The following is a 142,978-nucleotide window of genomic DNA, read 5'->3' as shown; positions in this document are numbered from 1 at the left end:
CACTGTACAATGTCCACCCAGGTTCCACCAAGATGTACCATGATGTGAAAGATAGCTATTGGTGGAATGGCATGAAGAGAGACATAGCAGACTTTGTGTCCAAGTGCTTGACTTGTCAGAAGGTGAAGTTTGAACATCAGAGACCGTCAGGGAAGCTGCAAGAGCTCTCTATCCCAGAATGGAAATGGGAAATGATCACTATGGATTTTGTGACTGGATTACCTCGTACCACGCGAGGATATGATTCGATATGGGTAATTGTAGACCGCTTGACCAAATCAGCTCACTTCTTACCTGTGAAGACTACATATTCTGTGGCACAGTATGCCCAGCTCTACATTCGAGAAATAGTCAGATTGCATGGAGTTCCGGCTTCCATAATATTTGACAGAGGGCCCCAGTTCACTTCTCGATTTTGGAGAAAGTTGCAGGAGGCACTTGGCACACAGTTGAACTTCAGTACGGCTTTCCACCCTCGCATGCACGGACAATTGAAAGGACAATCCAAACATCGAAGACATGCTTCGCATGAGTGTCTTGGATTTTGGAGGTCAATGGGATGAGCACTAGCTTTGGTGGAGTTTGCCTACAACAACGATTATCACTCCAAAGATAGGGATGGCACCCTATGAGGCATTATATGGAAGAAAGTGTAGGTCTCCTCTGTGTTGGACAGAAATGGGGGAAGCGAAGGTGCATGATGTAGACCTAGTGCAGTACACTTCAGAGGTAGTTACTTTAATCAGGGAACGACTGAGGACAGCTTTCAGTAGACAGAAGAGTTATGCAGACCCCAGACGGAGGGATGTGGAGTTTGCAGTGGGCGACTATGTATTCCTGAAGGTTTCTCCAATGAAGAGAGTCATGAGATTTGGAAAGAAGGGCAAGTTGGCACCTCGGTATATTGGACCTTTTGAGGTTACTGATAGAGTTGGAGCAGTTGCCTATCGGTTGGAGCTACCACCCAACCTTTCTCACGTTCATCCCGTGTTTCACATCTCCATGCTCAGGAAATACATTCCAGATCCTTCTCATGTACTGCAGCCGGATGTAATAGAACTAAAAGAGAACTTGACGTTTGAGAAGCAGCCTGTAGCCATAGTGGACTACCAAGTGAGACAGCTGAGATCAAAACAGATCCCTATGGTTAAGGTTTTGTGGAGGAGTCAGTCAGTGAAAGAGTGCACCTGGGAGTCAGAACGGGACATGCGTAGCAAGTACCCTTATTTGTTCAATATATAATCATGTGCTTTATTCTGCCTTGTGATAAATTTGAGGACGAATTTTCTGTAAGGGGGGGAGAATGTAACACCCCAAAATTTTAAATTTTATGAGCATTATTGGTATTTTTGGTATTTTAATTTTATTTAAATTTTAGGAAATTTTTTGAGATTTTTCGGATTTTAAAAATCGGGTTCGATTTTCCGAAAATATAAGCTTTGATGATTTTTAAAAATTAATTTAAAGACCACGTGGCAAAACTAAAAATATATTTGGAGTCTACATATTTTTCTGAGTTTTTTGAAATTTTTTCGGAATTTTTGGACCTCGTTTTCGGTCCCGAGGCAGAGTAAAAATTCAAAATTTTGTATCTTGAATCAGACCGGCCGAATCTAATCGGACCGGTCGAATCGGACCGGCTCCCTTCCCTTTTTCTTCCTCCCGCGCGCGTCCCTTCCCTCTTCTCTCTTCCTCCCGTTTTCTCTCTCCGCACGCCGCCGGCCACCTCCCACTGCCACCCTAGCCCGGCGCGCCACCCGACCTCCCCACCGGCCGCCTAAACTACTGGAAATCGCGCGCGAATTCCCTCCCTCGTGCGCGCGGCGTTTCGGCTTCTCCGGCCACCAATTGGACCGGGTCTTGTGTCTAAAATCATCTACTCGGCGAGAGCTTTCCATAGACACCAAGAACGCCGAAATCCATCTAGCGGTTTGTCCAATTTTTGCTCGGGAAGTTTTTAGCCCATTTAGACTTTTGGGCTAGATTTCTCGAAAACCGTGAATCCCACGAGAAAACCGAGGGTACCAGCACGCTCCACTCGTCGAGAGCTTCGTGGCGACATAAATTTTAAATTTTTCCGACACCGTTTTTCGGTGGGTCCCACGGAACTTCGCAGTGTTTTTCTGAGCCTTTAATGAGCTTAGAAAATTTTGAAAAATTTATGTACTAACTCCCGTGTTATGGGCTTCGTATAGGTATCCTCAATTCGCGGAAATTCGACGATTGGCCAGATGCAGAATTTCCTACGCATGCACTGCACGGAAAAGTCTCCGAATTAGATCGAGGTTTTGGCTAGCCCCCCATTGTCAGACGTCCCGAGCGCGTTCCCTAAGTCGGAATCGGCAAAGGTAAACCCGAACCTTGCTTTTTCGTAATTTTCTAGTGCTTAAATAGGATTAAAAATCCATAAAATATTCGTGGTAGCTTAGAAAATTTTGATTCTTTTTGCAATAGCTTAGTAATATTGCTAAAGACCGCGGGGCAAAGTTTTAGAATTTTTAGAGCTTATTTGGACAGTTTTTGCAAAAATGGTCAATTATAAAGACTAAATTGAAATTTTACATATTGTGATGGATGATTTATTTGATGGGCTCAGGAGGGGCTGTGTGATGTGATTGAGTTGTGGACATATGGATTGTGAATATAGAAGTGTGTTTTGAGCCCTTTTGCAGGTTGGGTAGGTCCTAGGTATAGGGGAGACTCTGCCGGATTTTCGGCACGACTTAGGACGTATTGGTCTTTTTCTTGATTTGTATCGAGTCATTTGTATTAAATAATTGTAATATAATTGTCAGGTGAGTCGGGACAGCCTTCTTCCTCCGCCCAACCGCCACAGTGATTGTCGTAAAGTCTGTGAGTAAAATATTAATTTTAATTGTAATTTCGATATTATTATATGTTCAGCATGCCCATGCATCACTTATATGCATATATTTATGTAGTTAAACTCTAGGCACGAATTATGTTGCATTGATAATCAAAAAGTGCCATGATGTTGTTGTGTGTAATTTGGAGCATGCGCGCGTGGTTGGTGTGTGTGTGTGATGGTGGTGACTATGACGGGACGGGGGGTCACGGCTTTCTTTTTGGGGACGATCCTGACTGATCCTTACAGGGGTAGTTCGACTTTCAGTCTTGACCGGGACCCTTTTTTTTTATTATTAACTTGAGTTCTTTTGAGTTCTTTTGGATTTGGAGGAGGTAAGAGAGAGGATATAGGGATATATATGATATATGATTGATGGATGCGTGAGTGCTGTGAGTGCTGTTTTTACCCTTTTGATGTTATGATGTGAAAATGTTGTTGTGTGTTGTTGCATTAGCATTAGATTAGATATTAGATAGAGATTATTATTAAAATTTTTATTTTTTCTAAAATTAGTCGAAAAAACTTTCAAAAAAAAATTTTTTTTTTTTTTTATTTTTTTTTTTTTTTTCGCTTTTTTCTTTTTTTTAATGTTTGTATAAATGTTATTTATTTAAATTTTAAAATTATTTTTTTATTTATTTTTTTTATTTTATTTTTTTTTTTTTTTTTTTTTTTATTATTTTATTTATTTAATATTCTATATGTTATGATGATGGATTTGATGGATTGAGCTCCATTTATTATTATTTTATTTATGAGAGGGTGGAGGAGAGGGAGGGGAGGTATTATATATTTGTTGTGTATTGATAGTGTGTGTTGAAAAAAAAAAAAGAAAAAAAGATTTTTTATGGTCATTTTATGGAATTTGATTTTTATTTTTGGGCTTTGATAATGCCCGAGTTGGGCCTTAGAGTTAGAGGCTTTTACTTAGGGCTCGGGGCTTTTAGCGCTGGGCTCTGTGTGTCCAGAGGGGGACAAGGTCTAGCCAATCAAGTTCCAAGAAAGAATTTATAGATTGATCATTTTACCAAGTCAAAAAAAAAAAAGAAACAAATTAAAAAAATTAATTAATTATTTTTTTATTTATTTATTTATTATTTTTATTATTATTATTATTTTCATTATCATTATTGAAAGCAAGGCATTAAATTCTTTTTTTTATTTTTTTTTTATATTTATATATATATATAAATATTTTTTTTTTATAAATTTAAAAATTTAAAAATTTAAAAAAAAAAAAAAAAAAAAAAAAAAAAAAAAAAAAAAAAAATAAAAAAATGAAAAAAAAAAAAAAAATTTTTAAATTTTTTTGAATTTTTATTTAAATTTTTTAAAAAATTATTGAATAAAAATTTATTTAATAAAATATTAAAATTAATAAATAAATAAAATTATATAATATTAATTAATATTTTAAATATTATATTATATTTATAATATATATATATAAATAAATATAATATAAAATAAAAAAATATAATTAAATAATAAAATATTAAAATTAAATATTAAATTATTAATTTTTTTATTATATTTTTTATTTTTTTTTTTTTATTATTTTTTATATTTTTTTTATTATATTATTTTTTATTTTTATATAAAAAATATTTCTATTTTTAAAATATTTAATTGCAAATTCACACATTATTTTTTTTTTAAATTTTTAATAAAATTAAAATTATATATTATATATAAAAATATAAATTAAATATATTAAATTTAAAATAAATTAAAAATAAAAAAAATATATATATATATTAAACAAAATAAAAATTTTTAAACCCACTCAGGTGCTCATTCTTTACACTGAAGTTTTGAGATACATTGATAAACTTGCAGTGTGATATGGTTATATCAAACAATTTTTAATAGAAATTTTTCACAATAATCTAACAAAAGAATCAAATTATAAAATAATCATTTAAAATAATAATTTTTATAAAAAAAAAATTAATTTAAGTTATAAACAAATAATTTTAATTTAAGTTCAATCACTATAAGATTTTTCTGGATTACAAACTGATTTGGAATGTAGAAAAATCCGTTTGTAAAATTATTCACAAATGGAAATTCCATTTGTATTATTATTGGATTGTCAATCCGTCTGTTTGTAATTTATAAGGAAAATAAAAATAATAATAAATTTTAAATCTGTCTGCGCTTTACAAATAGATTTTCAGTCCATTTGTATTTTACAAAAAAATAAAAAAATTTGTAAATAATAATAATAATCTATCATAAAAATAATTTACTATAAATATAATATTAAAAAATACTATACTAATGTTATTAAAAATAATTTACCTATAGAAATTGTAAATAATATTAATTTTTCATAGATATATTATAATAAAATTACTGTAAAATAATGTTATAAAAACTTATAGACAAAATAATATAATTTTATAAAATCACAATAATATTTTTCAAGAAACAAATTAAATTAGTTGAAAATTATTAAAAATATACTATTTATAACTAACATAATATTATTAATGATAAGAAAAAAAAATTAATAAATAAGAGAATAAGAAAATAAGAAAAAGATTAGTAAAAAATAAATATTATTTAAATTAAAAATATATAACTACCAAGTTAATTCAATTAATTTTGATTTTAAAAACTTTTTATGAAATTTTGAATTTAAATCTCCACACCAACACTTAAAAATTTTTTTTTTTTTAAATAATTAAACCGATTGAGTCAATCGGATCATATCGGATTGCTTCCTTATTTGATTCAATTACATAATCCGATCGATTTAGGGCCTAGTTTATCGATTCACTAGTCCAATCGATCAGTTCGATCCAAATTTAATAACTATAGTTTTAAAGACTTGGACCTTGGTGCTATTGCCAACTGCCAACTATCAAGTCTTTTGAATTTCCTTTTTAAGGATATCATGAATATAGAAAAAAAAAAATTATGCAAGACTTAATTTATCCTAAATCTAAAATATAAATATGTAAATTCCATTATATATGTTGCATTTTAAATTAATTAATGATGAAGTAAATTTGGAAAAACATTTTCTTATTAATATACTAAAATCTCAGTAAGAAAGTATATTGCAGGAAGTAATATTATATGAAATTTAGGAAATACAACTTTAATTCCTTGAAAATGAAATTCATTAATATTCAGTACTTAATTATAGGTTCTATAACTAGAAAAATATCGAAAATCATATACAGTCTTCCATATATATAACTTAAGAAGTTAATCCATAATGGAAATAAATCATGTATAAATGATAAATATAACCTGTTTTATCCAAATTTTTTCCCCCTCTTTTGGTTTTCAAATTTGCCTGCGGATTAATAATATCTAGTTTTGAAAAATTATGGATGTTATGAGATAAGTTGAAAATGATTAACGTTAATTTGATCTGGAAATAATGATTTTTGGATATCTTGTGGACAGTAAATATTCCTAATATGTGAGTAAAATCCTTGTTTTTGGATATCTGGGTAATAATGATTTTTTATGAATTTTTCATGATAAATAATGAATATATACATTTCATTTCAAAATAAATTTTAATATATTTATTAAAAAATATATTTATTTATTTTATAATGACACAATATTTTTTTAAAAAATATTTAATAATGCATGGAGATAAAAATTTTCTTCTCATTAATTACAAAATTCTAGATATGTCGTTACTTATTCATACTATAAAAAAACAATCAATTTTATAATTAGTTATTGTAATTGACTGAAATTAATTGCTATTAGTAATTAATTTTATAATCAATTCGTGATTTCATTTTTATTTTTTAATAAAATAATTAATTTTTAAAAATTTAGTAATTGATTTAAAAATCGATTGCTAAACTGATTGTTATTAATAAATGATTCATAATTAATTGCTAAAATATATTATTATTACCGACTGATTTATAATTGATTATTAAATCAGTTACTAATTAATATTAAAAAAATTTTAAATATATAATTAACAACTGATACGATCGATTGTTATTATTATTTTTTTAATAATACATATAAGTGAATCTCTCAGAGGAAATAATAAGGGTGGACCTCATTTTTATGTGAATGTAAAAACATACTTAACAAATGCATTGAATAATCCCTTGTGTGAAAGATTCCTTCTGCATAAATCTTCCTAATGATTTTTTTTTGGGAATAAAATTTGGTCATAGAAAAGTTCGGAAACAAGAAAAATTGAAAAACTAATGAAGATAGCTAGAGAAGCCACGGCCACCGACAGCAACTTTGTCAGGCAGTCAACTTCCAATGATTTTCAACTGGAAATATCATTTTCAAGCAGATGATATATATACATATAAATGGCAAACCTTTTTTTTTTATAATTTAATTTATTAAAATGGAGACTTAATTTTTGTATATAATATAATCATAATTAATTTATTTTAAATATATATATAATATATATAATATATATATATATATATATATATATATATATTTTTTTTTTAAAAAATTTTTTTTTTAAAAAAATTTAAAAAAAAATATTATATATTATATATATATATATATATATTATATATATATATTATATAATATATATATTACAAAATAATTATTTTTTTAAATATTAACTAGAAAAGTATTAAAAAAAAATAAAAAAATTAATAAAAATTTTTTTAATTATAAGAATAAAAAAAAAAAAAAATTTTTTTTTTTTTTTTCAACAAGTGATGATTTTTTTTTTAAAAAAAAATTTTCAATCAAAATCAAATAAAACAAAAATAGCTTTTTAGCTTTAATGATCAATAGTTTGTCTTTTTCTGATAAGCCAGATATTTATATTAAGAATTATAGTTTCTCTTATACATTGATCATGCTTGTGATAGTCAATATCGTCACTTATTTTCTTTTTCTCCAAACAATTAAAATTATGCTATACAAATCAATTTTACTATAAATATAAAGTTATACTTGTATCCAAAATTCTATTAAAAATTAAATATAATGAACTCAAAATTCTATTCCTCATCAACAAGATTCATGCCCTGATGGTTTTGGACGGATATATAGAAACCTAATTAATTATCTATCTTGCAATTTGCATAATTGCAAGGTCTGCATGCAAATTAATTAGTTTCTATAGCAAGGACTTTAAATAAAATGAATTTTATTTTAATATTATTAAAATCATTTCAATTTGTGTATTTTTTTATTCTAAATTTTTGTAAAAATTAGTAAAATATATATAATGTGGCTTATGCAATTCCACGTTTTTTCTCTGTTTTATTGGTTGATAAGTCATCACGAAAAAAATCTTACCTAAAAATTGTTATTGAGAAAATTATTTTTTAAAATATATTAAAAAATAATTTAAAATTAAATTTAATAAATTTTAATTATAAAAATATTAAAATAATATTTTTTAATAATATTTAAAATAACACTTTTATTTTAAAAAAAAAATTTCAACTCTCAAAATTCAATGCCGAATAGACGCTAATTATCAGTTCTCAGTTAGCTGATATCACCAAGCAGTGGAAGCCATTATTCGTCTGATAAATTTAGATTAAGTTTTTATTTATTTAATTTTTTTATTAAAAAAAATATTATTTAATTCGTCTGCTGGCTTCTTCTCAAATCACCAACTTGCCCACATCCTTCCAAGTAAAAAATTACCAAATGATTTGTCCATTGATGACGTGGCAATATGTAGACCGTTACCTCTCTCTTAACCTAAGTTTTGTGTATGATTTAATCTGAATGGTTGATGGATTAATGCTCACAGGTCAGCCGTCGATTTCCAATTCAGAAATACCCCATAAAGGAAAGTCAAAGTGCTGGTTGGTCATGACTAGATGCTGCGTCAGTGGGCCCTGAAACCCAGTTGTATTTAGATATGATATATCCACGTAAAGCTGAGTCAGGCCCCTTTCAGTTTCAGGGTTTAGCCCCTCCGTTGTGTTTTGAGTGCAATTAAGTTTAACCTCATGTACTCACTTGCAAAAAATAAAACTTTGGTTATACAAGAAAATTTAGAAATGGTGAGTTGGATTCTCACGTAATTATGGATGATTTTTTTTTTCAATTTTCAAAAATTATTTTTTAAAAAAATTTTAAATATGTGAATTAATAAAAAAATAATTTAATATTAATTTTTTATAAAATTCTAAAAAATAGGTTTTTAATAATACAAAATATTAGCGAAATGTATGGCTTATCTGCTGTCGGATAAACCTTTTACGGTACAATTCATGATTATCGGTTGATTAATCCAATACGTGGCAATAAGTTATTGGCTACAGGTTAGAAAACGTCACGTGTTTTGATTTTAAGGATGGAGCGGTTCTTTCGGATTTAAAATGGATTAGGAATGGAAAAAAAAAAAAACGTTAGATTTTCTGCTAAGGACTCCAAACCTTCCAATTCTCAAGGAAGGACTTGTTTTAGGGTAATATAAATATGCTATCCTACCAGAATCTCCTGCCACAGCCATTCTTTCGAGTTTCTATTTGTTCTTCATCTTCGTCGTTGCTCTTTATTTTTGTAATATTACGATTCCTCTATCTTTCACATTCTATTAAATATTTAGGATGACGATCCTCATCAATCAGCCTGAGCTTGGTAATTTACTCACTGTCTCATAATTTCTCATTTTTTTATCGCTTTCATTGTTTTTAATGTTTGATTTCTGTTCTGGCAATTAGGAATACAAGTGGAGGACCAGAGACACCAGCATGATGTGAAGGAGTTGGTTTTGGATGGTGGATTTCCTGTACCTGATAAAAAAGCTGTATCAGGCGATGGATTTGATGCACCAGAAATCAATTCATTTGGATATTCTTTCAGGTCCCAATTTTCCTAAAATTTCTTTAATAATATTTGATGGGTTCGTTCTCATTGAGGGAAATCTGACATGGAATGGTGCAAAAACGCTGCAGGGATTATCAAGCTGAAAGTGAAAGGCAAAAGACCGTCGAGGAATTTTATAGGCAGCAACACATCAACCAAACCTATGATTTTGTGAGCAAAATTTCAACACACATGTTTGTTTGGGTAGACTTATAGATTCATTCCAATTTTTTCTAATTACTGGGTTATGAAACATTATTAATATTTGTAATGCAGGTCAAGAAGATGCGAGAGGAATATAGCAAGCTGGATAAAGCTGTTATGAGCATTTGGGAATGCTGTGAGCTTCTTAACGAAGTGGTAGATGATAGTGACCCTGATCTTGATGAGCCCCAGATTCAGCACTTGTTGCAATCCGCTGAAGCTATTAGAAAAGACTACCCTAACGAAGATTGGCTGCATTTGACTGCTCTTATTCACGGTATACATGTACCTCATTGATTATTTCATGTGACTATTCTTAGATCTTTAGCAACAATTGACTTGTCCCACCAAACATTGCCCTAATGGATAAAATCAGCCTCCTTTACGTTAATGCAAATATGCAAAGTAACAACTAATGGTTGGTCGTTGATTTTGACAATGATTTTGATTTTCTTGGGGTATCAGATCTTGGAAAGGTTCTTCTTCTTCCCCAGTTTGGAGAACTTCCTCAATGGGCTGTTGTAGGTGAGTACTGCATATTGGCTGTATAAATTTGTGATTACTCTTTCTTTCCTTATGAATAGTACTTTAATGTTTTATTAATTTCTATATTGCAGGAGATACATTCCCTCTTGGCTGTGCTTTTGACAAGTCCAATGTTCATCACAAGGTATTTCTTCCGATAAAAAATTTAGTTAATCAGATGTAATTATTCTGTACACAATCCAATTAATTAGACTAAACAAATCTTGAACCTTTTGCAGTACTTCAAGGAGAATCTGGATACCAAGAATCCTGTGTACGGCACCAAGAATGGAATTTACAAGGAAGGATGTGGGCTGGACAATGTAATGATCTCATGGGGGCATGATGACTATATGTACTTGGTAATATTTTCTTCACTTTCATTCATGGATTTGTGAAACTTAAATATGAATCTTTTTTTTTTTTTTGGGGTTACAGAAAATGAAATCATTGACTATAAGGTAATTAATACTTTCTTTTTAAATCTACAGGTGGCCAAGGAAAATGGAACCACTCTACCACCTGCTGGATTGTTCATTATCCGATACCATTCTTTCTATCGTAAGTGCCGTTGCTTTGTTTTCTTTTAGATATTGTGAGGGATATTGAATCCAACTATAATATTGAATTTTAAATAATTTCATTTCCTGTGATAATCCAGCTTTGCACAAGGCAGGGGCATACACACACCTAATGAACAAGGAGGATCAAGAGAATTTGAAGTGGCTCCATATCTTCAAGTATAACTTAATTTTCTTCCCCTCTTCTCTTGATTCCTTTTCCTTTTAACCATATTAATTTGTCATTTCATTAACCTACATTCTTATAAATAAATGAAATGATTTGCAGCAAGTATGACCTCTACAGCAAGAGCAAGGTTCTTGTTGATGTTGATGCGGTGAAGCCATATTATCAATCTCTTATTGAGAAGGTGAGTATTGGTTTCTACATTTCCTTTGTTCTTACGTCGATCTTCTTCAGTTTCATTCATTAAATTGAAAGAATTAAATTTCTGTTTTCAGTATTTCCCCGCAAAGCTTAGATGGTAAACTACCAAGGAAGGGACGAAGGAACTGGAGCAGTCTGATGCTTGTGGGCAAAACATGCAATCATGTTTCGATTAATGTAAAAAAAATAAAAAAAAAAATAAAAAAATTACTGATTAAATAATTATCATATATGTAAATGCTTATCTATTCCCTCCACCTTGTCTCTTTCATACTTAATTCTGTATTTGCTGTAAGTTCTCCAAATTTTCCTTTCTCTCTGTCTCTAATATGCATGAGGCAAGTTGTTCCAGCCAACTTCTTAATTTATTTAATGGAAACAAATTAATGGGATAAGGGGTGACGTAAGACCAAATCAAAATTTTCCAAGTTTACATCTTTAATGGTTTCAAATCAGAATCAGCCTAATAACAGAATTATTTTTCTGACATTTTAAATTGGAACAAAATCAAATAACTGAATAAGTGATTTCATTGGAATTAATTATTAAATTCACTCAAATCAAAATGAAATCGAAATTGATTGAATCCTATGTCTGATTTAGAGTCTTTATTTCTATAGATTGAAACAATCAATTTTGATTTAAAATGGGATCAAAATCGGCCTGTGGAGAAAGACCAGTTGTGGCCTTTTCTATTTTTGAGAATTAAAGGAATAGTACAACTTGGCTATTCCTTCTGGAGTTTTGCACCCATTTGTATTTCTTTAATTGAATTTAATAAACTTCTCTATTTAAATTCAATGTGTCACCTTTCTTAGCGATGGAAGTTTCCTATTTTGGACGGATGCAAAAAATTTTTATATATTAAATTAAAAATTAAAACTTTAAATTATCATTTATAAGTGAAACTACATTATCAAAAAAATTGATAAAAAATTTTTAATTTTTTTATTAATAAATTTATTATTAGTTCAAATGTTTAGTATTAATTATTTTTTTAATTATCTCAATTTTCATATTAAAAATATAAAATATAAATAAATTTCATTAAAATTATATAGTAAAAACGTTTAAAATTTTCATTAAACTAAATTAACTAAGATTTTAGAAATTTAATGAAATTTCATAATGATTAAATGAAATATAGATAAAGAGAATAAAGGTCAAACTATATATTTTATTTATGAAAAAAATTATAAAAATCAAATTGAAGATTTTAATTCTTGTGATTTTGAATGTGGTGGATAAAAGAAAAATTCTCAAAATCAAAGATATATTAAAATAAAAAATTCAAATTTATTTCTAATTTTAAAAAAATATTTTAATTATTTAAAAATTTTAAGGATACTTTAAACTTTTTCTTTAAAAAAATTAAAAATATTAATTAAAGATTATTAAACATTATTTTATGTTAAATTTAAAATTTTTTAATTGTAAAAACTCTAACGTGCATTAAATAATTTCTTTAGTTTACTTTTTATAATAGTATAAAAGTTTTTTTTTTAAATAAATTTCAATTTTATTGCTAAGTAGACCGTAAAAATTGAACATATAATAATAATAATAATAATAATAATAATAATAATAATAATAATAATAATAATAATAAAAGAACGTTATAATAAGCACGCAAATCTAAGGCACACGCACAAATTGCACAATCATACAATATTGAAAAGAGAAGAAGAATCAATCAGAACTCTTAAACCCTAAGGTCTACGTCCACGGGTAAGATAAGAGAAAAAAAGTTTCACTATGATGAAAAGAGCAAGATACAATCAATCAGAACTCTTAAACCCTAACCCTAGTGTAATTGTGCAGAAAGTCATCATATCTGCTGGATTATCATGTGTAGAGACTTTCTGCACAACTATAGTCCCCTGAGATACAATGTCCCGAATGAAGTGATATCTGACATTAATGTGCTTAGTTCACTTATGATACATCTGATTCTTTGTGAGATATATTGCACTCTGGCTGTCACAAAACACCGTTGCCTTATTCTGTATCAACCCAAGATCACTCATCAAACCTTGTAACCATAAAACTTCCTTTAATGCCTCTGCTAAGGCTATATATTCAGCCTCTGTGGTAGACAAAGCAACTGTAGCTTGCAATGTCGTCTTCCAACTGATAGCACTTTCAGAAAGAGTAAATAAATAATCTGTTAAAGATCTCCTCTTGTCTAAGTCCCCTGCAAAATCTGAATCCACATAGCCAACAACTGAATCACTCATCTTGGCCTTGTCAAATGTCAGACCAACATCTGTAGTACCCTTCAAATACCTCAAAATCCATTTCACTGCCTGCCAATGCTCTTTCTCAGGACATGCCATGTATCTATTCGTAATACTAACTGCATGTGAAATGTCAGGTCGGGTGCATACCATAGCATACATGATGCTACCAACAGCACTCAAATAGAGAACACTGGACATGTGCTCCATCTCCTCATCTATTTTGGGTGACATGTCTGCAGATAACTTGAAATGGGCAGCAAATGGAATAGTCACTGGCTTAGAATTATTCATATTGAAATGCTTAAGCACTTTCTCAACATAGGCATGTTGAGACAAGAAAAGCTTCCCAACACTTCTATCCCTGGTAATTTCCATTCCCAATATCTTCTTTACAGCACCTAAATCTTTCATCTCAAACTCATCACTCAACTATTTTTTCAGAATGTTAATTTGTGATATGCTTTTAGCAGCAATAAGCACGTCATCCACATACAACAGCAAATAAACAAAGGAATCATCTGAAAGCTTCTTATGATACACACAACTGTCATATGAACTATGATTAAAGCCATTACGAATCATGAATATATCAAATCTTTTGTACCACTGCCTAGGAGACTGTTTCAGACCATATAAAGATTTTTTAAGTAAGCAAACATAATTTTTCATACCTAGAATGAGAAATCCCTCAGGCTGACTCATATAAATTTGCTCCTCCAACTCACCATGCAAAAATGCTATCTTCACATCTAGTTGCTCAAGCTCTAGATCATAAAGAGCAACCATAGCAAGTAAAACTCTGATAGAGCTGTGCTTCACAATTGGAGAAAAAACTTCATTAAAGTCAATTCCCTCCCTCTGAGTAAAGCCTTTTGCTACCAACTGTGCCTTATATCGAGGTGCTTCAACCCCTGGAGTGCCTTCCTTTTTCTTGAACATCCATTTACAACCTACCACTTTTTGTCCCTTAGGCAATGTTACAAGCTCCCAAGTCTGATTCTTGTGAAGAGATTCAATTTCTTCACTTATAGCACCGACCCACTGATCTGCATCTGAACACGAAATAGCTTCTCTATAATTGCTGGGTTCATGCACATCAACTGTCTTAGTAACTGACAAGGCAAATGCAACTAGATCTGCATATGCATATCTCTGCGGTGGTCTAATCTGTCTTCTCTCTCTACCAGTTGTAATGCTATATGGTTCCTATTGCTATTGCTCAGGTGCATCCTCTTGTTGATCAGGATCTTGCACCTCGTCCTCTGAATCACTGGACTGAACTGCTGAAGTATCAATATCAAGCTCCACCTATTCTTTGACACCGTGATCTGATTTTGCTATTGACTTCTCCCTCTGACTATCCAATGAAGCAGACTCATTAAATGTCACATCCCTGCTGATAATTAATCCTAGAGACTTTGGATCATTGCATCATAACCTGTAGCCTTTCACTCCAGATGCATACCCTAGAAATATACATTTTCTTGCCCTCGGCTCAAGTTTATCATCTCTCACATGAGCATAAGCAGGGCAACCAAATACTCTCAGCTGAGAGTAATCAGCAGGTGAATCGGACTAGATCTCAAAAGGAGTTTGCACTCAATAGCTATAGATGGAGATCTATTAACTAAGAAACAAGCTGTATTAATTGCTTCAGCCCAGAAATCCTTTCCCAATCCTAAATGTGAGAGCATATTTCATGCTTTGTCACAAAGTGTACTGTTCATGCGTTCTGCAATGCCATTTTGTTGTGGTGTTGTAACACTCATCACCCGTCTACAGTGTAGTTGAGTAAGGCGTGCTATATTCGGTGCTGGAGCACCCTATCCTGTCTTGTCGTATACAATATTAATTTAATTATATTATCTTATGTGTGAAATTTTTTTTTATCACATCTTATTTTTATGGAGACCTGAATGAAGTCTCCTCTATTTTATTAGTGCATGGCGGATTTCCTTATTTACCTGTTAAAAACATTTGATATCTATTTTATATTCTCATACATCATCTCGTTGCTCATATCCATTTCCATGCATTATATCATATCATAGCTCATAAAATTTTCAAGAAAATAAATTTCATTTCATTCATATAAACTTCATACATTCATATAAAATTTGTATACAATAATTTACAATTTATTTACATTCACAAAATGATGTACATAGTTTACTTACATACAATAACCAAAATGCAAAAACCTAAATATACATGAGCCCTACCAAATGGACTGCTGAGGTGACAATGATACTGTAGCAGATCTGGTCAAGATCCTAGCTAGAGTCTACTGCTGCTGCTGCGACTGCTGGTGGTAGTCTCCTGTACCTACGCGAGGAAATAATCCATCGCGCTAAGCATTTCTGCTTAGTGGTGCAATAATTGAAATAAAAATAACTAATAATTGAAATAATTATTCCATATAAAATTTACTAAAATTTTGAATTAATTACATATTTATGAAACTTTGGGAGCAAACAATTTATCGGGATCTTTTTATTCATATATTACATATTCAATCTTATTGTACTCATATTAGTACTTTCTTCATGTATTTATTTAAACTTTAAGTGTATTACACATATCTGTGCCCAAGTAACCTATGACAGACTATAAAGACTAGATACACAGGAGTATACAAGTTAAACATCCGTATGTCTAATATGTATACATCTATCATGTCAGGCACAAGGCCAGCAGACAGGCGTAAAGCCAGAAATAAAATCAGGCAAAATGGCCAACGGGCAGGCATAAAGCCAGTGAAACAATCATCTTAGACATATATTGTCTATCAATGATTATTCCTATGGGCAGTACTGCAATCTGTAGTCTCTAATTGATATACCAATTGATCCATACTATATAAATAAGTCTAGGTATACTTTGGGCAAATTAATGTTATTAAGTATTTATAGTTTCATATTATGTGCTAATTGTATTTAATAACATTTTTATGTTACTTATGATGGGAACATAAGTCCCACATGCATATTCATGTCACTTTTATGTTTAACAATTCAATTTGATTCACTTCATATCATATAACAAGTCATTTTATTAACTTTTCTCAAGGTCCAGATTTGATGTCTTAAGATCACCTAACAAATTGGTTAAGGTGTGGCCACTATTTGGCCACACTTCCTTCATGGAAATTGTTCCTCTATGTCTTGTCTTTGTTTTCCTTTTTGATTCATGTCATTTGAAGTTTTAGAACTCAATTTATATTTAAATAACCATAACTGGTTCATGGTCTCTTCCTGGGTCCAGATTCAGGCAGATTCTAGAGTAAATATTTGTATAATTAATTGGACATGTTACAGCCACTTTTAAGTCTATTGTTCTTCATAAACGTTGTTACCCTATGTCTTATGATTACTTAGAATTTTGAATTACAATTTTTCAGGTCTTGTAAAATTAATTATAGCAAGTTAACTGGCCTGAACTCAAGTACCCTGTGTTAACAGGATTCTAGGTTCAGGTCAGTGGCTTTAACTCCCATTTTAGGGTTCTTACACTCAAATTTTGAGAAAAGTTTTTAAATCAAAATTGAAGCCCTATCTCTTAGGTTTTCAGAACAGTTTGGCTCATCCTATTTGGGATTTTCTAGTGGGAGATATGCTATAAATACTATTCTGGGGTTAAGTAGTGGTTTAGTCAATTCCAGGTTTTGATGTGCTGAATTATTCAAGCAATTTGGCCCAGTTTCCTTGGGTTCTGGGTTTTGGTCAAAACATCAATATTGTGGATCTATATCTTATAAAAATTTTAGCATTGGTTTCATTATATTTGCAATTTTGTAGATCAAATTATGACATTTTTTTCAAAACTAGTCGGGTAGGCTTATGTCTAGTAATTTCTGGACAATATGGTTCTGGACAGTTTTTGTGTCCCAACTTAGGTCAGCAATTTGGTTTGGTTAGAGACATTTTTGGGCTCTGTGTTCTTCATGAAAGTTGTAGTCCTATGTCTAAGCTTTCCAATGGTATAAAATTCAGGTCATTTAGACCTGCCTAGATGGAGTTATGGCCAAATGAATGTGTACTGTTCATTTGGTCATTTTTCTGAGTTTAGGGTATGGTCAGCCATATTGGAATAGTAATTTGGTCAAGTTTTGGACAGAATTTGGGCATGGTATCTTCAAAAAAATGAGGCATTTTGACCTTAGTTTCATCTCTAATTGGCCTCATACCAATTGGAGCAACACAATTCAAGTTATGGTTGTCTAAACATTCTGGACTCATTAGTCCAGAAATCCTGCATGAAAACACACTCCCAATTTTCAATTTCTACCAAACTCCCAAGCTTTAACTACATTCATGGCACTTCAAATAGTCAACAAATAGCCTCAATAACATCAATTTCAAGCCATACACAAAGTTTCCAAAGTTAGGTAAAAAATCCTAACTTCTATACTCAATTTATATGCAATATATACCAAACTCATATCCAATCAATTTGTCTATCACATGTGCTCATAAATAACTCTAATAGACAATTAATTCAATCTAAAATCAACAAATCCTAACTCTTTTAATGGCCGCCGAAAATTAGGGTTACCCTTTTTTTTCATGATTTTCTTTTAATTTTATAAAATTTCAACTCATTTTTAACTAGAATTCAAAGTTTAATGAAGGAGGGAAGCATAATAGTGTACTAACCTTTAATAGTCACTTCTTAGACTTGTGGAAACCTTGGAATTTCCTCACTTCTTGGCAGCCGAACTCTTCCTCTTGGTGTAGGGATAAATTTTAGTGAAGGGTGTTTAGGGTTTTATGGGGAGAAAGCTTAGGGAATTCAAGCTTTAGCAAACAAAAATGGTGGGAGGCTTCTTGGAGCAAGGTTCGGCCATGAAGAGTGAGGAAGAAGAAGATGGGTGTTTTTAATTCATTTTGACTCCTTTTTATGTCTTCTTTATCCCTTAGTATGTGTTTGTTAATTTCCCATTAGTTAGGCTTTTTAATGATGTCATTGTGACATCATGCTTACCTCAAAATTTTTATTTCCTTTCCTTTTCTTTTCTTTTCTTTTCCCATTTCAATCGTATTTTTCATAATTTAATTTATTTTATGTTTTTTAATCTCTCTTATTTTAATTGACATTTAGGTCAAAATTCAACTTTGAAATTGAAATGACCAAAATGCCATTCGTTATACTGATCGGGTTATTTTTGGTCTGTACCGATAAATAAATTCTCCTAAATTTTCTTTGACATTACTAATGTCATTTATACCTCAGTAAGCCTTTAATTAAGTCCTAAAAATTATTTTCTAGGGTTTCTTGCCTGTCTAGGGTCAGCAACTGCCTTCGCCATTACTTCCCAGTACGGTTACCCATCGCCATGGCTCCGACTCATTTAACCCAGTTATACTTCGCTTCTTTTACTTTTCTTTAATTTTATCTAGTCTGTATTCAGTTAATTTATGTTTCCTTACTCTAGTTTGAGTGTAGTTCCAGACATCCTGGCTGTCCAAACAGACATTAGTCATCGAAACAGTAGAATGTACGGACTACCTAAAGTGAGGGCGTTATAGGTGTCCTTGTATAAGTGCGATGTCTCACTATACCTTCATTGCTGCAGAATGCATCGAACTCACGATTGCAAAATTCCAACCTGTTATCAGTTCTAAGACACTTGACCTTTTTTTCTGTCTACTTCTCAATCATCGTCTTCCACTTTGCAAAGGTTGAAAATGCCTCATTTTTTGTTTTCAGAAAATACACCCACACCATCCGAGAGTAATCATCAATCAAAGTCATGAAGTACTTGACACCGTTCTTGGAAGAGATTCTGTTAGGACCCCATAGATCTGAGTGGATATAATCCACCGTTCCTCTGGTCTTGCACACTGCCTTTTTGTCGAACTTCACCCTGGTCTATTTGCCAAACACACAGTGTTCACAAAAGTCCATAGATTCTGTTTTCTGCCCGTCCAACAAATCCCGCTTGCTTAACACAGATAATCCTCTTTCACTCATATGACCAAGACGCATATGCCACAATTGAGTCTGATTCTGATTATTGCTTTCGGATGCTACTGCAGCTTCTCCTGAAACTGTACTACCTTGAAGAAAATACAATCCTGAAACCAAACTGCTCTTCATGAGTACCATAGAGCCCTTGCACACTTTGAGAACTCCATTTTCTGCATGGTATCTGAATCCATGAGAGTCAAGTGTCCCAAGAGAAATTAGGTTCCTCTTTAGTCCTGGAACATGCCAACACTCTATAGTTCTGACAATGCCATCAAACATCCTCAATCTGATGTTACCAATTCCTTCAACAGATAATGCACGATCATTGCCCAGAAACACCTTGCCACTCATCTGTTTGTAAGTGACAAACCAATTTCTGTGTGGACACATGTTATAAGTAGCACCAGTATTAAGAATCCAAGAATTTTGTCCATGATCTGAACTCACAGATAAAATTTCTCCAGCACTGTCATCACCATCAGAATCAATAAAATTATCAACCACATTCGTAGAACTTTCTGGTTGCTTTTCCTTTTTATTTTTCAACTTGGGACAGTCTCTACTGTAGTGACTTTGCTCTCCGCACTCAAAACAGTTGGCCTTTTTCATTCTTAACTTAGATCTGGCCTTAGATTTCTTCCTGCTGGAAGAACCCTCCCTTGAATGTGTTCTTCCCCTGCTCACCAAACCTTCCCCCTTAAATCTTTCTCTATTATCTGGAAATTTCTTTTTCAACTCCTTCGATTTTAGAGAATTACTAACATCGTCTAGTGAAATACTATCTTTCCCATACAACAGAGTATCAACAAAAGTTTCATAGAAGGGTGGCAAAAAACATAACACAATAGGGGCCTAATATTCACTATCAATCTCAATATCAATATTCTTCAAATCTATAATGATTCAATTGAATTCATCTAGATGTTCTTTAATGGGCGTACCTTCGCTCATTCTCAAATTGTAAAGTCTTTTCTTCTGATACAGGTGGTTGGTCAGCGATTTGACAGAGTATAACTCCTCTAATTTCTTCCATGTCGCAGATGCTGAGCTTTCACCAGCAATCTTGCGTAGGACATTATCAGTTACGCTCATGAAAATCACACTCAAGGCTCTCTCCTTTAGATCAGCCTTCTCCACCTCTTTCATACCTTCTGGAAAGTTATCCTTGATTGCCTTCCATAGACCTTGTAGGATCAAGGAAGATTTAATTTTAATCTTCCATAGACTGAAACTCGATCCACCATCAAACTTCTCAATCTCATATTTCGTTGAAGATGACGCCATCTATAAACCCTAGGTTTTGCGCACAAAGCGTTGATACCAGTTTGTTATAACAAGCATGCAAATCTAAGGCATACACACAAATCGCACAATCACACAGTATTGAAAAGAGAAGAAGAATAACACAGAATTTAACGTGGTTCAACCGTAAGGTCTACGTCCACAGGTAAGACAAGAGAAAAAAAGTTTCACTATGATGAAAAGAGCAAGATATAATCAATCAGAACTCTCAAACCCTAACCCCAGTGTGTTTCCCAAATATCTCACAACTCTACCACAAATGGTAGAATATTACAATATTTATATTGATCCATACTGCGGGGGCGTTGCCCCCGCACCCCCAAGAAGATCAATGGTAGGCTTCGAGCCCGTGCCCTCCTCTACCACTATAAATCTCACTTTTTATCCCAATCAGGTCGCAACGCGAAAAATTTCAGGTCGGGTTACAATTAGAGTCTATGAAAAAATATATCCAAAATTCAAGCCACAAAAATAACAAAGAATTTGATCACAAATGCACAAAAGCTAAAATCTGTAACATTGCAAGATTTTCATATAAGATAATTAGTTGTATTCTCATACTATGCACGGATTATTATAAAAATGTATATTTTTTGATAAATTTATTAATAAAAATAATTAAAAATGAATGGTTTATAAAACTAAAATTTTAATTTTATTTACCTTATATTTTAATAAGTATATATTATTAAAATTGAATATAATTAACATAGTATATTTCTAATTTATGATTAATAATTATATAAAAATATTGATTTTTAATTTAAAAAATATACTAGTCGATTTAATCAAAATATAGAAATTAATAAAAAATTAAAAAATTTTAATTGGCCTAATTAAAATATAGAAAAAAAAAGAATAAAAATTCTTAGAAAAAGATAAATAAGAGACTAAACAATAATTAAAAATTAAATATTAAAAACCATAAAATTAAAAAAAATAGTAATATACAGTAAATGTAATTAATATAGTTATATTTCTAAATCATAATTTGTAATTATATACAAATAATTTTTTAATTTAGAAAATATAATAATTGGTCCAATCAAAATATAAAAAAATAAAGCAAAAACTCAAAAATTCTTTAAAAAAGTTAAATAAGGATGGTAAACAAAGAAAGGGTCGCCTTTCTTTGCTTTAACTTTAATATAGATACATAGAGGTTTTTTTTTTAGATTTTAAAATTATAAATTTATATTTAGAATAATTCATAATTTTATAAAATATAGTTTTTATAATTTTAAAAAACTTCTATTAATATTTTTCAATCAGGTAGTTGATTGTTCTTTTACCTTTAAAGGGTAGGGAGTGAAAATATCTTAAGTTAGAATTTCCACGCCTATTTATTTTAAATAATATTCACTTTTATAATGAGGGGAGAAGGTGATGACTATTTTATTTTCCTTGTTTAGTTCATTAATTATTGATTAATTATTATTTGGTTCATCTTATTTCCATTGAATAAAAAAATTTTTTCTAAAAAATCTTATTTATAACTCATTAAATCTATAATTATAATTTATCTTTAAAACATTCAAAAAATTTTAAAACCATTCACTTCCTTTAAACAATAAAAAAAATAAAATTTTTAATTAAAATCATAAATGGTTTTACTTCCAAGGACAATTTGACAAAAAAAATAGAACTTTTTCACTTGGCAATTATATTCAAACATTTTAATTTTAAATTATATATTTTAATTTTTTTATATAAAAAATTTGACAGTACATTAATATTACTAAGAATAACAAAATAAATATAATATAATATTTTCATAAGAGAAAAAAATATTCTATATAAAAATGATCTAAATAGAGTAGAATAAGCTTTTAAATAGTAACCGATTCTTTTTTATTTTAGCCTATATATCCCAACCTTAATAATAACAATTATATCCAAATCTCATAATTTTAAAATTAAATTTATTAATGATATACATTAATTATAAATTTTTATTTTTATTATCAATCATTACTGCAGGTGAATAAAATTCAAAATACTTAAAAGTTGATTTTGAGATTTTTGCAACGATTGCTCTCAATATGAAATTAGAATGAAACATTTGGTGTTTTCTATTCAATAAAGTTACTTTAAAAAAATTATTTTATCCTACTTTTTCTTAAACAATGCGTAAATATTGATATTTTTAGAACAAAGGATCTATTTAATATTATTATTCAAATTATAATTAAGAAAAATATTTAGATATAGTAATTGGAAATAATAAAAATTAATTTATAATTAACATTCATATATTTCTTACAGAGCCAAAGGATTAAAAACTGTGTTTTTTTAATTTTATTAATTTAATATGCAAAATTTTACATTAATTTAAATTTTAGTAAAATGGGCTTAAGTGAGCAGTTCAATTAACCAAATAATTCAAATATTTCCCTATTTCATTAATATTAGTCAATAGGAAAAATTGATAAAATTATTATTTTATTAATATATATATATATATATATATATATATATATATATATATATATATATATATATATATATATACTTTTGAAAGTTATATTTAAAATAATTTTTATAATTAATGAAATTGGATGATAATATATTTGATGAAATTCTATTGCACATAATTAATTAAAAATTCTATTATTAATAAAATTTTATAATATGATTTTAAATATTATAAAAAATCAATATTAAATTATAATATTAAAAATAAAAAAGCTACAAAGAAAAACTTGAGACCCGGAAAGGAGCTAGAAATGAGAAGGAATTAAAATCATAATTATTAAATTCGGCTCGAATATTGCCTCAATTGAGGGAATGAATTGACGAATTACTGATTTAATCGGTGAATCAATAGTCCAATAAGTGATTTATTAAAAAATTAATTAAATATTATATTTATTAATATAATTAAATAATTTTAATAAACTAAATTTTATTTTAAAATTAATATTTCAAAATTTATTAGATTACATTTACATATTCTTAATGATATTCTTAAAATTTATATAAAAATATTAAAAATGTTTAAATTTTAAATATTTTATTCTCAACATTTATAGTTAATATATAAAATAAAAATTTTATTATAATTAATAATTATCTTGTTAATGTTTATAAAATAGTAATTATATATTAAAAATAAAAATAAATGTATATTTTAATAAATTTTTTGTATTATTATAAATAAAAGAATAACAACTAAAAAATATATTATTCATTGACTAAATATAATAAATTTAATTTTAAAATTAAAATATTAATATAATTAATATTTTAAAAATTTAAATTAAAAAATTTTAAATCATCAAGTCATTAGACCAATGGAGCATGAATAATTTATTCTTTTCCAAGTTACCTTTTTATTTGATTTAGACTTCATTTGTATCATGAAATATATTTTATATATAAAAAATATTTTTTATAAAAAATATTATTTAAAAATTTTTTTATAAAAATATTTTTTATTATTTAATTATAATATTAAATTAATAATATTTATTTATTTTATATATACATTAACAACTTTACATTACATTTTGAAAAGATTTTCAAAGTTTAAAAAATAGAAAGTAATTTTTTTTTAAAAAAATAAAATTATTTTTTAAAAAAATAAATTAATTTTTTTATTAAAATAATATTTTTTTATTAAATATTAAAAAAATACGAAAAATATTTTTTTTATAAAAGAAACGGAGCCTTAACGAGAAAATTAGTTCAATTTTATGTCGGGTTACGGTTTATTGGGTTGACCCGATTTAACAACAATGCTTAAAGTAAAAACTATACACGTGGCGCTACGGACGGGTCTTAAACTGTCTCTCCAGTGCCATCCAAACAAACATTCCTTAAACTGCCTCCAACGGTCTTCACTCTCCTGAAATTCCAATTTTCAATTCTCAGAATTTCTAGGGTTTTATATCCATGTAATGACCATCATTCCCTTGCTTAAATGGTTCCTAATCCTTTATCATCTCTTGTTTTTGTCTTTTTTCTCAATGCTTTCATACCCATATACCCTTGTCTAGCTTTTACTGATCCTAACGATGAATTTTCCATCTTCGCCTCTGATATCGTTTCCTTTCACGGAGATTATTCTCCTCCGTCGCCGCTACCGCCGGCCCCGCCTCCTCACCCTCCGTCCCTGTCTTGCCAGGGGGGTCTTGGAGGAATTGGCTCTCTTGATACTGTTTGCAAGCTGGATTCTAGCTTGAATTTTACTGATGATGTTTATATAGAAGGAAACGGCACCTTAGATATACTTCCTGGTGTCGTTTTGAACTGTCCTATTGGAGGTTGTTCCATTCTAATTAATATGACTAAGGATTTTAGCTTAGGCCAAAACGCTACGATAATAGCGGGAACTGTTGCGGTTACTGCTTATAATGTGAGCTTAAGTGTGGGTTCGGTGATAAATGTGACTGGTTTGGCCGGGGATCCTCCGCCTCAGACCAGCGGGACGCCGTCAGGGGTGCAGGGGGCTGGCGAGGACCATGGGGGAAGAGGAGCGAGTTGTGTTTTGGATAATACGAAACTGCCGGACGATGTTTGGGGAGGGGACGCGTATTCGTGGTCGCACTTGCAGGAACCCTGGAGTAATGGGAGCAAAGGAGGGACCACGAGTAAGGAAGAGAATTACGGAGGGGAAGGGGGTGGGAGGATTGGCTTTGACGTGACCAGCTAGATTGATGTTGGGGGGAGTTTGTTGGCGGTGATGGTGGCATCAAAGCTGGAGGCGGGTCTGGTGGCAGCATTAATATCAAGGCCCACAGAATTTAAGTCCCTTTATTTATCTAAATTCAATTTGATGGGTTTGTCATTCTTCTTGTTGGATTATATTGCGCATATGTTTGTTTTGCACTTAGAGTAATGTTGCGTTTTACAAATTAGATTCTTGTGAAACATTTTGCCAGTAAATTGATATTTTCTTCTTTGTGATATCGGTTAATGGAGTTGGTGAAGCTTGTCCCGCTTTGTATCGTTTTATTCAAGTGTGTACTGGTAGTATTTTTCTTTTCCTTCATTTCCTTGCATGTAATTTGTACTTCTTGGCAGAATTACTGGCAGTGTCAGGTAACTTGATTCCCTATAGAGTTATGTTTCCAAGATGGTTGTGGTCAGTGTAGAGTTTCTTAAATCTTCAATGGCATACCTTATTGATAAGGATGTGGTGTCAACTGTCAAGTAATGGAAGCATTTGCAAGAGTAGAATAAAAGGACTGTAATTTGGTACAAAAACTGATTTTAAAATTTGAGATGTGCTGTGATAAGAGGTAAACTACGGGTTGATGAACTATGAAACAGGGGAGGTGTTCCTTCTTAATCCTGGACTCTCTGTATTAGATAGGTCACTGTCAGTGTGATATAGGAGATATTGATAAACCATCAACTATCGCTGTTTGTCGCATTATTTGGGACCTTAATTTTTACTGCTTTTTTCACTTTAGCAGGGATCTGGTTTTTGAATTCATTGTGAATTGTGTTATCCATAAGTGGCTAAAAAATCTTCCCAAGGAATAATTTTCTTCAATGAGGAACAGCACTGGAACTGGTAAGATAAGTGCTTCGGGGGGTAATGGATTTGCTGGTGGTGGTGGTGGGAGAGTTGCTATCAATGTTTTCAGCAGACATGATGATACAGACTTCTTTGTTCATGGTATGACTCAGACCATGTCTTCGTCTTTTTTGCATTATTATCATCATCATCATCATTATTCTTGTAGAACCTAAGACATTGGGCTTTCTTCGTGCTTTTGTGGAAATTGTGATAGTATAACAGCAAAGAAAGAAGGGATTTTTTTTATGCATATATTTTAGTGCTAACATTTATTTTGATTTGTTTTATGCTCATTGTGGATGAAAATAAAGCGTCTGGCTGTTGGTTGAAAGGGGTTCTTTCTGTAATTTGAACTTTTGGCACATGGGAAACTATACCATCTGACCTTGGCTTGTATATTTCCAGCATACTATATTTGTCAAATTTCTTGTTAATATTATCCCTTTAGAGTAAGAACAGGGAAGGGGATGATGGATGGCTTCTAGTCTTCCTTCTGAAATTATAATTTGAGGTTTGAAAACAAAAGTTATGTTACCTGATTTTAGACATCCAGAAGAGAACTTCCATGTGTTGTGAAGATTTCTATTCTTTAACGTGATTTCCTGGAATCTCCTTAGTTCTCATAGTGAATGGTTATTTGGACTCTCCCATTGATGCTCTGTCCCATGATGAGGTGACCAATACGTTTTGGTCTAAAGCATATATTTACAATCTTATGTTTTTTGAACTAAAATACCTCTTCATCTTCAAATTTTCGTGATATATTGTTGTTCTATTGATTTTGTGCTGTTTTTATCTACCAGCAAGTTTAACGATATGGCCCTTGTTCCCTCAACCCACCTGGTTTCTTCCCTTCTCTTGTTGTCACTGCAAAGGAGTCTTGACACTGTTTTTTACAATTATTTGATCATACATTGCATTGTCATTCCCATCATGAGCTTTGTTTACAGGTGGAAGGAGTTTTGGTTGTACTGCAAACTCAGGTGCTGCAGGGACATATTATGATGCTGTTCCTCGAAGTCTTATGGTTAGCAATAACAACATGCCCACCAGTACTGACACACTTCTGTTGGAGTTCCCCAAACAGCCACTTTGGACGAATGTTTATATTCAGAATCATGCCAAGGCTTCTGTTCCATTATTTTGGAGTAGTGTTCAAGTTATTGACAACTAATTTCTTGTTTCATTTCCATGAACATATTATAATTACATAAACCTTGAGCGAAGTAGTTGTTAAAGAGCTCTTCACAGGATAAAGCAATGTGTGAAAAGAGTGGTGAGTTTAACATACATAAAAACACAAAACAAAAAGATAAGGAAAGGTGAGGTTAGAAATTTTTATGGAATTTAGTGTTGTAGGTGATATTTTGATGCTTTTGCATGTTTATACATAATATTGACTGGATGGCTGTGCCTTGTTTTGCTTTTCTAAGTCACCCAATTTTCAACAGCCTTACTCAATAGCTGCTTTTGTATTTGGAGGTCTCAAAATGTCCTGGACAGCTATTTTCTACTCCTTCTATGTGATTATTACTACCTAATATTCTGGGTCATAGTTAACTTATTTATAGTCTATCCTTTTTATGGTCGAATTGCATGATAATCCTTCAAAATATTCTCTCTATCCTTCTATTAAACTTTCACTTATATTCCTTTTCAATTTTCATACTTTTCAAGCTCATTTGCTATGCTGATGTTTTATCTACAGGTTCAAGGACAAATTAGTTTATCATGTGGTGCAGTTTTGAGCTTTGGCCTTGCGCGTTATGCCTCATCAGAGTTTGAGTTGATGGCAGAAGAACTTCTAATGGGCGACTCTGTTGTTAAGGCAAGTGTCAAACACTTTCTGCCGCCATCTTTCCTTATTGTTGACATACTTCTATTTATTTAATTGCTATAAATTTCCTGTATCGCAATGAAATGATCAGCATAAAAGGTTGTTATTTTTCTGTTTGTAGTACTGATAGTTTGTACTTTTGAATTAGATATATGGAGCTCTTCGCATGTCTGTTAAAATACACTTGATGTGGAATTCCAAAATGCTTATAGATGGGGATGGTGATGCAATTGTAGCAACATCTTTGCTGGAGGCCATCAATTTAGTTGTTCTCAAGGTACTTCACCTTCAAAATCTTCCTTCGTAACCAGAAATCCTGATTATGTTGTTCACTATCTAGAATAATGATAACGTGTCTTTCCTTAGGAATCCTCTGTGATACATTCTAATGCAAATTTGGGAGTTCATAGGCAATGCTTTTTGAATTTGTCTGGACCAGGAGACATGATTGAATCACAACGCCTGATTTTATCATTATTTTTCAGTATAAATGTAAGCCGAAGGATACTATTGTGCTTTGGTATGCACATGTTTTCTTTTAAGACTAAATGTAAAATTTTTTATAGTTGTAAATTTCAGTTTATCTTATTAATTAGCTTATGTTGTTGATGATTGCCTGGAACTTTGAATTAGCTTGCCTCTCATTTGTTGTTCATGCTCTTCATATTTTGAAATTCATCAACTTGATTACAGCTCCATTTGGTTAAAACTTAAAAGTTATCAACTAATGTTATTAACTAGCTAGAGATAGAGATGATATGATTCTTTATCTCCATTCTCCTTAATACTTTTAAGTTGGATAGAGATACAGAATTGATCAATTTTTAAGTTCATTTTTTTTTAATACTCATGCCATTAATCTTCTCTTCACAACATTAAGGTTGGACCCGGCTCTGTTCTTCGAGGTCCGTTGGAGAATGCCAGTGAGAATGATATGTAAGTCTGTCATAAAGAGCTGATAGTGAAACACTGCCGCTGTTTATTTGGTATGATATTTATTTTTTACTCATAATAGGGCACCGCGGCTCTACTGTGATCTTCAAGACTGCCCTATGGAACTAATTCATCCTCCTGAAGATTGTAATGTGAACTCTTCACTGTCCTTCACTCTTCAGGTGTTCCTTTTGCCAGATTGAGCACTAAGGACTTTTCTTGGTCAGATTAGTGGATGATTAACTGTAGTGTGATAGACTCTTTTTGTGTTTCTTAGAAACAGTTGGCTCATCTTGCTACTGCAGATTTGTTGAGTTGAAGATGTTATCATTGAAGGCATGATAACAGGATCTGTAGTTCATTTTCACTGGGTTAGAAATGTAGTTGTTCAGTCTTCCGGAGCAATCAGTGCATCTGGTCTGGGTACAGCATCTACTTCTTTCCTACTAAAAAGGAATGGCACTAGAAGTGATACTACTGACATGGGACTGAAGCAATGAGAAATGGAGAATTTTTTCAAAGATTTTTTTCCCTCATTCTACAATCTTATATTTGAGCTAGGATTATGGTGCACTCGAGGAGTACATTTTATTTTTTATTGAAGCTTGATCTGAACTTTATGTAGGCTGCACAGGTGGCTTGGGCAAAGGAAAAGTTTCTGACAATGATCTTGGTGGGGGTGCTGGGCATGGTGGCAAAGGCGGGGATGGATATTATAATGGCACTTCTGTTGAGGGAGGTGTTACATATGGAGATGCTGGATTGCCTTGTGAACTTGGTAGCGGTAGTGGAAATAGAAATCTATCAGGGGTAACAGCAGGTGGTGGTATAATAGGTAAGTTTGCAGATTATGATAAGCAGGTAACTTTTTAACTTGTTATAATTCTCTATACATGATTCTGAAGCTATTGAAAATTGCATGAACTGGAGAACTCTACTTTTGTGGAAATTATAGCTAGTATTTAGCTCACCTTTGAGGACAGTGGTTATAAGTGGTCTGCCATTTGCATGCTCTTTATTCTTCCTCCAATTATTGCAGTGGTTATGAGTGGTTGATGGTTTATTGTATAATTTCTTAGCTGCATATGTTCTTTAATTTGCATATGATACAAATTAATGGTTAGTTTCATTAGTTAGATTTTGGATATCATTTAAATTTAATGTTCCTTCTTCTGCCCCTACTTTTGGGAGCATTTGGTTTTATTACTTTGCCTCATTGAGGATTTGTGGATCATTGTTTTATCTCCTCTTGAACAGTGATGGGTTCTGTGGAGCATGCGCTGTCTAGGTTGTCTGTTTACGGTTCACTTAGAGCTGATGGAGAAAGCTTTGGGGAGGACATCAAGAAAAAGAATTCTAGGATGACATCGTACGTAGGTCCTGAAGGTGGTTTTGGTGGAACCATTCTTTTATTTATTCATACATTGGCACTTGGTAATTCATCTACTATCTCAACCATTGGAGGGCATGGCAGTCCTGATGGGGGTGGTGGTGGAGGTGGCGGAAGGGTCCACTTTCATTGGTCAGATATTCCAGTTGGAGATGAATATCTGCCAATTGCAACTGCAAATGGAAGCATGCAGACTAGGTTTGTATTAAGCAGTGTATTTACCATACAGTAGTTCTGATTATTTAATCTCCTCACAATTATAAATTATACTTAAAACTGAATGTTTTGGTGGTTCTAATTTATATACGCTCATGCATTCCTACTTGGTTGTTATAAAAATGCTCATGGATGGATTATTTTGAAATCTGTTGATTTTAAGCTTTTTGTTTTCCTAATGGCAGGGGAGGATTGGGTAGAGGTCAGGGTCATGCTGGTGGAAATGGGACTGTTACTGGAAAGGCCTGTCCAAAAGGGCTTTATGGTTTATTTTGTGAGGTATTTTTTCAAATTCATCTTATCAATTTCATTTTCATGTGTGTCATTTGAATATTTTGTACATTTAATGGCCTTATGCTTGTAGAATTTCTAGAACCACTAGCCATGATATATTTTAAAATCTCATTCTGCTTGCCTATATTGAGAACCCCATTTAGCAAGGTGTATTTGTACATCTCTTAATTGAAAATTCATAGTTAAATCTATAAAATAATCAGTCAGGGTTCTTACTGTTTATTGATTCCATTTATAATGCTTCCTTGTTAATGGATTAGTCAAAGATGCCTAGCTTTTGGTTAATTGCTTCAAATTGCTCTACAGGAATGCCCTGTTGGGACTTTCAAGAATGTTAGTGGATCTGATAAAGCGCTTTGTCATAATTGCCCATTGTATGAGCTTCCAAGTCGCGTTATATATCTTGCTGTTCAAAGTACTTAAAAAATTTACTCTTTGGGGCTTTTCTGTAATCTTAAGGTGACTATTATTTTTGTGAATGCTGTTTCATCCCTCACATCCCCCTTCTCTAAAACCACACACATACAGGCAGAGATATGCAATTTCCTGAAAAAGGTTACTTCCTAGTGTCTTGAATATGTATTTGGCAGTGATTGAATTTTACTTGCCCCAAATGTTGAAAGTTTTATAGCATATTATGGTTTGCAGTTTTCACCTGTGTGTGTGTGTAACTGTGTGTGTCACAATCAAATATTTAACAGATGGTGTCACTGAAAGACCTTGTCCATACAAGTGCATTTCTGACAGATATCACATGCCAAACTGTTATACGGCTCTCGAAGAGTTGGTATATACTTTTGGCTGTCCATGGTTATTCAGTTTTATTCTCTTAGGTCTTCTTATCCTGTTAGCTTTAGTGCTTAGTGTTGCACGGATGAAATATGCTGCTGATGATGAATTACCTTCTCTTGTGCCTCCTCAACGTGAATCTCGAATAGATCACTCCTTTCCATTCCTGGAGTCATTGAATGAGGTTAGATGTTTTCCAAACATTGGTTTATTTTTTATCAGTATGCCAGATGAAAAGCTCACTGCTGTTCTTTACTTATGATCTGAGATGATGATCCTGTTGTCTTTCAGGTATTAGAAACAAATAGAACCGAAGAATCCCAGAGTCACGTGCATAGGATGTATTTTATGGGTCCAAATACTTTCAGTGAGCCTTGTCATCTACCTCACTGTCCTCCTGAACAAGTGATTGAAATTGTGTAAGCTTTCTCTCTGTCTAGTGAATTTGATAGTTAGAACTGGTGACTATCTATTATAGTTGTATTTACCTCTCTGTATCTGTTGTATATGGGAAGTTGAAGTCTATTAATTTTGCTCATAGGCTTATATCAATAGTTATCTTTGTATGGATTTTTTTAAAATATGACAACTGCATGACAGATATGAGGATGTATTCAATAGATTCGTGGATGACGTTAATGGTTTGGCTGCTTATCAGTGGTGGGAAGGATCAATCTACAGCATTCTCTCTGTTCTTGCATATCCACTAGCATGGTCCTGGCTACAGCAGCGTCGCAAAAGGAAATTACAACAACTCCGCGATTTTGTTCGATCAGAATATGATCATGCTTGCTTATGCTCTTGCCGCTCATGTGCTCTCTATGAAGGGCTTAAGGTTTGTTTAGATGCATTCTGAATGTGATTTTAAATGTTCCTTTCTTTTCTTCACTAGGAAGGACTTCTGTTCTTCAATATCAATGGGTTTTTGACAATTTGAGTGTCTCTTATATATGGTTTTGAGTCATGAACTGCATGTTTCAAGGAGCCTTCTTTACACAAATGGGGAAAGGGGAAAGATGAACTAATGATTAATTGGCTTTGATTTACTCTTTCACGCAGCAGTTCTCTGGAGCATATGTTGATCTACGTCTAATATTGATCTCATTGTCAGCAACAGCTTTTGCATTGATGTATATGATGCCATGCTGCAGGTGGCTGCAACTTCTGATCTAATGGTTGCATATGTGTATTTTTTCCTTGGTGGAGATGAAAAGAGAGCTGATATCCCTCCCTGTCTACATCAAAGGTTTCCCATGTCTTTAGTTTTTGGAGGAGATGGAAGTTATATGTCTCCTTTCTCCCTTCACAGTGACAATATTCTCACCAGCCTCCTGAGCCAGGTTTGCTATTTTTCATATATCAAGAGCAATTGTTTTATTGAATTCATAAGTTATCCCTTCTCCCAGCACATGCGCGCTCATGCACATTAATATTCTTTTTCTTGTGTTTTTCTGTTGGAATGATTGCATATAATTTTTTTGTTTTTCTTTTTTCCAGTCTGTTCCTCCAACCATTTGGTATCGTTTAGTGGCTGGACTGAATGCTCAATTACGCTTGGTTCGATGTGGAAACTTAAAGATTACTTTTGGTCATGCTATTAGCTGGCTTGAAACACATGCAAATCCAGCTTTAAGTACATATGGTGTACATGTTGATCTTGCATGGTTTCAGCCTACATCTTCTGGGCATTGCCAGTTTGGGCTTGTCATAGGTGCTTCTGAGAATGAGGGTGTTTCTCTATCAACTGAAGGTCAAGATGGATCTTTGTTACCTGGGAGACAGTCATGGTAAAACTTTCTTTTTAATTCTTTTGGTGCCACATCTGTATTCATTTTAGCTTATATTTTCTCCCTCTGTAATTTACAGTTTGCCTAGAGTGCATGGAGATAGGCGACTGGAGTGCCAGAAAGTAAGTGAACAGATAATGAAACGCAGAGGGACTTTTGGAGGCATTTTGGATTCAAAGAATTTACAAACAATAAAATTAAGGAGGACCATATGTTATCCTTTTGCTTTCATCTTTCATAATTCTAAACCTGTTGGTCATCAGGTAATTCAAATGCTTGTAATGTAATCTTGGCATGTGCTGATCATTTTTTTTTCCAATAGTCAGATTCCAGATGAACATCTATGATGCTTTTCTGATTCTCTCTGTTGTTGTCACAGGATCTTGTTTGTCTGTTCATCTCTATACTTTTACTAGCGGATATTAGCTTAGTCCTGCTAACTTTGCTCCAGATGTATTCTATTTCACTGCTTAATTTCCTGTTAGTTTTATTTATCCTTCCTCTGGGTATACTGTTTCCATTTCCAGCTGGAATCAATGCCTTGTTTAGTCAATGGACCTTGGCGATCAGCTGCTCTGGCACGTGTATATGCTTTGTGGAACATAACATCCTTAATCAATGTTGTAAGTTGTTCTCAAGACATTTCTTGAATACCCAATGTACCTTGCTTAACTTGAAATTGATGAAAATGCAGACACAAAAGCTGGACTAAATGCAAATCAGTTTTATTTGTAATAATTTCAATGTGAAAATATGCATTCTTTTTGGCAATTTATCACAAAACTGATAAGCAGTTCTGGAAGCTGCCGCCTTCCCTTGTTCATCTTCTTGAAATTCAACGACATATCTCGTATCAAAATATCTAGATTCTTTAGAAAGGTTCCTTTTATGAAATTCTGAGTGATTAGTGGCATTTGCCCAATTTTTAGTATCTAGCAGCACAAGCCCTTTCTACTTTTATGTTTATTTATGCTGCTTTATTTACTTTTAACCAGTATGTCCTTTTGGTTTTTGCCCTTTTCATGTCTTTTTTTATAGAAAGGTGTACAGCCACCTGTAGGTTCATTTTCTGAAATTCTTGATTATATTTCTCATTTGTAACAGGTAAGTGACTTTGTATGTGGATTTGTCCATTATAAGATCCAATCAAGTAAAAAACATTTGAGCTTTCAGTCCTGGAATTTCAGTGTGTGAGTTCCAAGTTGGTTTTGTTACTGTCGATACAGTTTCGATATTTATATTTTATAGCTAGTTTAGTGCTGAGTATGGGCAGTTAGTGAGGATTTGAGTTGTGCATGTGTTTTTGGCATGGTGCAGGGATGAAAGTGAATGGTGGATGCTTCCTTCTGGATTGTTGCTGTGTAAAATAATCGAAGCACGACTTATCAATTGCCATGTAGCTAACCAAGAAATTCAAGATCAATGTTTATATAGTAATGACCCAGAAGTATTCTGGCAATGATGATGGCATCCATCCATTAAATAGGTATAGACTTCTTTTTATACACCTTTCCTAGAATGTGTTTATCCAGCTTTGGAAACCTAAAAAAACAGAGGAAAAAAAGATAGATATGTAGTCTATTAAGTGAAGCATAGAAGAAATTGGAATAGAACTATTTAGTCCTTGTTTATATGTGGGAAATCATTATTTCTGCAATTTATCGAAAGTGGGTTTCCCTACTTAAATATGTGCTCGTTGCCAATGTCTCTGTTGGTTAGTCCACTGAATAGCTCACAATTTTACTGTATAGGTTAGTTTTAGTGAAAATTACATTGAATGTCAATGCTTGTATTACAGATTATGCATTAATGATATATTGATAGTGTACCTTTGGGATGTTAATGCAACTTCATATCTTTCCTTTTTTTTTATTTTATTAAAATTAATAATTATTGCATAGATTACAATTTAATTCATGAGGTTAAATAATAATTACAACTTTGTCTTTGAAACAAAGCAATTTTGTTATTAAAATTCAGCAAAACTTATAATTTAGTCGTTTTATTTTATTTTTTTTTCCAATTAACAGTTGATTATAAAAAAAAATATCAAAATGACTTTAACTTTATATTTTCTAAATGAAACTATATGATTTCTAAGATTTTATATCATAAATAAAATAATTTCTTGATAAATTATTTTATTTATAAATTTGAATTTTAAAAATTAAACTATTTAATTTACAAAATATTTAGAATCAATGGCATTTCGGTAATTTTGTTATTATAATTAGATGGATAATAAATGACAAAATTGAAGTGTTTTTTTTATTAAATTTCAGATACATGTCGAATCTAAAGTTTAAATCATAGTTTTTCATCATTATAATATCTTTCATAAAAAAAATATATATATATTCTTTTTGTTTCTCTACTTCGCGATGGGACAAAGAGTCGGCTAAGACCGCCTGTTTTCTGGTTCCATTGCAATAACATGCGACACCTTACGAGAAGGTCCCACGTAGAATATTCTTTAAGCACTGTTTAACACTATTTTAATTTATATATTTTAATTAAATTAATTATTTAATCTTTTATTTTAAAAAATATATCATTTAATTATTTATTTTTAATTTAATAAAATTTTATTTATTATACAAATTGAATTACAATTTAATCTCTCTATATAAAGATTAATTAATTAATTTTATTAAAATAAAAAAATTAACTAATTATTTAATTAATATTAAAATTTATTAATTAGTAAAAAATTTAACAGAATAATAAAAAGAAAATAGATAATTTTTTTCAAATATAGGATCTAGTTTCATTAAAATTTGCAAAATAAATAATAATTTTTTTTAATTCAATAAATTATAATGATCATTATTATTTTTCTTCATCAAATGGCCCATCCAGTAGATAAAAAAAAAATGGAAATTATTATTATATTCATGAACTGAAAACGCGTCACCCTTAATTTTCCATTTTCGACAGCAACTTAAGTCTAATTGGTGATGATGGTTTATGTCTGCTTTTATTCAAGAGTTCAAACGTTGTAACTCAAATGCTTTATTGTTTTTCTTATTTTGCGTGTGATTTTCAGCTACTAAATAACGTGGTTGAGTGTATTCAAACAAAATCAAACCCCTTATAAGATAATCTATTTCTCTGTCACAAACGTTTCTATTCCTCCGATCCACTTTTATTTGTCCTTTTTTTTTAAATTTATTTTATTTTTATTTATCATTTTTTTAAAAGTTATTCTATTCAAACTTATCTATCACTTTAAAAATAAATTAAGATGCATTAATTTTTTTAATCTTATTTTTATTAAGTATAATAATTATTTTTATAATTTTTTATAATTCATTTTATCACTTTTCTCTCTCTAGGGTAATTTAATCAAATTATATAAAATTTTATTATAATTAGATAATTTAATTATTTTTTAATCATTGTATAAAAATCTTAAATAACAAATAAAATGAATGAGAATAGTATTTTTTTTTTTCAATTTTACATACTAACACATTCTTTTTTTAATTAAGTACTTAAATTAAAAAATATTTTATTATAATTTAAGTGATTTAAAAATCTCAAATAATAAATAAAAATAATCTTAGGGGGTAATTTATTGCATTTGAGTTGGCTTGGATGATTAGGAGGAAAACGTATCTAGTCGATATTACGTGTTAAATTCTATAATGCAAACAAACTGTATGCATCTCTCAAGTGGGCTGCGTACATTAAATATATTTCCACCAAAGATTACCCCAATTAATAAATTGGTGTTAGCAGGCGTGCCCATTCGGAATATTCAATGAGTTTGAACCTTCAGATTTTTTAATTGATTGTGGATGTACGTGTGAATTTATAAATATTGTCAAAATTTTTTTCGGTCAGTAATTATTTGAGAGTAAATATTAATATAATAAGTCTTATACTTTAGTTTGGATGTACAACAAAAGGAAAAAAATAAATTAATATTTTTATTTTTTTAATTAAATTTCATTTTTTTAATAACACGAGAGTTTTTTTTTGTCTTCTTTTTCATAAGATAAAAAAAATATTTAGTGAGTAATATTAAAAGAAATTAAATATTTAAATTAAATATAATTAAAATACTAATTATTGTATTTACCATGCGTATGCGTGCGCGTGGCCAAGTGGTAAAGGTGGGGAGTAACGTCAGACTCAGAAGTGATCTGGGGTTTTTGGGGTTTCATAGTTGACATTTTTGGCTGCGAAGGTGGAATTATTAATAATTTTAATTATTAATTATAATAAAATTTATATAAAATATTTATAATTAATAATTATAATAAAATTCTTGCATACGTAACAATTGTATTTTAAAAAGGTTAGCTCAAAACGAACGTAACCAAAATAAAAGATTCCACCTTGGCATGGAACCCACATGTATGACCTATGAGACCAATGAGAATAGTTTCTGTCATCCTCCGCTACCATCCTTCATAATAATTAACTATGGCAATTTCTCTCTTTCCTACTACTCCAACAAAGAACCTAGCGCTCCAACTGCTCTGCATCTGTTTCCTCTCTGGCCTCTTCTGTGAAAGCCACAAACAAGAGGAATCATGGAGCGACAAAGCCTACAATTTCATCTTTTGGGCAGTAATCAAACATCAAATTATAAGGACAAGTCTTGGAGGAGCAAGGCTCTTTGCTTCTTTCTTTGTTTCTTTACCATCTCAAGTCAGTTTCTCTTCTAATCTCTTCATCTTTGCTTTTTGGGTCTTTCTGTCTCATAAGTTCAGAAGCTGGGTATGTTTTAAATAGTTAGATTTTCCATGAAAAATACTCTGTGTTCTGCCCTGGAAATAATCATGAGAGGACCAAAGTAATTTTTTTTTTTCAGAGCCACTGGTAGCCAGCGTATGGGTTGCATATACAAAGTACTATAATCAATGCATTACCAGGCTGGGAAAGGTTAAAACTTTTTTAACCTCTCGATTTTTTATGAAATCCAATCCCAGCTTAAATTAGTCTGGCGTTCCCATTTAAAACAAATATATATCACTGATGCTTAACGTTATAACGTGGCTTGAATTTTGGATTTATTCTAGGGTTTGAATTGTTACTCAATTCAGAAAGATTTCATATTTAAGTAGGTAAATTTATTGGGATTAGAGTTTAAATAATTTTTAATGATTGTAACTTTTTTTTTTTTGGTTATAATGGAATTTTCTGTCATGTCTTATTGGAAAATGGAGATTTTATAATCAAATTACGTGAAATTTTGTGTTATTATTATTATTATTATTTTTTAATTATATTTATACAAATATGTGCGAGTATTTTAACTTTTAATAATTATATCATAAAGTGGAATGTTAAAATTGGGGAGATTGTTGTGTGTTCTCAGTGCATGTGGTATAAAGATACCATTCCTATAATTATTCTCTTCCATTTGCTATGAAGATGTCTCCTATGATGATGGTTGGTGATCAAATTCTGTAATAGAAATGTATAAACCTCAATACCATTTTATGGCTTTACAGCCTTCGCCTTTTCTTCCAAAGCAAGTTCCACTTGTTATAAAGTTAGGATTTTTCTTTTAATTAATAAAGTTAGGAGGGCGTTGTATCATAATGCTTTACAGTCAATTACCAGATTATTTATTAAACTAGTGAAATGTTAATGCTCATGCAAGAAGATTCATTTTAATTCTAAGATTTATGTTCGAACTGTAGTTGTAGGCCTTATAATTGGAGGCAATTTAACTACCTGGGTATTACGAGGAGAAAACAACTTCAATGAGAGGATTAGAGTTAATGATGCTGAAATTGTGGAGTCAGAGCAAGGAGTTGTCGCTGCTGATGATGGCCGATGTTCTGAAATCGGTGCATCAATGCTTAGACAAGGTGGGCATGCTGTTGATTCTTCAGTGGCAACAGCATTGTGTGTTGGAGTTGTTAATCCAATGGCGAGTGGAATAGGAGGTGGAGCTTTCATGATTGTCAGGTCATCATCGACTTCGAAAACTCAAGCTTTTGACATGAGGGAAACTGCTCCCTTAGCTGCTTCAAAGGTTCATAGTTCTCTCTTTCAGCTGACATATACAAGTTCTGATATTTCTTGGGTTGGGGTGCCATGCTAAGGGGACTGATTATATCAAATGTAGAAAGTTCGACAATTTTGCTTTATCTCATGGCTATTTTAATGTAATTGTCCACAACCAGAATATGTATGCAAACAACATTCAAAACAAGTATTCAGGTCCACTGTCAATTGGAGTTCCTGGTGAGATTGCTGGCCTTCATGAAGCTTGGTTACAGCATGGACGTTTGGCTTGGAGGAATTTATTCCAACCTGCCATAAAGCTTTCCAGAGATGGTTTTATCATTGCTCCTTATCTCGGATTGGCAATAGCTTATGGTGCAGAAAAAATTATGAATGATCCTGGATTGCGGAAAGTGTTTGCACCAAATGGGAAGTTGTTACAAGCTGGTGATAGATGTTATAATGTGGAGCTAGCCCGGAGCCTGGAGGCAATAGCAGAACAAGGACCACAAGCCTTCTATAATGGCACTGTTGGTGAGCAGTTGGTGAAGGATGTAATAAAGGCTGGTGGGATATTAACAATGGAGGATTTAAGGAGTTACAAGGTAGAAATAATGGATGCAATGGCTGCAAAAGTGATGGGCTACACCGTGTATGGAATGCCACCTCCTTCAAGTGGAACAGTTGGATTGTCTATGGTGGGTCATATTCTTTCTTTCCCTTTTCATTTTTTTTCCGTAATGTTCTTGTTAGGGTTCAACTCTAATTCAACCTCTGAATGCAAGATTGAAAACAGATCTAGAGAATAGAAGTAGATGAAAAGAGATTTTAAACTTAGATAAGAAAAGAAAAGAGTAGTATCAGAGAGAGAAAAGTTTGTTATTGATTCATTAATGGAATGAATGAATACAGATGAGGATCTTTCCTTTTATACAGCAGTTACACAACTACAGCAGTTACACAACTAACTGTGACCAATTAACAAATTCAATTCTTCCTTCTAACTTCCTCAACAACATTTCCCTCCAAAACATTCTCTAGTAGATTATGCTGCCTAACATTATTATTTCTCTTCATCCTTCTATAATATGTAACAATACACCCCCCCCCCCCCCAAAGACAATCTTCTTGTCCCCAAGAAGATTTGAAGTCAGGAAATTGGCTCTGGATAAAAGACTGATCTTCCCATGTAGCTTCCTCCTCAGGCAAATGAAGCCATTTAATGAGGCCTTGAAGGACCTACTGCTGTTGCCTAGTTACAGTTCTTGTCTTCAACACCCTCTCAAGAGCTACCACAATCTTGAAATGTGGGAAGATCTTGGACTACAACAGTACCTTCACCTACTTTTCTCTTTAAGAGTGACACGTGAAAAACAGGATGAATGGATGTTGTGGGAGGTAACTTCAATTTATAAGCAACAGAACCCACTTTAGCCTCCACCTGGAATGGACCATAGAACCTTGCTGCTAGCTTGAAATTCTTTCTTAGAGCCACTGATGTTTGTCTGTAGGGCTGCAACTTAAGGTAAACCCAGTCCCCCACTTCAAAAGTCCTCTCATACCTCTTTTTATCTGCATACTGTTTCATCCTATTCTGAGCCATTAGTAGATTCTCCCTAATTAGCTGAGACATGTGTTGCCTATCCTTCACAAAGTCAACAACAGCACCTACAACAGTATTATTCAAAGGCAGAAATGTCAAGGGAGCTGGCTTGTAACCATAGAGAGCCTCAAATGGAGTCATTTTCAAGGAAGAATGATGGCTAGTATTATATCACCACTCGGCCAATGGTAACCACTTGGCCCAAGAACGTGGTTGTTGATAACAAATACACCTCAAGTACCCTTCCAAAATTTGGTTTAGCCTTTCAGACTGACCATCTAATTGGGGACGGTATGCTGAAGTATAAGCCAATTTGGTCCCCAACAACCTGAATAGTTCCTTCCAAAAAGAACTAGTAAAAATCTTATCTCTATCAGAGATAATAGTAATAGGACAGCCATGTAATTTGAAGACAAAATCTAAGAATAATTTGGCGATCAGAAGCAGAAAAGGAATGCCAAAGTGGCAAAAAGTGAGCATACTTAGTAAATTTGCAAATGACCACAAGAATGGTATCTTTGCCTTTAGACTTTGGCAACTGCTCCACAAAGTCCATAGTGATGTGCTACCAAGCTTGATGAGGAACAGGCAAGGGCTGTAACAGCCCAGGGGTGGCACAAGTCTCAACCTTACAACTGGCATAAACATCACAACTTCTGACCCACTCCACTACTGCCTTAAGCATCCCAGGCCAAAAGAAATGCCTGCTAAGTCTCATTGCAGTAGCATTAATTCCTAAGTGTCCTCCTAAGTGTGAGTTGTGATAGAGAGCTAATAAATGCTCCCTCAAATGTCCTGTTCTGCCCACATAAAGTCTGTCTTTGTAAAACAACAGTCCATCTTTCAAAGAGTACCCAGGATGTGCATTTGCATCAATAGAAAGGTGAGAAATTAAGTCAGTAGCTTGCTTATTAGTAGCATAGCTATGAATTAATTGTCACATTCAAGTAAGCTGCAGAGAAGAAGAATGCAAGGCCCGTAAAGTAGCTTCCAAAGGTGCAGGTCTCCTAGACAGGGCATCTGCCACCTTATTATCCACCCCTCTTTTGTATAGGATTCTGTATTGCAGACAAAGCAATTTAGAAACCCCTCGAAGTTGCAAGTTAGTATGCAACCTCTGCTCTAACAAGTGTTTGATACTTTCATGATCAGTCTTTATGAAAAAGGGTCCCTGCTGCAAGTAATATCTCCATTTTGACATAGCAAATGTTATAGCCAATAATTCCCTTTCATAAACTAATAAAGATCTTGTCCTAGGACCAAATGCCTTAGAAATAAAGGCAAGTGGATGCCCATCCTGCTGCAGCACAGCTCCCATACCCATACCACTAGCATCAGTCTCCACTATGAAAGGTTTTGTAAAAATTGGCAAGGCTAACACAGGAGCTTGGGACATAGCAGCCCTAAGTTGCTCAAAGGCCTGTTGTGCTTTCTCATCCCACTGAAATGCATCTTTTTTTAGTAAATCAGTAAGGGGCTTGCTAATTATTCCATTATGAGGAACAAATTTCCTATAGTAGCCAGTTAATCCCAAGAAACTCCTGAGTTCTTTTACTGATTTGGGAGTAGGCCAAGATACCATGGCTTGTATCTTAGTAGGATCAGTTGCTACACCAAAAGAACACTTGCTAAGCTTAGCATATAACTACTGTTGTTGCAGTATTTTAAACACTTCTTCTAGGTGCTACAAATGCTCTTTCCATGAAGAACTATATATCAAAATGTCATCAAAGATTACCAAAACAAGCTTACTCAGCAAAGGCTAAAAAATGTGGTTCATAAGAGCTTGAAATGTGGCTGGAGCATTTGTCAACCCAAAAGGCATGACAATAAACTCATAGTGCCCATGATGTGTTCTAAAGGCTGTCTTATGAACATCTGAGGGATTCATTCTAATTTGATGGTATCCAGCTTTCAAATCAATCTTAGAAAAGATTGAAGCACCATGAAGCTCATCTAGAAGATCATCTATAATAGGAATTGGAAATTTATCTTTAATGGTGAGATCATTCAATCTTCTGTAATCAACACAAAACCTGCATGAGCTATCTTTTTTCTTAACAAGCAACACTGGAGAAGCATAAGGGCTATTACTCGGCTGTATGACTCCACTCCCTAACATTTCTTTCACCAATTTTTCTATTTTAGTCTTTTAAAAGTGTGGATACCTATATGGCCTGATATTAACAGGCTGAGCAGATGGTAGTAACGGAATTGAGTGATTGTGGCTTCAAAAAGGTGGCAACACTTTAGGATCCTCAAATATACAATGGAATTTGTCCAATAATAGTTGCAAATCCATAGGATAAGTAGTAGAGGATGAATTAGTTGCCATGGCAGTACTTTCAGTAATAGGCCCCTGCAGTGGAGAAATTTGTAGACAAAATAATGGGGTTTGAAAGCCTCCTCCCTTCTTATGAACTAGCTTACCACAGCTCATACAATTCAAAAGTGTTTGCTGTGGAGTACCATCTGTGATTCCTTATAATGTAATCATTGTACCAGCCCTGTGGAAACTGATTGAGGAACTCTCAAAGTCAAATAAAATTGGATTAAAAGTTTTCAGCCAATCAACTCCAAGTATCATATCAAAGCTCCCCATATCCAGCAACCTGAAGTCAAAACAGAAAGAATAATGATGAATTTTCCAGTTAAAATTAGGACTGATACAAGTGCTGGAAATTCTTCTACCATCAGCTACTGTTACTGCAAAAGCAGTCACATCTACCACAGGCACCTTCAAATCCCTTGCTACTTTAACATCTAAGAAGCTATGAGTGCTGCCAAAGTCAATTAAAATCAATAACTCCCTATTCTTATGCTTCCCTAACACCCTTATAGTTTTTATCCCCTATCTACCCTCAATAGCATGTACAGAAAGGGTTATCTCATCTACAACTCCACTTCCATCCCCTTCCATAACATCATGCCACACTTCTTCCCCATCTTCCATATCCTACCCTTGCATTTGAAATGCAGATTCCTCATATTCACAAGATTTAATAGCCATCACAGATTTTTATTGCTTACATTGATGATCAGGAAAGTACTTATCTCCACATTTAAAGCAGGGCCTTAGTTGTCTAATATTGTTGGAATTAGGTGCAGTATTAGTATTTGGTCTAGTAGCAGTTTGGTTGACAGAAGCTTGACTGGTTGCAAGTACTAGTTTTTGGGTGGAGATGGGCTGTTTCAGGTTATTATTTTGATTAGAATTGGGTGGTTTGGGTGCATAAGGAAAATTTTGATAAGTTGGGGCAGATTTGTAAGGAAAAGATGATGATGATGGAACAAAGGAAGTTCTAGTACTGTTCTGGGAGGTTCTAGTGAAAGAATTAGGTTTCTTACTACAATTAAGTAGCTGTTCTTGAAATTTGGCAATTTTAAAAGCATGGGCAAGGCTAGTAGGTCTCATCATTCTCACCATGGGTCTAATGTCATCTCTCAATCCTCCAATGAAACCAGAAAGGAAATAGGCTTCTCCCAAACTAGGCATCACCCTTTCCAACCTTATTCTAATATCCTCAAACTTATCCAAGTATTCTTCAATAGATCTCTTTTGTCTCATCTTCATAAATTCTTCCACAATATCCTCTAACCCGTCCTCTCTAAATCTTTCACACAATTCCCTTTCAAAATCATCCCAAGCATGAGATCCATCCCCCTTCATCCAATTGTGATACCAGGCATCAGCCCTATCTATTAAAAACAAGCTAGCAATTCCTACCATTTGATCTTTAGGTACTCTATACACTTCAAAGTATTTGATACATTTTCTAATCCAAGCCCTAGGTTCCTTCGCATCAAATGTCACTAATTTGACTTTAGGCAAGATCTTTGACATACCTTCATTGTCTGTTGTAGATCTAGCACTATTATCTTCTTTCTGTAGCTGATTCCCATTCTCTTTTGGTTTGGGCAGACTTCCCTTCCCTCCGAGAGCAGTAGTTACAGATCCAGCTACTTCATTTTCTCCTGAATTATTTCCCTTACTTTTATCCATCATAACAACTGCAAACAAGGATCGCATCTCCTCCAAGATCTTGTCTGCATTTTGCTTAATTTCTCCTCTCAATTCTTCCTTATCCTTCTTCGATACCTCCTGCATAACCCTAATATGTTCCTCCAATTCAGCTATTTTAGCTTAATTAGTTGAATCCTGAGTAACTACTCCAGATCTGGTCATCATGCGACTACCAAAATCACAATTGCAGATCTAATCCCTTCGTAACCTTGCTCTGATACCAAATTGTTAGGGTTCAACCCTAATTCAACCTCTGAATGCAAGATTGAGAATAGATCTAGAGAATAGAAGTAGATGAGAAGAGAATTTAGACTTAGATGAGAAGAGAAAAGAGTAGAATCAGAGAGAGAAAAGTCTATTATTGATTCATTAATGGAATGAATGAATACAGATGAGGATCTTTCCCTTTATACAGCAGTTACACAACTAACTGTGACCAATTAACAAATTCAGTTCTTCCTTCTAACTTCCTCAACAACATTTCCCTCTAAAACATTCTCTACTAGATTATTCTACCTAACATTATTATTTCTCTTCTTCCTTCTGTAATATGTAACAGTTCATTGTGGAAGAATAGGACTCATCAGTAAGCTGACTTTTGAATCAAGGATCATGCATTGTGTTATGGCTGTAATCCTTTTTGTAATGGAACTTCTGAAGAGTGTAGGTCAAGTTCATCTAAACTCTGACATGAAACAGGTCTTGAACATCTTTGATAGCTATGGAACTTCAGTTGCTGCAAAGGGGAACCTTGGTGTACATCGCTTGATTGAAGCATTGAAACACATGTTTGCTGTGCGAATGAATTTGGGAGACCCTAAGTTTGTAGACATTAAGAAATATGTATCCGAAATGCTTTCTCCATCTTATGCCAAGCAAATTCGGACAATGATAGTAGATGATACTACTTTTCCTCCAGAATATTATATGAACAGGTAGGTATTTTAGTGTTCCCTTTCTTCTAATATTATTACTGGGATCATGTGTCGACGAGTAATAGTTCTGAAGCGTTTAGTCCTAAATTTGCAGGTGGAGTCAGCTTAGAGATCATGGAACTAGCCATTTCTGCATTGTTGATGCAGAGAGAAATGCTGTATCTATGACAACTACCATAAATTATGGTTTTGGAGCTGGAATGCTCTCTCCTTCTACTGGTATTGTGCTAAATGATGAGATGGGCGACTTCTCTGCTCCCACAGAGATAACCCCTGACACTCTTCCTCCTGCTCCGGCAAATTTTATTGAAGCCAACAAGAGACCCTTATCTTCCATGACACCCATCGTTGTTACCAAGGTAGCTTTTTTATACAATTGACACTTTCTTATCAGTTTGTTCTCTATTATCCAGTTAGAGTTTCTTGCAACACAAAAGCAATAGTTGTATCCTCTTTCAATTTAACATTTTACTCTGTAAACTTGGCAGAATGATCAGCTGGTAGGGGTCTTAGGAGGTAGTGGAGGAATGGACATCATTCCAGCAGTAGTACAAGTTTTTATTAACCATTTTATCTTGGGAATGGAACCTTTAACTGCAGTTCAGAGTCCAAGGGTCTACCATAAGGTTTCTAACTTAAAATTTGTTACTCTTTTTATTCCATTTTTTAGATATTTCTTTTTTTAACTTTTGGTAGCATTATAGTGTCATCTAATATTTGAATGGACAGTTGATTTATCCTTGATTTTGTGCAGTTAATGCCTAATATTGTTAAGTATGAGAACTGGACCGTGATCGATGGCGATCACATAGAGATTGCTGAGGAAACGAAGCTCTTTTTGACAGAGAAGGGTCACAAACTGGAGGGTAAGGCAGCCGGAGCTATGGTCCAGCTTGTTGTTCAAAGCCTCCAAAAACCTGTTGAAATGGGTCGTAAGAATGGAAGAGATTCTAATAATGGCCAAATTTTCCATGGGACACTCACAGCAGTAAGCGATCCAAGAAAGGATGGGAGACCAGCAGCAGTTTGATGGAAATATCCTAAGGTGAGGGCCAATGACAGAATGTACAAGCTAGTGTGTGCAACGATATTGTTTATAGAGATTGGTCCATTTATATAAAATAAAAATTGTGAAATCATTAGCTGATGATGGTAAGTAACCTCACTAATTTGTTAGCACAGAAATTCAGTGTGAAGAAGTGCTAGTTTAACACAAGAAATTCCTATTGCCAGTAAAAGAATTTCTGCATCGCTATCACATTGTCAGCACTAGCATAATAGCAATGAAACATATAGGTCGACTGCAGAAAGAAAAAGAAATCCAGATTGCATGTACGTACATGCCTGCGCATCACAGATCATCATTTTTTGAACATAAGCTGTAGGCAAAGCGCAAAGCAAAGGTTCCTTTCTCCAATAGCAAGGTAAAGGAACCAGGGGCATTTGATGTATGACTGCCAATTAGACTATGCCTTTACTAAACTAAGCAAGGTTCTTCTTTAAGCATGTCATGAAATCATTAAACAGAATGGTTAACCCACCAAGTTAAAAGAGAATTAGAATATGTAGAGAAATGTATATATCAACACCGAGCAATTTCGAGTTTTTCATTTAAAAGGGGAAAAAATTTTAGGCATTTATGAGCTTACTGTACAAATGTCAATAACATAAATAACAATGCAAACCCATCTCAAATCCCAGAACAAATAATAGTGCCTAATCAATCTTTTCATGATGTTTTGTCCATCAGTTGTATTGGTGCCAGAATATTAGACTTGCTTGTCTCAACAACACAACCATTCATGACCATCTCCTCAAGCATGAAATGTGCCTTTTCTAAATGGAACATGATGTCTAGCTCACACTGGATCAAAGAAATAAATTATGAGCTAATGGTAACAACATGGAGGAAGATTGAGAGGGAAATTTGGTAATACATAAGAATAAATGAGGAGTTACCACATTGCCAAAATGGCGGTCCATGGTTTCAACTAAGAGATGTATGAATTCCAAAATTGCAAGCTCATTCTGTGAAAAGCAACAAGAGTGAATATTGAGGAATTAATTAAGATGAACTAGAGGTTAAGTTTGGATAAGCAAACTTAAAGAACCCAACAGTACTCGTTATCAATAACTCTACAAAACAGAAGGAATTCCTGAGTGCTCTTTTATAACCCATGTCATCCATTTGCTTCCAGAATGATACATTCCTAAATATTCCCTAAAGCAATTCATATTATACTATGTCATGAAGAAATCTCGAGTCATTTCATTTGTCATACAGAATAGAATGAATGGTTTATTCTGTTAAAAAAAGAATGACTGCCAGTATTATTGCCTACGAGATTGAAGTGTTACAATCTAAACAGAGTAATCACTACAATGTTCAACGCAAATAAAGATTTATAAATTAAAGAAAGCAAAATTAGCCTTCTCAATGCAATAATAAATGCCACTTTCAAGGTTCTCCTAGCAAAATAATATTAAATTCAAAAAAAAAAAAAGAGAGAGAGAGAGAGGGGAACTTACTTCATCATTGTCGACGCCAACCAGGAAAAATAATGATGCGTAGCGCCTGTAAACAATTTTGTAATTGCGATGCTCGACAAAAGAACACTGTTGTTAGATATCCAAAACGATAACATCAGTCAGTGACATGAAAGTTTTTCAAGACAAGTTCTAAAATATATAAACCCTAACCAAGAAAAATCAAAATCCTAAGCTAATTACAGAGAATTTATTTATTTATTTTTAACCTGGGAATGCAGAGACATCTTCAACTATTCCTTTTGAATAGAGTTTGAAATTGGATTAACGAGGATTGGCAGCGCAATTTACCATCTATTGTATGATACTGTTAATCAAGTTAATTAACTCTTTAAAAAATATAAAGGAAGAAAAGGGTTGCAAATCAGAAGAGGAAGAAGTATTATGATCTGAGGAAATGGAGATCTGGGGTTTATTGATTGAATTGGATAGAGCATATGCAGCTAATTTAAATGTAAATAGAAAGAAAGAAAACCTGTTGCTCGGTGCGTGCAAGACATTTGCGGACGATTTCGCCCTCAAGGGCACGGCGTTCTTCAAGGGTCAACCACTCGTAGTATTGGGCTAGACGCGTCTGCCCTTGCTTGTTCACCATCAATATGAATCTGATCCCCATTCTTCTTCTTCTTCTTCTTCTCCTTCTTCTTCTGTCTTAACGACCTAATGAGGATCCACCCTTGGTAATGCTTTATGAATATTTCTGAAGGATAATGTCATTGTAGGCATGGCACGATGGACGACAGGTCGCTTGATGAAATACAATTTTTAGGTTTTACCATCCTGCAACAATTTCTTTCTTTATATATAAATATATATATATATATATATATATATATATATATATATATATATATATATATATAATATTCTAAATTTCAGTAAGTAAAATTCGCCTGAAAATAGAGGTATCTGCTGTAATTTCTAAACGACCGACAATAATTCATGTCGTTGATATAAACGACACATTATTATGGTGGACAAATCTTCAAAGATGGTAATAAGAGCACGTTGGATTGAGCGACTGGAATATAATTTCAAGTGTAGACTCTCAATCAATAAACCTTTTGAAATATATTTTCTAAAGTTAGAAATAATTAATCCTAATTTTAATGGATCCTTCCTTTACTATCTCTTTGTTTGGTTTCAATATTCACTTCTAATTTTTATTTAAAAAATATATATATTTTTTAATTTTACTTAAAAATTAATAATTAATTATTTAATAAAATTATTTAAAATTAAATTTTAAATAATATAAAATTTTAATTAAAAAATATTTAAAAATAACTTAATTTATCATTGAATATTATGATTATTAAAATGAAGATTATTTTGATATTTTAAAAAATTATTAAAATAATATAATTTTTTATTATATTAAAATATAATTTTAAAATAAGTAAATAAATTATAAATAAAAATACTTCACTTATAATTTTTAATTTATAAATTAAATTAAATACTAATTTACTTATTATTTTTTTTTAAATAAATTTAATCACTTATACAAAACAAGCTCTAAAATTTATTGTAATCAATTTTTACACATCTTACCAGCGCCCATTTCAGATTGAGTTACTTGTTCCCGGAAATATTCCTACCCTTTTTTCTCTAGGCCGGTTCAAAATTGTACTTGAACCAATTTAAATAGTAATTGATGAAAATTAATTTTAAATCAGATCGAAATCCGATTAGCTCAGTTCCAAACTAAATTGATTTTTTTTCTTTAAAAGTTTTTTTTTTTTAAATTACCCATTAAATTTGAGGAAAATTAAAATAGAATCAAAACATGGAGCGACCATGGACCGTCCCTTGCCACCCCTAGTCTAACGTCATTGTTGAGAGTTGCTTCACAAGAACGAGCTCCAGTCTATATAAATATTAGAAATAACTCACTTTCAGATCTTTGCTCTTTCCTGAAAGCAATTTCAGAAATCAAAAATGCAAAAAGCATAATATCCTGTGAAAAGAAGGCTTTGGACAGGCTCTGAAGGCTGAGCGACAACTGATAACCAATACCTGTAGAAACCAGCCGAAAAAAAAAAAAGAAAAAAATTCCGATATGAACTCAGTGTACACCAGGTGGAAAGACATGATATTCCAACTAAAAGGATGACTAAAGAATACTCGGATCAATGACTAGAAACATGTAGATACAATTTCACACCAGTTTTCTGTGATTCCGAAGCTTACGTTACTCTCTTGAAATTAAGACCCATCCGTTTGCCTCCATCTTGACCTGTAAAAGACACGACATCACTCAAAAGAATTAGCAAGTTGCAACACAAGAAGCCTCCATAGTCCATAATCAAAAAAATCAATTCTGTTTTTGTATTTTTTTTGGTTGGTGATTCAAAATAAAACAAACCCAACCCCATTTTTGTTGCTTATTCTAGCAACATTTCAAGTGTTTGCCATCTCGGGGGATTTGCTAATGCTATCAGCGGCCATGACCCGATAAAGTGGTTTGTTTTTGCAGCCAAATCTTTACAATGGGATCCTCACCACCATCTTCTCTACTTTGCTTGGCTGCAGAGTTCTGGATTTTGATTAGTCGAATGTTACGGGCTCCTATTTTATTAGATGACATGTCGTTTTATCTTGGAATGCTGTCCGCCTGGATTTTGGACAGTTGTCCATGATAAGATGGGAATTGTAGTCAAATTTTGCATCATCATTGGATGGGAGCCAAAGTGGGTTTAAACCAATTGTTATGGAGGAATGCAGGAGTGCCAGTCAGCAACAGTTTGGTTGCTAAAGAAAACTCTAGTCAGATTACCTTTAAAACAATTAATAACTTATATTTTTTTTAATCTTTTGATGAACATACAAGGAACCAGAAAAAGGGTAAAGAAAAGAAATAATGATTATCCTCAAACACTCGAAGGCCAATTAATGCATTGGAGAAAGTTTAAACTTCAACCTGACTAGCGTTACTCGCTTGGCTTGATCCTCCTTATATTTTTTTTTCCTGAGAGCTGTGGCAGCAGAGACTCAAAGTTGAACCATCTTTTTCTCAGAAGTCTACTTTCTGGGTTTGTGTTTCTCTATCATACGAGGATCTGAAATACTTTTCTTTTTTGTCTGAGCATCGGATCCACGTTTCTCTAATCCAGGCTCATCGGATCCACATTTCTCTTGTGCATTGGTATCCATCTGTAAAAATTACAAATGTTTACCCTGACTTGCTATCCAGAGAAACCCGATTCCTGGAAGCACATGTTTCTACTTTTACAATATGACGTTAACTTGCCAGAATATAATGCAGATTGTTAAATGATCCAAAGTTGATGAGGCATGAAACATGTTCAGCCTTGAGTTTCAGGCCCCATTATCAACTCACTCGATTTAAAGTCAACTGTTCTGCAGCAACTGTCATAGAAGAAAATGACCACAGCATTTTTTGAACTATCCACATCTTTTTCATACCCACCACACACACTGCCACCACAACATTTGATGAGGTCTTCAGGTGCTGTTTTGCTTCTCATTTTCATGCCATATTAGGAATTAAATGACAAAATAAAAGTTGTAATAATTTAAATCAAGTCATCATACAATACAGTGCATTGAGTTAATTTTTCTCATTCAACTTTGCCATTATTCATGACCAAAACTATTTTATCTCAGCAAAGAATACTACCATTTCCAGGTACCCTGAAATAAACCGAAGGGCAGAACTCACTCATAATATCATTAATCTAACATAACCAAGATACATGGTAGGCAATGCAATGATAGTAACAATCTTATAGACTATTATGGTTTCAATCTCAATCACATGTAGCTGACCTCTTTCTTTGCCACAATATCGCTGGCACAATTCCCATTATCCATTAACCGGTTTTCCGGTTCTTCCTCCTCCTTGACTTTGGCAATATCCTCTTTCTTGTCTTCAATGCAATCTTTAGCACTCCAAAAACTAGGCTGATTTGTTGAAGACAGAAGCCTAGCCCACATCCTATCTGTTATAACTACCTTGTTCTGCTTCTCAATGATTCGCTGTGGAACATCCAAGCAACATATTTAGCAAAAAAATATCTTAATGTTCTACCCATTGTTGAGGGCTATGTCCCTCAAATTAGTCTATTTTTCAGCAGAGACAGAAACAGTTAATGATGGCAAGTGAAAACAAGAATGGAACAAGTGAGCACATTAGTGACAGCTACAGGGAGGAAAGAAGTTGGGCAAAGAGTATTGAAGAATTTGGGTTAAAGCAAACACAGCAAAAGATGAGGGGGAGAGGAAGTTATAAGAGTGGTTAAAAGATCAGAAATAACAACTGAACAGCAAAAAGGATATCACCACTACAATACTATAGAACTCCTAAAGATTTCATAATTCTAATCTACACAGATTCTCCTAGGCCTAGACTAAGACACAAAAATAACACGTTGGAGGGATTAACTCACATAAAAGGGTATGTAAGTTTGTCTGCCATTAACAAGACCACTTGTAAAGCCAGTGTATCCAGCCATTGCTCCATGCACAACACTTTGAGCAAGAAGTGTGCAGTACACATTGTCAGATGCATTGCCTGGAATAGCACGGATCATGTATGTAGGATCTGCCAGAAAGGGTTAGAAAAGCAATGATTAGTTTTCCAAGTCACAAAAAGCTTTGCTTTTGCAAAATAAGTTCTTCAGTTGAACGATGATATTTCAACCTATATATTTGAGGTTTATAGTCATCTTCTTCTGCTTTGAAAAATAATCCTGCAAAAGGTAGAGAGAAACAAATTAACTTAACAAATGGAAGTGTTGTACTTGACATCAAGGCAGAAGTTGAACAAATACCTTGATCCTCTGTGATATCCACAAACCAACATCTTGGAGAAGTTTGTTTCCTGAAGCATCCTGCTGAGTTGATTGGATGGTCTGAGAAAGCAACTCTTGCCCAGCACCTTCAGCTATCACAATAACCATGTGGCCATTTTCTTTGAGTCGTTTCTCTATGTAATCAAAAAGACCACCTTCCCCTTCAAGATAAAAGGGTGACTCTGGTATCAAGCAACAATCGACATCTCGGCTTGCAAGAGTAGCATACATTGCAATAAATCCTGCACCACATGACCAATCAGATTCCCACATTAAACAAAAAAATACTAAAAACCTAGTTTCAATTAAAGAAAGAGCTGGGAAAAGCTGAACAGAGTCATTAACAAGGATAACAAAATGCAAGGTCCATCTGCAATACCAGGCTCTTAAAATCAGACAAAAAAATCATAGTTACTTGAGATAGTGACAAGGAAGAGCCATTTAAGAGCAAAGCTAACTTAACCTAAGTCAAATAAGTAAGGTAAGCCAATACTACAATCCGAATGACATTCAGATTTTACAAATACAAGATGAAGATTAATACTCTAATTAAACTTTTAGATCAATCCACAGAACTTGATCAGGTACAAATACATTCCCATTTAATAAGATTCATCTTCGTACTGTCCGATGAAATCTTTTAACACATTTACAAAGTACAACTAAACCAAGAAAGGGCTTCTTTGATCAAGTCCAAATGCCAATATCAGTATGTTTACAAAATTTAAAGAAAAAATCACCCAGATACTGCATGCCAAATGATTCAAAGTGTTGCATATTAGTAGTTTTTCACACAACTTGCGAAAAAAATACATGGGTGCAGGCAGAGTGACAATCAAAATTTATAGATTGCTAGGAGTTGAGAAGACCTCGAATTACATGTTTTGACCAGTTGATTTGCAAGCATAAAGCAATGTTCAACATCTCTATGTAAATCCACTACATGTTCACTAATTAACCTACTTTAAGAGCTTAAAGTTGCGGATAAAAATATATAGGAGCTTACCACTATTACGACCCATTAACTTCACAAGACCAATACCATTCTCGATACTCTCAGCTTCAACATGTGCTGCATTAATAGCACGTTGAGCTTCCTCAACAGCAGTGTCAAAACCAAAGGATTTGTCAATAACCTGTGATGTATAAAAAGTATAAACAATTTTGAGAATGTCTTATGATACAGAATAAATATGTGATGCATAATAGCTTGTTATAAAAGGTGCACTGTTTAACTAAGTAGTAATCCAGAAGTTTGGCTAGTCCAATAGACATACTGGAATGTCATTATCAATGGTTTTGGGAATTCCAGCAACTGCAACTTTGAGACCTCTTCTTCTAATTTCCTGCAATATCAGAGTATTAAACACTTCATAACAAAAAAGAAAAAGGAAGACAAGAAACAAAAAAGGAAAGAAAATAAGAAACAAAGATACAATCCATTCTAGTTTCAACTAAGGGATTAATAATTTGGTTGCAAGTATTCCCTTGCCTCATTGTCCTCTTTTATGTTTAGTCATGTGCACGTTTAGTTTTTGTATCCTCCTTCAGTAATTGTTTTCCATACCCAAGGTTTTTATTCTTCTAATGCATCTAAAAATCATGAGCAGCAAGACCCCACTAAGGAACATAAAAATAAGTCACCTCAAATATCACTGATGCCCCTTTTTGAGTTCCATCCCCTCCGATTATGTAAACCTGAGTTGCAAAAAAACTATTAGCAAACATCCACTGATTGGCAGGTAGATAACCCCTGAAATATGAAAAACCAAATAAACAAATAATATAATTCACACACCTGATTAATTCCTCGATCCTGAATGCTATCAACTATCTTTGCAGTGTCATGGCCGCCTCGTGATGTCCCAAGGATGGTCCCACCACGTTTATGAATATCATTTACAACTTTAGGTGTCAGGTTAATGGTATTTCGAGCATAAAATCCCCTGTAACCACCCTGCAGATTCCATTAACTTGTCAAAATGATGCCAATGGGTATGCTAGCATTAAGATGTTATTTTCACAGAAAAAAATGAAGGAATTAACAAACAAACAAGAAAAATTAAATTAAAAACCCAAAACTTATTAACTTACACTTGACAAATACAAATTTATATTTTGGCACGTCTTCTGAACAAAATAAAAGTATTGATTTCATAATGTAGATAACAAGTTGGATAGCACTTCAATCTTTTATTCGGCCACTTGGCCACTCCAATTAGGAAATGTTTGAACATGTATCATTATGGGATACAATTAAAGATTAAGAATTGCAATTTAAATCATTCCAACCATGTTTCCAGCACCATTTGCAGATAAAATTTAGAAAGAAAAGGAAGAAAAAATAAATAAATAAATAAAGCCATGATAACAGAGTAAGAGAGAAGGCACATGCAAATAAAAACTGTAGCTGAACAAACATTGGATCAGAGGCCATGTAATTACTTACATCAATTCCCAGCACTCTCTTCACGCCATACATATGGTGCAAACCACATACTAGTTCCCTAATCACAGTGTTGAGTCCAGGGCAGAGACCCCCACATGTTACAATGCAAGCATGAACTTCATCTGATTCAAAATAAACCTGAGAAATATCCAACAAATTTCGTATGTAGATGTATACAGTGTTTCAATACTCTGCATTATGCATAAGACACAAAAAGAAAATACCTTTTGGCGTGGTCCAGCGCGTCGGAAATGTATCCCTCTTGGACCATCCTTGTGCACAACAATCTAAAAAGAAGGGAAGACAAAATTACAACAAAAGGATTACATTCTACTTTTCTAGAATTTTAGCTCATCTCCTATAGCCCCATATGTTAAATTATGTCCAACTCTTAACAAACTTATGGTATTTAAGGTTCAACCAACAGCTAACTCCATAAAGCCAATCATAAATATTGATATAGAACAAACCACAACTGCACCCGAACATGTTATCGCTAAAAGAACCCAGTCATTGAGACAACTACTTCAGCAAAAACAGATTCATTCTCCTTAATGAAGTACCACATCTATAATGCAATTTCTCTAAATAACTTCATTCTATAGAGAATAATGCGTGCAGAACATGCACACTGCATATCTTTATCCATGAAAATTAAGGGAAAGCTGACCTTTTGAGGAACAGTGTCATCCACATGGACAAAGTATTGCCTGAAGAAACAGCAAATCATTATGTTGATCAAGAATTCAATGCTTAACAACATTACTTGAAATAATGTGCAGATAGAGGTTGCATAAACAGCAAAAGACAAAGTGAGGGAAGGTGAATCAACTTACTTAACAACCGAGTATGCCGGATTGTCTTGTAGAGGATTGGAATAAGTCTACAGCAAAACCAGAAATAATAACAAATTCAAGTCACGGTTTACATGTAGAATCAAAAGACAATTAGTCAGGTAAATGAAACAAACAGAGGAAAAACATCAAGTCAATCCATATTCCACTAATCACTGATGATCAGAATTAGATGTGGTCTTGACTTCAAAAATTGTGGATTAAATTTAACTGCATCCCCCAAACTAACACAGCAACTTAACAAGCCAGACATATATTAAAGAGCAACAAATTAAAAACCCAGGTACGAATTTCATAGCAGTACAAAAAATAAATACAAATAAATAAAAGAGCACGAAAAAAGCAAAGACAGAGAAAGCAACAGGTGTAAATGGATCCCAAAACAGAATCTCTCCTTTATCTAGTTTGGTGGCTGATAAAACGCAGCAATCATTGAATGACAAAAATCCGACTACATTTAGATCATAACTAGCTGACTTAAACTCATAATTTTCAGGAAGCCCAGAAAATCCAAGCTTTCACTTTCCCTTCCTTTACCGCCCATTTGTCAGAAATCAAACAGCAAAAAGATCAAGCAATCAACCAAGACGTACGTAAAAAATACGTACACAAAACCCCACATATAAATACGGTTATTATATACTTGTATAGAAAAACGTACAGGAAGATCAGGAATGTAATCCGTCAAGTGAGGAACATCTTCAAGAACGTAACCGAAATCACCGTTCACGATCTTCGGCTTGATGTTGCCGTTGCCGTTGCCGTTAACGTTAGACATAGAGGCTCTGGAGAATCCGATCATAGAGAAAGCGGAATCTGAACCTGAATCCGAAGTCGGAGCACTAAAACAGATCGAAGAAGAGAGATTCCGGGAAGTAGTAATCGCCGATTTAGAAGATTCCAAGAAACGAGGTTTCAAACAGGAGATTGATGAGGAATTAGAAGAGAAAATAGAATCCATACACCGAAAGGGAAACGCAAGAATTTGAATTTACGGACACGGAGACACCCATACTTATAGGAGCCACTGTTGACCAAATGAAAACAAACGACCACAAAAGCGAAAAGAATAAAATAAAAAAATACAGACAAAAGAAGAAGCAGCGGAGGCGCTACAAGTTTGCGTTCTGGTTTCCGATCGCTGGTTTTGAAAGGTATATATAAGCAGTCAAAAAACAGGTGGCCATCACTCGTTTACTTTTAGCAAGTGGTTTTGAAGAGAGAGAGAGAGTGAGAAGAAGGAATGGTCGCGTTTGGAAATTTACAAGTTCTAGATTCTCAATCGCGAAATAAATTAAAATATAAGAGAAATTTCGGTTCCGCACAGCGAAGTGTCGTGGGAGGGCAAGATCAATTATTGGAGTCATTGGCCGTTTGATGCTCCAATCGACTCGGGCCGACAAGAGCTTGATGGGTATTAACCGAAAAAGTAACGGTTTTTCGTTTTATAGGTTAAAATTCAGGGGATGGATCGACCCAGATTTTCGGGGTTGGATTTGGACTGGTGAAAATGGGTCGGGCGTTGTCTTTATCGTAAAGAACGGAACAAATGCATGTCGGTTATTTTTTTTATTAATTTGCGGGCTGGAATAAATAAAGGGCTAACGTCCAAAGTAATGACGGTCTCGTTTGATTGGCTAAGGGTATTTAAATAAATAAATAAATATATATATATATTTTATCAACTTATATAATTATAATATTATAATATTTTAATTTTTAAATATAATATAAAATTTTTTAACTTTTAAATTTTATATAATTTTCTATTATTAATTTTTTAATCTGATATTGACGTAAATAGAATTAATATAATATTTAATTAATATTTTTTTTTATATAAATTATAAAATTATTTTTTGTCTATAAATTTTTTTTTATAAATAATAAAAAAATTTAATTTATATATATCTTGAAATAAATAAAAAAATGACTAAGCATTATATTATAATTATTCACATCAATATTTAACTGGAAAATCTATTATTTAAAGTTATAGAAATTTTATTATGTAAATTTTAAAAATTGAAGATGTTTATATTATATTTTTAAATTAAAAAATTATAATATTATAATTATATAAATTTAAAAATAATTATTAAAATTTATCAAAAAAAAATGATAAAACTTCGAAAGTGCAAAAAAAAAAAAAAGTCTTTGTTTAGTTTGCTTTATTAAATTAACTTCTAAAAGGGTATGGTATTACTTCCCTTATATAACCAAAGTTACTAATACATATTTAATAAATTACACTTTCTTCATTAAGTATAATATAATTTAAAAATTTATCTTTTAATTTATTACACTTTAAATTATTTTACTCATTTTATTGTCTTTTGAAATTTAGAATTATACTAATTTATAATAAGTTAATTTATATAATAAACACAATCATATCTTACTTTCCAAAAAGTTTATTTCTTGAAAGTATACTTCATATGCTTCATAGTAAGTAAAGTATTTTGAATTAAACAATACTTAAGACTTCATGTTTTGTTTGAGAATTTTTTTTTTTTTTTTTTTGTCTTTTTAGAAACTACTTATGTAGAATCTTTACATCGCTACATGAATGCATGATCATCATACTTAAGAATTAATTACAAGATAGTAATGGAACTGATGAATCCAAAATTTAGAACTTTTAACATTGGGGTTTTATGAGCATATGCCTTGATTATTGCTGTGGCATACTCTATGGTATATTCTATGGCTATGAGCATATATATATATATATAATGTACTTTTATGATACAGATAGCGAAAGAGAAAAAAATCAAAGATTTCACATAATACGTTTAATCAAAAAATTAATATAATTCTCTTAATAGGAAAATAACAAGAAAATGAGTTAGATTTTAAAAGATTAAATCTATGAGACTTAAGGAATGATGAAAGGAATAAAAAAAAAAAGAGAAAAATAATATTATTTTATATTGTATTAACCTTTTTTTTCAATTTTTTTTAACTGTTTAAACTTTTTAAAAATTAATAAAATAATAAAGAAGCAACCCATAATAAATATATTTTTATTATTTTATTTTCATTATCATACAAGGATAAAATATAAAGTAATTTTATTTAGTACCTATTTAATACCCGCAAGATTACTTCCTTTTATATTTTAAGAAAAAAATAATTTTACATTTAACTTGTATATATAATATATAATGATAATTCCTAAAAATATCCTCTTATTTTGCATATTTTTTTTAATTTACTTAATTCTAATTATTATTTAAATTCAAATTTTACAACCCTAAAAATAATTTAAATTTATTTAGTAATTTATCTTTAATATTACAAAGCGAATATAATTTGTGAAACAATTAAATATTATTTTAAGTTTTTTTTATATATCCACCTAATTAAAAATTGACCAATCATTTTGATAATGAGGTCTACTATAAAATGTAGAATATCCCATTATTAAACGCAATTTCTTAATTTTTAATTAAGAAATTTATTTTTTTTTTAATATCACTATAAATATAATTTTCAACAGTCAAACACAGCATTAAAAGCAAAAATTACTGTGTAGTCAAATGCTTTCTTTTAATCAAAAATTTTCTATTAAAAATGGAAAATTTTGAAATAAATTTCAATTGTCATATTTGATTAAATTGAAATTAAATTAAAATTAGATTAAAAAGTTTCTAATTTTCTTTGATTATCAATTTTGATTTAATTGATTCAGTTTTATTCACATGTGTGAGCACGAAGAGTATTATTTTTTTCAATTAAAAAAAAAGATAAAGAGTAATATATTATCTAAAATAATTCTTAAATGAATGTTTGGTGATATATAATAATTAATAGATACTCAAATATATACATTAAAATATTTAATAAATTTTTAAAAATAAAATTAATTATTGATAAATAATTAATATAATATTAAATCAGCTCAATTTTTAAAATTCGTTAGCACGTAATATTTTTTTATTTTATCATATTACCTTTTTTAAATTTTATTAATTATAAAAGTTGTGTTTTTAAAATAGTATTCTATATTGATAAATTATTTAAAATTATAATAAATGATAAATAAATATAAAATATTATAAATATAGTAACTATAATGTTCATTTTTACATTTACTTAAAAAATTATAATGTTTTTAATATATTATATAATAAATTAATAATTATATGTATTTTAATAATAAAAATAAATAATATGATATATATTTTTATTAGTCATTTTACACATAACGATAATAGTTAAATATAATTGTACGAAATATTTAGAATATATTAATTATAATTAGCTATCAATTATGTTAGCTGTTTAAACTAAATAAAAAGTTTTAATTGAAGTTTAATATAATAAGAATTATAATTTTTAATCAAAATTTCTTAATTTTTTGATTTAGACAAAAATAAGAAATTTAATTTTTATTTTTTGGACTAAATAATTTAATCTAAAAATTAAGAAATTTAATCTTTTATTTTTTTAATTTTTAAGTAAAATTGGGATTAAATTAAAACATTTGAGTTCATTTAAATAAAAAATTGAAAAAAAAAATCCCATAAAGACTAGGTTGAAATTCGACTTTAAGCTGCCTAAGAATTGTCCCCAAGCCCCGCATTATTGACTTGGATACAATGTAAGAAACACTTAAGACGATCAGTTTCCCCCCACCTTCGTAATCTTTTAATTAAGCAAGCACAACAACCTGGTGCATTAAAAAACTGCTTAATGGCCCTCATGCCCTACAATGGAAGTTTCGGCATGCCCTCCTTGACATGTATAGTTCTTTTTATAAAATGGCTGCCCAGTGCCCATATACATTCATCCAGCGACAAGGCATCCACTGAATCAAACGTAATGTAAACCATTACAATCAGCCAATTGATAGAGAAACCAAACAGCATTATTAGATTAAGTGGATTAATTAATTAATTAATTACGTTGGCAGCTTGGATTGATTTCTTTCTCATCAAGTGCGATTTCATACAACAATGGCTTCAGCACGCACATTAAGGGTAGGCCAATCTGACATCAAATGCCGCAAGACGAGCATGTTTGCATGTGACGAGTTGGGACCAAGTTAAATTTTCATATTTCAGAATTAATTAAACATGGTTTCAGGAAAATCTACATAAACAATTGTACCTGAAAGCGACCATCCTCTGAACTTCAAGAAAACTGCGTCAACCAGGGCTTGTAATAAAGTTAAGATAACGTATGATACTAACATGATAGTATCTGTTGAGAAAAAAAAAATTAATGTTTAATAAATTATAATATTATAAAGAAATGGAATTGCGGATTTGAAGGAAAATAACAAATTTAAAAGCTATGATCAATACCTATGCCATTTCTTGTGAACCAAATAGGGAAGCAAAACGATGGGTCCTAATACCAAGTAAATCTTGGCCGACCATGCATGAGACTTTGGAACAGATCCCAACTACCTATTATGAAAGCATATGACTGAGTACTGAACAGTGCAACATTCCTGTGGGCAGACAGAATCCATGTGCTGTAAATGGGGCGTCTTTCTTACCTTCAACCTCCAAATGGTCAAAAAAGCTCGGAAGGCAGACGTGAATGCATTAGCACTAGCATATCAATTGTGGGTAAACTGTTAGGATCATTGGCAAATTCAATCTTTAACGTGTTTTTTAGAGCAGATTTTACTGTTTAGGATTTCTGTCTGACTTTGTATATCCTAGAGGAATTTTCCATTAACCCACTGGCAACATAATGACAGCAGGAATGGCCAGACAATTGCCAGCCATCGATTGCTGCAGCCTTCATCACTGTCCTTGCAATGTAAGCTATAATGGATCTGGTACTCTTGGGCTTAAGTTTGTATAGCTCACTGCTCGGCTTGCAATCCTAATGGGCTACACCCAATAACACACCAGAACTAAAACCACCGGCCCAATTAAATCAAGCGACTACTAGGTCCATCTAGAAACCATAATCATGAGTGCGTATCAATCAATTCAATGACGGAGAACCAATAATCGGACGGTCCTGGTTATTCTTTCATGTCCACTGTACCACAGGTCAAAAAATCACAGCTCTCTAGCTCCAGTACTGAGTGCAGAGAAAGAAACACCGTAAGACTTCTCATCTCGGTCTAAAACCAGGGCGTCCTTCCCGCACAATCTAGGGTTTCACAAACAATTATCAGCCATGTACAGAGCTGCAGCTTCACATGTTAGGGCTTTCAAGGTTAGTATCTTCTTGGCTCACTTAAACCCTTGATTTTAATCTTTCTCGTATCCTGATCAGCACTGTTGTTAATTTATTCGCTGCTTGGTATAATTACTTCTTGTTTAATCTGTGGTTACTTAGCTGCTAGATCGGCTCATAATTCAGTCAATGGTCTTTTGTTTGATTGGGAGCGTTCTGTTTGGTTGCTCAAAATGTGAGAAAAGGATAAAGAAAGAAATGAGTTTAGGGTTTCTAATGGGAGCTTTAACTGCATGGGATATATGAAAGACGATAATTTAACTGAGCTTGAGGATACAATTGTTAATTTGGCTTGGTTTGGGCTTAGCTTCTGTCTTCCTGGAATTGGGAAAGGATATTCTAACACTATGTTTGGATAATGCTTTGTTATGGTTTCATATTATATGGTATGATTACTCTACTTGTTTAATTGTTCCTAAAAAAATGATGGTTTTGGGTTGTCACAGCTCTTCAAACCGCCAAATTGGGGGTTTGGGATGGATTAGAGTGTTTGTATTCCCATTTTATCCTGTTATATATTTATAAGGTATGTTTTAATGATTAATTAAAAATAAATAAATTGTGTCTTTAATTATTATTATGATAACATTATTTATAAATTAATATTTTATTTAAATAAATATCTTTAAACTATTTATATATTTAAAAAGTAATAAAGCGTATTTTTATAATTTTTATATTTATATTACCGTATCACATCATATAAGAAAAGGTTATTAAATCATCTTGTACCATACCATCTTTTGAAGCATGTTAACAATGAAAACCATGCCATATAATACAATACAATACGATATATTAATTAACTACGCCACACTCAATCCAAACAGGCAGTAATGTTTCGTACATGTTTGGCAGCATGGTGGATGGATTGACTTGAATTTTGGTTTTGTGGAATGATAATAACTGTTGTTACTACTTACTAGAGAATTCTTTGTTTGATTCTGGATTAGGATTTACTTGCTGTCTGTTTTCTTGGTGAAATGAAGAAGTTTGCCACAACTTTAATTATCTGTTAGCATTATTTTTTTTTCCTTTTTTTCTTATATGAACTCTGTGTGCACAGGGCCATAGAATCAGTAAGTTGCCTGCAAGATTTGCAAGTTCAAGTGCTGCTGCTTTGCAATCATCTTCTTCAGGTGGTCTCTTCAGCTGGCTAACTGGTGAAAAGTCCAAGTCTTTGCCTTCTCTGGAATTCCCCCTTCCAGGAGTTGAACTCCCACCCACATTGCCTGATTATGTTGAACCTGGAAAAACCAAGATTACAACACTCTCAAATGGCGTGAAAATTGCCTCTGAAATATCACTGGTTTGTATGCATATACGATTTCTCACACCCCCCCCCCCCCTCTCATATTCTGTAGTCTTAGAGATATTTCTTGAATGTAACGATTGTTGTTCTTGTTGCTTCTTTGCTTTATTAAGGGTGATACTCTTTGATTGTTTTGAGTGCCAGAATCCTGCAGCATCAGTAGGGTTGTATGTTAACTGTGGTTCAATATACGAGTCTCCAGCCTCATTGGGGATCACACATTTACTGGAGCGGATGGCATTCAAAAGCACAAGAAACCGCAGCCATTTGCGTATTGTGCGTGAAGTTGAGGCAATTGGGGGCAATGTGCAAGCCTCAGCATCTAGGGAGCAGATGGGATACACCTATGATGCTTTAAAGACCTATATTCCAGAGATGGTAGAATTGCTTATTGATTGTGTGAGGAATCCTGTCTTCCTTGATTGGGAGGTCAATGAGCAGGTAAATCTTCATCATTTTGCTATCCCTGTGCTGCAAATTTAATTGCAATTGTGTATATGCAAAGCTTATAGAAATGATATATATATATATATATATATATATTTATCTCTTGCAGCTTCAGAAGGTCAAAGCAGAGATTAGTGAAGCTTCTGCCAATCCTCAAGGATTGCTTATGGAAGCAATTCATTCTGCTGGGTTTTCTGGTCCATTAGCTAATCCTCTTTTGGCACCTGAATCTGCAATAAGTAGATTGAATGGTACAATCTTGGAGGAATTTGTAGCAGTAAGTTTAAGGAACTCTATGCTTAATGTGAACTTTGTTTCTTATGCTGATCATGTCTTCTAAGAATATAATGATTCTCTCTTTCTGTAAGTCTTCTGTGATCTCAGTTGATGTTTTCTTTGAGAAATGCAGGAAAATTTTACTGCTTCTCGGATGGTGCTTGCGGCTTCTGGTGTTGAACATCAGGAACTGGTGTCCATTGCGGAGCCCCTTTTAGCTGACCTACCTGAAGCTAGTAATACTGGAGTGCCCAAATCTGTTTACACAGGAGGTGATTTTCGCTGTCAAGCAGATTCAGGGGTACGTATCAAGATGTTTCATAGAAATTTTCTTACGTGCCTTATCCATCCATTGAGGAATAATTAACTCTGACTTCCCATTGAAGGACCAAAGAATCCATTTTGCTCTCGCATTTGAATTTCCTCATGGTTGGTCTGATGACTCCAATGCCATGTCCTTGACTGTTCTTCAGGTTCAAAATTTGATTACTCTATTAGTTCTGGTTGCCATTGTTGATGGATTGCTTCTATTCTATTTGTACTGTGATTTTGCATCCAATTTTTCATATTCATAGGCAACAATAAATTATAAGACAAATTGTACTATAGATGCTGATGGGCGGAGGTGGATCCTTTTCAACTGGTGGCCCTGGAAAAGGAATGTACTCAAGGCTATGTAAGTTTCTCTTGGCATGCTTGATCTCTTGTGAGTTGTGACCTTAGCTAAGATTGTACCCAAATGCAGGAACATATCTACATTGTGCTACAACCTCTTTCTCCTTTTGTCCTTCTTGTTTCCTTCTTTTTCCCTCCTTCCTGGGATGGAATACGAGCACATGAATTTTTTGGCTATTACATTTGTAGAGTGAAGTAAACAGGATTTTTATTTATATCAATGGGATATACTATTTCCTCATTGGTTGTACCATTTTATTCTATTTCTTTTGTATCCCAATTTTTAAAATTTTCATATTTATATTTGTTTGGTATCTGCAGATCTTCGAGTCCTGAATGAATATCCACAAATTCAATCCTTCACAGCATTCAGCAACATTTATGATCGTACTGGCATATTTGGTATCCAAGCCACCACTGTAAGCTGCTTCATAGAATCTTCAAAACACGCTTATGTTTTGGAAATTTCTCTAATTCTTTTTTTTTTCCAAAAGCTCTCAGCACTTTGTGGCTATTATATTGTATGAAAATTACAAGTCATCAGCTTCTTTTTTTTTTTTTAAATAAATAAGTATTAGCTAAATCAAATGTAGCAATCAGTCATTATAAAAGTTTGATGGTCTTGTAGAATTTTGTACTCTTGAGGTGCCAGGTGAGTTTGAAAAGGTCACACCACAGCGGCAAGGAAAATGTTTCTCATTCTAGTGTAGATATAGAGGGTCTACTATTGGTAGAGAAATACAAATGTATACAGACATAATTGAGAAACGAATTTGAAGTTTGGACTAAAAGAAGGCAATTGCTGTATAGTGAATAGTGATAGTAGATGCTCAAGGCATGGGCATCAATAGAGATGATATAGTTCAGTAAAGGAAGACTTGGGAGATGCATCAATCATAAAGGCTTATTTAAAAGTTATAATTCTGAGGTAGGTTGCTTTAGTGTGGTCGTTTTGGAGACCTTTCTGATATCCCTCAATTGTCTGTTAATTTGCTTTTTCTTTTAAAGTTAATGTGGCTGGAGTGATAGTGTGATTGGAATTGAAGTATAGGCCTTGAACTTTCATTTTATAATGAAACATGTGTGCATCAGAAGGTATATTGATTAGAAATACCTATTTAAGTTGATAAGGTTTTGCTAGGGTGCAGGAAGAATGCCTGACATAATCTTGGTTTTGTTGTGTCTTTTGAATTGGGGGAAAATGGGGGAAGGTGCTGAATTTTATCATTGTTTTTCATTTATTGTATTGGCCTAAAATACAAGCAGCATATTGTTAAATGTTAAACTTTATGCTTTAAGCAAAGGCAATTTCATTGACTAAGAGAACAAATTGTGTGGCTAATTGTTTCCCCTTTTGTGGACCTTAAAGGTCTAATATATGTCACTGCCCATTTTAAATATGCTTATGCTTGTGGATGCAGAGTTCTGATTTTGCATCAAAAGCCATAGATGTAGCAGTTAATGAGCTAATTGCAGTTGCTTCACCTGGTGCAGGTGTGATTCTGCATCTTTATCTTTGCAACTCCTCTTGTGCAAAATTTGATTTGGTATATAGTGCCACTTGAGTGTTTTTCACTTCTTGCTTCCTGTAGTTGACCCAGTACAGCTAGATCGTGCAAAACAGTCAACAAAGTCTGCAATTTTGATGAATTTGGAATCTAGAGTACGTAATTGTTTTCTTTCATTTATTGGTATCAAGTATGCATTTGAGCAGTAGTAAGGGGTTATTATCGTGCCAAGGTTTTCTTGAGTCTTAGTTGCTTATGTTTAAGGTGTATTTTGCAGATGATTGCTTCAGAAGATATAGGTAGACAGATTTTGACATATGGTGAGAGGTATGACCTGAGTCATGACAATCTCTGTTGATGGTGACTTGAGCTCATCTTTTGATAGATTATTGGCTAAACATCACTTCCTCTGTATATTTATTGGCATTTATCTGGCATCTTGTTGCATGTAGTCAGTGGCATCTCATTTATAGTAGAGTCTATAACTGGGCCTTGGCCTGATTAACAATTTAGATTATCTTATCACTACTTATTCTGTCTTTCATGTTTGCCTTTTATGGTGTCTCATCTTGTTGTATGATCTTTTCTTTAATAAAAATGTTCGTCATATAGGAAACCTTTGGAGCATTTCTTGAAGATTGTAGATTCAATTACATTGCAAGATATTACTAAAATTGCGCAAAAGCTGATTTCTTCCCCTCTCACAATGGCATCATACGGAGATGGTATTTCTCAGTTAGAATTCTTTAATATTTCTTTCTTAGCTGTCCTTCTTATGATTTATATTTGTTTCAATAACATTCTGCAGTTATCAATGTCCCAACCTATGATTCAGTCAGCTGCAAGTTCAAGTTGAAATGAAAAAGATTTTTTTTGTTTTTGCCTACAAACTGGGCTGTCTATATTGATGTGCATCAGCAAAACTTAAAAAGTTTTTTTTACAGCAAGCTTCAGTTGAAATAAGGAAATCTCAGACATCCCACCTTAATAAATTGGTGATCCTTGGCAGGCAACATTATGTGATGGTGGCAATTTGGCACAATAGGTTTTGCTTCCTTATTCGATGGTGTATTTTATGTTTAACAGTCGCTGAAAATGATAATTATATTCTTTTGTAGTTTACCAATTGGCTAAAGCAAATTGGAACCTCATTAATTGGTTATTCACGACCCCAAAGCCATTCTTCATTAAACTTAATGGCCATTCGGCTATGCTATTTTAATAAAACCTCTAATAGCTTATGATGGCTGTTGATTGCAATTTGTGTTCAACTTGCCATTTGATGGTGCTGCTGCCACTCGCTTTCTGGCAGCTTGTGTATGATTCTGATTAGTGTAAGAGGGAATCCCCCGGCCCCGCTTTCTGCTTAATGATCATGACTTATTGGGTTTGCCTGGACGAAATTAATGCCCTTGATGGAAACCGGAAATTTTCTGTCACTTAACAAATGTATTCATTCTTTATATTGAAGCATGCAGCCGTTCTTACCTTGTTCTAGTTTTGCCCTGAAAATATCAATGCCTTTGCGAGGATAAATTTCCTGAATTTCCTATTGCAATTGTCTTCCTTCATCAATAATTTATTTTACAGGGCAGCCCTGTAGCATCTTTCTATTGCATGAATTGTTGGATTTTGATTTATATGGTAAGAAAATGGGCGGTAAATTTTCTTACCAAAAGGGACAAGAAATGGTATTAGCTACTCCGTTAGATTTTCTTTCATTGCTAAGAGATCAGTAGTGATGAATTGAGCAAAGGGAGTAGAGGGCGGATATGATTCATTATAGTTATTTTTCGTTTTGCTCTGAATGTAGGTCAAAACAGCTATTAGAGTAGAACATAAGCAGTGGTTAGTATTAGATAGACCTAACACCATACTTCCTGCTGTAGAATTAGTCCTAGCATGGAGTCATACCCAACTCACATGACTTATCTTCCATGACCAATTGCTCTCTCTCCCAAACAATTGAAGTTGGTTACCTGCATTCATTCCATTGTCATTTCTTTTCATTTTTTTTCCTTTTCCCCCCATTTTTCTTGTTCACCCTTTTCTGGTATATTATTCTTTCACAAGTTTTTTTACGTGCCTCAGGTCTTTTCTTTCTCCTCATTACTAACTACTTTCAGTTATTGAGTATGGATTAAATATTTTGGGTTAAGTGGTTGCAAGATTTGATCTTATGATTTTTTTTTTATCGAGAGATAAGACACACACAGCTCAATGATGGAAATGGACACTTGTTAAAATCATGGCAATTTTAATAAGGTTCTTATTTCTATATAAGTGACATACGCACGCTGTCTACAATCGATGTGAAATCCCAAAGGACCTTAATTGATGGGTCGGAATGCTTGATTTCTCATTGATAACTTAACATGCTAGCTTTAATATGGGCTAAGCAATACACAAACCTCTTTAATTATTTAAAATTGCATGTCAATTTATCATTTAATTGACACCTACTCCAATTAGAAAACTACCTTCCTCGTGTAAACGAAAACCAATTGAATTTTCAGTATCCACACCATGCACAAGCTACTTCTATGGTTGCTTTCCAGTTCTATTATCTAGAGATAATAATGAATTTTATCAAACAGGATTAACTCGACTGATAAACAGGATCCAAATCGAGATGGATACCATGTCTACCCCATCCCCACCTAGCTAAGGCACCGACAAAGTGTTGGCCTTATTTGCTGTTTCCACACGAGGTTTTCAAGCACAACTATTCAAGAGTGGATTTATACCCATAAAACTATCATGTGGTAGCCTGTCTTCACACATGAAAATGAAGCAGCATAATCGATTAAAAATTTCACCTTCACAATAGGATGGTGTCATTGTGGCTATCAAAGAAAAAAAAATTAGTGGCTAAAGTCCTGAAGTATGCAGAGTTAATCAGCCTAATTATTAAAAACAAATAAATCAAACGATGGAACCATACTTAATTTATAATAAGATTGATATGGTAATGAATGGGAATCAAACTCGAGACTTCACATCTTTAAAAATAACTTTAATATCATTGAGGTAAAACCGATTAGTGTATCAATTGGTTAAGTTAAATCATAGTTATCTTAAAAATAACAAAATCTAGTTTTGGCAGTGACAGCAGAGGAAAAAAGAAATGAGCGAAAAGAACCTAGACTAAGAAATGAAACCTTCAGATGGGAAATGCTACCCTAAGCAATTATATCTTAGAATTTGCTAATCAATTTCTGTTCTCATCTGATTTTATCATAAAGTTTAGCATATAACTCTATAGATCAGCAGCAAGACCTTTTCCAATCCCCCAATAATTTATCTAAATACTAAAATGAAATTCAAACAAGAGCAAATTGTTTCCTATGCAAGAGATAATCTGATACACAGATTATATTATTAATTTTTTTCCCAGAAAAAGATGCTTCCAATTGCATATCCTGAAAGGGTTAAGAAATTAATAGATCATATTCATGCATATATATATATATATATATATTGAGAAGAGACAGCCAAATTATGTATGAGAATATATAAAAGCTAGAAAATGAAATAATTGCAAAATATACACTTAAAAGCATATGGAATCAAGAGCATAAATAAAAAAAGCAGCAGCAGCAGCAGATGGGTTCTATTTTGCCAAATTAGTCAAAGGTCAACCAATAGGATAATCTCACCCTTTCTTCTATATCTTCTCATTCCTTTGGATAAAAAGAGAAGCCTAATTATCAAAGCCTGTTCACTACTTGCACAATTTTTTTGGCCTTCCATATAATATGGGATATATTATTTTTTAATAATTTTCCCAAAAAAAAAAAAATCAGATAAAGGAGCAATCATTGCCATCAAACCATTTCTGGTCCCTTCATCATTTACTCTTGACTGCCCAAAAGAATGTTATAAACATGAATGCTAACACCATCATCTGATCCAAGATACTTTAGGGATACACAAAGATTTCTATCATGGGCCCATATAAAAAAAATTATAATTTGTAGGTAATTTTTAAGCTCTTCTTGTGTTGATCCTGTGTAAGCTTAATGCACTATAGATTTCCCTTGAATAGAAATTACAAAAGAAAGAAAGGAGACCATAAAGAAATGGTTCGGTTTATATTGTCGTTGTTGCTTTCATTGAAAAGGATATTAAAAAAAATAATAAATTTATTATATTTTAATTATGTAAAAAGTTCAAAATAATTAAATAAAAATTTTCAATAATATTTGAAAAATATTTTTAAAAAAATTAATTTCTTTGGCTTTTCAACTTCAACATTAAAACAGGAGAGAGAGCTAAGGGAATAGTGTGTATATACATTTGAAGACAGGCAAGTGTCTACAATACATACATGGGCGTGTCTTCTTCTGCGTGAAGTTTCGTGGATTTTTTTTTCCTTAACAATATATATATATATATATATATATATATATATATATATAGTTGCCTTTTATTATATGATTTTATAATAGTTCTAATAAGAAGGGGTGGTGGTGGTCCATCAATTACACTGCTCATTTGCCTTGCATATCAAGCAACCTGCAATTCCTCTCTCTCCCTCTCTCTCTCTGTCTGCAACATTCATGGCCAAAAGAATCATGATCAGCACTCCAGCTCAAAACCCATGTGAGTTCCTAGCATCTTTTCTTTGTTTTTCCCCTTCGAAATCCCTCTACCTGTCTTCCTATGTTATTTTTTTTTTCTCTCCACAATCCCTTCCCTTTCTCTAAAAATAAAAAAAAAATTAAAACTTTACTGTTTTAACTATAATCTATCTGTTATGCCCAAGAAAATTAACAAGAATTTAACTGTGAGTCCGTGACTTGCCCAATACCTTCTCTCATACTCAAAGTTTACTGCCACGTATATATATATGTACGCACACTGGAGAAGGTTTTTCATCCAGAAATCAAGTTCTCAGCTTTTTTACTTATTTATACCCTTTTATCCATCTAAATACATACTATTTATTTTTTTCCCTTTGTGATTAAATTAATAAATAACTATTTCAAGGACATGGGGTTTCTTCTTGATATATGCTTTTGAATGTGCGCCTTAAGTAACAGCTGTGAAGGCCGTTTCTTGCCTTTTGCTTTAGTAGTCAAGGCCCTCAAAACAAAGGGAGGTGTGGCTGTCGGTGTGTGGGAGAGAGAAGCCTTATGCTTTAGGATAAACAATCTAATTTTTTGTTTTCTAACTTTCTATCCTGTTTTCTCTTTCTTTCTCTCTCTATATCTGTCCTTTCTCTCTCATAAACCGCTTACATGCACTACTTAAACTTGCAAGGGCTTAAAGGCGAGTGTTTAGGCTTGAGAGTACCTTTTTCTTTCTTAGCTTCAGTTAAAGTTAGAGATTAGAGAGAGGGATTTCTGGTGTTTTCCATGGTTAAAGCAGGTTTTATAGCTCAATCCTACTGTGACAGTTTCCTCTTTTCCTCCTCCTTGTTCTAGCTTCTCTCTTCTATCCCTTGCACGAGTTTTTTTCCTTCTTTCTTTTTTTCTTTACGGTACATGTTTGTTTTCTTCTTTATTTTGCAGTTTTGGTCCTATTTCTCATCTGGGTTTTGCTTAATTTTTTGGTTTGAGCTTAGCTTTGTTCATGCGTAAACTACATACTTATTGATATCCATGGTAATTTGTATTTGGTTTCTTGTTTTCTTGGTTGAATCATCTCTAAGTGTTTGAAGCTTTGTTCTTTGATATCCATCTCAAAAAAAAAAAAAAAATTGCTTTCAAGTTATCAAAAGGCCTAATCCAATATTCCCACATCAATATACTGTGTTTTCTCTTAGTTCACATATCATCTGATCTCCAATTCATGATTTCTGGTATATATAGATAGCTAACCGGGATATGAATGGGGGGCTACAGTATAAAGTTGCTAATTTCGTAGAAGATTCCAAGACTTTGAAAGAAAGAAGCAAATAGCATCAGCTGCAGCAATGAATAAGAGTAATTTGACCTCCATCAGCAGTTCTGATCTCATCGATGCAAAGCTTGAAGAGCATCAGCTGTGTGGATCCAAGCAGTGCCCCGGTTGTGGACACAAGCTTGAAGGAAAGCCGGTACGGAAAATAATCCCTCATAATATTCTTAGCTTCAAATAGATTTTTAAACAAAAGGAGAATAAAGCGAGTTATGCTTGATGTTTTATTCATCAGTCTTTCTTCTTAATTTCTTTCTTTCTTCTTCTTTTTTTTTTTTTTTTTTTTTTCTCTTAGTAATATCTTTTGAGCAAAAACCAAATTCGGTTAAACTAAGGCTTTAGCTTTCTTCGCTCCCTGGCTCTCTCCGCTCCATCTTTTTTTAAGAGGGATGGATTTATTTATTTTTATTAACTTTTGCTTTCATTTTAACTTGGAGTTGAATGGAGTTTGCAGGATTGGTTAGGTCTACCAGCAGGAGTGAAATTTGATCCAACAGACCAAGAACTGATAGAACACCTTGAAGCAAAGGTAGAAGCCAAAGACATGAAGTCTCACCCTTTGATAGATGAGTTCATCCCCACTATTGAAGGAGAAGATGGGATTTGTTATACCCATCCTGAGAAACTTCCAGGTCAAATATTTCAATATATGCCATATCGTTCATCTCCTCCTCTCTCTCTCTCTCTCTCTCTCTCTCGTGGATAATTGCTTCCATGATTGTTCAATCTTGTTAGGTTTTACTGTTTCACATTAGAGTTTAAAAAAAAAAAAAAAGCTGAAACTCATCAATGAGATATTTTCAGGGTTTTGTTATGACTTTTGAAGAACACTATTTGTGTCACAGTTTGTTACACCTAGTGAAGCCTAACTTTGATTTTGGTAAATATTGTTTCACATTTTTCTTGCAGGAGTTACAAGAGATGGCTTGAGCAGGCATTTCTTCCATAGACCTTCCAAGGCTTACACAACTGGAACAAGAAAGAGAAGAAAAATTCAAACCGAATGCGACTTGCAAGGTGGAGAGACAAGATGGCATAAAACAGGCAAGACAAGGCCAGTCATGGTGAATGGCAAACAAAAAGGGTGCAAGAAAATCCTAGTCCTCTATACAAATTTTGGAAAAAATCGAAAGCCTGAAAAAACTAATTGGGTCATGCACCAATACCACCTTGGTCAGAATGAAGAAGAGAAAGAAGGAGAACTTGTGGTTTCAAAGATCTTTTATCAAACGCAGCCAAGGCAATGCAATTGGACTGATAGAAGTGCAACTACTGGTGAAGGAAGCAGTGATCCCAACAGCAGAAGAGACAGTGGTAGTGGGAGTTGCTCTTCAAAAGAATTAATTCCACATAGAGATGAAATAACTGGAGCTGGGGTTGCTGCTGCATTATCAACTTACACTGCCATGGATATCCAACAATTAAAATCAGATTTTGGGTTCCCCCCATTCAGGAAAAGCTTCGATGAGGTAACATTTTCATTCATCTATTCAATTCCCATGCATCATCATCATCTTCTTCTTCTTCTTCTTCTTCTCAATCATCCAACAACCACTGAACAAAAGAATAAATCAATACCAAACTTATATATATGAATGTCTAGCACATTTGTCAGCTTCATGACAAATTGGGATTAGCGTAATTTTCTTCCACTTAGAAATATTATTCAAGTTTTTCGGTTTCAGCATCATGAAATCAGTCATATATGACAAGATAAAAGTGTAGGGAGGAATAAGAAAGGTTCTAGAGTAAATCACTTTTCTCATATTCATTGCTTGCAAATTGAGCATGAAAAACTCTATGGACCTCACTTGATTATCTTTGTCAGCTAACTAATGGAACTTTCTTTTACCTCCCCAAAAGTGGTAAATAGCATTAAAATGGAACCAATATTCAAAACTGATAGAAAAACACAAAGACTTGAAAAAGAGCTAAAAGCGAAATTAAATCAAGGGGGTCTGAAAATGGACTGGCTAGCAAACTACTATTTCATGGAGGGTGTGTCCATTTCAGGTGGGGATAGGAGAGGCTTCAACGGCAAGGGAAACCCCAGTACCAGGCACATGTGATGAGATTCGCGAGCACCATCAGAGGCCACATCATATGGTCCATGATCATCATCAACAACAGCCGCAACACCACCATGTCCACCATCAGATTGCTAACACAGCCTTCCACATCAGCAGGCCTTCACATCCCATCTCCGCCATCATCTCTCCTCCACCCCTCCATCACACATCCATCATTCTTGAAGAAGACCCCTATCATGTCTCCAGATTAATGCTTCAAAACGAAATCCAGGTAATTACTCAGGCTAACCCCATATCCTCCTGTACTTCCAATATTCTTGTAGGTATATGATATAGCTTTTGTTGGATGCTCTTCATAAAAAGAGAAAAAGAGGAGGGGGGGGGGGGGGTGGTGTGTGTGTGACAGTGACCTGCAGGTCCAGGTGATTTGTTCATCAGGAACGTAGAAAATAAATCTCTACAAAGTCAAAAGAGTTTGACCTAGTGCAGGAAGGATAGGGAGGTTGGTAGCCTGATGATGGCGAGAATCCAGCTACCGACACCCTCTCTCTCTCTCTCTCTATCTCTCTCTCTACATGCCCATCATAAAGTGTCATTTGAGTTATTTATTCATTTATTTAATAATTTTGACACTTTGGGTGAAACGCTGAGTTTCACAGCGTTTCACCCAAGCTCAACCGATTCTGCCTCGTTCCTTGTGACTCAGTGCTGCTTTGTTTGTCAGCTAAATTAGACACAATAAACTTTCCTTTCACTTTTAAAGACGTGATGATTGAGATTTAGCATTTTTTTTTAGTTGGTATCTTTTGAACGAATGAATACATGCAGCAGCAGCAGCAGCACCATCACCACCAACAGCAGCAGCAGCAGCAGCAGCATAAACTGGGAGGAAGGTCTGCATCTGGTCTAGAAGAACTCATTATGAGTTGCACCTCGACTGATATTAAAGAAGTGAGTATGACCTTTTTGACCCTGAAATCCATGAGCCCTTGTTTGTTCTAATTCCAACTAGGAAGCTAAGAAAGGAAAGATTAGAAAAGATGAGGAAGGATTAAAAAGAAGAAAGAAAAACCAGTTTCTTTATTATACGAGTATTTTAAATTAAAGATACAAACAAGAAACCTTTTCTTTTTCTCTTTATCCCTTTTATTTTTCTTTTTTATTTCCATGTTTAATTTGGAGGTTTTATTATGATGTATACAGTATCAGTAAAGAAATAAAGACATATCATATATAGACTAGTGAGTATCTTTTTGTTACCTCACTGGAAAGAGGGCATTATGCTGAAGAATTAGAAAAGTATAGTGCATATTGAAAATGAAAACACAATAGGATATAGCCTGGCTGCTTTCTTGAATGTATACTTTTAATTTTTTTTTCAATTTTTTTATTTTTGTTCAAACGAGGCAGATTGTAAGCATTTCTCCTATTTTGGTCTTAATTAATTAATTAATTTGATATATAGATGACAGAAAAGGCACCCCAAGAGTTTAGCAAAGCATAATCTGAAATCACAGGCTATCAATCTTTGAACCTAAACAGTTAGAATCTTTCTTTTTTTTTCCTTTATTTTTGTAATAATAAAAATAGTAAAACTAAAGCTGAAACTTAATTAAATTCCTCATGTTTTTGTCTGAATTAGATGCTATAATACCATAAACACCTTTTTTTTTTCCTCATAATAAATGTAATTATGTGACAATTAACAGGATTAAAAATCATTGCAAAAAAGAAGTTTCCAAATACTTTTTTTTTTTTTTTAATTTCTGAAAGGTAGATGATAGCAACATGAAAACTTTTATCATGCGTGTCCTCCCAAGGAAAGCACGGTATCAGACAGTCTGATTGTGGAGGAAATCAAATGGACAAAAGAGGCAACTTCATTGGTTTGTTGTTCTTAAGTGAAAATTATCTGTACAAACCCTAACCCCATTTTTCACATTCTTTGCACTTTTCTTGGTTGCAGGAGTCATCCATTGCAAACCCACAAGAGGCTGAATGGCTGAAGTACTCTTCCTTCTGGCCAGACCCTGACAACCAGGATCATCATGGGTAGGAGCAAAAATAATAGAGAATAAACAAAAACCCTACAGACAACATCATTAGCATCATCATAAGTACTTGAAACCTCCCAAGTTCTTTTCAAGAAGAGGCCAAGAAACCATCTATATGGTTTGCTCTTTTTCCTTCCTTTCTCTTGGGGGACCTGCCTAAGGTTCTAAACTTCTAAGGGCTCTTAACTGAACTAACTGTACAACAGTCCAAGTTGGAAAGAAAGAAGAAAGAATAAAAGGAAAAAGAAAGAAAGAAAAACAAAGAAAGAGAAGAGAAACCAAGAAAGGCTGCTCTCTACTGACAATGGAAGGAGAACCAGGGACCAAAGGAAAATCTTCCTGCATGAAAATCATAACCATTATGATTACAATATCATCTTTATGGATATATTTTATTATTTTATTATTTTAAGACATCTGTATAAGTTCTTTTATTGTTCTTTGAAAAGAAAAATACCCAATGGTTTGTGCAAATTGCAGGAGAAAACCTTTGTTAATTTGTCGTGCTTAGTCACTTTTTAGTAAAATACGAATAGGAATTTATATGATTTCTCTTTTTGGAAAGGAAAATGTGCTATACAGAATTGTTTATCTCATTGTTGCCTTACTTTTTCTACTACTTCTGATATTCAAGGTAAATTTGAAGGAGGCTGGACATCATTCTTCTTTGCAGTTATTGTTTAATCTATATATGAATCTTTACATGGTTTTTATAGAAGTTAGCAACAATGCACTACCACGTGCCTTGCTTTAGCTAGTTTAATTTATTGATTCATTGGCTTTCCTAGATCGCAAGATCAAAGGAGACCATGGATTTGTGAATGCATATATACATGACCATATATCATCAGCCACTCCTAGAAGAAGAAAGTGCAACCAGGCTAAAGCAAAGGAGGAGGAGAAGGAGAAGGTGAAGGAGAAGAAGAAAAGAAAGAAGTAGAGGCAGCTACCATTCAATATTAAGTAGAAAAGATTTTTAGCAATGATAACAACTTTTTGTTCACCTCTATGCTTACCTATGTATACATTATTTGATATAAATAGAACATGAGATTCATCACTTACAATGTAAGCACACTTGGAAAGATATAAATAGTACATATTTAGTTGTGGAAAATTATGGTAGTTTTTTAAAAAATTTAAAAATAGAGTTAGGTGTTTTAAATAGAAAATTGAAAAATAAATTTTTTTTTCAATTTTTTAAAATTTATTTAGAATTTGAAAAATGGCTTTTGAATTATTTTTTATTATTTTCTTTATAATAAAAGTTCAAAGGAAAATAATGACTTTTTTGTAATCAAGTATTATACTATAAATTTTCCTTAATTCAAATTAAATAATTATTTAAAAAATATTTATTTATAATGATAAAAAATAATCATATTATTAATTATAAAATAAATAAATAAAAAAATTAAAAAAATTAATCATATTATTATGAAAGATATGTAATTTTTAATTTTTAAAATAAAAAATTATTTTTATTATTAAAAAGTGAACGCATTTTCTATGTTTCACTTATTTTTTATGAAAAATAAACATTAAAATTTTTGAATGAAAAATTAAAAACTATGAACGTGTTTGATAGAAAGTTAAAAAAAAAAAAATTGATGCCTTTATAAGTTTCAATCTTTAAAGAAGGTAATTATTAATTTAGTCCCCAAAATTAACATTTAACCCTCTCCAGAATAGAGATGGCAACAGGTCAAGTTTTTTTGCGGGTACCAAATCTGATTGAATTCTAATAGAATAGGTTTGAGTAGTATAAAATCGAGTTTGAGACAAGTTTGGATTGAAATTTAATGCTCGTGTCGGATTCGAATTTTACATGTTGGGTATCCGTTACAAAAATCCGTTTATATAAATATTTAATTGAATATAAAATATATGTTTTTTACACTAATATTCATAAATTTTTATATTTTTTATTTTATATAAAATAAAATTAAAATATTTTGTGTAATTATGAAAATTTTAAAATATAAATTATTAATAAAAATGATTTTTTATGTAAAGTTTTAATTAAAATATATAAAATTAAATAATAATATAGTTTGGAATGAATTTAGATAATTGATAATAAATTTTAATCAAATTTAAAATGAGTTCAAATTTTTAAAATATTAATAAGGTTCGAATTTGATTAAAGTAATTTTCACATATACCCTACTCAAAAGGTATAAATATTCGTAAGAAAACTTAATTCTTTTAATATTTAAATAAAATTAATAAATAATTAAAAATTATAAAAATAATAATTACCCTGTTAATTTCACACTAAATATTCAAAAAATTAAAAAAGGTTTCACCTAAATAAATACAACTTTTACTTTTCTTTTTTTCTTTTTTTCTTCTATAATTCGATCTTGAAATCTGCAGCATCACCTCCATTTCTATCCTCTTGCCCTTGGAATGGAATATGAATTTTATATTGTTATTGATCGAGCTTGTGACACGTTTATTTTCATCATTATCTTTGTTCCTGCTAATTTCTACTTTAACTTCTCTCTTCCTCTTTATATATAGTCAGATACGTATAGTAAATGTTAATCCAAGTTAATTAAATATCTTTCCTTTTGCAGACTAATGATGCACGAACCTTCACTAAACAACAACTATTGAAAATGATTTGCCAGCAATTTTAATTGGAATTGACATATGGCTTAGCTAACAGGAAAGTAAATATACTTTAGATGGTTAAAAAGAATTTTTAGCTTGATGCAGTCCCCACCCATGTCATTTCTATCTCAGTACTGCACTGTTCTTGATTATACTATGGTAGCAAATGGGGAAATGCCATCTGGGCACCACTGCATTTCCATTTTTTTTTTTCTACAAACTTCACATCATGATTTTTCATTAAAGATTTGTCATTCTCTTAAAAAGCAGGGTTACTTATTGGTTTCCTCTTGTGGGTAGCTGTTAATTAATATTTAATTAGACAAGGGAGAAAGGAAGGTGAGGAACTGTATGGTGGTATTGGCTGATGTATAAATAATTGAAAATACGGAATCATTGTATATAGCAGCAACAGAAATCAGATTTTTAAGCGAGTCTCTGATCTTTTGTTTTTAGTTACTTGGGAAACCTCATTTGCTGCTTTATTCTATTCCATATTCGAGCAATTGTGCATTATTATAGGAGTAAAAAATGTGCTTATCCCATGAGAGAGAGAGAGAGAGAGAGAGAGAGAGAGAGTAACGTGCATGTATGATGTATCTTTTCTTTCATGGGGACGTGCATGAAAAAAGGTTTAAATCAACATGAAGCCTAGGCAATTTCATCGTAGTTTCTGAAGGGAATAAAGATGGAATAAGGAATAAGAAGACACGAATAACCTTTATCTTTGAAATGGCCCCTTCTACCTCATTAATGCTAATTTTCTTTTCTTTCTTAATCTTCTTTTAACTTATCATTAATTAGTACAATTTACAAAGCATGACAGACTTCCTGCCATAACATATAGTAAAGTTTGCACATTCCATGTTACTATTTCATTAATAAATAGATAAATTCTTAGAATTATATATAGGGGAGCATCAATATATATATATATATATATATATATATATATATATATATATATATAAGAATTATTAAGCAATACTCCATATAGAAGCCTTTCAGTTTTAAAAGAAAAAAAAAACCATTTTCGACTTTTTTTTTAATTTTTACTTCTCAATTTATTGAATTCAATGAGTAAAAAAATCAACTTGAGTGTGAAATATATAAAAAGAGTAATTCTTATGCATACACCCAATCAATCATTTAATAAGTCTTAGATAAAAATATATGCATATGATTTTAGATTCATCGGGTGTTTATACATTTTAATATAAGTAAAATATTTCTATATGAAAATGAAAAGAAAGGGAAAAAAAAAAAGTAAGATTGGGTTACAAAAATTAGCATTCTATGGATATAGAAGTATTTTAATGATAGAAATCACGATAAAAAGAAGAAAAGACAAGGTGCTTTGGTTCATAATTTTTATTATAATTAATTAAGGTTCTCTGGGGAATCCAAGCACTGCGGTACCGTAGCAAAGTTGTTTGCTGCTAAATATTTTATTAAAATCAACAAATTAAAAAGAGAAGATCCTATATATATATATATATATAATGGAGATGGGAGAAGTGTCTCTTCCCACATGCAATTTATAAAAAAATTATATATTTAAAAAGAAGTTGGGGGGGGGGGGGGGGGGGGGGTGTGTGGTGTTGTGTAGTTGGACATGAGGAATGAAATGTCTGGTTCAACCTAAAAAGGTGATGTTCAATTATTTCGCTTTATGGAAGATTTCGGGTGCTTTTAAAGGGAGATAGTAGTAGCAAATTCTTTGGGAGTTTCCGGGTTAGCAGAGATTTGGTCCCATAAAGAAGTTGCAGGAAGAATTGTGTAGTGCAATGAGGAATATCACAACATGGGAATACCAACTTTTTGGGATTCTTCAGCGAGGAGGGCTCATGGCTCAGGCTCAGGCTCAGGCTCAGGCTCAGGCTTAGGCTCAGGGTCAGCTGCTTTCTAGAGAGTACAGTAACAGTACAGCCCGCCTCTTCATGTGTAGCTACTCCACTACCACTTCTTCTTCAGTATATGAATTAGAGCCTTCGATGGAAACTTCATATCAATATGCATGTACTTCATCTCATTCAGATTACGGCTTTCTAACCTTTTCCACTTCAAGGGGCTTTTCTTGTTCACTTGTGGATTTAGAGGCTACTAGTATGTGACAGACAGTGAACCCAAACTCCATACTTTCCTACTCAGAAAATGACCAATTGTGCTTCCATATGCGTACCTTTTATCCATTACATGTTTTCGATGCTACCTGTCTACTTGTCTTCTACTGAGAAACTTACCATTAGGGACTCCTTTGTCTTCTTCTATTATTACCTTCTCAATTTCGAGGAAAGAAAAGATACTTGTATCCATATAATTTTCTTGAATACTGGCCATCGGCCAACTTATGTTTAAATCAGTAAGGAAGTTGCATTAATTTTCTTGTTAACTAGTGTAAATTAAGTTATTGCAGATTTTTCTTGTGTAACTTTGATTTATTATAAATATAAATTATTAAATGAAACATATTTATTTTTTTATATAGAATATTATAGGTATAAATTGTATAATGAAACATACTTATTTTTTTACATAAAATATCATATATTTATATTTTAAATGAATAATATATTCAATTCAAACAAGAATTTTCCGTCTTGCATTTCGCATGTTTATACCAAACATATTATATGATTGGTCGAGCTAGAAACAATATATCAAGTTGGTTTGATTAGGAGGGTTGGTATCAACTGCTAGCTAATTAATTTTCAATTAAGTGGGATTATTCATTACATTAAAACAACAATAATTAAGTTTTAATATCAAAATAGTTGAGGTCATCTGTATAAATAGATCTTTTTTTGCCTTTCAACTTTATTAGACACCAGGTAATTCTCATTAATATCCAAAACTTGTAAATTCTTTGATATTACTCTCTTTCATGTTATTTAGGCCTCTCCCTTTCCTTTCTCTACTAACCTATCACACGCTTCTATATTAGGGCATTTGATTCTTTTTATTGTACCCTCTCTCATTTTATCTCCAATGTGCACTACATGCATTTTATGAGTAAAGTAATGATTACTGATATTATCCATTATCATGTTACCAGATATCTATCTTAACATTATTCTCTCATACAACTTAACTAGTTTGACCATAGTCCCACAGAGCTTACCTTTTACTTTGTTAAGAGATCTTCCAATCACATAATACACCTGTCCCGTTCTTGATTCATGTCATTTATTTTGTATTAATCGTATTAGTTATATATTCATCTAAAACTCTATTTTTCTATGTGCTTGAATTAATTGCATTTTGACATTGAAACCAACATCGCCCCTACCATTCTATGAGAACTTAAACTTACATTGCATATATTCGATCTTACTTACACTTAGCTTAGTGATAATACCTATCAAAACTGTTGACGTAATAAACAAAAACATTCCAGTGGTAGGAAGGTGGGGCAAAAAGAATAAAACATTTCATATAAAAAATGAGATGATTATGGTGAATTGAGAAGCTAAAAAAGAGCTAAAATTGTACAATACGAAGAGATACTTTGGATTTGAAGCTTGGTTTGGTAGAAAGAATTAAATTATACATACAGATAAGTTTGGATAACAGCATTATGACAGATACATTATAATTTTACGTCTTTTTCAAGTCAGGATTTAGGACTGATATTATGATAACAAGATTATATAGTTTTTTTTTTTTTTTACCGTTAAAAAAGTGGGAATTTTCTTTTATTATTGTTAAATTTTGATGATATAATATTAAATATTTAATTAAAAATAATATATTAAAAGGTTTCATTACACCTACATCAAAATAAAAACTTAACTATAGATTCATAGAATATAAATAGCCCGCCGTAGGCTATTCACAGGTGAAGCTGTAGGATGGGGGCGGCCACCGGTTTTGGCAGATTTCAGATCAAAATTTTAGATTGGATTGAAATAGTTTTAGTTTAATATTTAAGAGAAATAGAAATGAATTGTAAGTTTTCTTTCAATCTTAATTTTAATTAAATTTAGTGGTTATAGTTTTTTTTTATTTTTTTAATTTAATTTTAATTTAGGATTAATCAGATCTACCAGTTACAAATCAATTTAATTAAGGCTTATATTAATTAATTTAATTTTAATTTATTTTTAATTTAAGTTGAATTGATTCGTTCTAATTTCATATTGAATCGTGACCAAATGACAAAATCTAAGCGTAAGGTGCAGTAATAAGTTTCTGCCCTCTTAAGAAAATAATTCAAATTTAACCTTTAGATAAGATATTATTGAGAAAAGTAGTCTATGAACACCAAAGTGATTAGTCTTAAGATACCTTGGTAAATAATAATAAAAAAAAAATCTTTTGTTAATAGAAAATCCCTCTATTTTAATTTTTTATTTTTTTGAAATTTGAATTTTATTAGAAAATAAATATATAAATTATATAGCTTTGACACATAAAAATGGGATCAAAAGCAAGTTGCAGGTCTAACTTGTATAGTTGAAAACATCATACTAGAATATCATTCTAAGCTTAATTTGCATCAGAAAATTAGAATAAATAAATTGTACTCACCCAACCCAAGTGAGTGATTTGGCAAATTTTCAAAATTTTAGTTCCCATTAGAATAAAGAAATGTAAATTGAATTTCACACGCCAAAAAAATTGAAAGAAGGATTAGCAAATTGACTGAAAATTTCAATTTGAACCAAATTTACATTTTTTTTTTTTTTTCAATTTCATTTGACTTCAATTTAAACACAAAATCTCACACGTATAAAGGCAAGACTACTCCAGTACAACTAAGCTACATATTTTAACCATTAACGACAACAACAGAAAACTAAACAGACTATAAACCCAGCAGGCCATAAGTGACTTGGGCTGTTCACTATGAAAATTCTCATCGTGTAACACTTAGAATTACATCTGTAACAAATGATCCACTCTACATATGATTGCATGCATTCTGCAACAACTTTTTCTTTCATACTGTTACAGCTCGTAACCTAGCAAATGATCCATTAATTGAGACTATGAACTTGAATTTAAACGTGCCATATAATACATACACAACCCAAACTCTAAAATAAACTGCTTCAGACAATAAACCAACACAAAAGGGCTACAATCTTTCAACTTGCAGTAAAGTGCTCAATTCTTACAGAGAATCAGGTTATCATTCAGAAATGACTACCAAAAGTAAATAAAATAATAATAATAATAATGTCATGTACAACATATGCAAATTATTCATCGATTACTACCACTGACATATGCAGCATGAAGAACTTTACCACTTATCTTTTCTGTTCAGTTTTCTCTCATAAACAAGAGGGTTAATGTGAAGATTCCGATCTTATTTCATGAAGCTTTTCTTTACAACAAGACAACCTCACAACATTTCATGGAGGATTCAGGGCCTCAGCAAGCACGTGCCTCAGGCATCCGACTCGCTACAGGTCCACATACACCAGAAACTTTCAAGGAAGTAAAGAGACAGGACAGCCTAGCCATCATGGGCCTGACCTTGATTTTAGGGACAAGTGCCAGTTCCTTACCAACAGCTTCATCATCACAAGCGCTATTATATCCTTCTAGATCTGCTTTGGTTATCAGCACTGCATCCCCTGAGGGAGACTGTGCAAGAGGAGGTGGTCGGCGCCTACTGTATTCTTGAACAGCCTGCTTATTATTATTGCATACAAGCAATAACAAAAAAGGCAAAGATCGTGAGCTAAGGTCCTAAAAGAAATTCTAGAAAAAACAATTTTTGAAATATATATCTATTCTTAGTGTAAAACTATCTCACCTGTGCTAATACATGCAAGTACAACTAAAAGAATTAGCTGTTCTCTTAGACTAGTGATACCCCAGGTACAACAATGTCAGAAAATATAGCAACGAAAGTAGGAGCCTAATGTATCAAATGGTTATTGACAGAATAAGTAATAATCTAATTTCTCAAAAAGAATCCCAAAATCACATGGAACTGGCTTCAAATGGCTCAATCCAAGGTGCAGGAAGATCTCGTTAGAATGAAATGGCAGCACCTGCAACACCATCGTGACTCAAGCATTTTCAAACCTCAGCCTTTGTACAAAGGGGAAAGTACCAAATGGGAATTTACATAACTTCTAATAAAATAATTCACATTATTCTGTAAAATGATTTTGAGGAAATCTTATTAATAACCTTCCACTGTGATGGAGCAAGCAACACTCGAGGTCTTCTAGACCGCACATATTCTAGAGCAGTAGTAGGAGTCATGTGCTTATACTCTACCTGCAAAATGCAGTGAACTCGATCTGATAAAGTCATCAATCAGACAATACCAAAATGGGGGAAAAAAAAAACAAACAAGTAAATCCCACTATAGATATTCATTGCTGAAGAAAATTTTAAGCTTATCAACCAGCTGATTTGTAGGGATGAAACATACCAAATAACAAAGCACGATAGTTGTACTCCTCCCTCTCCCGGCTTTACAATGAACATATGTAGTTCTACCACAGGATGCGTTCTCTATAACCAGGAAGGAAAAGAAAACAGAATCAATTTTCCACGTCAATAAGAGAAAAGATAGGTAAAAGAACACAAGACAGGCATAGACCAGCAGATATTTATTCACCGTGAATGAAGTCCACAGCTCGACTGATATCCACAAAAGAAGGAGCAAAAAGATAATCTCTTGTGGGAATTACAAGGTGTTCAATGCCATGGGCCTGTAAAACATAAGATAATGAAGCCCAAACCAATTGGGACTATCAACATTGTTCAGGCGAAAATTTCTATCAACTGATAGATTTTCTAAGACAACTTTGAACAAGGACATGCCAACTTCCTTCAAATTGTTTTGCATTGTTTTTATATAGCGAAAAACAGATGGCCATCAAATTTAAGCGCTCAAAAACAACCAGTAAAAGAAGATAGCCACTTTTTAACTTTCGAGAAACCAACCAATCAGACCTCTATCGAGTCAAATAAGCATGGGGGAAAATTTAAAGCTCTATCTTCATTTGCATGGAAGGAAATTGCACCAAATTAACACAAAGACAAGTTAAATAAATTGCTGGTTAACAATTTAGCTTCAAAAAGCCACCCTAAAAGAAGCATTCAATAAAGAAAATAACCCACATGATACATGGATGATGGAACCAAAGTTTCATAAGGCTCATTGAGAGTAATGACGCCACCAACACCAAGCTGCTTCAACCTCGGAACATCCTTAGGAAATGGAACCGCACCCAGCAAAAGATACTGCAAAACATAGCCATGAAAAGTCACACAACACCTCACTAAGGCATAAACAAGAGATTAGAGTCTCATCATACTAATAATAATAAGTTTTCTATAGCCTCTAATGGATTGCAGGCAAAGCATTAAAGAAATTAATCTAACGAATTTACAAGATCATTGGAGTTCATACAAAATAAAGCACATAGTAGTATCAAGCTCAAGCTCGAGTACTAAATTTCAATCGAGCATCCAGAAAAATAAATATTCATTATCCAAATAAAGTTCTCTTCACAATTCAATGGAACCCTGTTATTTTATAGATAAAAATTCCCAACCAATTTAAATTCTTGCATTTTCTTAGCAAGCAAACAAAGATATAAAAAATAGAAGGATAGACTTATTAATTTATAAAAAAAAAAAAAAAAAAAAACCTGGTCAACTTCGTCCCACCATCGGAACTCAGATTGGATTTTGTTCCTAAACACATTATACAGAAGGGTAGGGTAAAACAGGATCCGCGCACCGGCTCCCACCAACGCCCTCTTCGCGTCCACGCTCACCACCTGCTTCGAATCAACGCTATCGTTTAGACCTAGATCGCAATCTAGGTCCTCCAATTCCTCGATCTTCATCCCACCCACATAAACCAAACACCGAAGTTTCGCGAATCAGGATCGAATTTACATGCACAATACAAAAAAAGTGGAACAGGAGAATAGCATTTTGTTGTCCTGTAAAGTGTTAGATTGGAAGATAAGTGTATGGATGGATGGAGAGGAAAAGAAAGGAGGATTTGGAGGGTAGGAAAATGGAAATATGGGAATTCCAAAGGACTGGTTTGCTAAATTTGAAGGAGTGAGAGTGATACTGGCAAAACCGGGAAAAGCAGTGATGCACCAAATGTGGAAGCCCATGCACGGTGAAATGAACCGAATTCAATAAATAGTGTGCCAAAATTGCCCTTAGAAACGGAATTCAATAATTACGTGCCAAAATTGCCCTTCTGTCGGCGCTTTATTACGATTCACCGACTTCAGGCTTGATTCTCGTGGCTTCGGGCGAGGCCTTCTCCTTTTGGTTACCCTTTCTTTCGGATGAGAGGCTGGAAGCTTTGAATGTTGCTGAGATGGAACGTTATCTTCTAAATTTTCCATTATTATTATTATTATTATTATTATTTCTTATTTTTCTAATTAAAAATAATTTATAAGATCAATAAATGAATCTAAATTTATTTTATAATTTAATGAAGACAAAATAATCAAATAATAATTTATGAGTTGTAATTATTTTTTATTATAAAATAAATATACAAAAAGACTCAAACTAGCTCACGACTAAGTTATGAAAACTTCTCATTTTTTTGTCCGTTAGCCATTTGTAACGGTTGGCGTCCCTATTTTTTTTAACCATAAAAAAATTATTAGATATATTAGTTATTATTTTGTTAATTTATAACCATTAGTTTAATATTAACTTTTTTATTTAAATTATTTCATAAAATGTGTAGATTATTGAGTATTATTGGCAAACCTTGGCTTCTTCCTACAAGATTATAATGACTGTTATTCTTATTTCATTTTACATAGTCCAATTTAAACAATGAAATTGATATTTAAACATTTCATCTAACTAATTAAAAATTAAAAAGTTTTTTAAAGCTTTTTTCTTAATTATAAAATATTTTTAGTACATGTAAAATAGGTTCTCTCTCTTAAAAATATACATCCTCTTATTAATATAAGAAATAAATCTCTTATAATTGTAAGAGATGACGTATATTCATTAAGTGCATATAATAAATTTTTTTTTCTTTCCCTCCACATTATATATCCTATCCACGTGTCATTCTTTTTGATACCCTTAATATCACAAGTCATCGTATTATTAAGTTAATCCTCATATGAGCCTAAACTTCTATGGTCGTGCTCTAACATCTATTAGAAAAATTATAAAAAATAGTTTCTTAATAATTTATTCTCCAAATAAATTCACAATCATTTTTTGTAAGACCCTCGATACTTTTTTTAATAAAAACATTTTTGACAATAATTTACTAATAATGTAAATTTTTATGAGAATAAACTTAATAATCATTTATAATTAAAAAAAAAAATCCATAAGCAAGTCTCAATGCGAGGCCAAACTAGACTTTAAATTAGTTAATATTATGTTCTTCTCACAATGGTTGTCCACTATTTTGTTTAATTTATAAAAATAAATAACTATATTTAAAGTTAAAAAATTATAGCGAGTGTATGATTCTGTTTTTCATTAATTTTATGGTAAAATATAATTTTAATTGTAGTTATATTGATGTTGCTAAGCTTTTGGGGTTGGAAATAGATTAGAGTATCACCTGTAATCACAAAAAAGGGTTAAGGTTTAGACCACTTTGACGTTGAAATCAGTAAATGCTAAAGAAAACAAAATACCAATAAAAAGGAAGAGAATTAAGAATTATGTACCTTGAATATCGTTGTCACCCATATTTATACAATATAGAATGGTGCATTTTTCCGCATTACTCGAAATTTTATTTGCTTATGCCAGTTCATACTATTCTGCCTTTTGCGGATATGTTACCTAGCGTGTCTTATATTTCTGGCAATAATATAAGACATGCTTTTTTCATGTAATTAATTGTACCTGATCATTCTTTTATCTGTTTCAACAATCCTAACCAAGTAATCATTTTACTTGAACTATCCGAACTCTGATATCACATTCGAACACTCTGTAGATTGTCCACATAGTTAATGTCTCATCTGAACTCTTTATGAACTTGTCTGAACATGCGACGTTTATTCAAGCACATATTTAATAAGTGATCTATCTTTTTTCGAACTTAGAAATCCAAACCAATTATTTTTTTAGAAATCCAGTCATTTATATCATATATATTTTTAAAATAAATAAATTTAAATAAAAAGAAAGATGTCATTTTCTTTTAGAAAATAATTAAGCATATAAGAGTGAAAATGGAATGAGATGTAAGAATTGGTGTAACATTAATGTTTTTCTTAAACCATATAAATAATAGAAGGTGATAATCTTTATAGATGCACGGCTTCATGAGGAATAGAATACTTGTATAAAATAATTAAGGGAACCATATTTCCATATTTATATTTTCCAACTTTTTTTATACCTTATTTAATAAGAATTAAGAATTATTTCATTCATTAAATTGTATTAAATTATATAAATATAGAATAATTAATAACTATTATCACACATTCGCAATCTAAATAATTAATAGTATTACTAAATTATTTTATTAGTATGTTAAATTATTTTTTTATTTAACTATCTCTCACACAACATAAAGTATTATGTTATACAATTTTAATATATTAATATATTTTTTTATTTGTATGAATAAATTTATTATTATAAAAGATTGTAATTTTAAGTTTTATTTATTATAAATAATTCAATATTATTATTTAAAATTTAAATAATTTTCTAAAAAAATATATGCATGTTTGTTTTAATAATTGAAGAATTTTTAAAATTCTTACTTTTATTTTAATATATTAAAATATAAATTCTTAACTTTTTTTTTATATTATTATAAACTAAAAGGCTAAAATTTTTATTGAAAAGATTTAGAGAATTCCAGCATTTTAAGAAATTCCAACTTGGGTTAGAAGAATATTAAAGGAATCGCATATATATATATATATATATATATATATATATATATATATATATATAAAATTCTAGGGAATCCAAAACCTATGGACAATTATTATTCATTTAGTTTAAAAAGAAGAATACTTTGATTACTTAGGATTTACTTGACATTAAAATAATTGTTGAGATAAATATTTTTTAAATATATTAATTAGAGAATATTAAAAATAATTTAAAATTAAATTTAATGAATTTTAATTATAAAAATATTAAAATAATAAAATAATTTTTTAAATTAATTTTTTCTAATAATACTTAATAATTTTTTTTTCTAAAAATAACTTTAGACCAAACAGTCATTTAGCACTTTCTCATTATTTTAGTTGAGAGAGAGCATCCCCTTTTTAATTTTTAATTTTTTTCTAATGACTTAACTAATTAACCGCAAACTTCTAATCAGGTGATTAAGATTAGTTTGATAATAAATTAAGATTAGGAGTGTCCGATTGAGACAATAGTACGTTGATTGATTGGCAGCCATTTGCAGGAATATTAGATGCAGCTTAGCTAACAGAATAATTTGGGTGGACGATATAACTTCCTATGTAATGGGATTATAACGCGGAAATCCTTTTCTACATCCTTTTCATTTCCTCGTCTGTGCAATGTGCTTGATGGTGCGAGAGAATCTATACTATATATAAAGCAGGTGAAATTTTTCCTAAAAATTATCATGTAATACTTTTAAAAAAAATTTGACTTGTTTATTATATTAATATTTTAACTTTAAAAAAAATAAATTAAATATGTAAATATAAATAAGAGTATTATAATTATATATTATAAATTTTAATGAAAAAAATTAAAAATAATTTTAATAAAAAGTAAAAAATTAAAATTTAAAGTAAATATAAAAATATAATTTATATTAAATTTGTGCGTAGCACAAATATTTAACTAGTATTTTATAAAGTAAGATAAGATAACATAAGATATGATAATAAATTTTAATTTAGGTATTCATGACTGATTCTCTTAATTTTTTCACTTTGATTTTTTAATCAGATATATAAGGTGTTGTATCACTCAGTTAATTATTAAATATATTAAAATTATTAAAAAATAATATTCTCTTAAACATAATAAAAATAATTTTTACTTAATTATAAGAAAATAAGGCTCATATTTTTAGAGGAAGAGTGCATATGTACTTAGGAAACCTAATAATCTCTCTATGATCTTGATTTCTCAAGAGTCTTTAGATAAATTTTGTGTTCTTGTTTCCGAATTTTCTCCCCTCTTGAATAAAAAAAAAATAATGAATTTTATTTCAATGGATTTAAATTAAAAAAAAAAAAACTTTAAAAAGAAAGACTTGATTTAACAATTCCAAAAATTTTGACGTAGCCCAATAAGATTTACATATTTGCAATGGCCTGTGTGTTTGTGTTTCACAGATCATGATAATGGAGGAGCCTGTAACCTACTGGCCCATTATTATATATCTTGGGAAAAGAAGTGCATCAGACAGTTCTCTACTATATATATATATATATATAGATAACAAATATCTTAATTTATCATTTGATTTACAAGCATTAGATTTAAATTTTTACTCTTTTAATTTTTATATAAAAAAATTAAAATAAAGAAATCTTTATAAAGTAATTTATTTCTACAGCTAAAGTTAAAATTCGAAGTTAAAATTATTTAAAATTAATAAAAATAACCAAAATTAGTGTTAAATTAATCTAGAATCAGCTGATTTGATTGAATTAGTCTCAAACTAAAATTATATTTAAAAAATTAAAAACATTATGAATTTAATCAAAATTAATATAATCGATCTCCTCGATACTTAATGCATCATCTTTTAAAAAATACATTATAATAATGTTAAAAAATAATATAAATAAATTAGAAAATTTGATAGTAATGATAAAGTATGTTAGTTAGCCCATAATTAGGTTTCAACTTTTTGACCTTTTTACGACTCCAATAAGATAATCTCAAAACTACACCTCATAGAGCATTATTCTCTAAAAAAATAAAATAATTTCCTAACAAATATACATAAAAATTCTTCAACGTAAAGAAATAATTCTATCAAAAAGACAAAAATACGATAAATCTCTGCAAAAATATAACACATGCACTTAAAGATCTTTTAATAAAAACAAATTTAAAAATTTATTCGTTTTTCTATTAATAATTATAGATATGAGAATATATATTCAAAATTTATTTCAAAAGAATATAAATTGAAGAGTTATTAAAAAAATTAAAGAAAGAAAGCTAACAGAAAAAAAAAATTCTGAAGAGAAGACAATTTTTTTTATAAAAATAAAAAATATTTCATTAATTAGAAATATGAGTAAAAAAAAATATAAATCAACATATTATCATATTTGTATATAAATGAAATTAATCACTCATACAAAAAATAACATAAAGAAATCACTCTATAATCTTTTTTTTGAATCCTATTAGATGACCTCTAAATTTAGGTCTCATATTAAAAGAATGATCTGCATCTTATAAAGTACTATTATAAAAAAAATCTCAAAAATAAAAATATATAAAAACTTAATTAAATTATATAAAAACAAAAAATTATAAAAACTCAAGATTTATCGATAATGATATATCTGAGAATTTATTCACTCAAAATCTATGAACAATGATAAATCTCAAAAAATATATTCAAAATCTATTTTAAATTGACACAAATTTAATAATTATTTTAAAAAAAAGAAAGAAAGGATAAGAATTATCATCATGGTCATCTAAAAAGAGGTAAAAAAAGAAAAAAGGTAAGAAAAATAAAGGAGGATAAGTGATTTCTAAAGAAAATGTCGTTATAACGTATCAATGTAAAACTTTTTATGCATCATAATAATATTAATTATAATTAAAACTAACTTAAATTAGAATATATTTATAATATAAAGAGAATAAATAAATATAAAAAATTAAATAATATAAAAAAATACAGTCAATCAAATAGAACCATACACTTTGTATTGTAACCCTTCTCCTTCTGAGACTTTAATTAGGTTTTTTTTTAATCACTAACACCAATCAATAAACTAGAAAATACACTCATTTATCAATTAAGCTAATTGTAATTGTAATTGTTAAACATTTTTTATCTTCATAAAACGATCATTGCTTTTATAATGGTAATGATAATTGTAAAAAATAATGCTATATATAATCATTTCATTTCTCAAATTATTCTTGAAGTGGGTAGCAAGCACATGATGAAATGGTATTGAATTTCTAGTAGCCAAGTCTAAAAAATGCAACTACTTTGCAGGACTGCCACTTATAGTGTGGCACTTGAATATGTATATAGCAATGTGCTATGCATGATCCATTTCCTTGCATTTTCTCCTTTGTTTTGGTGGGTGTGAATATGGTGAGAACTGGCCATGGATGGAAAGCTAGCTGCCTTCCATACAAAGCTGCATACTTGCATGCGTTTGCTTTTCCCACTTCATTATTCCTTTCCCCTCTGATGATGATCTCTGTGCCATACTCCCATCATTCACTAAGGAGACATTGCATGTTACCACCATAATATTTACCAAATTTATAGTTGGACACTCCCAACTTATGCATGAAATTAAAAAAATATATATAAAATTGAAAAATATCTGATAATTTTTTTTAATATAAATTTTATGTTCCTTTTGTTTTGGTAACGAAATTCATGTTTATTTGGTGAATTTTCCATGAATATTAAATGCTGTTTTGACAACTCCAACATATCAACTTTACAGGCTGTTTGCCAGTCCTACTTATACATATTTCTTAAACCACTTTGCGTCAAAATATATAAAAATAAAAATTTTATTAAAATTATCATAATTTTGACATTTGTTTCTTTTCTTTATTGGCTTATATATGTATTTATTGACAAAAAAAATTAAAAATTTTTTAATTTTGGTAATTACTAATTAATTACATTTTCCTTTATATGATAAAGTTCGAATGCACGCTTATGGGTTAATAAACATTTTCCTTTATATGATAAAGTTATTAAAAAAAAAAAAAAACCCTTAGTAATAAACCCCAAACAGGTAAATACACCCAAGGAAAAAAAGAAACCCAGAGAAAAAGAAAAAAGAAAATTAAGACATTCAGGTCCAAACCAGTTAAGCAACCCCACCCCATTTTCTCTCCTCAATGCTGTGACCTCTCTTGGACAACATCTTAAGCAAACCCATCAAATTAACATCTCCGTAGCCTCAACTAAAAATAATGGAGAAGAGCTGGCTTCTAGCTTTTCTCCTTCTCTTCCAGGTATTGCCAAGCGGAGCAGCGATTGGTGTTGGTGTTGGAGTGGGTGTGGGTGTGGGTGTGGGTGTTGGCATAGGCAATGCAGGTGGTGGCGGTGGAGGGGTAAGGATTGGTGAGGGAATCAACGATCCACCACCATCTGGGTCTTCAATTTCAAATCTCAACAGTGCTTACACTGCTCTACAAGCTTGGAAATCAGCAATCACGGATGACCCATTAAAGATTTTGGACACTTGGGTTGGCACTGATGTTTGTTCTTATAAGGGAGTTTTTTGTGTAGTTCCTAGAGGTGATGGATTGGCTGCCCCCCCTGGTCCAGTTGTTGCAGGCATAGATCTCAACCATGCAAATCTCCAAGGGAATCTTGTCAAAGAACTCTCTGTCCTCGCAGATATGTCTCTCCTTCACCTCAACAGCAACAGGTTTTCAGGCACAATTCCTGAAACTTTCGAAGACCTCTCTTCTCTCCAGGAGTTAGACCTGAGTAACAACCAGTTTTCAGGTCCTTTCCCTTTTGTTACTTTGTACATTCCAAATCTCATTTACTTAGACCTTAGGTTCAACAGCTTTGCAGGACCCATTCCTGAAGATGTTTTCAACAAGAGACTAGATGCAATTTTTCTCAACAATAACCTATTTTCTGGTCAAATTCCTCAAAATATGGGCAACTCTCCTGCTTCTGTGATAAACTTGGCTAATAACAAATTCACGGGAAGCATTCCAGCTAGCTTTGGTGTGATGAGTTCTAAATTGAAGGAGATTTTGTTTCTCAATAATCAGTTAACAGGCTGCATTCCAGAGGGAGTTGGGCTCTTTACAGAGATGGAAGTCTTGGATGTAAGCTACAATTCACTGATGGGCCATTTGCCAGACACAGTATCTTGTCTCAGTGAGATTGAAGTTCTCAATTTGGCACATAACAAGCTCTCTGGTGAACTGCCTGACCTGGTTTGTTCTCTGAGAAGCCTCCTGAATTTGACTGTTGCTTATAATTTCTTTTCTGGGTTTAGTCCAGAATGTACCAAGTTGTTCATTAGGAATGTGGGTTTTGATTTCTCTTTGAACTGTATTCCTGGAAGAGTTATGCAAAGACCTCAACCAGAGTGTTCGGCTATACCAGGACAAGGATTGAGTTGTCTCAGAGTACCTCCTGCTACACAACCTGTTGTTTGTGGATCACTCGGGGTAACAATAGATGCTAATCTAGGCCCGTCATATCCGTGAAAGAGGGAGGCAGAGTGTTAGTGTTACCAATATTGTACAACAGGTTGGTGATGGTTTCCTCATTAATTAATAGCAATTATGATTTACAACTATAGATCAATCTTTCATGGATAAGAAAACCCAGAAAATTGTATCGTTTGTGATTCTTCTTGTTAAGTACTAATTGAAATACTTTAATGAACAAAATGTGACTGGCTAAAAGTGGTCATACCTTATCATTAATAGTAAAAAGTAATGTTTGCTAGTGTGTGAAATGATGATCTTCTGTCCACAAGATATCATGCTTCTCTAATTCATCCATAAGCCTGTATTGTGGACTTCCCATGTTTCTCAAGTTCATAGGGTCACCAGCAGCAGCAAGTATTTATGTGCTTATCTTAGTGTGAGGCCAGATAAATTCAGTATTGAAAGTTTCATCTTGTGTGAGCCATGCTGGGCAATCCAAATTTGATCTAAAATTATCGCTAAACAGAATGTTACAACAATGCCACTGTAGTCTAGTAGACAACCGTGGCAAACAAGTGCCATCAAATTACAAAATTGTTCTGTGTTTTTATTGAATATAATACATTGGATTTGGGAGTTTAAAGGACCTCTCTGCCACTGCAAACCCCAATAAGTCACTCCACTGATCTCCAGAGCTACCATGTATTCTATAGCCTTCATTTACCAACTCCAGTCTCCTCTGAGATTTGTACAGAGTAGCTGACTTGCCTCGATCCGAAGTTTGCCTGTATCATACATCATAAATTGATCTTTACCCAAATGTTCACCTTATGATTAACAAATACGAAAATTATATAAAGATGGAACAGGTACATAGACATAGGTGAGGCCAGAGGTACACTTTTCATACTAATGGTATTAAAAAAAATAATCAATTAAGTAATTAGTTAATATTAAATATCTCTAATATCATTTATATCAATGAAAACTAAAAAAAAAAATTACAGTTGTATTTTATGAGTTTTCACGTTGCATAACAGTTTCGTTATCAATCTTAATATCCTATCAATATATGTGATCAAACAATTGACCATTTATTGATCTCCAATTTTATTACGTAACCAATCATTCAGAATTTTTATATCAGAAAACGCACTTTCAATAGATGTTGCAATAGATAAGATTATATAAACTTGCAAACTAACATGTACAAAAATAAGCTTTATTGTTTTTATTATTTTCTCAGCAAGATCACTAACTCCAATCACATTTGAAAACTCACAATTAGATTTTAATACATGTTTCTAGCTGTTTATCAGTAGCAATAAGTTGGAAGGGACAAATCTTCTTTAAAAAGGATAGAAATTAAAAGAGAAAGTGAAAAATTAAAGGAGATGACTTTTTAAAAAAAGAAAAATAAAATTAAAGGAGAAGGGGGCAAATCCTTTTTTTTATTATTATTATTATTTTAAGAAAAAGGAGGGCAAATTTGGGGTTCACATTGCCCCCTTCTTTGGCTGGAATCCACGAAAAAGCTTCATAATTACAGCTAAGGGAAAATGACTCTTCTCACATGTCTTATCTTTAGATCAAGCCCTAAATGGAGTAAGAGATTTATCACGATAATGCATATTACATCACATACCTCAAAATTAGCCTTTCCCAATCGCCATATCCTGCAAATAGGAGATTTTTTCCTGTGACATTCCTTTGATATTCACCCCGCCCAGTCAATAAAAAAATTGTAAATCCCAACTGCTTTAGCTCCTTGTACAAATTCAAACTTGCTGGTAAAGCAGGCGCTTCAGCTAAATCCACCCATTCGTCGAAAGATGCATCATCGAAGGGCTCCGATCTATGTGCAAAACAAGATAAACTTGGTAACTTCGATAACAAAAGTGGGGTACATGCATTTATGTCTATGGAGGCAACTTTGAAATTAATTTATTCCAGCAAAAGAGGAGAAGGTTCTTGCCTTTACATCTATGGTTCAGCCTACGTCAAGTTTTTATGTATTTTACCAAGATAGATGGAAATCTCGTGTGGCAACAGACTATGCTGAAAAATGTTCAACTAATTCCTCTACAAGCATAATCCTCACCCCTTGAAGTTTATAAAAAACATAAACGCTTTGTATTAATAAGAGAAATGTCACATAACCAAATAAATGAACAAAAAATTGCTAAAGCTGGATTGTCATTAACTGAAGATATATACAGAAAAAGCGTGGAGACCATATTGCTGCGAGAAGAAGGAATCCCAAAAGGCCAAATTGCCAAAAGAAATTAAACTCATAGAGGTAGAACCAAATTGATGGTAAAATTTGTCTTACACCAAGAAAAGCAGCTCTCGTTGCATCTCTTTTCAAGAATGTTATTAGGAAAGGAGCCCATCAACACAAACCCTTGCTAGCTCATAATGATTATTTTCATTTGATATTATGAATGCCTAAGCATTTTTTTATGATAAATGCAGCAGGCAAATAGTCATAGGAGCCCCTTTTTTTTCCCGGCAAAACAACTGAAAACTCGTCTAGCCATATTAGAAGTGAAATTGGACACTAAACAAATTAAAATCTATGCAGCTGCGTGCCCAAAAATAAATTGTTGGGTCCTAATAATGGGTCCAATGCTAGTGACAGGATGGGGGATTGCAAAACAGCAACGTGCTATTCAGGTAAGTTTCTCTACTTTGAAGCACTGGATAGTCACGAGAGAAAACTGAGAAAGATTCTAACTTTTTGTAAAAAACATAGTAACATGTTACTATCAATAACTAAAGCTAAAGTATTTCTACCAAAGTCCTAAATTCTCCAAGCTTAGCTGTTGCTGCTACACTGCATAGTTTTACCAAATTTTATGGCTTATAGTATAAAAAAGGCTAAACCTTTTCTGTTATAATAGCAATTGTAGCCCAATGGCAAAATTAATTTAAAGAAATTTAAGTTTTGTTAAAACAATTTTAAAAAACAGTTTATAATCAACATATTTTTTTATAGATTTTTATATTTAATTATAATTACTTTTAATTTAAAAATTGAAATATATAATTTAAAATTAAAATATGTAGATGTAATCATGGAATGTTTGTTCAATTGATCATATTTTATTGGGCCTCCGCTCTCTGAATGCTACATCTTACCAATTAGCACCAAGAAGTCCACTGCAGCTGGAAGGATCTAATTTGTTTAAACCCTTCTACTTGTCTAACTTTAACTGGTCTACCTTCCAGCCGCGAGAATTCATCTAAACCAATCAGATTGACTGTTTGGTTGGATGCAATAGCCAATGGGTCGACAAATCCCAATCTAACAAAATCCGAATGGCTAAATGGTAAAATAGTCAACGGCCAAAATTCATTCACGTACCCGAATCCATGGAGCGCGTAGTAGGGAAGATTGGATAGCAGAGTCTCATCAATATCGAAGACCCAAGCGTCCTTCCCATCGCCAGCAATCTTCACGGTCCTAGCAAAGGCAAGGGAATCGGAAGCCACGACCTCAGAATCGGAGAAGTAGAGGTCACCGGTGGTGTAATGCTCCACGTAGCGCCCGCATCTGGAAGGAAGGTTAGTCCAGTATCCGGCGTTGTTGGTTTCTACTGAGAGTCTCCAGCTAGCGCAATAGAGATCATCGTCTGCGTTGCGAGTTTTACGGTCGCTGGGCATTCGGATGATGGACTGGGAAACGGTGATGGATAGGAGGCTAAAGAGGAGGAGCGAAAGGAGGGACTGGGAGGCGGCCATTGGAGGAAAAGCGAGAACAGGATTGATCGTTGGCAAGAGAGGCTTTACTTTCGTCTCCCCACCAAGCAGATGGGGAGAGAGTCAGAGAGGCCAATCGTAACAGAAGAACAAGAAGGTTTCTATCTGTGTAATAATATCAGTTTTGAATTGTTAAATATGCACCTTAACGCCACTGAAATCGGGACAGCCTTTCAATAATAGCTAAAGGACAAGGTGTTTTATTCTATTTCGGGTGACGTGTTATCATGCGGGAGATTATTTAGGGGTAAATTACACGCTCGGGTAATAATTCGGATAAAATTAAATAGAATCAAATTAAATTATAAAAAAAAATAAATTATAAATTTTAAAAGTTAAATTAAATTATTTAATTTTAATTTAATTTAATTTAAATAGATTGATTTTATTTTTAATTAATTTTTTAATTTAAATTTAATTTTTAAATTATTTAATTTAATTTTAATTTTAATTTAAATCTAATAATTATTAATCAATAAAATTAAATAATTTATATATATAATTATATATAATTTATAAATTCTCCATAAAAATAAATAAAATCAAAATTAATAAAATTATTTAGTTCAGTTCGATTTAATTGATTTTTTTCTCTTCAAAACTGAATCAAAATAATTAAAATTTTTGTAATATAAAATCAAACTGAATCGAACCGAATCGAATTATTTTAAAAATAAAATCGAATTACCCAATTAAGATTGTTCGATTCAATTTATTCAATTTGAATAGAATAATGAGTACCCCTAACTACTGCTGCAAAATTTAACTGTCTAGCACTCGAAAAATCCGTTGTTGTGTTAGTTTCAATTAGCAATTAATTTTTAATATATTACTAATATCAACTAATTTATTAATAAAATTTTCAATTCAAAAAAAATAATGAATTATTGAATCAATAAATATGATAATTCATTGATAATAAAAGAAAATAATGAAAAAAATAAACTGAGAAAAAAATAAATAAAATAAGAGACAAGACAAGGAAATGAGATAAAGGATAAAAGAAAATAATAAAAAAATAGAAAAAAAGAAAAATTGAATTGAGAAAAAAAAAATAAAAGAAAGAATGATGAATTGAAAAATGAAAGATATTTGTAATTTTTTTAAAAAATGACATTTTCCCTCAACAATTGAGTAACGAATTAAAATATATATATATATATATATATTAGTAGATTAGCAATAGATTATAAACTCAGTTGTTAATTGAAAAAAAAAAAGTAGGTTTTTGAAAAATTGACAAACTTTTTCCCTCTACATTTTAACAGAATCAGAAGCCATTATTAAATTTAGAATCCATTGCTATATAATTTAGCAACAAAATGAAAAATTCGTTGGTATTTTCCCAATGAAATCAAAATTCATTATTAAGTTAGCAACATACTTTTTAATTTTGAATTTTTATTAAAAAAATAATATTGACTGCCAATATCACATTTAAAAAAAAAAATTATGTTACTAGATTAATGTTGAAGGGTTTTTGGCAGGCTAGTGTTGCTATCTAATGGGGGGTAGGTAATGGACAATTGATAAATGTGTGGAATGATTGAAACGCCTCCTGTTGAAGGCTTGGAAGATTTTAAAGTTTCGGGTTTAATCAATGAGGAAAGGTTAAGTTGGAATTGCTCATCATTATCAGAGCTGCATATGTTGAATTTATTTCTCGGATTTCTCTCCGTTTGTCTCCCTAAGAGGATATGTGAATTTGCACTATACAATAATGGGTATCATGCCTTGGTCAATTCCAGTACTAATTTGTCACAATTTACTATTCCTGGGGAGTGGAAACGAATCTGAAAGTTTCAAATACCTCCCAAAGTAAAAAACTTTGGGTGGAGAGCACTTAGAAGTATCCTTCCCTCTAAGGCCAACTTGTTTTGCAAAGGTATTGGTATGTGTTCTATTTGTGGGTCCGAAGAAAATGATCTTCATGTTTTTATTCAATGCTTGAAGGCTTAAAATTGTTGGCAACTTCTTGGCATCTCTATTTAGTCACAAGTTTTTTCCAGTATATGTGATTTGATTTTATTTTCTCAAATTTTGCTATGTGTTTACATGGAAAAGTTTGTATATCTGGCAGAGCAAGGATATTAAGTTGCAGGAAATTGTCAGGTTAGCGCTGCAATTTTTGAATGATTGAGAGCAAGTTCAGCGACAAAAGTAGTAGTGGTCACCAATCTGCTGCGCCTTGGCGTCATGTTCGTTGGTTAACACCTCCTACAGGTTACGTTAAATGCAATTTGGATGCAGGTGTGTTTTAACAATCTCAATAGACTAGTTCTGATGCAATCCTTCGGGATTCAAATGGATCATTCCTAGCAGGTATGTTAGGCTTTCAATATAGTGTTTTTACTCCAAAAATTGCAGAAGTTATTGGGCTAAGGGCAGTCTTGTTGTGGTGAAAAAATTCAAATATGAGAAATGTGGATATTGAAATGGATTCTAAAAATGTTGTCACACATTATTAAAAAAAAAAAAAAACTTTTTACACTAATTGCCATATATGTATAAGAATTTTTAACTATTCATTCAACAATAAAGTAGTAAAAAAAAAAGAAGAAAATTTTCATCTAAATTTAATTCATCGTGAATTTAAAATATAAAATATATGATAAGATTTATTTATATGTTAAATCTATCATGAATCTAATATATAAAATATTTGATAAAATCTATTTGTATCTTGAATTTATGATAAACTGAGTTTAAACTAAAAAATTCCTAAATAAAAACTTCCCCCTAAAAAACTTAAGATACAATAGTCGTAAAAATTAATTTCAATCAAATATTCCAATAAATTTATATACAACAAATTAATCCCTTTAATTTAAAAAATCCAATAACGAGCTTAGAATTGAGTCAATACGTGTACATTTGTCTATATAATAAGAAGGTATACTACCTTTTAGCAATCCACGAACTGTGTTATTATACAGGGACACAAGACTGATATGCATGGTACACATAATGCGAGGAGAAGAGGAAATATGAACAAACAATTGTCTTTATCTTTTGTCTGTACACTTTCATTCTGTTGTTTTAGTTGTGTAACGAAATAGAACCCTCTAGTACAAGCTGTGCGACAAAAACCAATCGGAACCGACAAATTCCAACTACCCAATGAACCAAGACGAGCTAGCTTCCAAAACCAGATCAGATGCCACTCTCCTACCAAGAGTAAATTCTAAGAGGAAATGAAAGAAGAGGCAGATTTCGAAAAGGAAAAGGAGAACCATTGAAAATTTATAATAGGGTTTAATCGCGTCATCTATACACGAGGAATTCCATTAGCTGCCAATGGGATTTGAACTCAAGATGAGATTCAATTCAGAATGTGCTTGTTTGCTCAAACCAACAGTTTGTAAGCTCAGGAGTTGAAACTAATTGGTTATCACTGCAGGGCGAGGGATCGACGATATATATAAGCTCTAAGAGAAGAATTCTTGCTCGTCATGGCAAAGTTCCTTTCTAAGCTTGTGGGAGAAGAGGCGGCAAGCGTCCATGCTTAGATCAACAGCTGCTGAAAGAGCTATAAATAAGGCAGCATCAGCTATGCAAGTGACGTACTGTACCCCTACTTGTACCACTGGCTTGCTAACCTTTCCTTCGCCTTCCACTGTCGAACCCATCACAAAACCGTTGACTGGTGATCTTGATCTCAATCCAGAATCCTTCATTATCCTACTATCAATGCAAAACTGGCCACCCTTCCTTACACTCATTGTAGCTTCAGCAATGGCGATGCCTCCGCTAGGGCCACCGTTGTCTGTTACGAGCTCAAACTTATAACTAAGGCCGTCAATAGGACCTCTCTCTCGCCATGCCTCTAGACGACCCCATGGTTTCCAGCTGCTGACAGAGAATCCATTCGGCCGGAGAATTAGCCATGCACCAGGGTTTGATCGAGAAACACGGTCTGAGCCTTGTAATGGAACAAATGGTGTGATCATAGAGGCAACCGCAACTGGGGAGCCAGAGAGATCATATACCATAATCATCCACCCCTTTCGCTCCCTTCCTGCACGTTCTTTCTCGCCGGGGAAGGTCCTCCATCCTCTGTTATCGTTATAAACAGTGAAATCTGATGGGAGAAATCTGATTTTACAAAAAAGATGCATAAAAATTAAAGTCATAACATTAATTAATTACTTAATACAAGATATAGAGCAAAAGTACTTAGATAATTAATTAACAGGATCAAATATGATAACTACTGACATTTTTAGTTTGTCAATTTATATATAATGCTTTGGAAAAAGAAGGAAAAAAAAAAAAAAAAAAACCTTCTCTTATTAAAGACGAGCTTACAAACCCATCACGTTGACTAGGTAGGATTCATTTAACACTTTCACGAGAATTTGAATTTCGATAATAATTTCTCTTAATGGTGATCTATAAACTTCACTATGATCCAAAAAAAAGATATAATTGGAAAGCCTTCTAACATCTAAATATTTTGTTAAAAAAAAAAAGCTGACAAAATTTATAAATTATTTTGAAGACTTATAAATTTATAAAAATTTATAAAGACTTAATTTTTTTTCAAAGTTACAAAAATTTAAATTCTATTCGATGATATTAATTATTTTAATAACTGATAATTATCACTAATTAATTATTTATATAGTGATTTAAAATATTAAATTAAAATAAATATTATTTTGTTAATTCTGTTTAAAAGATTATTTCAATATTTAGAGGTTTAACTTTCTTAAATCACTTTCTCACTTACTATAGTTTATATCAAAACATTGCCAAACAGACTTTAAAATAGACAAAACAATATTCACCGAATACCAACATGTTTAATCAATTTATTAATCTAATTATCACTACCCCTACCATGCCTTAATTAACCTTAACCACCACCACCACCATCAGCGCATGCTAGCACGCTAATTATTGTACCCACTAAAATGAACCATATAACAAAAGAACAAAGGATCATGGAGTAAAATAAAAAATGAAATAAAATTACCGGGATCTTGAGTTACGATCTGCATTGAACTTGCAGCTAAAAACGGGCTGACGTATATTCCCTTGTATCTGAAAAACTACTGGGCTACACTCAGGTTCGCCACCAAATTGAAAAACGAACCGGGGGTCCGGTTCAGAACGGACCACGAGATGGAGTCGTGCTGCTGGCTTATCTGGTTGGTTCCCCAGCTTTAACCACCCATTTTGAAACACTCGGGGGTTGGACTGAACATGCCCCAAGTCCACACTGACCTGAACCGAACCTAGTAACTTGCCGCCGCTGACCCCGCAGGTGTGTCCCATCCTACCTGTGTACACTTCCACACGGAGTGTGATGGGCTTACCAGAAAGACGGCGGATGGAGGTGGAGTCCAGATGGAAGCCGGCAGCGGAGGCGGAAGTATCGGGGGGAGAGTCATTAGTAGTAGAGCAGAAAGGAAGGATGGCAGTTTGAGAAGGGAAGTTCTTGATGCGTACTTTGCAAAAGCGTGGTGTATTAGATGGGTGGACGCGGGAACCGGCTGGTTTGGTGGCCAAAGGGAGCTTTAGAGCTAGAGATTCGACGTTTAAACGGACAAATGGACATGGATCCATCGTATGTCAGTGCTGAAAAGAGGTCTTTTGAGCTATGCTTTGAATGCCGAAGAGAGGTTTAGCTCGAAACGTACGTCGGTGCATAAGAAAGCTTCAGAAACATCAACATTGCTGAACCAAAGTAGATGTCGGCTCACCCATTTAACGTTTCGCTTTCTCTCTCTAGTCTCTATTATAAGCTCCTCTATGTTGTTAAGTGGGGACCTTTCTCCATTCTTTTTCTTTTTCTCGCAGCAAAATATCGACCTTGAGAGAAGATAAATTGTTACTTCTCGGAAGAGATAAATGGTTGACATTAATCCTATAAAAAAATTCTTTAATAATAATAATAATAAAATAGTGATTTTAATTTTGAATGGGTAAAGTGAAATTAACTTCGAGTAATCTGTTAAAAAAATAACTTGGAGTAATGAAAAAAAACGGAGAAATTGGAAAAGGATGGATATGATAAATTGTTGGAGCATCTCGTAGGGAGGCAGAGTGGGGTCAGCACAGCTGGGTTTGGGCTGTCACCACGTTGTCATTTTCCTCAAACAAGCCAGGCTGGACTTTGATCGGGTGAAAATTCTGCAACAAAATATATACCAAATCCTCCGAAATATCGGAAACAAGGACTGTTTGACGTGGCTGCTGACTGGCCATCCCCTCATCATCTCCATTAACAGCCGATATGGACGGCATTTTTCGACGGCGCTGCCCGCTGTGTTTTGTGGATTATTATGATGATAATCGTATGGATATTCTTAGTTTTAAAAAATACCACAAATTTATTTTGTAAGGTATAATTATAAAAAAAAAAATAAAAAAGAATTTAATAATATTTTGTCAAAATAATCTTTTTTTTTCAATTCCTCAAATAAAATTTTAAATTTATTTCAATTATAACATTTAATTAAATTTAAGTCAATCAATTGCCTAAATTTTTTTGTAAAAAAAAAATTGCCTAAATTTACTAGGAGAACTCTGAATTTAAATAATAAAATAATTATAGAGACGAAAAATTTATATTAATTTTAAAATTATAAATAAAATTTCAAATTTATTATTATTATTGTTATTATTATTATTATTATTAGGCTTTGTATAAACCGTACGTCTAAATTCCACAATGATAATATTAATTAATGATCTCTAATTATTATAATACAATTATATATATTATGTAACCATGCTTTTTTTTTTGCTATTATTTTTTATGTTTAATATTCTTTATGGATTATCATTTTCGTTCATTTTTATTTTTCACTTTTTAAATATTATTTTACTTAAAATTTTTTATCACTTTTGAAAATTTAAAGTGTATTAATTAATTTTTTTAATTTTGCTCTTATTTTTATTAATAACAACAATATATAACTTATCTTAACACATTTTTTTAATTAAATGAGAAAAAAATCTAATTAAATTATCAAAATAATTTAATTATTTTCTTAATTACCATTCAAAAACTTATTATACATTAAGAAAACTGATTTTTTCTTACCAATAAACATTATTTTTCGAACCATTTGTCTTCTAGAATATAGGAGCTTGGTTAAGGATGAAAATGGGATGAACTCATTCGGCAAATTGAATAAGCTGATTTTCATTTAATATTTATCTGTAAAATAGAAATTAGAAATTTAAGATTTATTTGTTTGGCAGAAACTTAACAAGTTTTATATATGATATATAATTTTATTAAATTGTTTTTGAATTTAAATTGATTGAATTTAGATAATTTCTTTTAAAAAAAATAAATTAATAATATTTTATTTTTTTAATATAATTAAACACAAAGCTTTATCAATTTTGAATAGCTCAGTTGATTTTCCTTCTTCTTTAAATTATATGAAGTGAGAAAATCTCAAATTCAAGCATTTTCAATTACCTATTTTATAATAATTCAACTTTATGATGATAAAAGAGTGATTATCTCCTATTTTATAGGCCATTAATTATTATTTGATCCATTAATTTTCATCAAATTAAAAAAAAAAAAAACAGAGCTCTTCTCGTTTTTCTTTAATCGGCACCTATGGACAGGCTTTGAAACCAACCTCAGCATTCAATTTTTTTTTATATATAATTATTATTTTATATGCATTTGGATTTGGATTTGGATGGGTTGTGTTCTTGTTATGTCAATATGCGATATGAATACGATTAAAATCGACACGAATATGACATGATTAATAAATCATGTCAAAAGTTTAAACACGAACACGATCCTTCTATTATACGGGTTAAGTGACACGACACGATTATTATTAAATTATATTACGTATATTCAATAAGACACGACTCATTTAATAAGAAATAACACATTTAACATGATTTGATACGACTTAACCCATTTAACACATTACATAAATGGATTTATGGGTCATAATAGATTAAATGGATTAGTGAGTCACGGGTTAACACATAACATAAATATTAAATTATATTATAAACGTGTCAAATTGATTTAACGAATTGATATTATAATTTTAAAATTTGATATACAATTTGAAGAACATGAAAGAGATATTAAAGAGCATTGATTAAGAAGCGAATTGAGTAAAGAGAGATAAAAAAATGATTGTACTTTAAGAATCAAACAATTCAATTCTTTAATTGTATCAAGATAAAAGGTAAAAATTAAACGGTATACACAAATTTTAATTATTATTATTGTTATTATATAATGCAATAATAATGGGTGAGTGGGAAATATTGAGGCAAGTGGGTGAACGGTGATGGCAATGAAAGCTAATTGAACCGTCAATCACTTAGCAAAGACTAAAAGACACTTACTGGTTGGTAAATTTTCTTTTTCTGTTTCAGTTGGAACGTGTATATCGTTTCACCCGAGCTGGGAAAATGGGACATAAGAGAGAGTCTTTTTCAAATAGTAAAAGTGCCAAATTTTGTCCCCTTAATTGATGCTTACATGGTTATAAAAATATTTATTACATTCTAAGTAAAGTGAGTCTCCCATAGTAATTGATCAAGTTTGGTCAAGTTAACATGATTGTTACCACGTCAAAATCCATAATTTCAACCTTATTCACCGTCACTTTGACAACTCCCTATTGCTTGTTTTTAAAACCTTGTCCTCATTGAATATTCAACCTTTCCTATCTATACATGCGAGGGAGACCCATCAAGTGGGCCGAGGGGTAAAATTTACTTTCAGCAATTGAATTAAACTAGATTAAGGAGTTAATTAGCTAATTAATTATTGCTTAATCAACACAATTAAAATGGAAGGTCACTTCTTGCATATCATATTTTATTGAATTAATTAATTATTGAAATCATTTTAAAATTAGCCATTATAAAAGAAATATAGTAATTATTTGATGCTAATCAACTCTTTTGTGTTGGCCCATTTGGAATTACCTATTTGGTTGGTTTCTCAATGCAAATCCAAGCCATGTGAATTAGCTTGTAAGGGTCTTGTCCATGGTTAATGGTGGGGTTGGCTAATCCTGTTAAAAGAAAGAAAGAAAAAAAAAATTCTTAAAATTGACTAATTAAAGATTAGGGTTTCCCAACAAAGTTCTTGAAAGATTCACCAAATGGCTTCAAGCCTTACCCAGTGGCCAAAGGAGGGGGAAAGTCTCTCCTTTCAGCTGTTTGCAAGACTTGAATGACCACTGAATAATTCTTGCCAACTAAATCAACTCTAATTAATTAATTTAAGATCACGTTAATCACGTAATTTTATCACATCCAAATTTACTTATCCTTACCAAAAAAAAAAAAAAAAAAAAAGTATACCTGTCCTTTCATGTCCTCTCGTCACCCTTGAATTCTTTTTTCTCATATCTGTCAATTTTAAGAAATTATCCACATTTTTTTCATGTATGTCATTTTTTAATTTCAATTGGAGTATTATAATGAGGATATTTTATATTATATATATAATTATTATGGGCTGAGGTCCATCCACACCTTTAGGCCCTAATATCAGAGGCTGGGGGTCCAACTGTGTTATGCCTCCATTGCTGGCCAAATTCGAGCGAAACGATAGAGACCAACCGAGCACGAAAGCTAGGAAGAGCCAGGAACCTTCTGGATCGTACCAATCTCTTCATAGATTTCAGAATATTCGACTTAAAACGGCTTAGAATTTTCACAAATCACAACTATCATTTTCGAAATTTTTAGTCCAAGGAGCCATTTTCTCCATCTCAATTTAGCTTACCTTGTCTTCAATGTCTTCCCCTGCCGAGTACGTAACTTTTCCCATCTCTCTATTAAAATTTATTGGTGTATACTGAGTGATTTGCCGACTTTTCTTCGTATTTTAATCGTAATTTTCTTGTTATTTATTTTTAAAGTTATATTTATGATATATGGGATGCAATTTGTTCTGTTGCTTTTGTGTTTGTGTATGCACTGATTAGGATTCTGTTCAACTTATTCCTTGTCAAGTTTTATTAGTTTTGTTTATAGCCTCTGGCATAGAACAGAAGTAAGATTATAAGTATCAGAAATAGTTGCAAACGTGATTTAAGTTTGGTGAGCAAGCAATTACGGATATTGGGTTAAGAAGTATGAGGTCACTTCTTCATGATCTCACTTTAGATTCAATTAAATGCGGAGCAGTATAACCATAGATGAGGAAAATGATAATTTTGTATGGGTATTCATTAAATTAAAATCCTTCATTTTGTATAAAAGACATGAAAAAATATTATAGTTTGAACAAAGTAGTGGGAGTTCAAAGGGGTAAAGTAAGTGAAGTTTAAAAATGAGCTTCTCGAGTCTGAAGCATGGAAGCTGGACGTGGAGATCAATGGTATGTGTATACAGATGGCATCAAATATTAGAGAGTAACTAAAAAAGTACTTGGAGTGTTTAGAGGACATGGATCACTCTCAAAAGGGAGATGGCGGTGCAATGAGTAAGTATGAGAGAAGGAGGGAAAGGTATAAGAAATTATCTAAGTGTGATAATAACGAGGCGTATAAACAGTATAAGATAACAAAGAAAGAGATAAAAAAGACTGTTAGTTAAGCAAGAGCGCAGGCTTTTAAAAAGTTATATGAGAAACTTGAAACTAAAGAATGAGATAAAAATATTTATAGATTATTAAGGAGGAGAGAAAAGAAATGTCAAAATCTCAATCAATTTAGGTACATTAAGGATAAAGAAAGAAAAGTGTTGGTGAAAGATGAGGACATTAAAGAAAGATGCAGAAATTATTTTGATGATCTCTTTAATAATAGTTATAAGTGGTAATAGCATAAATATAGACTACAGAGCAATAGAAAAGATTGTGAAATACACTAGAAGGATTAGATCTTCAAAAGTAAATGAAACACTTAAGAGAATGAAAGTGGGTAAAACTCGTGGACCCGATGAAATACCAATTGAAGTGTGAAAGTGTTTAGGAGATATGAGAGTAATATGTTTAACTAAATTGTTTAATAAGATTTTAAACTCAAAGAAAATTTTTGATGAATGGATGATGAGTATTTTAGTATCTATTTTTAAAAATAAGGGAGACATAGAGAGTTGCTCAAACTATAGGGAAATTAAACTCATGAGTCATACTATGAAGTTGTGGGAGAGAATTGTGGAACATCGAATACGTCATGACACTTTTATCTCTCCTAATCAATTTGGCTTCATGCCCGGTCATTCAACTATGGAAGCTATCTTTTTCTTTAGAAGTTTGATGGAAAAATGTAGAGATGTAAAAAAAGATTTACATATGGCTTTTATCAATTTAGAGAAGGTTTATAATAGTGTTCCAAGAGATGTCTTACGGAGAGTGTTAGAACAAAAGATGGTATCTATTAGGTACATATAAATGTTGAAACATATGTACGAAGGAGCAACTACTATTGTGCGCACAGTGGGAGGGGACACAAAAGATTTTCTTATCTCAGTTGGATTACACTAAGGTTTAGCTGTGAGCTCTTATTTTTTTACATTAATTCTATATGAATTGACGAAACATATACAAGAAAGTATCCCTTGGTACATGATGTTTGCGGATGAAATAGTTCTGATAGATGAAATGCGAGAAGGAGTTAATAGAAAGCTAAAACTTTGGAGAAGTACTCTAGAGTCAAAGGCGTTTAAGTTAAGTTGAACGAAAACAGAATACATGCATTGCAAGTTTAGTGAAGGCCGAACTGGTGATAGGAAAGGAGTTAGCTTGGATGGAGTAGTATTGCCCCAAAGCAATCACTTTAAATATCTCGGCTCAATCCTTCAAGTAGATGGGGGATGTGAGGAGGATGTTAGTCATAGGATTAAAGCCGAATGGTTGAATTGGAGATAGCCGAATGGTTGAATTGGAGACGTGCAACGAGAGTTTTATATGAACATAAGATTCCCAAGAATTTGAAAGGAAAATTTTACCGTACAACCATACGATCGGTCATGTTATATGGTAGTGAGTGTTGAGCAATGAAGGAGTTGTATGTATCTAAGATGAGAGTTACGGAGATGAGAATGTTAAGGTGGATGAGTAGCTATACTAGACTAGATAAAGTCCGTAGCGAGAGTATTAGAGAAAATGTAGAAGTGGTGTCAATTGAGGATAAGTTGAGAGAAGGGAGATTGAGGTGGTTTGGTTATATGAAGCGTAGACATACGGAGGCTCCAGTTAGACAAGTAGAGCACATTGGGTTAAAGTATAGAAAGAAAAGAAGGGGTAGACCTAAACTGACTTTGGAGGAGAGTAGTACAACATTACCTAGAAGCATTGCACATTTTCGAGGATTTAACCCAAAATCGTTTAGAGTGGAGAAAAAGAATTCATATAGCCGATCCAAATAAATTTTTTGGATAAAGGCTTAGTTGAGTTGAGTTTATATAAAAGACATCTCATGTTGAAACCTTCAAATGACATTCTGAATGTATACTGTAATTTGACTTTAACATTTCGTTACTAAGTTGTTTTCTAAATGATGCCTGATGTTGTTCTTCTAATCTTTAATTCTTGGTTTGCTGGACCATTAAAACTGTTGTTGTCTATTTTGTTCAGATACTATCAGTCTCTTCCACCTATAAGCAAGGCTTATGGGACTCTGTGCCTTCTTTTCACTGCAGCTTATCAGCTTGGTGTATTCGATGTGGTGCATATCGCTTTGATATATAAACTTGTATTCTCACGCTTTCAGGTATGGATTCAATTATTTATTTGTGATTATGTTTCGTAATTAAGGATTTCTGTTCTTATTATCTCGAGTGCCATATTTGTTCTGAAAATTTGTTTTGGCAATTGCAATTTACTAGGATCACCATCTTAGTTGTTATAGGCATGCCGATGATTTCTTTCCTTATGTCTGCTAGCTAGACTTCCCACTAGATCACCGATACAGATGATAAGTTCATATGCGAGCCAATGAAAATATAATTTAATTTGGCTTATGTATGATGGGAAGTATAAGCTTTAAATGCTCTTTGAATGCCTAAGATGGCCACATTCACTTGGATAGTTGGTGCTTATATGCATTATTGTTTCTGCTTAACGGTGCTGTTGAATTGAATCAAAAGGAAAAACCATACCAAAAAGATTGGGGAATAAAAAACTATTCAAAATTGACTAGCATTTTTACTGGGGTGACATTGGTCAGCTTGGTTCGGTTTGCAAAACCAAAAAATGGAGTAAGCCAAAATTCATAGCACCAAACCAAACTGAATTAGGGAGAAAATCGAATCGAGCTGGTTCAGTTCGATTTGATTTGATTTGATTTATCCGTTTGGGCTTCGTCTTGGGCTTTTTTGGGTCTTATTGTGAACTCATTTAGACTTAATTTTAGTCACATTTCCTATTTTAACTCTAATTTTGCACCTAATAATTAATTAAAAGCATTATTTGGTTCGGTTCTATACTTTTTTTTTTCTCAAAAAACCAAACCAAATGGATCAAATTTCTTACAATAAAAATCGAGTTGAAGGGATTTATTAAGAAAACTGAACCAAAATTTTAAATTAAATTGGTTCAGTTGGTTTTTTGGTTTGAATTGAATTTTGCTCATTCCTAATTTTCATCTCTCTCTCTCTCTCTCTCTCTCTCTCTCTCTCTCTCTCTCTCTCCCCCTCGTGCACGCATGAGTGAGAGACACTTTAACACTCACTCGAATGAGGGGACAAGCACATTTATGATTAATAATTTGCTTTGAAAGTCAACTTTGCTGATTTCAAGATTTTCACCTCTCTCTCTCTCACAGACGTGCATGCAGTTGCGCGCTCACTCAAATGAGGACACAAGCACATTTATTATGAATAATTTGCTTTCAAAGCTTTTTGTTGCTTATTTCAATATTGACATCTCATATTGTTGTTGAATACTTATTTTCCTGCTCAAACAAGTCCATGCAACTATTTTGTAACTTTGTTTGCATTTGCAGGTGTGGAGGCTTATTACAAACTTCTTTTTTCTTGGAAAATTTTCTATCAATTTTGGAATTCGCCTCTTAATGATGTAAGTTGTAGATGCATAGATGTTGTTTAATTTCATTGTGAAAATGTTACATGGTTTTTAGTGCGACAATTGAGCTGATTTATATACACTTCTAGAGCACTTTCTTCTCTACGCTAATGCTTTCCAGGATAATGTCTGTAATTATACAGAGCAAGGTATGGCGTTCAACTTGAGAAAGGACCATTTGATAGGCGTACGGCAGATTTCTTGTGGATGATCCTATTTGGAGCCTTTTCAATGCTAGTATGTGTTTTCTTCTTTATTAATTCAGATATCTTTTCCATTGGTTGAAATGATTTTTTCAATTGAAAATGCCTGATGGATTGATTGTACCATAGACTAAAACTGGGGAGGGCCTAATATCGTGAGCTGAAGACTAAAGTTATCTAGTCTTACTGTTCTTTCCCCCTTTTTTCCTGCTTTGGCTTTTCTTCCATTGTGCAAATTCATCTTTTGAAAATTCGTGGTGCATTTTGAGCTTTAGCCTAGATAATTCCTTCCATATGAAGATGTGGTTTTCAAACCTCCTTTCGTTGATTGCACATGTGGAAAACCATCTTTTCAACTGATTGATCATATTCTCCCCTCTGGATTGTAGGTATTATCTGCCATTCCTATATTTTGGTCTCCTTTCTTGGGGATATCACTTGTGTTCATGCTTGTCTATGTCTGGAGTAGAGAATTCCCAAATGCTCAGATCAACATATATGGCCTTGTGACCCTTAAGGTATGCTCGAGATATATTCAGTTGCAAATTTTGTTGGGTGTTTTTTTCTGCATTATAAGATATTGGGCGTTAGGATTTTCTTATCTAACACATATGCTCATCTCCACCTTTCATGTTCTCTTGTTTTCTCAGGCATTTTATCTACCATGGGCTATGCTTGCTTTAGATGTCATTTTTGGTTCCCCTCTTATGCCGGATCTGCTGGGAATCATTGCAGGGCATCTATATTACTTTTTGACTGTGTTGCATCCACTTGCAACTGGAAAGACCTTGCTTAAAACTCCAAGATGGGTGTATCCTTTAATTACTTGGTTCCCCTCTTGGAAAAAGTATATTTATCTGTTTGCAATAGCAATTTGCATGTGTTCAATTTGCAGTCATCATTAAAGATGCCTTCTGTCAATGTCCCAGTCTCTTGATAAGCTCTCCTGCTCAGTTTCTCTGTTGCACTAGGAAGTTATTCAAGTGTTGAGTCTATATGTGGAGTTCTGATTAGCCATTCTCATTCATCTGCATAAAAACATAACCATATCTACAGCATGCAGTCTTCTTCCTCATCACATGATGGCATCATTGCAGTAGCAATCATTCAAACATTAAAACTTGGGCTGTGATGAAATCTTCCCATTGCATTGTCATTAACCAGTTGTTTAATTCTTTGATTAATCCCCAGTTGATTGATAAGTGACTAGAATATGTTTTATTTTATTTTCTTGCTCCTTCAATTTCCTTAACTGTTGTAGACATAAACTGGTTGCAAGATGGAGAATAGGAGCTCCAGCCCCAACAAACAATCGGGTGCAACCTGAACGAACTTCTGGTACAGCTTTCAGAGGGAGATCATACCGACTAAACGATTAGTTATGTTCACCTATTACATGTTTCTGGATCATAACATTACCTTTTGCGACTTTCTCATCAGTTCTTCAGATGATGTGGTCAACACAGAAAGCAAAGTGTTTGATTCTCGTGTAGGGATTTATAAGAAGGTTTTGATTGCTAAAATGGCTTTTTCTCTTCAATAGCTTAAACATTTTTTTTTTTTTTGTATACTTGGTACTTTTAATTAATTTTATTCCAAAAAATTGTACTTATTTCTTCCCAAACAGAATGTAATTTTTCTCTTTTGTCTCTGGGAAAGTTATGGACTTGGTGTAAGATGAAATTGAGCATACCTTAAAACATGGGCCTTGTGCAAAGTTGCGAATCATCTTCTAGGTCCTAAATGGGGAATTTTAAGATGACAAAAATCGCTAATTGGTGGAGTTGGTTTGCTTGATCTTTGAACGTCTGAAACCCCAACAGAATTCTTCAACTCCTCGAGCCGTGTCTGACCCAGCATCGTGGATGGCACGTTTGCTTGTGAAATTAGTTAAGAACAAAAGAAATTTTATTAAAGGAGGATTAATTGACTTTGTTGATTAATAATCTACCATGTAAAGCAAATTCTTCTGTTCACATTGTAACAACATAAGAATGTGTTAGGTCTTGATTATCATTATTATTATTGTTGGCGGCTAATATAATGCTTTCTTCAAGATAACAAAACGATGTCGTGTCAAAGGAAGAGAGGGGGGGGGGAGGGGGGGGCAAAGCAACAATTTGTTGCAGAAAGAGTAGAATTAGAAAAGAACGACGTCGTGTTGAAGGAGGAGACGGCATCGTAATTTGGTGAAAAATAATGGGCAAAATAGCGCAAAGACCATGAATATGCGTTGGAAAAAAAGAAGCCTAAAAAAAAGCGGAACGTGAATGGTAAAAATTGAATAGAGAAAGGGCAAGCAAAACGGACGGTCCAAACAGCACGATCCGTTCACATTTCAAAGCGCTCTCTCCGCATTCATCGCCCATTATTTATTTATTTAATTAATTATTAATAGCCTCTCTACCTTAACAGAAAAACCAAAATAAGACGCACCAGAAATCAACTAACACTTCACCTCATAACCCAAAGAAGCACACAGCATCACACGCTCGACTGAAAACGCAAACCCACAGACTGAACAAAGCGGAGGACAAAATGTCGTGGCAAACTTACGTAGACGAGCACTTGATGTGCGACATCGACGGCCAAGGCCAGCATCTCTCCGCTGCTGCTATTGTTGGCCATGACGGTAGCGTCTGGGCTCAGAGCTCCTCTTTCCCTCAGGTGATTTGGTGATTCCTTTCTTTTGCTTTTTATCTCATTCTGATCCTTCCACCAATGTCATTATAGCGTAGCTGATTCGATTCATTTCTGTGACAATTTGGATTCTCATGCGATTGATCTCGTTGATTATTTTTGAATCTGGATTCTGGAAGAATGTGCTTTGATTTACATGGCGTTTGATCTGTTTCGTTAGTTGAATCATTGCGATAATTGGTGTTTGCTTGTTGATTTTTTATTGGAGGAGAGCGTGTAATGTTAAGATTTTCAAAGCAAAATTCGTAAAGAAGCTGATCTTAGATCCCAAAAGTGCAAATTGCTCTTATTGGAAATGTAGTCTTTACTCTGCTTTTGTCTATAAAGCTAAGTAATTTCGTTAATAGATAGGCAACTGCTAATTGAGGCGTGCAAATTCAGACATTGGCCATCTTAATACTTATCCTGTATTTTTTAGGTTCTTATGGTTATGGGGTATTGGCTATTGCCGTTTTCATTTGTTTGTTTGTCCAAAGGTTTGTGAATGGTCTTTGCAAGAGAAAACGGCATGTTTGTCCTTTCTTTGTCTGTTTGCTCTTCTTAAGTACCAATCTTTGTCACCAATTTATCGACTTTGAGGGACTGTTTATCTATGTTTCTTTTGGGTTCCTTAATTGCAGTTCAAGCCCCAGGAGATTACTGACATCATGAAAGACTTTGAGGAGCCGGGTCACCTTGCCCCTACAGGTCTACACCTTGGGGGCACAAAGTACATGGTTATCCAGGGAGAGGCTGGAGCTGTTATCCGTGGAAAGAAGGTGATGGGCATCATATGTGCTCAATCTTATCATTAGTGGACTTGATTCATTAAAGTTCATAAAATGCTTTTGTCTGACTTTTGGTTATTGCCTGGGTTTATCAGGAATCAATTTTTTCCAAAGCCTTTTAATTCTTGCCTTACTTCGTTTTATCATATGGAGGCATCATTTTGATTCCCACTTTTTTACTCGAATAAGAAATAAGGGCATGCTCTATGTTGTGCAAGTGATTGTGTCTGTTCCAGGTAATTAATCAGAAGCTTGCCTGTTATCTTTTGGCAGGGATCAGGAGGGATCACCATAAAGAAGACTGGTCAAGCTCTTGTTTTTGGCATCTATGAGGAACCTGTGACTCCAGGGCAGTGCAACATGGTTGTGGAGAGGTTGGGGGACTACCTCGTTGATCAGGGGCTGTAGGCCTAGTCTATCACAATTTATTACATTTATTTTGTGGGGTTACAAGCACTGTTTTTGTTTCTTTTTCTTTTGTTTTTTGATCTCTGGTTCCAAGTTTGCATCCTCTTTTATGGAAAGCCTTGAATCGGCAGTGAAGATGTTGCAGACAATAACCATGCGAGAACTAAATTGGTTGTTTGATGTTGCCTGTTTTGAGTTGCATTACTTTGATAAAAATTGATTTAATGTGTAATCTGCAATTTTTATCCACATCACATCTTTCCCCTGTAACAAGTACTGTTAATCTTTTTGAACATTTCTTAATCATTTGGTGGTGGAATAATTGTCAAGTTACAGGAAAGAAAAGTTTCACTAAAACATCTCAAATAGAGTACCTAACCTACCATTTGTATTGCTGCTTTATTGGTAGGGAATTGAATAGCGAGTGGTCGATTGTGCTTTTGAGTGGATTAAGATGTGTAAATTAAACATGCTTTGCCATCACTTGCATTTTGATATAGAGAGAACAAGACCAGCACCATAGAATTATTATATTCCACTATTATCTCACAAGAATCTTCTTAGATTGGATATTTAGGAAGGTCACCGAACAAAATTTCTCTCATCCTAATCCGTAGAAAAGCATTTGTTCATATAAATATATACCTCGAATATCTTGATTCTTTTCCCATTTACATGCAATTGTATACAGAATAAAATACACAAGGACCAACACCCACTACTCACCCCCCACCCCAAATGTAATATATACATATATATTGAATTATTGGTTGTGTGCCCGACTGATGAACCTAACCTTCAAGTCATGGGTTATTCAATGAGATTGGAAAAGAGTTGCTCTTTCAGAATCAGATGGGCTCCATCCAGATTGAGCAAAAGGGCCATGGCCATGGCCATTTCAAGGTCGTTTTATTACCTAACAGAATAAAATCATAATTCTAAATCAATAATGTGGAAAAAGGGTGTTTTCATAAGGAAAATAAATTAATAATTCAGAGATACGAATAATTAAAAAGGCTGACTATTTCAACTGCTTTATACGCCAAACCTTCTTTAATCATCCTTTATTTGAGCCCAATAATCTTTTTTTTTCTTTTCGGTTGCGGGCCCCAAGCCCAGAAAATTTCTAGTCTAACATTCTCCGTCACATGATAATGATAGGCTGGAATTATTTTTATTTTATTTATTTATTTACACAGATCACCCTGTACATCATCCAAAAAAATAATAATAAAAAAAATACTTTACGCCTTTTGTTATTTCTATCATTATAAATTAAATCAAGAAAATTATTTTATAAATAATTATATACATTTTTTTACATAAAATTAAATAGTTTAATTTTATGAAATACTGTATATTTTTTTTAGGTTTTAAAAATAATTTAATAAAATATAAAGATTTGATAACAATTTATTCATATTATTGTGAGAGGGTATTTTAATTTTTTTTTTTTAATAATTACCGAAATAAAAATTAGAAATTTAGCATATCCCTCCCCTCCCTGTAATAATTAAAGAGCACAGAGTCTGTGGACCACCTCTCGTCGTTGTAACGCAATATCAGTCTGTACGGTGCTGGCTTCGAAGATAAGAACACGGCCCTTTACCCTCTCTCGGCTCAGCAGAACACGACATTCCCGCATACACACCACAGAAGCAAAGCGAGCCTCATTAGATTTCTGAACTAGGAGATCAAGAAGAAGAAAAAAACGATGTCGTGGCAAACATATGTAGATGATCATCTTATGTGCGAAATCGAGGGCAATCATCTCTCTGCTGCCGCCATCATCGGCCAAGACGGCAGCGTTTGGGCCCAGAGCGCCAACTTCCCTCAGGTCTTTCTCTACCTCGCTTCCTTTTCCTTTTTTCATTTTTATTTTTGTTCTCTTGCCTAAACTAAACTAACCTGTGTGTTTTTTGGATCCATGGAAGTTGATTATCGGGTCAGATTCGGTGTTAGATGTGATCTGAATGACTTTTTCTTGTTTTCCCTTTTTCTTTATTTATTAGTTTTGCTTCTTCTCCGTCTTTATTAATTAGCTGATGGAATATGCTGGAAGGAAATTGGTCATGCGCAACTGTTTTTCCTATTTGAATTTTTGTTTTTGTTTTTTGTTGGGCTTCAAGTTGGTGCCTTTACGATCGGATTTGATGATTTTTTGTTTACTAAAATTTACTTTTTTGTGGATTATTGAATGATTAAAATACCCATGTGGGGTAATTAGGGATTTGGCGGTCTCATATGGTTTGTTTTATGATTGTCAGCGTACTCTAGTTGAATTGGTTGATGGGTATGTTGATCCTCGGTTTAGCTTGATTACTGCTTAATATGGTGTTCTTCTCTTTGTATTTCGTCGATTTAGTTGAGAATCCCTATCCGTAGTTAAGTGAGAGAACCTTTCAAATTTTAATGTATATGCCAAAAAGGAAGAGGAACCACGGTCACAACTTGTTTTGATTTTATTTGGTCCCTGGGAAGGGTCAGGAAAGGAAATCAATGAGAAAGAGAAGGCTTACTATTTTACTTGTCTTATTGATGCGCGACTGAATACAAAACATAATGGTGTAAAATGAAAAAAATTATCAAACGTTGGAATCCTCAACACACCGGATCACTTCTATTAGTGTTATGTATGTTGGACCTTTTTTGATAAACCCATGATAATTTCTTTTATTTTGATGCTTGCTTTAGTTCAAGTCTGAAGAAATCACTGGCATTATGAGTGATTTTCACGAACCTGGAACGCTTGCTCCAACTGGATTGTACATTGGTGGCACAAAATACATGGTGATCCAAGGCGAGCCAGGAGCTGTCATTCGGGGGAAGAAGGTGATACCTTCATATTTAATATTTGGTTTCAGTTTGATCTGCATTTGCATCTAAACTTGCTTAAAATACAATGTTTAATGTAAGCATGCAAAGATCGCCTGATGTAATAATATCAAGAACACTGCATATTCTCATCAAAGTTCAATTTGAAGTTTGAACATCCAATATATGTATGATGGATTTACATTTATAGAAATGTATTTGTTGTTTGTTTCATTTTGAAATTCAATTGCTTATTACGTTGGCAAGTTTTTTCTTCTTCTTGTCTTCTGAGCCTTTATCACTTCAATTTCAGGGCCCTGGTGGTGTTACTGTTAAGAAGACTAATCAGGCCTTAATAATTGGTATCTACGATGAGCCAATGACTCCAGGGCAGTGCAACATGATTGTTGAAAGGCTTGGCGATTATCTCATTGATCAGGGTCTTTAATATCTATATATGTCCTTCTATTTATTGCAATTTTCTTGGCTTCCATACAAGCTTGCATTTGCTTACCAGCTGTCAGAACGGCTAAATGCAGAGAAATAATGTTATGAAATATTAAAAGTCAAGGAAAACACTGTGTGGAAAGAAAAGGTTTGGTGCTTGTTAAAGTGAATTGATATGCTGATCATTTTGTTGTTGTACTAGTTTGATTATGGTATTGGATGATTGCCGAGTGAAATACTTTGTCTAAACTACAGTGGATTTCATCTGATGGATGTGGTAATTTGATTGGTATAAACTTTCAAGTAATTCTGTCTATGTGCTGTGCCTAATTTTTGTCGGTCATTTGGGTTTTTTTAATTTTTCTTCCTCCTCCTCCCTCACTGTCTATCCTTTCTTGCTCGACCTCTCAGTTTTTCTGGATGGCTTTACGGTCTGTCCCTGTAGACTCAAATTGCGGTAGAAATTGAACTAGATGTTATAGGATTAGGGGAGATTGCAACTTACAAATCTTGCCTTCGAAATAGTGCTTTTCAATAAGCTGGACTTCTCTTTCTAGCATGGACAATGGCGAGATGGGGTTATTGCTAGAGCATATCCTCTTGTTCCAGTTAACTTCCCTTGTATTGTTTGGTGGAGAAATGATAAGGTCGTGGTAGGTATGAAAAAGCTGAAAAACTCTGAGCAATAACCTTGGTGCTCATATGGACTAGTCCTTAATGCCATTTAGGGGTACTTGAATGGTTTGTAAGGGGGGAAAATTTTCGAGTTCAAATTCGAGTCCAATGATAATAAAAACAATAATTGGAAAGCAAGCAGAATCTATGAATTGCCAACTCAACTAAAATAAGCCTTTATCTTAAAAATTTGGGGTTTGCCATATGGATTCGCTTTTTTCACTCTGAACGATTTTGGATTAAATCCTAAACAATGTGTAATGCTTATAAGTCATGTTGTACTATTGAGTCAATCGATGAATTGACCCATAAGTCAAAATGATTGCCACCGTTCAATGGTCAGAAACAAACACTAAATGGTCAAGCAATTATGCAAGAGACTATTCATCTTTGCAAGTAGAGCACACACCATGTCCGAATGTCGATTTGCCGGTGAATGTACACGCACCACTTACCATTAGCTATCACGGAGGAGGGGGAGGATAAATCCTCTAAAAGCTATTGACGATGCTCTTCCAAATGCTACCTTCTAGCGAGATTACTTACTCATACTTCACCCTTTAAAAATTCAATTCTATAATTTAATAGAACCTTTTGCATCACTATGTTCATCTCTAAATTTTACCATATTCATTAGGATCAACGTGAAAAAACAATGAATTATCCTTTTTTTTTCTCAAGTTGTATTTAACTTTGTTAAACAAATATTACAAACGAGACGTCTAAAGACTTTCATTGAAAAAATTGAGTTCGTGATTTCCAATACAAAGGTTTGGAAAGAAAAGAGGGAAACCAGAAACAAAATCTGATGAAGAGGAACTCCCATTTACTTGGTGCATACTTAAAGAAAGCGATCAAGAGATAGGTACACTAAAAGAAGGCAATCAATGAAGTTCCAAACTCTACTTAGGAAGATAATTTTCTCCATGTCTTCTCACCCCGGAAAATTTTTGCAGTCATAGTTGACATCTTAAAAGATTGTACATTTGTACTCGCAATTTCAATAGCACATGAACATAAAAGCCAAACAACTGACATATAGAGACGGATGTAAACTCTAAATCTCATCACAGCGATGGATTAGTATTGCATGCCATTTCCTAACACCTACTAAAATATTGTACAAAACTAATAGCAGGCAGATATCTCCATGCTAGTTGCGCATTCTTGTTCAATCTAAGGAAAAATCTCATCCATATGTCCTCCTGCATATAAAGAAAAGCATGGATATCGTCCTATTTTGGCAGACTTTATCATGCTTCTATATCAAGCAATGTTCAGAAGTGCAAGGAATATCACAAGAAGGAGACGGTAAGCCCATACAAAAACTTTATCCTGTGATGATGAGGAGTGAGAAGTTGAAGCCATTGCCGTCGTGTTACTTGTTGCAGTTTTGTTGTTGGTCCTGTGTGATAGTTGCAAAACATGCTTAGTATACTGAATATTAATGGGAGTAACCTGCAAATTGAATTATTGAAATGCAGGATGTTCCAACCATTCAACTTACCCAGTGGTCATATACAAGCAATTATCATAGCCTGCACAAACAATACAAATTAGTTTGTCTACTGAGTGAGTACTTGGATGCCTATCAACTTGGATCGATAGTGAAGTTAATAAACAACACAAAACATCATCTTACTGAGTCATTACTAAAGCAAAACCTACCAAAATAAAAGAAAGTGGCAAAAAGCAACAGATGGATGACAATTTGCACTTATGAATTATGTTGTGTTTGTCTTAGTCCCACAATTCTTTTTAGAGTATTTTACCTGTTTGAGGCGACAGTCATGCACACATCACACATATGAAGAGAAAACACAAACTAGGATATAGGATTCTGACCAAACAGAAAAAAAAAATTGCACAATTGTACACATACTTGGATCCTTGTCAACTTTAATTCCCACCCCACCAAAACTGCAAGCAACATCACTAGCCCCGTTTTGGTGGTAGTAACTATTGAATGCATAGGATGCATGTGAAAGTAGAGTATCTGGCTCAAAACAAGGCTGGCTAGGTTGAATGGCAGAACAATCCACATTCCCAGGACCACATGCCCAATCTAAGGCACTCTGCAAGTCAAGTTGAGAAGCATTACTTGAAGCAATGCACCATGATGTTCCATTGAAACCGGAAAAAGTGGTATTTTTGTGCACATCAACAACACCTCTTCCTGTAAAATCCAAACTGTAAACACTTGTCTGGTCTGGATAAAATAAACCCCAGTTCCTTTCTGATTCCAAACCAGGCTTCCTGTTCTCATTGAACAATGAGAAGATATAAATATCTAGCTCTTCTCCAGGCTTTGCAGGAGTACCTGAGTTACTGATGACATGGCGAATCAAATTGGTGTTATAGGTCTGGGCATTATCAGGAGTAGCAGCTGTCTCCTTCGGTGACCCTTTGGATGGCCAACCTGTCTCAGTGACCATAAGGTTAATTGTTCTAAAATTCAGAGCCATCAGAGCAAAATAGAGGGCATCAATCTGAGCATCGAACATGTTTGTGTACAGCAAACCAGTGTTTGGATCTATCACTTCTGAGGATGACTCAAATAGAGCATAATCCAAAGACACATTGTTAGGAGAATCTCTATAAGCATAGTAAGGATAAATATTAATCAAAAAAGGAGACTGATTTTCAGCAAGGAATTCCAACATGGGCTTCAGAAAAAATGCATAGCTGCTATTAAAAGCCCCAGCAGACGGTGGAAATGAACGAGACAAAATCCCAAGGGAATGGGTGCTTGAAACTTTAATCTTTTTATGCAAACCAACCTTCTTCAAAGCTGTGAGGACATTATGCATGGCAGGTACAACTTGGGCAGAGGCATTATTGGGGCTCTCTGTGACTTCAGCTCCAACAGTTATATATGTGATCTTTGTAGCAGGATAGTAAGGAAGAATGCTATTCTTCAACCATGAATCAGCATTGGATTGAAATTGGGACAATGCCAATAAGTCTGAGTTTGGAACACCAACCATAAGTTCAACTCCAGTGTTTGCAAAGGCCTTTAGAACCTGAATATTTGAATCATAAATCCTCAAATATTTAATGTTATGCTGTTGAACAAGCTGCGCGGCTTTATCAGGTGTTGGAATGTCATCCGCATTTCTTCCATAGCAAACTCCTACTATGCTTCCCCTGCAAAATACTGCAACAGAGGACTGATCTAATTTATGGATTTGTGTTAAGTTAAAGAGGCATTCAAAACAAAAGAACTATGAAGTACAAAACAAAAAGCCTGGATAAAAGTAAAGCATTTAACCACCCTACAGTCAATTCCCACAAAAATGATGACCAATACTAAAATTAGTCACCTAAGCACCCTGTTAAACTTAAACTAAAAATTCTAACAACAAATAGGAGCAGTTTGGAGTAGACATTGCACTTCACTTAAATGCACTAAAGATCTTGCTCAATAAAAGTAATAACGTAACTTGATTCTGTTTTGTGAGGTTCCAGAGATTGCTTTTAACCAATGGTGCAGTATATTCTTGATGGGTTCCCTTTTTCATTAATCCGAGCAGCCATCAGCCCATCATAAATGGTTTTATAAATTGAATTTAAGAAAAAGTTTGCCAATAAACATTTTGTACTGAATACAAAGCTCTGATGTGGTTAATTTCAATCAATCTTTAATGACATTGATTTAGGTGATGCAACTTACTGTGTGAGAAAAGGGGCAAGGTAAAGCTAGTCATTTACTACTTTCAGCAAACCTCATCATTCAAGTGCAAACGATGTTCTCAAGATCATCACTACATTGCTATTCTCGAAAACAAAACTGAATCAAAACCAAGTTAAAGGGTTCCTCATAAAATTAGAAACTCCTATACCTATGTATGAAGCAATAAAGTGAAATCTACTTAATGGCATGCATAGTTTCCTGGGATGTTAATGCATTGAAAGCCCAAAATTAAAGTTTAGAGACCTAAAAACTTTAATTGGATAATGTTTTCGCTTCAGTGAAAGCCACGGTTGCTATTCGTATCATCCTCCATAGCAATAAAGAGTCAATAATCATGGACAGCTGAGTTCAAACTTCAATCATTTTCTGTTATACTTATAATCATTGAAGCCAAGTATAAGCAAAAAGAAATTTATGGAATGGGACCAAAACCATAAATACTGCAATCTTGCTGTCCATCAACTTAAATATTGAGAGTCTACCTAACAAAAAAATACAGAAAATGCAACTACTAGTTATTAACAGCTTATTAAGGTATTATAGGCTCATTTTTTATTAGCATTAGTTTCGTAAAATACCAATCTTTGCTGCAATTTTAACAAGGAAAAGTATAGCGTCCTATTCCAGCCTAGAGAGAGATGAAGGGGACAACTTTTCTGTTGATTAGAATTAGAGCATCGCAACTATAATCGATTATTTTTGACAAGTCCAAAGAAGGCACATCATGCTTTGCTATACACACAATGCCACTGGCCAAATATTGAATCTTCAAAATCACAAGGGAAGAAGAAGAAGGAGAAGAAGCAGCAGCAAACAGTATACCTTCGTAAAAAGAGGTAAAATCCCAACTCAAACAGAGAAAAAGAAGAACATACCAGACACCAAATGCAGGAAGAGTACAAATAAAGCAAAAAAGAAGGAAGGTTAAGGAGAAATGAGTAAGAATAAATCATACCCAGAAGTGTAAGCAACAGTGACATAGCAAAGATAAGCTTGAATCCTCTAGCCATTGCTGTGCAAAACAGAGCCTCCAACTCTCCAACGATAATGCCCAAAGTTCTGTTTCTACTTTACTCTTTTACCTATGAGTGGTAATGAAGTAAACCGTTCTTGGTCTAGGAATCTAGAGATTAACGTCTCTCCTATCTCCCTACCCAAAAACGCTTCTCTCGGAGCTCGAGAGAGAGAGAGAGAGAGCCTTGCTTGTTGGCTCGGCTTTAGTGCACCGTGAGTGTGCTAGTGTCAGAGAGGGACAGTGATCGGACCGGATTTCAGACATATTTTTATGAGATATAGCTAATAAAGTGTCTCGATTCCGCTAATTTGGCATGTCTGTTCCACACTCAATTACAATATGCGACCCTAATAACAAACGGCACATTCCATTTCCGTTACATGAAGCCCCCGTTTACGATAAATTATGTTTTTATTTTTTATTTTACTTTGCATAAAAAAAGTAAAAAATATGAAAAATGAGTCCAAATAATGATAATAATAATTTAATTAAAAAATTAAATAAATATATTCATATATTTCATTATTAAAATATAAAGTATTATAAATATTTAAACATATTTTATTAAGTTTATAATATGTGTTATTAATTTATTTTATAATAATAGATTACTTTTTTAATGTAAATAAGTATTTTTTAAAATAATTATTTAATTTTAATAATGAAAATTTATAAAATAATTTTAATTATAAAATTTATTATTTTTCATTTGAAAAACACTAACAAATATAACTTCCATTTGAAAAAAAAAATAATAAAAGATAATTCAAAATTATTTTTTTAATTTTAAAAAATTTAAATGACAAAAAAATCAATATAACTAACCTTAACTAATTTAGGAAACCTTAACTAATTTAGGATTGTATTAAATTTTAAAAAACAAAAAAAAAATTTACCTTTTATTTAAAAAATTAACATGTATAAATGTAAAAATTAATATTTTAGTTTCTAAAAATTTGTTGTAAAAAATCATCTCAATTTTTCAAAAAGAAACATTTATTTCCTTTATTTTTTTTAATATTATTCCCCATTTTTTTATTTCTCCCTTTTATATTTTTCTTTATCAATAGGTAGACATTGCACTAGAAAGGCCTAGGGCCCTTTGCATAGGAAAGTCCACATAGGAACCACCAAGGTTACAAATAGAAATCTAAGCCCACAAATCAAACTAGCCTTTTGCTAAAAAAAAAAAAAAAAAAAAGAGGGAAGAAGAAGAAGAAGAGAACCGAGCTAAATGACCCGATTAACCCCAATGCCCATATTCACGAAAACCCTAGGGTTACCTTGGGCATCCAACATAGGTGACTCTGTAACAAACTGAATTTTAAAAATATAATTTTTATAAATTTAAAATATTATTTTATAATATATATATATATATATATATATATATTGAAATTTAAAGGATTTATTTGAATGTATAATTATTATCTTAAAAAAAATCTTGAGTTAATTATTTGATTAAATTATTTAAATATCTAAGTGTATACATTTTTATTTTAATTTACTTTAAATGAACTAAACAAAGTTATATAATAGTGATTGAACTATTTTTTATTAAATAAGGATATATTATAATATTAATTTATTTAGTGTGTTAAAAAGAAATTGTATGTCATATTATATTAATTTTGATTTATAATAAAAATTAATGTGATTTTGAGAAATTTATATCAATTGACATTATTTTAAATTGAGCAAAGTGCTAATAAGGTTTAATTTAATTATTAATATTGTATTATTAATGATACTAATGACAATTCATTTAACTTAAAGTAAATATTTAAGTAAATTTGTATTTTTTTTTCTTTAAAATTATTTTAGCAGCTAAAATTTGTCTTTTTTCTTTCAAGAAATTAATATATATTATTATTAAATTTTATATATATATATATGTGCGCGCGTATTTGTATATAATTTTATCTCGGTAAGTGCCTGGAAATAGCTGCGAAATGCAAGCTTCGTTCTCTCAAGCTTGACATCCGCCCTGGAACGAACCAATACTCTACGAAAGTGAATTCTTGTAGGAGATATAACATTATTTTTGCACCACCAACACCACCTCTCAGAGCTCCGAAGGTCTTATTGCTAAAATCCATACGAGCTGAGAACTCGTCTATGGGTGAGATGATATCATCTTCTTTCAAGTCATTGAGAAAACTGACTCTTGAGAATGTTCGTGGTACAAGGCGTTTTGCCATTTCCTGTTATTCTCTCCAAGAATTGGTGATAGTTAATGATAAAGATGATGGTCTCTGTCATATCTATATCTCTGCAAAGAAACTTAAGACCATGAGTCTGTTATGGTTTTCTCCATCTGAGGACACCTCATTGAAAATTTATGCTCCAAGTCTCAAGTGTTTGTCAATGGATGGAGATATTGCTCATAAGTGCGACCTGGGAAACTTCTCAAACCTGGAAATTGCTAAAATTTACATGAAAAACAATCCTTATTCGTCTAGCAATTATTAAACTTCCATTGATGAAAGTACGGTAAGCTTCTTCGTTGTATCAGTAAGGCCAAATTTCTAAGCCTAAGTGGAACATTTCTTGAGGTAAGCATAATCCCTTTTCAGTCTTTATCTTTGCACGCTATAAAGCTTAAACAATTTTGGAATATTATTGGATGGTATTAGCCCTTTCGGGTGACTGTTTGCCAAATTTCAGCAATTGCCTCATTTTTGCAGCAATTACCACATCTAAAATCTCTAGGGATTAGATCGTATATGGAATCTACCAATGCAAACGCAAAGGCAAGTATTGCATATACCCTTCTTATACTCCTATTTTGTTTTCATCTCTGACATTCAGTATTTTCAACTTCATTTGTATGCCAATTTTGTTTTAAATTTCAGTTGAGTGATTTACAGCCTCTGCGGGACCCTGATTATGAAACTGCGTCCTGGGAATCCCAAAACTTGGAGATCACAATTGAAGGATGTGGACATTGCGCTTTATGAGGGGGATCATTGAACTAAAACTAATCGAATATCTGATAAATCATCTAAGAGCACTGAAGAAGTTGACCATCTATGGTTCTGCATCAAAGATTACCAGAAGAATCAAAGAACTCAAGAAAGCTATGGAGTTTCAAATCTGTTTCCAATAGAGCAGAACCATTCTTGGATCTATTTGTTCCTGTCCTGCGGAGGTTTAGCTATACTAACGCAAAGATGGTGAAGCCGACGTGCATTGCAGACATGAAAGTTTTAAATGGGGACGCCTGCTAATTGCATTCTCGCCAGTAAAATCAGTTCCAATATCATTTCCTTCTTACAATATCATTAAACATTGCAAGCTTCAATCCTCCGTCTATCTTCTCCAACATTGCAGATGCTGATACATATGTTACAGGCTTAAAGCACAATACAGAGACTAATTTGCCTAATCCAGAACTTTACATGCACTGACACCATCACATCAAGATGAAATCTTACTGAAAATAGTGTATGTACTAGTGGCATTTTGTTCTATAATCTAAGAGAACGGGGATCAGATCACGAAATCACAGCAAGCATAATCAAAATATTTCTTAAATTTCAAATAAAACTCCAGAAAAAGATTTATTTTAACGAGGATCATCCCACATCAGCAATATTTACATATCATAAAGAGTAGAAAGTTTGATGGTCATTACTACAATCACCATGATCGTAATCAGACGATCTCGGACTTGGCCTCGGCCTCTTCTGGGTATTCGAAGTTGGGATCCTTCACGTCCACGGCTTCCCTCTGGATTCCGATCTCAGCCTGAGAATACCCATCGCCAGCCCAAGTGTACTTGCCGCCGTGACCTCCCTTCTTGGGAGATCCATTCATGCCAGTGGCCGATTTCTTATCACTCCTGACATTGGACTTGGCATTATGATTGGTTTTGAAACTCTTACCAGCGTTCTTCATCCTCAGTCTAGGTCTGGTATGCAGTTTTCGGCGAAGGAGATGATGCTAGAATGCTTGCAGGAGGGTTTACAGACGGGGAATCTGTATTATTTTGCTTTGCCTTTTTGGTGGGGTGAAAAAAAAAAATCTGTGGGTCCCCGACTGAGCGTGGCGTATTGTGATTGGATGAATGGGGATCGGATGACAACAAGCATGTGAAGACCCTATTTTAAGTTGGGGTAAATAATTAATTAAATATAAAATATATATTCTATAATAATATTTATAATAATTAAATTATAAATTGTATTTATTTAAAATTTTAATAAAATTATTAATGATATATATAAATTATTAATTAAAATATATAAAATTAAATAAATTTAAATATTATTCAAATAATCGTAATTAAATTTAAAATAAATTTAATTAACAAAACTATTAATCATATATTTTAACATCGTCATCTTATTTACATTAGAGAGATATTTTTTATTCTCTTATTTTCTGTTGTCCTTTGCTTATATTTTAAATTAATATAAATTAAATTAGATTAATTTGAGTTAAATTAAAATATAATAAATTTTAATTACATTAAAATAAGTAATTTGATAAAAAAAATATAATACAATGATAGCCAAAATTTTTAATTTTATTAATTATAATCAAATTTTAATTAATTGTTATAATTATATGTAAAATAAATTAAATTGAATTTAAGAAAGATAATAATAAATTATACTATAATTTTAAAAATTTTATTTGATTAATAAAATAATTTATTAATTAAAATTTTATATTTAAATAATTTTTATTTTTTATATAAAATATATTTTATATTTATTTTTATTTAAAATTTTATATCAAAAAATTAATTTTAATGATATAGGTGCCGCCAACAACCATACATCACCTCCACATGCTTACTCCAGAGATACCAACTAGCTCCCCCACAGCCTCATAAGTCATATGACAATGACGATGCCTCAATTGCCTCACTCCCAGCCTCCGCGAGCAGCCATATGGGTTCAACAGCCTTCGACGCCTTCCATGGCTGCACCACCACAACAGCAGCAACAATTCTAGCACTCCCGGCGGCCATTGGCATAAACAGGATTTAATCTTAAGTATCAAAGTGACTTTTGCTTTACCCTTGCATTATAGAATTTATTTATTATTTTATTTTAACAATATAAATAATTTTATAGTCATAATATAAAGTTTTGTTAATGATAAAATTTTTAATTAGTTATAATTTTATTTTTAAGTGTTAATAAGTAAATAGGTTGATTAATATATTATTTTTAATTATTTCTCAAAATTATTTAATATATATCAATAAAAGGCTAAACAAAATTAGAAGAAAAAAAACATATGCCATTCATTGTTAAAATTGTTATATTTTAACACTACGAGAAATTTAAAAAACAGCAACTAACTTTACCAACTAATAAAATATGGTCATAAATTACTGATTTATTACCAACTAAATAACTATGACAATAAAATAAAAATGCAAAATAATATTTACTAATTAAATTACTGACTGTTTACCGACTAACTATTACCGATTAAAATTTTTAGTAGGTAAAATTGGTTCAAAAAATGCACAGCAAAGAAAGAGATGAAATAGTAAATATTACAATTAAATATATAATTGGTAATTACTGACAATCTAATTGTCAGTCGGCATTTACTGATTATTTTTTTTTTAGTTGGTGAAATTCAAAACTCATAACGTCATAGTTTTATAATTCAAAAAATACTACCAACTAAAAAATATTTAGTTGATAGTTACCGACTATATATTATTTAGTCGATAAATCTAAAAAACTCATGAAAATAAAATTTTACAATTGGAGATAAATTATACAGACTACATTGTCATTTAATTGGTAAATACCAATAAATATTATATTTAGTCGGTAAAAATAAAACTAATAAAAATAAAAAAAAATTTAATTTGAGAGAAATATTACAGACTAAAGAGAGTTTTAGTTGGTATTACTAACTAATTTACTATTAGTCGATAAAGTTAAAGATAATGAAAATAAAATTTTATAATTCAAGAGTAATAATTCGAGGAAAATTGTACCGACTATATGACCGTTTAGTTGGTATTTACTAACTAATTTAATTGTTAGTTGGTAAAGCTAAATCTTAAAAAAAGTAAAATCTAATAATTCGAAAGAAATAATGCCGACTAACTTATGTTTTAGTTGGTATTTACCAACTAAGTTGTTTTAGTCGGTACCATTAAAGATCATCAAGTTAAAAGTTTTGTAATTTGAGAGAAATATAATCGACTAAATGGTGCTTTAGTTGGTATTTACCAACCAATTTTATCGTTACTCGGTAAAGTTAAAGGTAATAAAAATAAAAATTTTTAATTTGAGGAAAATACTACCGACTACATAGAGTTTTAGTTGGTATTACCAATTAATTTATGTTTAGTCGGTAAAATTAAAGCGCATAAAAATAAAATTTTGTAATTTAGGAAAAATAATTTGAGAAAAATTTTGCCGATTATATGACAGTTTAGTTGGTATTTATGAACTAATTTAATTTTTAGTTGGTAAAGCTAAATCTTAAAAAAAATAAAATCTAATAATCCGAAAGAACTATTACTGACTAAAGTTTTGTTTAGTTGGTAATTACCGATTAAGTTTTTTTTAGTTGGTATTTACCAACCACCTTTTCTTAGTCGGCAATGTTAAAGCTTATTTAGTTAAAAGTTTTATAATTTGAGAGAAATATTATCGACTAAATGATGATTTAATTGGTATATTACCAATTAATGATATGATTAGTCGGTAGAGTTAAATGTAATAAAAATAAAAAATTTTAATTTGAGAAAAATATTACAGACTAAAGAGAGTTTTAGTTGGTATTACCAACTAATTTGCTATTAGTCGGTAAAGTTAAAGTTCATGAAAATAAAATTTTATAATTCGAGGAAAATCGTACCGACTATATGACTGTTTAGTTGGTATTTACGAACTAATTTAATTGTTAGTCGGTAAAGCTAAATCTAAAAAAAAAAATAAAATATAATAATTAGAAAGAAATAATGCCGACTAACTTATGTTTTAATTGGTATTTACAAACTAAGTTGTTTTAGTGGGTACTATTAAAGCTCATCAAGTAAAAAGTTTTGTAATTTGAGAGAAATATTATCGACTAAATGCTTTTTTAGTTGGTATTTACCAACTAATTTTTTTGTTAGTCAGTAAAGTTAAAGGTAATAAAAATAAAAATTTTTAATTTGAGGAAAATATTACCGACTAAATAGAGTTTTTGTTAGTATTACTAACTAATTTATGTTTAGTCGGTAAAATTAAAGCGCATAAAAATAAAATTTTATAATTCAAGAAAAATAATTCGAGGAAAATTTTACCGATTATATGACAGTTTAATTGGTATTTACGAATTAAATTAATTTTTAGTTGGTAAAGCTAAATCTTAAAAAAATAAAATCTAATAATTCGAAAGAATTTTACCAACTAAATTATTTTTAGTTGGTATGTACCAACTACCTTTTTTTAGTCGGTAATAAAAATAAAAAATTTTCATTTGAGAGAAGTGGCTAATTCAATTAACACATCATAAAATTATGATGCATATATTTAGAAGTGGCCAATTCAATTTTGGGCTTAGATAATTCAATAATTAAAATATACATTTAATTTTTCTTTCTTTAGTTTATGATTTGAATTAAATTAGACTGTTTAAAATAAAAATTGTTAATATAAAAAAATGAATTATATCACCACTTTTTGAAGAAAAATAAATGATATTTATATAAAGATAGGATTAATGGGAAAGAAAACCATTGATGAAAAAAGCTTGACTTATCATTAAGATTTTTGGTATTTCTTTAAAAATATATATATATATATTATTTTAAAAGAAAAAATTTTGGCGAATGAGTGAGTTGATATTAAACAAAATTTGTCAGCATGTTCTATTTCAGTTTTATTTTCAATATTGATTTTTATTAAATTTTAATTTTTTATTATTTTTATTTTATTCCATGATTTTTATTAGAGGCATTATTATTTTAAAAGAATAAAAGAAAAAAAAGGAAAGAAATTAAAAAAATATATATAATAAGAATTGAAATTAAAGAAAAGAAAAATGTAAACAATAAAATAAAAAGGAAGAAAGAGATCATAGCCGTTTATTTTAGGTCTTTATTCTAGACCATCGGATCATAATATATAAATTTCTCTAATATCGATCCAGCTGCTTCTTCTCTTTCGCCGGCCGGTTCTTTCACCCATGGTGAGATCGTCTCCAGTAATCTAAGACACCACACATCAGCTATCTTTCATCTCTCTCTTGAAACGCAAGTCTCATTTCCTTTTCTTCCTTAATCTTGATCACTGCAAAACCCAAACACCTCCTCATCCATTTTTTCAGTCGAGGTACACTTCCAAAATCCAAATTTGGCTACTATTTATTGCTTCCCTGCTACCATAGCATGCTCGTGATTCTGTTTTGCTGCTTTGCTAGGCACGCTCATGATTCTGTTTTGCAACTTCGCTCGGCACACTCGTGATTCTGTTTTGCTGATGTCTTAGAGGTAGATTCCTTTCTGTTTTATCTGTTTATAATCTTCGTTGAAAGGTCTGGTTGCCCTGTCCATGGGAATTAGTGGAGTTTTAGAGGAGTGGTTGTTAATTTAGCCAGGATAATAAGTGTATGTTTTGGAGAAAATTCAGCATATTGTCTTTGTTAGTGAAAAAATTTTCTATGGATCTCAGTATGATAAGGCATAATTTCACCTTGTCGTGGAGATAAAACCCACGCATGTATCCAGAAAATTTTTATAGTAAGCATTTCATTTCCCAAAAACCAAGATGACATTGTTTTATTTATTAGATGTAAAACATTTGAGTTTGGTGTCTATTTGTTTCATGTTCTTGTGTTGCTTGGTTCAACTTCAGTTTATCCTTGCTACATGGGTGGGCAAACACATCTCTTGTAGAGAAAATCAAGATGTGATTCTACGTATTAAAGAGAATACATGGCGCACAAGACTATATTATCGTAAAAGACCAAATAGAGGAGGACTTGCTTGTGCTGGGTAGAGGAGTTTTGTTTGGGATAACAAGCTACATGAATTTGATGTGTGTGTGTTAGAACCAAGTTGCCTTGCCAACAAGTCCGTTGTCCTACATGTTAACATCTTTCGTGTTAGTAAATAAGTTTACCTCGACAAGTTGTTGAGCGTCATCCTACTTGTAAAATGTTATGTTTTTAGCTATGCTCTGTAAATAGCTTTTGAACTGTTTTAGTTATTTGTATGTATTAGCTTTCCAGTACTGAAACTTTTTGTATGTAAAAGTTGCTAGTTTTTATGGTATTTTCAGAGATAGACATTTTAGAACTAATCATTTACTATGTTGGATTTTATGAGAGTTTGGACTAATAGACGTTTAGGTCATCTTAATCCAAAGATTAGGCAAGAATTTTCCATACTTAACTACTGTGTAATAGCTTCCCTGAATAAATAGTCTCTACTTAAAAGGAATTCATAAATAGTCACTCCTTAAAAGGAATTGAATTGATAAAGATTTTGAATTTATATATTAACCATATATCTCATTAAAAAGGGAATGATTCCCCTCATTTATATATTAACCATATATCTCATTACAACTATTAAATTCATGACATTCAAGATAGAGAAAATTGTGATATTTAAACTTGTTAATTTAATGATGTGGATTAACAAATCTTATTAATTGGAAAATTATTATGTGTATATTTGCATTTTAATACATGTGAAATTTTTTTATAAATCATGAAAGATTGACGTATGCTTATAGGAGAGGACACGGTAGGTTCAGTTTTGCATAGAAATTAAATTTGGGTTGGAATCAAAATTAGTTTAGTAATTTAATTAAATATAATTAGATTTAAGGATTTAGTAAATGAAAATGATAAAAAGTAACAGCCTTATATTTTTTTAATTAATTAAATTTAATATTATTTTATTAAATTTGTTATATTAATCTTAATATTAATATTAATAAAAATGATGTATAAGGGTTCAGTTATGCATATTTCCTTGTATTTAGGCATTTAGGGTGCTAATATTATGCATATTTCCCAAGCAGTAATGTTTCATGGAGTTATTAATTGGTTTTTAATGCTTATGTTTCATGGCCATACTATATATAATGTTTGTGGGGCTTTATATATATATATATATGGTAGTAGCAGTCTTGTTGTTCCTAAAACTCTTAACAATTATTGTGCTAGCTAACCTTATTTTTTTAATGCATTTATTCTATATGTAAGCAATTTTATAATAACCTTAACTTTTTCCTAAACATGTTGAAATATGAATAGAACATGGATCCCCCAAGGAGTTGGATGTATGTTAGGAAGTTGGAAGATGGACTACTGAACCCAGAGTTTGTTAAAGGGTTGGAAGCATTCATCAAGTTTGCTTGTAGGAAGCCGAAATTTATGGATGGGAGTAAAATTAGATGTCCATGTAAAAAGTGCATAAATCGAAAGTACTTACCTGTGGATGATGTCCAGTTGCATCTGTTGAGATGGGGGTTTAGACTGAATTATCATGAATGGACTGCACATGGTGAATCTGTAATTTCTTCAAAACCAGCTATTGAGTTGACTGTTCCAATTGCAGAACTTTCCCATGGTGACAATAATCCATATTGTAATATGGTGTATGATGCTGCCGGTCCCCAATTTAAACATATGGCTTCAGATGATCCATTTCCGAATATTGAATTTGAGAATATGGAATAATCGCCTAATTCAGAAGCACAAAAATTTTATGACATACTAAATGCAGCTGAAGAGGAATTGTGGCTTGGTTGTGACAGACATTCACAACTGTTAGCCGTAGCTCGGATGTTGAATATTAAGTCAGAGTATCATTTGTCCGAGAAATGCTACGATGTAGTTGTTAATTTCATTAGGGAAGTATTACCGAATGATAATAAATTTGTTAATAGTTTTTACAAGACAAAGAAACTCATACATGGGTTAGGTCTACCTGTTGAGAAAATTGATTGCTGCAAGCTTGGTTGCATGATTTATTGGGGGGAAGAATGTAGTTTAACATAATGTAAGTTTTGTGGGCAGGCAAGATACAAGTCTTGAAGTGGGTTAGAAAAGGAAAAAGTAGCATGTAAGAGAATGTATTATTTTCCTCTTACACCAAGACTTCAGAGACTCTATGCTTCTGAGGTAACAGCTGCACACATGCGGTGGCATGATGAGCATAACATGGAAGATGATGTCATGTGTCATCCATCTGATTCTGAGACCTATAAGCACTTTAATCATACCCATCCACTATTTACAGCTGAAAGTCGAAATGTGAGGTTGGGATTATGTACTGATGGGTTTCAACCATTTGGACAGTCAGGACAGCAGTATTCATGTTGGCCAGTAATAATTACGCCTTACAACTTGCCTCTTAGTACATGTATGAAGGAGCCTTATTTGTTTTTATCGACAATAATACCTGGACCACAAAATCCCAAGCAACGATTAGATGTCTATTTGTAGCCATTAATTGCTGAACTAACTCAGTTATGGGAAGTGGGTGTGCAAACATATGATGTATCTAAGAAGCAAAATTTTAAAATGAGAGCTGCTCTAATGTGGACAATTAGTGATTTCCCTACTTATTCAATGTTGTATGGGTGGAGCACCGCAGGGAGATTAGCGTGTCCCTACTATATGGATCATTCAGATGCATTTTCACTGAGTCATGGAGGAAAAATTAGTTGGTTTGATAATCACTGTAAGTTTCTTTCAGATAACCATCCATTTAGACGAAACAGGGTAAATTTCCTTAAAGGAAAAGTATGCATGTCTGAGACTCCTCCAATTCTAAGTAGCGAAGACATTTTTTTATAGATAGAGGATTTGGGGTTGAGGAAAGTAATAGACATTGATGGTGAAGCAGTTAATTATGTCATAACCAGAAACACAGGTTGGCGGAAAAAAAGCATATTTTGGGATTTACCATATTGGTCTTCCAATCTCATTAGACATAACTTAGATGTCATGCACATCGAGAAAAATGTCTTTGAGAATACTTTTAACATTGTGATGAATATAGAAGGGAAAACGAAGGATAATGCAAAAGCTAGGGAAGATATGGCACATTTATGTCATAGAAAAGAATTAGAGAGAAATGTGCAAACTAGCAAATATCCTAAGGCTTGCTATGTTCTCGATAAATAGCAGAAGCATGTTTTATGTGAATGGGTAAGGGTAAAAAACCTTAAGTTTCTAGAGGGGTATGTGTCCAACCTAGGAAGGTGTTTTGATATGCAGAAGTACAAGTTTTTCAGCATGAAGAGCCACGATTGTCATGTATTTATGCAGAGGTTATTACCTATTGCATTTCGTGAGCTCCTTCCGAATACAGTTTGGCAAGCATTAACTGAGTTGAGCTTGTTTTTCAAACATCTTACTTCTACAAATATTAAGGTTCAAGATTTAAAGCCTCTAGAAGCAGAAATTCCCATTATTATTTGCAAATTAGAGTGCATATTTCCTCCTGCCTTTTTTGACTCAATGGAACATCTTCCCGTCCACTTGCCATATGAAGCAAGAATTGCAGGCCTGGTACAATATCGATGGATGTATCCTTTTGAAAGGTAATAGATACTTCTTATTTTTCTTTAAATGTTATGAAATGTATCATCAACTTTTTTTAAGCCATTTGCCCTTTTTTTTTTATTTTTAGATTTTTCCACCACCTAAAGCAAAATGTAAAGAACAAAGCAAAAATAGAAGGTTCAATATGTAATGCACACTTAGTTGAAGAAGCATCTAATTTTTGTGCGCATTACTTTGAGCCTCATGTAATAACACGAGATCGACAAGTACCCCGGAATGATGATGGTGGATGATGCTGATTTCAAAGGAAATTTATCAATTTTCAAGTATCCCGGTCGACCATATGGTAGAGTGAAAATAAGGGTGTTGGCTGATGATGAATATAAGGCTGCCCAAATATATGTTCTACTAAATTGCCTTGAAATTGACACATATGTGAAGTAATTTTATCAACTATCCAAATTTAAGTTAAGTTTCCAGAATTCCTTGTGAATTTTCCTTTCCCTCTAAAAATGGCCTAATTTAATTGTATATGTAGTTTGTTCCTAACTGAATTGAGGCAAACATCACGTAATATTAGTGATGCAGAAGTTGATGAAGCACTAGAAAAAAGATTTGTAGATTGGTTCAAATGTTATGTAAGTATCTATTTGTTTAACTCATTTCATTATCAATCTTTAAAAAATATAATACGTAATAATAATGATTTCAATTCTCTTTAACTTATTAGGCAAGGCATTCAAATATTGATAATAAATTCATTAAGGATTTAGCAGAGGGACCATTGAGAAGTGTGAAATCATATCCTGTGTATTTCATAAATGGTTATAGATTTCACACAAGCAGTCATGGTGCTAATCGATCCACAATGAATAGCAGAGTTTGCATTAGGGGTTCAACATATGGTGACAACTCCAATGATTACTATGGTATCTTGAAAGAGATAGTTCAACTTGAGTACCCTGCATTACCAATAAAGAGAACTATTCTCTTTAAGTGTGAATGGTTTGATCTAACTCTGAATGTTGGTACTAAGGTTCACAAACACTACAACTTAGTGGATATCAATCACTAAAAAAGATTAAATAAATATGAACCATTCATACTTGCTTCACAAGCTGAACAAGTAGTTTACATCCCTTATCCTAGCTTAAGACGAGACAAAACTGACTGGTATGCCACATACAAAATGAAGCCTAGGTCTGTTGTCATCATGCCTCAGACAGATGTAACAGAGCAAATACCAGACCAAGCATTTCAAAATGAGATAGTAGAAGTGTTACAAGTTAATACAGAAATAGAAGATCAACAGATTTGACCATTAGATGATTCAAGTGGTGAACTACTAGAGCTTACAACTGTTGAAGAAGAGGAACTATTAGATGAGGCAGATCTAAATCATACAATAGAAAGCGATGAAGAAGAACTCCATGAATATGATGATGATAGTGAGGATAATAGTGAATAAATTGTATTGTAATGGATAGTGATCTAAATTTCAAAAGTAATATATAGTTTAACTTTAACGTAATGATTGTTATATTATCATGTTATTCATGTATTTTATGTTATAATTTAACTTTATGAACTATTTGTGACAAGGAGATGTGTATAATAAATGTGTAAGTCAGGATAGCGCTGTTATTATTATTATTATTATTATTGTTGTTGTTGTTGTTGTTGTTGTTGTTGTTGTTGTTGTTGTAACTATTATTTGCAGGTTGTGTTATTTAGATTTTGGGAACATCCAATTTTAAGGGGAGGTTTTGCTAGATTTTTGGTACAAATAGAATAAATTTTAGTACAAATTAACTTTTCTTACTATGTTTATCTAATTTACAGATATGGTTAGGAGCAGACACAGAGCAAATGCTTCTCATGATGTTAACATGGGAACACCTGCACTATCTGAAGGAGGCGAGCCTTTGACACCTCAGTCACAGCCATCAGTGCAATTCAATGCACCAGTGGCTAGCCAAGAGACTGCAGCTGTGGATGGTCTAGAGAATGCACCAAGGTCTTTACATGAGTCTGCAGTTCTTAGCTCACAAGATTCTCATCCATCCTTTGAAGCGGAGAGTGATTCTTTAGGGCGACGACGGTTACAACTTCGTGATGGCAAGTGAGTTAAATAATTATATTTTAATTAGTTTATCAAGGTTATGTAATACAAATGTACCTTTTATTGAAAATATTTTGTTCCATATGTTCAGGTTAACGAGTGGATCTACAATCGCTCGGATGATTACAAATACCTTTAAGCAACGGATCGACACTGAGGGTGTCAACTGGAAGGCTATATCGAAAGAGACAAAAGAATTTTACTGGGAAGAATTTAATGTAACATCAATTTTATTTTTCTTATGTTCGGTCATATTTTGATCCTTATGTTAATCATTATAAATATGTAATTTTTATTGTAGAAAAAATGTTGTTGGGAGTCCTTCGAAGAAGCAGGGATAAAGGCTACATAGAGATCAAAGGCAGCTGTACGCTAAAATGACATGATTGCAGATTTAAAGAATTTCAGGAAAAGGCCCTTGTATATTTTTGAAGAAACTTGGGCAAAATTTGAGCAGCACTGGAATGACCCCAAGGTCATTCAATGGTCAGAGATATATTCTAGAAACCGCCGTGATGCTGCAAATGCTCATGAACCATCCACCCACACAAGTGGATCCATAACATATGCTGAATGGTCTGATAAATTGGTTAGTATTTTCAAATAAGGAAAAAAAATTATGGATGGTTGTTGATGGAAATATGATGTAATGTGAAAAAATTGTCATGAAAAATATTACAGATTATTGTGCGATTGAATTGTAAGATTTTTATTAATTTCTAGTAGGGGAAAATGTCAAAATATAGGGGAAACTCTGCCTGTTTTTATTTTCGTTTCATAATAAATTTCAATAATTTATTATTTATGTATATAATAAATAGCTTCTGATAACTTTGTATTTTTGTCTAGGAGAAAGAATTAGGTAGAAAGCCAACTCCAACTGAGTTGTTTGTCCATACTCACACTCGAAAGCATGACAAGGAAACTTTTGTGGATCAAAAATCCAAAGAGATGCATGTATGGTACTCTTTTATTTATTTAAATACAATTTTTTTATTGTATTATATGATGAATTAATTATAAAAAAAATTACATACAGGACGCTATAGCAGCTAGGAGGGAGGAGCTGACACAAACCATACTTGACAACATTGATGAAAACCAATTTTATTTAGATGTAGTCAGAGGCGGGGAGAAGAGACGAAAAGTGTATAACCTTGGATCTAAATCATCTACTTTTTACCTGTTAGTTGGAGCATCTTCTAGTAGGGTGTTTGTATCATACAATTATCAAAATGCTGTATTACAACAACAAGTACAAGAATTAGAGAAACAACTTGAGGATGAGAGGCAAGCAATGACAGAACGAATGGATCAAATGAAGTTGGAAATGGAAACGAATATGGAACGCATGAGAAGCTCTATGATGGAAGAAATTATGAGATTAGTCAGAGACTTACCAACATCTCTGCTTCCACCTCCACAAAATTGAGGGTTTAGAAATTTATATTTGACTTATTAAACTTTAGTATGATTTACTTCACTTCAATGAATTTTATATTAATTTATTATATGTAGTAATTATTATTTTGAATTTTATTATTATTAGCATTTTCTTATTAATTTTTAACTTTTGATTTAATTTTAAAATATTTTAAAAATTGAAAATTTAAAAATTACATATATAAATTAAAAATACTAACTAAAATATATAGTTGATACATTTTTTCAAATTAAAATAAATACATAATGACCTTTTTTTATTG

The 142,978-nt window shown here is 32.3% G+C and overlaps 14 protein-coding genes and 1 pseudogene across 21 annotated transcripts; 9 read left to right on the top strand and 6 right to left on the bottom strand.

Moving 5' to 3' along the window:
* The first annotated feature begins 9,245 nt into the window (after positions 1–9,245).
* On the top strand, positions 9,246–11,610 carry LOC110657734 (inositol oxygenase 4). Its single transcript, XM_021815079.2, has 11 exons — positions 9,246–9,448; positions 9,532–9,673; positions 9,766–9,847; positions 9,953–10,157; positions 10,346–10,405; positions 10,498–10,550; positions 10,645–10,767; positions 10,897–10,966; positions 11,067–11,145; positions 11,255–11,336; positions 11,428–11,610. The coding sequence occupies exons 1-11, from the start codon at positions 9,418–9,420 to the stop codon at positions 11,452–11,454; spliced, it is 954 nt and encodes a 317-aa protein (XP_021670771.2). The 5' UTR covers positions 9,246–9,417; the 3' UTR covers positions 11,455–11,610.
* Positions 11,611–24,664: 13,054 nt separating this feature from the next.
* LOC110657733 (uncharacterized) lies at positions 24,665–35,324 on the top strand (annotated as a pseudogene).
* Positions 35,325–38,070: 2,746 nt separating this feature from the next.
* Positions 38,071–47,314, top strand: LOC110657731 (glutathione hydrolase 3). 2 transcript variants are annotated; one of them, XM_021815076.2, is made up of 7 exons: positions 38,072–38,297; positions 39,296–39,633; positions 39,785–40,303; positions 45,932–46,167; positions 46,262–46,526; positions 46,656–46,793; positions 46,922–47,314. In XM_021815076.2, the coding sequence occupies exons 1-7, from the start codon at positions 38,180–38,182 to the stop codon at positions 47,195–47,197; spliced, it is 1,890 nt and encodes a 629-aa protein (XP_021670768.2). In that variant the 5' UTR covers positions 38,072–38,179; the 3' UTR covers positions 47,198–47,314. The 2 variants fall into 2 exon arrangements, with proteins under 2 accessions (XP_021670769.2, XP_021670768.2); XM_021815077.2 differs by lacking the exon at positions 39,785–40,303 and having other exon boundaries at positions 38,071–38,297.
* A 431-nt stretch (positions 47,315–47,745) lies between these two features.
* LOC110657732 (AP-4 complex subunit sigma) lies at positions 47,746–49,454 on the bottom strand. Its single transcript, XM_021815078.2, has 4 exons — positions 49,190–49,454; positions 48,697–48,783; positions 48,127–48,195; positions 47,746–48,031 (listed from the first exon to the last, which is right to left on the bottom strand). Exons 1-4 carry the CDS (start codon positions 49,328–49,330, stop codon positions 47,897–47,899), a joined length of 432 nt encoding a protein of 143 aa, XP_021670770.1. The 5' UTR covers positions 49,331–49,454; the 3' UTR covers positions 47,746–47,896.
* A 2,775-nt stretch (positions 49,455–52,229) lies between these two features.
* LOC110657729 (ATP-dependent 6-phosphofructokinase 3) lies at positions 52,230–58,176 on the bottom strand. Its single transcript, XM_021815073.2, has 13 exons — positions 57,496–58,176; positions 56,817–56,863; positions 56,651–56,690; positions 56,205–56,267; positions 55,981–56,118; positions 55,330–55,488; positions 55,176–55,229; positions 54,809–54,877; positions 54,538–54,667; positions 53,511–53,773; positions 53,381–53,429; positions 53,127–53,281; positions 52,230–52,716 (listed from the first exon to the last, which is right to left on the bottom strand). The coding sequence occupies exons 1-13, from the start codon at positions 57,793–57,795 to the stop codon at positions 52,492–52,494; spliced, it is 1,692 nt and encodes a 563-aa protein (XP_021670765.2). The 5' UTR covers positions 57,796–58,176; the 3' UTR covers positions 52,230–52,491.
* Positions 58,177–62,780: 4,604 nt separating this feature from the next.
* Positions 62,781–68,519, top strand: LOC110657730 (mitochondrial-processing peptidase subunit alpha). Its single transcript, XM_058129698.1, has 13 exons — positions 62,781–63,020; positions 64,108–64,350; positions 64,498–64,794; positions 64,910–65,077; positions 65,210–65,377; positions 65,463–65,549; positions 65,686–65,752; positions 66,073–66,170; positions 67,173–67,245; positions 67,344–67,414; positions 67,537–67,586; positions 67,872–67,984; positions 68,068–68,519. Exons 1-13 carry the CDS (start codon positions 62,982–62,984, stop codon positions 68,118–68,120), a joined length of 1,527 nt encoding a protein of 508 aa, XP_057985681.1. The 5' UTR covers positions 62,781–62,981; the 3' UTR covers positions 68,121–68,519.
* A 3,210-nt stretch (positions 68,520–71,729) lies between these two features.
* Positions 71,730–77,795, top strand: LOC110657726 (NAC domain-containing protein 75). Of its 5 annotated transcripts, none has more exons than XM_021815067.2 (7): positions 71,730–71,864; positions 73,076–73,302; positions 73,618–73,795; positions 74,073–74,632; positions 75,177–75,464; positions 76,022–76,144; positions 77,160–77,795. In XM_021815067.2, the coding sequence occupies exons 2-7, from the start codon at positions 73,180–73,182 to the stop codon at positions 77,247–77,249; spliced, it is 1,362 nt and encodes a 453-aa protein (XP_021670759.2). In that variant the 5' UTR covers positions 71,730–71,864; positions 73,076–73,179; the 3' UTR covers positions 77,250–77,795. The 5 variants fall into 5 exon arrangements, with proteins under 5 accessions (XP_021670759.2, XP_021670763.2, XP_021670757.2 ...); XM_021815065.2 differs by lacking the exon at positions 71,730–71,864 and adding an exon at positions 72,134–72,868; XM_021815071.2 differs by lacking the exon at positions 71,730–71,864 and having other exon boundaries at positions 72,132–73,302; positions 75,990–76,144.
* Positions 77,796–84,928: 7,133 nt separating this feature from the next.
* Positions 84,929–87,986, bottom strand: LOC110657725 (phosphatidylglycerophosphate phosphatase PTPMT2). Of its 2 annotated transcripts, XR_002495433.2 has the most exons (7): positions 87,492–87,986; positions 86,959–87,081; positions 86,453–86,546; positions 86,264–86,346; positions 86,017–86,106; positions 85,634–85,874; positions 85,360–85,506 (listed from the first exon to the last, which is right to left on the bottom strand). XR_002495433.2 is itself a non-coding variant. In XM_021815062.2 (6 exons), exons 1-6 carry the CDS (start codon positions 87,690–87,692, stop codon positions 85,246–85,248), a joined length of 852 nt encoding a protein of 283 aa, XP_021670754.1. In that variant the 5' UTR covers positions 87,693–87,980; the 3' UTR covers positions 84,929–85,245. The 2 variants fall into 2 exon arrangements, 1 of the variants encoding a protein (XP_021670754.1); XM_021815062.2 differs by lacking the exon at positions 85,634–85,874 and having other exon boundaries at positions 84,929–85,506; positions 87,492–87,980.
* Positions 87,987–94,790: 6,804 nt separating this feature from the next.
* On the top strand, positions 94,791–96,320 carry LOC110656472 (leucine-rich repeat extensin-like protein 4). The gene has a single exon (XM_058129697.1). It carries the CDS (start codon positions 94,966–94,968, stop codon positions 96,226–96,228), a length of 1,263 nt encoding a protein of 420 aa, XP_057985680.1. The 5' UTR covers positions 94,791–94,965; the 3' UTR covers positions 96,229–96,320.
* A 341-nt stretch (positions 96,321–96,661) lies between these two features.
* LOC110656473 (acid phosphatase 1) lies at positions 96,662–100,068 on the bottom strand. Its single transcript, XM_021813297.2, has 3 exons — positions 99,542–100,068; positions 97,820–98,029; positions 96,662–96,959 (listed from the first exon to the last, which is right to left on the bottom strand). Exons 1-3 carry the CDS (start codon positions 99,916–99,918, stop codon positions 96,782–96,784), a joined length of 765 nt encoding a protein of 254 aa, XP_021668989.2. The 5' UTR covers positions 99,919–100,068; the 3' UTR covers positions 96,662–96,781.
* A 2,722-nt stretch (positions 100,069–102,790) lies between these two features.
* Positions 102,791–105,656, bottom strand: LOC110656474 (uncharacterized). Of its 2 annotated transcripts, none has more exons than XM_021813298.2 (2): positions 104,915–105,656; positions 102,791–104,031 (listed from the first exon to the last, which is right to left on the bottom strand). In XM_021813298.2, the coding sequence occupies exons 1-2, from the start codon at positions 105,505–105,507 to the stop codon at positions 103,365–103,367; spliced, it is 1,260 nt and encodes a 419-aa protein (XP_021668990.2). In that variant the 5' UTR covers positions 105,508–105,656; the 3' UTR covers positions 102,791–103,364. The 2 variants fall into 2 exon arrangements, with proteins under 2 accessions (XP_021668990.2, XP_021668991.2); XM_021813299.2 differs by having other exon boundaries at positions 102,791–103,992; positions 104,915–105,650.
* A 3,800-nt stretch (positions 105,657–109,456) lies between these two features.
* LOC110656476 (derlin-1) lies at positions 109,457–115,834 on the top strand. Its single transcript, XM_021813300.2, has 7 exons — positions 109,457–109,708; positions 112,481–112,616; positions 113,850–113,923; positions 114,073–114,166; positions 114,522–114,650; positions 114,783–114,943; positions 115,394–115,834. Exons 1-7 carry the CDS (start codon positions 109,692–109,694, stop codon positions 115,509–115,511), a joined length of 729 nt encoding a protein of 242 aa, XP_021668992.2. The 5' UTR covers positions 109,457–109,691; the 3' UTR covers positions 115,512–115,834.
* A 617-nt stretch (positions 115,835–116,451) lies between these two features.
* LOC110656477 (profilin-2) lies at positions 116,452–118,187 on the top strand. Its single transcript, XM_021813301.2, has 3 exons — positions 116,452–116,799; positions 117,453–117,590; positions 117,873–118,187. The coding sequence occupies exons 1-3, from the start codon at positions 116,671–116,673 to the stop codon at positions 118,005–118,007; spliced, it is 402 nt and encodes a 133-aa protein (XP_021668993.2). The 5' UTR covers positions 116,452–116,670; the 3' UTR covers positions 118,008–118,187.
* A 1,296-nt stretch (positions 118,188–119,483) lies between these two features.
* LOC110656478 (profilin-2-like) lies at positions 119,484–121,584 on the top strand. The gene is made up of 3 exons (XM_021813303.2): positions 119,484–119,844; positions 120,702–120,839; positions 121,135–121,584. The coding sequence occupies exons 1-3, from the start codon at positions 119,722–119,724 to the stop codon at positions 121,267–121,269; spliced, it is 396 nt and encodes a 131-aa protein (XP_021668995.1). The 5' UTR covers positions 119,484–119,721; the 3' UTR covers positions 121,270–121,584.
* A 1,165-nt stretch (positions 121,585–122,749) lies between these two features.
* Positions 122,750–126,926, bottom strand: LOC110656479 (glucan endo-1,3-beta-glucosidase 13). The gene is made up of 5 exons (XM_021813304.2): positions 126,593–126,926; positions 123,826–125,100; positions 123,451–123,481; positions 123,267–123,348; positions 122,750–123,148 (listed from the first exon to the last, which is right to left on the bottom strand). Exons 1-5 carry the CDS (start codon positions 126,645–126,647, stop codon positions 123,044–123,046), a joined length of 1,548 nt encoding a protein of 515 aa, XP_021668996.2. The 5' UTR covers positions 126,648–126,926; the 3' UTR covers positions 122,750–123,043.
* Between the last annotated feature and the right edge of the window lie 16,052 nt (positions 126,927–142,978).

This window comes from Hevea brasiliensis, chromosome 11 (assembly GCF_030052815.1).
Source record: "Hevea brasiliensis isolate MT/VB/25A 57/8 chromosome 11, ASM3005281v1, whole genome shotgun sequence".
In the NCBI taxonomy this organism is placed as follows: Eukaryota; Viridiplantae; Streptophyta; class Magnoliopsida; order Malpighiales; family Euphorbiaceae; genus Hevea; species Hevea brasiliensis.
Note: the sequence above shows the minus strand (reverse complement) of the source record. Positions and strands in the feature narration are given on the sequence as shown.

Coding starts and splice junctions, on each gene's coding strand:
- LOC110657734 (XM_021815079.2), top strand. CDS start 9,418: ATGACGATCCTCATCAATCAGCCTGAGCTTG. Junction 10,158..10,345: donor TTTGACTGCTCTTATTCACG/GTATACATGTAC, acceptor TTGGGGTATCAG/ATCTTGGAAAGGTTCTTCTT. Junction 10,406..10,497: donor TCCTCAATGGGCTGTTGTAG/GTGAGTACTGCA, acceptor TCTATATTGCAG/GAGATACATTCCCTCTTGGC.
- LOC110657731 (XM_021815076.2), top strand. CDS start 38,180: ATGGAGCGACAAAGCCTACAATTTCATCTTTTGGGCAGTAATCAAACA. Junction 39,634..39,784: donor CTCCCTTAGCTGCTTCAAAG/GTTCATAGTTCT, acceptor GTCCACAACCAG/AATATGTATGCAAACAACAT. Junction 46,527..46,655: donor CACCCATCGTTGTTACCAAG/GTAGCTTTTTTA, acceptor TAAACTTGGCAG/AATGATCAGCTGGTAGGGGT.
- LOC110657732 (XM_021815078.2), bottom strand. CDS start 49,330: ATGGGGATCAGATTCATATTGATGGTGAACAAGCAAGGGCAGACGCGT. Junction 48,784..49,189: donor TTGCACGCACCGAGCAACAG/GTTTTCTTTCTT, acceptor ATCTAACAACAG/TGTTCTTTTGTCGAGCATCG. Junction 48,032..48,126: donor ACCGCCATTTTGGCAATGTG/GTAACTCCTCAT, acceptor TCTTTGATCCAG/TGTGAGCTAGACATCATGTT.
- LOC110657729 (XM_021815073.2), bottom strand. CDS start 57,795: ATGGATTCTATTTTCTCTTCTAATTCCTCATCAATCTCCTGTTTGAAA. Junction 56,864..57,495: donor ATTACATTCCTGATCTTCCT/GTACGTTTTTCT, acceptor GTTTTGCTGTAG/ACTTATTCCAATCCTCTACA. Junction 56,268..56,650: donor ATGACACTGTTCCTCAAAAG/GTCAGCTTTCCC, acceptor CCTTCTTTTTAG/ATTGTTGTGCACAAGGATGG.
- LOC110657730 (XM_058129698.1), top strand. CDS start 62,982: ATGTACAGAGCTGCAGCTTCACATGTTAGGGCTTTCAAG. Junction 63,021..64,107: donor CACATGTTAGGGCTTTCAAG/GTTAGTATCTTC, acceptor CTGTGTGCACAG/GGCCATAGAATCAGTAAGTT. Junction 65,550..65,685: donor TGTCCTTGACTGTTCTTCAG/GTTCAAAATTTG, acceptor ATTGTACTATAG/ATGCTGATGGGCGGAGGTGG.
- LOC110657726 (XM_021815067.2), top strand. CDS start 73,180: ATGAATAAGAGTAATTTGACCTCCATCAGCAGTTCTGATCTCATCGAT. Junction 73,796..74,072: donor CCATCCTGAGAAACTTCCAG/GTCAAATATTTC, acceptor TTTTTCTTGCAG/GAGTTACAAGAGATGGCTTG. Junction 75,465..76,021: donor TGCTTCAAAACGAAATCCAG/GTAATTACTCAG, acceptor GAATACATGCAG/CAGCAGCAGCAGCACCATCA.
- LOC110657725 (XM_021815062.2), bottom strand. CDS start 87,692: ATGAAGATCGAGGAATTGGAGGACCTAGATTGCGATCTAGGTCTAAAC. Junction 86,547..86,958: donor TTCCATCATCCATGTATCAT/GTGGGTTATTTT, acceptor TATGTTTTACAG/GCCCATGGCATTGAACACCT. Junction 85,507..86,016: donor TTGCTCCATCACAGTGGAAG/GTTATTAATAAG, acceptor AATAATAAGCAG/GCTGTTCAAGAATACAGTAG.
- LOC110656472 (XM_058129697.1), top strand. CDS start 94,966: ATGGAGAAGAGCTGGCTTCTAGCTTTTCTCCTTCTCTTCCAGGTATTG.
- LOC110656473 (XM_021813297.2), bottom strand. CDS start 99,918: ATGGCCGCCTCCCAGTCCCTCCTTTCGCTCCTCCTCTTTAGCCTCCTA. Junction 98,030..99,541: donor TACGCGCTCCATGGATTCGG/GTACGTGAATGA, acceptor TTTTGCACATAG/ATCGGAGCCCTTCGATGATG. Junction 96,960..97,819: donor TGGGAAAGGCTAATTTTGAG/GTATGTGATGTA, acceptor TGTATGATACAG/GCAAACTTCGGATCGAGGCA.
- LOC110656474 (XM_021813298.2), bottom strand. CDS start 105,507: ATGGATCCATGTCCATTTGTCCGTTTAAACGTCGAATCTCTAGCTCTA. Junction 104,032..104,914: donor GATCGTAACTCAAGATCCCG/GTAATTTTATTT, acceptor TTGTAAAATCAG/ATTTCTCCCATCAGATTTCA.
- LOC110656476 (XM_021813300.2), top strand. Junction 112,617..113,849: donor TTGTATTCTCACGCTTTCAG/GTATGGATTCAA, acceptor TTGCATTTGCAG/GTGTGGAGGCTTATTACAAA. Junction 114,944..115,393: donor CTTAAAACTCCAAGATGGGT/GTATCCTTTAAT, acceptor TAACTGTTGTAG/ACATAAACTGGTTGCAAGAT.
- LOC110656477 (XM_021813301.2), top strand. CDS start 116,671: ATGTCGTGGCAAACTTACGTAGACGAGCACTTGATGTGCGACATCGAC. Junction 116,800..117,452: donor AGAGCTCCTCTTTCCCTCAG/GTGATTTGGTGA, acceptor CCTTAATTGCAG/TTCAAGCCCCAGGAGATTAC. Junction 117,591..117,872: donor CTGTTATCCGTGGAAAGAAG/GTGATGGGCATC, acceptor ATCTTTTGGCAG/GGATCAGGAGGGATCACCAT.
- LOC110656478 (XM_021813303.2), top strand. CDS start 119,722: ATGTCGTGGCAAACATATGTAGATGATCATCTTATGTGCGAAATCGAG. Junction 119,845..120,701: donor AGAGCGCCAACTTCCCTCAG/GTCTTTCTCTAC, acceptor TGCTTGCTTTAG/TTCAAGTCTGAAGAAATCAC. Junction 120,840..121,134: donor CTGTCATTCGGGGGAAGAAG/GTGATACCTTCA, acceptor CTTCAATTTCAG/GGCCCTGGTGGTGTTACTGT.
- LOC110656479 (XM_021813304.2), bottom strand. CDS start 126,647: ATGGCTAGAGGATTCAAGCTTATCTTTGCTATGTCACTGTTGCTTACA. Junction 125,101..126,592: donor ACTGTTGCTTACACTTCTGG/GTATGATTTATT, acceptor CCTCTGTTGCAG/TATTTTGCAGGGGAAGCATA. Junction 123,482..123,825: donor TAAAGTTGACAAGGATCCAA/GTATGTGTACAA, acceptor TTGTTTGTGCAG/GCTATGATAATTGCTTGTAT.